The sequence below is a fragment of the Colletotrichum siamense genome (assembly GCF_013390195.1).
Source record: "Colletotrichum siamense strain Cg363 chromosome Unknown KSG_Cg363_contig06, whole genome shotgun sequence".
Lineage (NCBI taxonomy): Eukaryota > Fungi > Ascomycota > Sordariomycetes > Glomerellales > Glomerellaceae > Colletotrichum > Colletotrichum siamense.
In genome coordinates, this window is record NW_023501019.1 from 1,437,083 (window position 1) to 1,554,050 (window position 116,968).

General features: G+C 34.5%; 18 protein-coding genes across 18 annotated transcripts; 11 read left to right on the forward strand and 7 right to left on the reverse strand.

Moving 5' to 3' along the window:
• Positions 1 to 1,598: 1,598 nt before the first annotated feature.
• Positions 1,599 to 2,049, forward strand: CGCS363_v009400 (uncharacterized protein; the record flags this gene model as incomplete). Its single annotated transcript, XM_036641249.1, has 3 exons — positions 1,599 to 1,661; positions 1,729 to 1,828; positions 1,988 to 2,049. 3 exons carry the CDS (start codon positions 1,599 to 1,601, stop codon positions 2,047 to 2,049), a joined length of 225 nt encoding a protein of 74 aa, XP_036492883.1.
• A 1,474-nt stretch (positions 2,050 to 3,523) lies between these two features.
• Positions 3,524 to 6,771, forward strand: CGCS363_v009401 (Protein VAC14-like protein; the record flags this gene model as incomplete). Its single annotated transcript, XM_036641250.1, has 9 exons — positions 3,524 to 3,591; positions 3,691 to 3,853; positions 3,909 to 4,076; positions 4,175 to 4,826; positions 4,885 to 5,780; positions 5,833 to 5,957; positions 6,014 to 6,093; positions 6,145 to 6,304; positions 6,408 to 6,771. 9 exons carry the CDS (start codon positions 3,524 to 3,526, stop codon positions 6,769 to 6,771), a joined length of 2,676 nt encoding a protein of 891 aa, XP_036492882.1.
• Positions 6,772 to 6,882: 111 nt separating this feature from the next.
• On the reverse strand, positions 6,883 to 7,806 carry CGCS363_v009402 (uncharacterized protein; the record flags this gene model as incomplete). Its single annotated transcript, XM_036641251.1, has 1 exon — positions 6,883 to 7,806. The coding sequence occupies one exon, from the start codon at positions 7,804 to 7,806 to the stop codon at positions 6,883 to 6,885; it is 924 nt and encodes a 307-aa protein (XP_036492885.1).
• An 8,642-nt stretch (positions 7,807 to 16,448) lies between these two features.
• Positions 16,449 to 18,078, forward strand: CGCS363_v009403 (DnaJ-like protein subfamily C member 3; the record flags this gene model as incomplete). The annotated part of the gene is made up of 2 exons (XM_036641252.1): positions 16,449 to 17,441; positions 17,497 to 18,078. 2 exons carry the CDS (start codon positions 16,449 to 16,451, stop codon positions 18,076 to 18,078), a joined length of 1,575 nt encoding a protein of 524 aa, XP_036492884.1.
• A 5,303-nt stretch (positions 18,079 to 23,381) lies between these two features.
• On the reverse strand, positions 23,382 to 25,927 carry ATG9 (Autophagy-related protein 9; the record flags this gene model as incomplete). Its single annotated transcript, XM_036641253.1, has 4 exons — positions 23,382 to 23,474; positions 23,702 to 24,388; positions 24,440 to 25,166; positions 25,230 to 25,927. The coding sequence occupies 4 exons, from the start codon at positions 25,925 to 25,927 to the stop codon at positions 23,382 to 23,384; spliced, it is 2,205 nt and encodes a 734-aa protein (XP_036492879.1).
• Positions 25,928 to 27,050: 1,123 nt separating this feature from the next.
• COG6 (Conserved oligomeric Golgi complex subunit 6) lies at positions 27,051 to 29,244 on the forward strand (the record flags this gene model as incomplete). Its single annotated transcript, XM_036641254.1, has 2 exons — positions 27,051 to 27,371; positions 27,430 to 29,244. 2 exons carry the CDS (start codon positions 27,051 to 27,053, stop codon positions 29,242 to 29,244), a joined length of 2,136 nt encoding a protein of 711 aa, XP_036492878.1.
• Positions 29,245 to 29,823: 579 nt separating this feature from the next.
• Positions 29,824 to 32,413, forward strand: CGCS363_v009406 (putative AAA domain-containing protein; the record flags this gene model as incomplete). The annotated part of the gene is made up of 3 exons (XM_036641255.1): positions 29,824 to 29,913; positions 30,003 to 32,118; positions 32,193 to 32,413. The coding sequence occupies 3 exons, from the start codon at positions 29,824 to 29,826 to the stop codon at positions 32,411 to 32,413; spliced, it is 2,427 nt and encodes an 808-aa protein (XP_036492881.1).
• A 392-nt stretch (positions 32,414 to 32,805) lies between these two features.
• On the reverse strand, positions 32,806 to 33,296 carry CGCS363_v009407 (37S ribosomal protein S17; the record flags this gene model as incomplete). Its single annotated transcript, XM_036641256.1, has 2 exons — positions 32,806 to 33,099; positions 33,162 to 33,296. The coding sequence occupies 2 exons, from the start codon at positions 33,294 to 33,296 to the stop codon at positions 32,806 to 32,808; spliced, it is 429 nt and encodes a 142-aa protein (XP_036492880.1).
• A 1,672-nt stretch (positions 33,297 to 34,968) lies between these two features.
• On the forward strand, positions 34,969 to 36,152 carry EMG1 (Ribosomal RNA small subunit methyltransferase NEP1; the record flags this gene model as incomplete). The annotated part of the gene is made up of 3 exons (XM_036641257.1): positions 34,969 to 35,008; positions 35,316 to 35,584; positions 35,676 to 36,152. 3 exons carry the CDS (start codon positions 34,969 to 34,971, stop codon positions 36,150 to 36,152), a joined length of 786 nt encoding a protein of 261 aa, XP_036493093.1.
• Positions 36,153 to 38,371: 2,219 nt separating this feature from the next.
• Positions 38,372 to 40,234, forward strand: CGCS363_v009409 (uncharacterized protein; the record flags this gene model as incomplete). The annotated part of the gene is made up of 1 exon (XM_036641258.1): positions 38,372 to 40,234. One exon carries the CDS (start codon positions 38,372 to 38,374, stop codon positions 40,232 to 40,234), a length of 1,863 nt encoding a protein of 620 aa, XP_036493092.1.
• Positions 40,235 to 41,361: 1,127 nt separating this feature from the next.
• met-7-1 (Cystathionine gamma-synthase) lies at positions 41,362 to 43,260 on the forward strand (the record flags this gene model as incomplete). The annotated part of the gene is made up of 3 exons (XM_036641259.1): positions 41,362 to 41,409; positions 41,470 to 41,564; positions 41,616 to 43,260. The coding sequence occupies 3 exons, from the start codon at positions 41,362 to 41,364 to the stop codon at positions 43,258 to 43,260; spliced, it is 1,788 nt and encodes a 595-aa protein (XP_036492848.1).
• A 258-nt stretch (positions 43,261 to 43,518) lies between these two features.
• On the reverse strand, positions 43,519 to 45,831 carry TRY3 (Transcriptional regulator of form adherence 3; the record flags this gene model as incomplete). The annotated part of the gene is made up of 7 exons (XM_036641260.1): positions 43,519 to 43,661; positions 43,750 to 44,049; positions 44,132 to 44,881; positions 44,962 to 45,129; positions 45,194 to 45,211; positions 45,586 to 45,660; positions 45,744 to 45,831. 7 exons carry the CDS (start codon positions 45,829 to 45,831, stop codon positions 43,519 to 43,521), a joined length of 1,542 nt encoding a protein of 513 aa, XP_036492849.1.
• Positions 45,832 to 46,748: 917 nt separating this feature from the next.
• On the forward strand, positions 46,749 to 48,488 carry CGCS363_v009412 (DnaJ-like protein subfamily C member 21; the record flags this gene model as incomplete). Its single annotated transcript, XM_036641261.1, has 2 exons — positions 46,749 to 48,314; positions 48,369 to 48,488. The coding sequence occupies 2 exons, from the start codon at positions 46,749 to 46,751 to the stop codon at positions 48,486 to 48,488; spliced, it is 1,686 nt and encodes a 561-aa protein (XP_036492846.1).
• Positions 48,489 to 48,741: 253 nt separating this feature from the next.
• Positions 48,742 to 50,304, reverse strand: ATG4 (putative cysteine protease ATG4; the record flags this gene model as incomplete). The annotated part of the gene is made up of 3 exons (XM_036641262.1): positions 48,742 to 49,129; positions 49,180 to 49,387; positions 49,746 to 50,304. 3 exons carry the CDS (start codon positions 50,302 to 50,304, stop codon positions 48,742 to 48,744), a joined length of 1,155 nt encoding a protein of 384 aa, XP_036492847.1.
• A 1,040-nt stretch (positions 50,305 to 51,344) lies between these two features.
• SQS1 lies at positions 51,345 to 53,486 on the forward strand (the record flags this gene model as incomplete). The annotated part of the gene is made up of 3 exons (XM_036641263.1): positions 51,345 to 51,459; positions 51,528 to 52,962; positions 53,030 to 53,486. 3 exons carry the CDS (start codon positions 51,345 to 51,347, stop codon positions 53,484 to 53,486), a joined length of 2,007 nt encoding a protein of 668 aa, XP_036492852.1.
• A 376-nt stretch (positions 53,487 to 53,862) lies between these two features.
• On the reverse strand, positions 53,863 to 54,467 carry HTB1 (Histone H2B; the record flags this gene model as incomplete). The annotated part of the gene is made up of 4 exons (XM_036641264.1): positions 53,863 to 53,953; positions 54,003 to 54,090; positions 54,142 to 54,213; positions 54,305 to 54,467. 4 exons carry the CDS (start codon positions 54,465 to 54,467, stop codon positions 53,863 to 53,865), a joined length of 414 nt encoding a protein of 137 aa, XP_036492853.1.
• A 2,585-nt stretch (positions 54,468 to 57,052) lies between these two features.
• Positions 57,053 to 57,599, forward strand: hh2a (Histone H2A; the record flags this gene model as incomplete). The annotated part of the gene is made up of 3 exons (XM_036641265.1): positions 57,053 to 57,108; positions 57,196 to 57,488; positions 57,544 to 57,599. The coding sequence occupies 3 exons, from the start codon at positions 57,053 to 57,055 to the stop codon at positions 57,597 to 57,599; spliced, it is 405 nt and encodes a 134-aa protein (XP_036492850.1).
• A 533-nt stretch (positions 57,600 to 58,132) lies between these two features.
• On the reverse strand, positions 58,133 to 58,691 carry CIB22 (NADH dehydrogenase [ubiquinone] 1 beta subcomplex subunit 9; the record flags this gene model as incomplete). The annotated part of the gene is made up of 5 exons (XM_036641266.1): positions 58,133 to 58,155; positions 58,213 to 58,254; positions 58,315 to 58,393; positions 58,475 to 58,607; positions 58,669 to 58,691. The coding sequence occupies 5 exons, from the start codon at positions 58,689 to 58,691 to the stop codon at positions 58,133 to 58,135; spliced, it is 300 nt and encodes a 99-aa protein (XP_036493017.1).
• Between the last annotated feature and the right edge of the window lie 58,277 nt (positions 58,692 to 116,968).

Genomic DNA, 116,968 nt, shown 5'->3' on the forward strand with positions numbered 1-116,968 from the left:
TGTGAAAGCGCCGATCTTGTCTTACGTAGCCAATGGCAACTTGGCTAGATTACGCGGCGGTGAACTTTGCATCATGATGAACCCACACTTTTGTCCCTCACTTTTCCTCTCACCCTCTTGTACAGACGGCACGCATGTATTCCGATTTTCTCGCTCCAATCAAATGTGTTTCGAGTAAGACTGAGTACGATAATTCTCCCCCCAATCCCTGTTTGGCTCTAAGGCCATCCGCGATACTGGCCTCCACACACACACACACGCACACACACACACAAACGCGCGCGCGCGCGCAAGCAGGTCATCGATCCGCGGGTGCGATCCGATGCGATATATGCACGATGAACTCTTGAGAGGTCGCACAGGAACCACACCGCGTACCTTTGAATATTGAAGGAAAGGACGTAGGGAGGGTGAAATGGAGAAGGAGGAAGGCGGAATCCAAGGGTACTACTAAAAAGCAATGTGTTAGAGAGACTGCATAAGGAGGCCTCAGTCTCTGAAAACCAGCCGTTTCCTATAGCCAGGACCATCCAGCTGAGCCACCGGCATGAGACATGAAGTATGGACAGAGAGACAAGGGCTGTCGATTATGGTTCCCGCCTAGGCCCTCGGCCTGTTCTCCACCATCCTACAACGATACCACAGAGAAGCAGACGGCGGATGAATAGGAGCCGACGGTTTGTCCACCGTTCAGGGGTCCATGAGAATGACCGGAGGTTGAGCCGCGAGTGATGGGCGATGGCTACAGCTGGCCATCTTGTCATCGCCGTCAGTAGTGTACCCCGAGATCTCTTGGCTGCAGTTACGTTGATGCACCTCATCGGAGGGATGCGGAACAGCCAGCCGTAGGGAGGGCAGTTGAGAGCGGTCTCGAATCCGTCAAACGTCTGATGTCTTTCATGTTATGAGGTACTGTCAGAGCCATGTAGAAAAATCGGCGTTCTGGGCGACTGCCTTGTCCCTCACTGGCAGCCGAACACCTTCCTTCTCACAAGGGACAGCATTGGAAGGCGTCACTGTCCAGGGTACCGCCCGCCTTGAGACAACATGGGGAACAGGGTTTGGAACTGGCGGGAACTACGCCGTGTCCAAGCCCGTTGCCTCAGACCCCTACCATGCCAAAAAGACTTGCCCGACATGTATCGTGCATCTGGACCGGGATACTCAAGTCTGCTCTTGCTCCGAGAGATCAATTTGGCGCGTTGCTGTTGGCTACATATCGTACAGGATGAAGATTCCCCGGTGTGTCATGAGCAGAGCCTGGTCACGAGAATAATTCTAGTCTATGTTGCTGGAAAAGTATAAAGGACTAAGCCCGCAGGGGCAAGTTCAAGACGGAATCACAGCTCCAGAAACTACTCTTCTTATACTTCGAAACAACATTGAACCTGTCGAGACCGTGGTTTCTGAAGCAAACGTGCCACAGTTTTGCCGTGTACTTCTTTAATCGTTTCTTAATCCAAACATATACCCTCGAAGATAGAAACAAGACGGGCACCTTGATCGGTGGCTCTGAGATCAAGCTTGATTCAATTCTTCGCGTACGAGCCAGAATTTTCGAAGGACTATTGCCTTGAGCGTCTATCAAGCCCTCAACGATGGGAAAGAGCAAGATGGACGACGCTGCGGCTGCGCGTATCCGCAAAGCCCGCGGTGACAAAGTAAATTCCCCGAGGATTTTGTGCCATGAGGTGGACTTCCTCAAAGACAGACAGCTAAACATGACAGGACGACTTCGCTAAGCGTGCCACCATGGCTGCTCAGGCCAATAGAGATAGGGAGGCGTCAAGTAGAAGAGAGCAGAAGGGTGGCTACTCGGGCAGTGGAAGTAAACAGGAAGGGGTAAGAACGAAATAAAGCCCTAGGCCTCTTCAGGGCAGGCAGGGCAACGTACGCTATCAGGATACAGTAATGATAGATTGGAATGCAATTTGCACGACCCGTGCCAAGTCCAGGTCTCTCGGTAGTAAACCAATTGCTGAACCATGAACAAGCAGACGACTAACAGAAGAGAGGGGTTCGATGAAGGATACGGGAAAAGAAAGCTAGGCAGGGCAGGTTCGGTGAGTGTCTCTGGTGGGTTGCAGATTCCACGAGGGGTATGGCGGAGAAGAGAAAAGAGATTACTGAAACGCACAGTTAGTTCACCGGTCTCGGTCATGGCTTGCGGGACCCGTGGGAGAAGAGAGGACAGGGGAGAATGGATCAGAACAAAACCAGGGTTGCTCGAAAATGACTGGGACGACCCAAGTGGCTGGAATTTCGGGGAGTCCAAATCGGACGTTAGTAGCCAGGATCAGTGCTGTGAGATAAACTAAAGGGATGCCGGGGTCCGCCAGATGGTAGACGTTGCCATTGGTCTGGAGAAAGAAGATCACATACGGGGCCGTTGAAGGGCGTCGGGGCCAGATAGGTGCCTAATGTATACTAGGAATGGCGGGATGAGGAGACACCATTCAGACATCTTGTGAGGGTGTGCGGGTGCGCGGGTGCGCAGGTGTTTTGCAGCCCGAAAGAGAAGGCTCTGGTCCCCGACTGCAAGACGAAGAAGCCTCCATGGATATGACGGATGCTGCGGCGTACGGGCGTAAGGCCGCGGAATTCCTCATGCGATTGAGAGACCGTTGCCGACAGTTGGAAGCATCCTGACAGCAACTGAGGGGTGGCGTTGTGGAAGGAGGGCGTTGAGACCAAGGAGGAAACTTGGGACCCATAAAGACAAATGGAACGTTTGGATGGAGTGGAGGCTTTGTGTTTTGAGAAAAAGAAAGGTGAAAGTAAAGGAGGCGTACGGATATTGCGAACAGGAAAGGCTGCCAGCTTTGGTTCTGCATGGCCTGCGATTGGAGACGACGGGAAGCAATTGCAGATGCGCGTATGATGCTTTGGTGCATACAGAGTTCCTACCTTATTAGTGTGCCATGCAGATAATGAGGCCGACACCTACTGCGTACTAAAGTATGCAGTACGTGCTAAATAATTGAGCCGGGCCCGATCGTCTGTAGTCCCGTCCCCTCGGTGGCGTACGAATAGGAAAGGTCGGGTAAGGTACCTAAGGTACCCAAGGTAAGGTATCGCACGGGATGCATCAAACCCCCTGCACCGGCTCCTGCACCCGCCTGTTTTCTGACGTCTTGCTGCTTGCCAGCCTGCCTCACCTCACCCGTCCTATGTAGGTACAACCTACTTACTACCTCACCCCCGCCGAGCAGCATATCTTCACCTTTGAGTCTGTGTTTTCTCCGCCTTGATCCCCCGATTAATCTCCGTCGCCCAAGTTTTGTTTTTTTGGTCTTTTCACGGCCAGTCTTATCGCGACTCAGGTGTGAAGCCATCTGCAACTCCGGTCCAGAGCCGGGCCTCCTTCAGAGCCACGGCCAGAGCCTCACCGCACTGCGTTTGCCAGCCCAATCCACCGCTCTAGCCCTACCCGACCGATTTTCACATCCAACTTTGCAGTCTTAGGACATGTCACTTCTGTAGTCTCGCACCGTATCCGTATCTCTTCCCCGCACCAGTAATCATGGATGTTGGTATACAGCGAGCTCTGAACGACAAACTTTACGACAAACGGAAAGTTGGAGCACTCGAGTATGCAACCCCTCCCCTGAACGGGATCTGGCCTCTATCTTCTCCTTTTCGCCATCTTCCATGACCCCCCCCTGTTAGCTGACATCCCACTCTGTCTAGACTCGAGCGCGTCATCCGCGAGTTGGTCGTCACCAGAGACTATTCGAGAGTGCAAGCCATCCTCGAGCAGCTATGCAATGAGTTTGCTTACGCTGTTCACCAGCCCCATGCCAGAAATGGAGGTCTGATTGGCCTGGCTGCCGCTGCCATCGCACTTGGTCCTGTAGGCCTACCTCCTCCCTACCTGGACTCTTACATGTTCAACTAACCATGTCTAGGAACTGCCACGTTATTTGGAAAAGATAGTGCCTCCAGTCTTGGCATGCTTTACGGACCAAGATGCCAGGGTGAGGTACTACGCCTGCGAGGCCATGTACAACATTGCCAAGGTGGCCAAAGGGGAGATCTTGATATACTTTAACGATATATTCGACGCCCTCTGCAAGGTAATGCCCCCGCCTAGCTCATACCTTGCCGCACCATCGTTGGGCTGGTATTCTTTTGTTGTGAGCTTGCAATCTGACATGAGTTTCGCGGTTCTTAGCTTGGAGCAGACTCAGAGTTATCCGTCAAGAACGGCGCTGAACTGCTCGACAGACTCATTAAGGACATTGTCTCCGAGTCAGCTGCATCCTACGTATCCGTCTTGGAAGGAGAGTTGGGCCAGGAATTCACCGACAAAGCAGACGCTGAGGATCGCCCTCCTCCGCCGACCGCCTTCTCCCTTCGCCGCTTCATACCTCTTCTCCAAGAACGTGTCTGGGTTATCAATCCCTTCACTCGCCAATTCCTTGTTGGCTGGATTACACTGCTCGATTCTATCCCCGATCTCGAGCTGGTAACATTCCTACCTGACTTCTTAGGCGGTTTGCTCAAGTTCTTGAGTGATCCCAATCGAGACGTTCACGTTGCCACCCAGTCTTGCCTAGACAAGTTTCTCAGCGAGATCAAACGGATCTCGAGAGTTAAGAAGGGCATTGCAGAGAGTAAAAAATCTCGAGAGGGCGGGAAACGCAAACGTGAAGAGTCTGTCGATTCAGGAAGTGTTCAAATTGAGCCCGAAGACGGCGATGAAATCACTTCACACAGCGATGATGAGGGTAGTGGCGAGGAGGACTGGATACCAGGTCAAGATGTCCAAATCAACTACCGAAAGATTCTTGAGATCCTTACAGCTACGCTCGATTCACCCCTTGGTTTGTTTACCTTCTCGCCCCTGGGAACATCGCTCATTCACACTGATTCATCCAATAGAAGAAGATTCCCTGCTGGAATCTCTGCGCTGGATTGTCGAGTTTTTAGACATTTGCCCTGAAGAGGTGTTGCCGTTCACCCCCAAAGTCCTGGCTCATATGCTTCCTGCTATGGCCAGCGGCGTCGAATCAATTCGCCAGGCTGCCGCCCGTGTCAACGCCGGCCTAATGGACTATGTTGTCTCGCTGTCAGACGAGCCCGGAATCGGGGGGCTTTCCCACTCGAACACTCGCATACCTCTTTCCAGTGAGCGCCAAGATGGAGCGTCTAGTGCACGCGCTTCTCTTTCTAGCTCTCGGGATTTGGAAATGAGAAGCCCGACTCCTGCTCAGGGACATAACCGGTCCCTCTCAACACCAAACCCGCCTTCTTCGACCGCTCATCCCCAGGTTGACTTGGATTATGCCGCTGCGGTCAACGCGCTCACGTTGCTATTCCTCAATGATCATGAGGCAACCCGGGTTGCCGCGCTAACGTGGCTGATCATGCTCCACAGGAAGGCGCCTCGCAAAGTGCTCGCCTTCAATGACGGAACCTTTCCAGCGTTGCTCAAGACACTTTCAGACCCAGCTGAGGCAGTAGTAACCAAGGATCTACAATTGTTATCGCAAATCTCTCGCAACAGCGAAGATGACTACTTTTCCAACTTTATGGTCAATCTGCTTCAGCTCTTTGCTACCGACAGAAAGTTGCTTGAGACTCGCGGAAATTTGATCATACGCCAGCTCTGTGTTAGCCTCAGCGCCGAGAGAATCTACCGAACACTCGCCGACTGCATAGAAAAAGAGGAAGATGTGGAGTTTGCCAGTATTATGGTGCAGAACCTGAACAACAACCTCATCACAGCACCGGAGCTTTCGGAGCTTCGCAAGAGGCTCCGCAACTTGGAATCCAAGGTAAACAGATCTTCTCCTTGAGGCTTCACCCTCCAGAGCGCTTACACAACAGTACCAGGATGGTCAGACTTTTTTTGTGGCCCTCTTTCGTTCATGGTGTCACAATGCAGTCGCCACTTTCTCTTTGTGCCTCTTGGCCCAAGCCTACGAACAAGCGTACAATCTCCTTCAGATCTTGTAAGCTCCGTACCCTAGATGTGAGTACCCATGGGATGTCTTACTAACTACATCAGCGCCGAGTTGGAAATGACAGTGAACATTCTGATCCAGATCGATAAGCTGGTGCAGTTAATAGAGTCTCCTGTGTTCACTTGTAAGTGGCCGTTCGTCCGTATTAATATGTCTGGTGGCTGACGATGTCAAGATCTTCGATTGCAGTTGCTGGAGCCGGAAAAGTACCCCCATTTGTACAAATGCCTGTATGGACTTCTGATGCTCCTGCCACAATCCTCCGCCTTCGCCGCCTTGAAGAACCGTCTCAACAGTGTCAGCTCGATCGGCTACCTTCATATTGCACCCAAAGTGTGAGTATTTATGGCAGTTTCTCTCATCACTAACCCATGACCACTTGTCGGCTTTGTCCGGCTTGTAAAAATAAGTGGGCTGCAGCTAACCACAGGCCTACAGAAATCCCAGCCCCGCCACTAGCTCGAGTTATGACAGACCAAACAGGTTGAAAGGCCGAGAGGACGGCATCATCCGTTGGAATGAGCTGCTTGAGAAGTTCCGCAGTGTTCAGGAGCGGGCCCGACGGGCGCAGAGACACTCCGGGGACGTTGACGATAGTCGAGGCAGTCTTGGTTTGACAGACTTGCGCTTGGGAGAAGGAGCGGACATCAAGGGGGGCAAGGAGGCACGTAACCCAAGTGGACCACCGGTTCCAGTGAAGGACCCTGCACCTCCGGCCGCGCCACCTGTTAAGCGAGCTGGTCTGGGGATGCGGGGGATAAGGAACTTGGGCGGTGCAGTTAGGGGTAAACGAGCTGGTTGATGTTGTTGTCTTCGACAAGCGAGTTTTGTCTTTAGCGCGTAGTAATTCTAATACCCTAGTGATGCAAGCTGCAGCGTGTGATGTATGCTAAGCTACAGTAGAAAGTGTTCATCATCGGTCCTTGCGGGGACTCTCGCGTTCGACCAAGCCCTCGAAAATGGTGTCTCGGCGCCGGATAATGGCACGGAGATCGGTGCGAAGATTTTCAAGTTGAAGCCGAGCCCTCTGGACGTCGTCTGGAAGGCTCGAAAATTGGGTAACGTGGGCATCCAATCCTCTCCTCTGGGCCAAGAGCTCAAGATACTTGCTTTCTTCCTGTATGATTTGCTCAATGGCGGGTTGGTCAGAGATGTGCGACTGGTTCGCACTTGAAATTCGGTCCTTCAGCTCGGGCAAACGAGCGGCCATGGCCTTGATTCTCCTTTGCATGTCCAAATTCTGGCGGGCAAGGTCGTTGGTGGGTTTGTAGTCGTCGCTGCGCAGCGTTCGCAGAAGCTCGTCTGCAGTAGTAGACTCTTGCTCAATGTACTTCAGTAGTATGTGCACACGAACTCTCATTTGCTCGAGTTCGGACGCTCGGGCATGGAGATTTATCATAGACCGGCCGAGGGTTTCGGCGTCCGGGCACGCCACGGAAAGCTGGCATGAAAGTGTCGCCATAGAGTTGAGGGCAGTGCTACCCTCTCGGGTGAGGTGATCCTGAACGGCAGTCAGAAGCCTCTCGCGGACGGTGGCCGTTGGGGGCAATTCAGAGAGGCGCGCTTCGGGTTCATGGCAAGCTTCGCTGATTTGATGCAGAGCGGCAGCCTCAGCCCTAGAGACGAGTTCACGTTCCTCATCCGCAGTCTCATTCAGCGAAGCTAGGGCGAGGAGGGCCTTGAGGGTTTCTGGATTCCGCTCAAAAGGCGGGACTGCTCGGCCGTGGAATTTGGCGGTAAGCCAACAGTCAACGTAGTTCCAGTCCTTGGCAGTAGTGGCAGCAATGCGTGCTATTGAGGGAGAAAAGATGGCGGTCGACGGTGGGAGGTGAGACATGCTGACGGAGGTAGAAGGCTGATAGTTGGAGACAGCGGCGAAAGGCCGTGGTTTTTGTTATTGTTGATTTCTATCCTGCAAAGGAAGGCCAGACTGGGAAGGTACAGAGTTTCTCTGGGTCTGGCAAAGCCGGTGACAATACCAGGTGCCGTGATTTGTTCAAAAAGTGGCTTGCGTGCCGATCAGCGTTAAGGTAGCGGCTACCTGACATGGATTCTGGAGACTTCCCAGGTACGTAGCCTAATTAAAGGTAGGTACCTAGCTAGCCACCTACTTGTGTATAGGTACGTTCAGAACGCGTGAAAGTGGGGCAGATCTGTTCTGGACACTTCTTCCACCTTTTGAGCCCAGCCACATCCAATTTATGGAGGTTTACGCTACACTATAAAAATTCTATTTATACTTTAATAGATACTTACTATATATTATAATACTATTTATAATAACTAAGAAAGCTTTAATTTAAGTTTATAAGAATATTATTAATAACTTTAATAGTTTATAAATAACTTACTATATAAGATTATATAAGAAGAAGAATATAAGTTTTCTTCTATTTATTAACTATCCTTAATAAAATTAATTTATTATATCTAAACTTATATTAATTAGAATACTAATTATAAGAATAATTAATAACTAAATAGGAGTAAAGTATTACCCTATTTAGATAGTAAAAAAAAATAAAGATAAGTTTAAATAATTTATTAATAATATTTTTTTTAATATTATAATTAAAAATAATTATAAAAACTACTATTGTTAGTCTCACAGGACCAGCTAGCTAGTAGGGCACTGTGGGCAGCAAATATCGTATTATATTAACTGCGTTAGTGGTGATATGTATAAGGTTAACTGCGTTAGAGGCAGCGGCTGCGATTGCGGCGTTAATCGCAGAGGCCGGCGCTTTACGTAATCGCTAATTACGTAAGGCGCGCCTAGCTCGATTAACGCTACGATAGGCTAGCGTTACTAATACTAGTAACTTTCTCTTTTTATTAGTATTAACGTAGTTAATAGTAACTATAGTATAATTCGAAAAGAAGTTATTAAATAATATATAACGCAAAGAGTAGTAATTACTAGTAATTATAGTAATTACTTATAACCTCTATTGCGGTAGTTACTCTATAACTATTACTTAATCCTACCTTAGGCTAGCGCTAGTAATTAGCGCTGCTTAGGCCTATATAACTTATCCCTCTATCTATATTATTACTAAGTTTATATTAAGGAAGTATATAAAGCACTAGTTAGGCTTTACTTTAGTAAAAGCGTTAGCGAGGTTATTATTACTATTAATCTATTATATTTTGCATAGCTTATAGCATTTATATAACTACTATAGAGCTATAATATTAATTATTAAACGTTTCTCTTTTATAGTACTTAGCTTAATAAAGTACTTATATAGTAAGTATAAGTTAGTATAGATAATAGTAAATATTAGAAGTAAGTTAAGCTATTTAGTAATTATTTAGAGGGTTATAGAGATAGTATAAGCTATATTAACACTAATAACTATATTATAAACTTTAGAGGCTAGTATATTTTAAGTAACTTACTTACTTTTTATTAAACTAAAGTAAATAATATTATTATTAATTGTAAACTTATTCTTATTAGAAGGAGTCTTATTAGTGAGAATAATAGTGAAACTAAGCTATAATATTAGGTTAGTATTATTAATAAATAAGTTATTAATAAAGATAAAGAGTTTAGTAGTTAATAAGTTAATAGGTATAAATATTAACTCTTATATTAGTGAAGCTATCTACTACTATAGTTATACGTTAAGAGCCTTAATATTATTAAGTAAGGGGTTTTAGTATTAGGCAGCAGTTAATAGATTGTAGTATGCCTTAGGCTAGTAAATTAATATAATATATACTCTATGCGTATATTATTTAATATATTGCTTCTTAATAGCGTTAGGGGTAGCGTTAGTATTAATAAGGGTAAGCTTCTTACTTTAACCTTTTTAGTAGAGGATAATAGTTCCTAACTTATTAATACTAATAACGCTATTATTAAATATCAGTAGTTAGTTAATAGTAAGTTATTATTTAGCTTTTACTATAAATAAAGCTTTAGTTAGAGCCTTATCCTCATAAGCTGAGAAACTAATATTAGTGAGGCCTAAAGTATTATTAGTTTATATACTAATAACTATAAAGTTAGGGTTAATAGTAGAAAGGACTAGAAAGTAGGGATTATAGCTTAAAGTAACTATCTAGAGAACTTCTCTATAGTAATAGCTATATATAGCCTATTAGTAAGTACTAGCTTTAGTAATATTATAGAGCAGCTTAATAACTCTTATAATAGTGCCTTCTAGGTATTAGTTATAAATCTAAGTAAGTAAGTGCGTGAGGATCGTTTTATTAAGCTTTATTACTAACTAGATATATACTTATATTATATTATAAAGCTAGAAGATCTTACTAGAAAGTAGTAACTATAGGGTAATAGTAAGGATAAAGTGTTAGCTTATACGCTATATTATTAGAGATTATATTAAAATTACTTCCTTACTATTATTAGTATATCTTTAGATAATAAAGTAGGATTTCTTATAAAGCTTATTAGTGTTCTTACTTTTAATCTTATTAACTATTTATAATTAGAAGATATAGACGTTTATATACTTAATAGGGTTATATATAACTATCTTAAAGATACTTTAATTAATAAGTCCCTTAATTTTAGCTTTATTAGATTACTTAAAAAAGTAGCTAGATATATTAATCTTACTTACTTTATAAAGCTATATAGCTAGGTTAAGGTTAGTATATTCCTTATTAGTTATAAAGATTTTATTAGTAGTAAAGAATATAGTAGTAGTATTAATATTATTAACCTCTAGTATAAAGTTAACGCTAAGGATAGGGTTAATATTAACTATCTTCACTATAAGTATCTATTTTTATAAACTTTAGTATAGCTTGCTTAGGGGTAGTTTTAAGCGTTTTTCTCCCTTATAAGGCTAGCTATATTAGTATAGTAGTAGTAATACTAATGCTAATAATCCTCCTTAGTCTTCTTTTACTAGCGTTATTAATACTTTAGGGGCGTTTAGTAGAGAGTTAGTATTAGTAATATCTTTATCTAAGTTATTATAAAAAAGCTTAATATAAGTTAATTAAAACGTTCTTAGCTTATAAAATAAGTTAAGTATATAATCCTCCTTATTAATAGAGAGAAGCTTATATAAGCTAGCTTAGCTTTTATTCTCACGCTATATAAGAATATCTAACTATAATAAGAGGGTTAGTATTAATAATATACTTAAGCTATTATAGAGGGTGAAGGTATTAGAGACTTAGTACTTAGTATATATATAGTAAAGTTTATTAGTAGCTTTTTATATAGCTTCTTAACGTTTAGTAATACCTAGAGATAGTACTAAATCCTTAGTTACTTAAAGGTAGGCGCTAAAAATAAGTAAGGTTAGGATTAAACTATTAAGTTTAGTAGTATTATTAATAGTCTTAATAGTTATCTATAGGGCTTATTTATAAGGGATAAAAAGGTTTTTAGTATAGATAATATTATAAGTATAGCGTAAAGTAGTATAATAACGTTTAACTTTATTAATACTATAATAAGCCTTAATAAGGACTTCTTTAATAGTAATCACTAAGGTATAAGTAGTATGCTTAAATTTATAGCTATAGAAGTTAGTGCTAGCGTCTATAGTAATAAAATTTAGAAAGCCTTAATATATATTAATCTAATATATATATAAAGCCTCCTAAGTATATTAAGCTAATAGATCTTTAAAGAAATAGGCTATATTAAAGCTAGTAGTATTATTAATAATATAGAGTATTAGTTTATTACTATTAAGATATATAATATTTATAAAGATCTTATAGTTAAACTTATAGTTATTATAAAAGGTGAATCTAAACTTTTTAAGTTAACTAGTATAAAGTTAATAATATTAGTAGACTTTAGTTAGATAGGTAAGAAAGCTTTTATTAACTTTATACTTAGCTTTAATAAGGATATATTAAAGTTTAGTAACTAATAGGTAGCTAAAATAGTAATAGAGTTATTAAAGTTTAACCTCACTAAAGTAGTAATAGGTAATTAACTATTCCTATTAGAGAAGTATCTAAGGATACCTCTATTTATAGATAATTAGAACTTTAAGGTTTTTCTGCTTTATAATGTTATTAAGGTTATTAAATATAACTTCTATTTTATTTATATTATAAAAGTAGTATAGGAAGGGTGTATTTATTAGTATAATATAGAAAGTAATAAGACTAAGTAGTATAGGGACTTTAATAGATCTTAGCGAGTAAATAGGGTTACTAAGGCTAAATCTAATAGTAGCTACTCTTATAGTATTAACTTTAAGGTTTAGTATTAATCGTTAAAGTGTGAGGATTTAGGGTTAGTTTATTATTAAATATTTAGAGGTATTAGTATTAGGCAAAATACCTTAGAAGATTATTAACTTATATTTTCTCTTAAGAGAGAACTATAAAGTATGTTCTCTAAGCTTAACTATAATATATTAATCCTACTTAGTAATAGTATAGAAAGTAGTATTATTACCTAATATATTAGTAACTTTAAAGCTATTAAAAGTGATACTAATAAAGCGAGGAGTAAGAAATTATTAATTTTTATTATCTAAGCCCTCTAATTTATACTAGCTATCTTTAGCGTTAGAGTTATTAATATTAAAAGTACTAAAGTAGTTTAATATATCCTTATTATAGCTATTAATAAGAAGGTTATTAATACCTTTAATATCTTTATATTATATTAAAAAGTGATTAAAGGTAGGGGTAGAAATATCCTTATTAATATATATCTACTTAAAGTAGTTAAAAGCTTTATAGTAATTTTTAGTAGGGTATTTTATTAACTAATAGCTTATTTCGCTATAAATATAGCACTTTTTCTTAGATTTAAGAAGTATAAGTTAAAAGTAATATTAATTATGAGGTATATATAAATAATAGCTAAATTAAGAGCTATAGCTATAACTATTATATTAGTAATTAGTTTAATATTAATTATTAACTAAAGCTAGATTTATTATAAAGTACTTATAAACCTAGCTTTATATTATAATACTAATAAATAATCTAAGCTAATTAGTAATACTCTTATAATCCTTAATAGGGTTTATAAGAGCGTAGTTATATTTAAGTACACCTTAGTAAGTATTAAGGACCTAGTTATAGAAGGTATTATTAGAATAGTAAATAGTAGAGAGGGTATACTAGATAGTAATAAGTTTATTAAAAACTATCTTAAGGTACTCTATTTTAGTTTTATTAGGGTTCTTAAGGATTATATAGTTAAGAGTAGTATTATACTACTTAGAGAGATATACTTAATATAACTCTTTAGTTTTAAAATAAGCTTTAACTTTAGTAACTAATCTAGTAAAGTTAATAAGTATATTATTACTATAAAGCTTATTATAGTAGTAATTAAATACCTTACTTTTAAGTATAATAAAAAAAGTACTTAGGGTCTAAAACTAGTTAATATTAGCTTTAATATAAAAGTCCTTAAAAATTAGAAGCTTAAAGTTAAGGATATTATATATATTACCTCTAAATCGTATACTATTATTATATAACTTTATAAGATCTATAAGTTAATAAGGGGATAGCTAATTAAGTATAGTAAGGTTAAGTACATTACTTTTATTAAAGTTAACATTAAGGCCTCCTAGATAGGTAAAAGTAGTTAACTAATAGGTTCTAGTAAGGCTTAATTTATACTAAATTAGTCTAAAAGATAGGGCTATATATAAAGAGGTGTAGCTAGAAGACGCTAGTAGCTCTAGCTTAATACCCTTAATATCGTTAAAGAAGTTAATATCCTTAATAGCTTTCTTAAGAGAGGGAAATTTAGCTATCTTATTATTAATATCCTTATTAAACTAATAATAGAAGTCTTAATAAAGGGTAGTATAGATGTTAAAAGTAATAGATTTACTATCTTATATAATATAAACCCTATTAGTAATAAGGAAGTCCTTAAATTCCTTTATAGTAGCCTTATTATAGTAGTTAAAAGTGGATTCTAGTATATCTTTAAAATTAGTGAAAGCTTAACCTTAGAGGGTAAAACTAGTAAAGCTATTAAGTTAGTAATACTTTATATTAAATAAGAAGTATAAAGCTACTTAACCTTAGGTAGTAGTATCTAATTTTATATTAATATTACTAAGTTTACTCTAAACGTTATAGTTAATTATATTATGAACTTTAATAGGGATAAGGATAGAGTAGTTATTAGCTAGAGGTATTAGAGGGGCTAAGGGAACTAGAGGGTTACTTAGAGGGTTTCCTAGAGGAGCTATAGTAAATAATTTAGATATAGTTAAAGAGGCTTAATAATAGTTATTTAAGAAGTTATATAGGTTATTAAAGGTGTAGAGAGGTAGATATTAACATTTTTAATAAAGCGAGGTATTAAGTTAAATTATAAGTGAGGATTATTATACTATAGTTATAAAGAGCTTATTAAGTACTATAGTAGCTAAAGTTTATTTATTTAGTAGATAATTTACTACTCTATTATTCTTACTTAACTTAATATAGCTTAATAGTAGTTAAAGATAGAGGTATAAAAGTTAGGAAAGATCTCTATAATAAACTAAGGGTTAGTTAATTATATAGAAAAGAGTATTAAAGGTAAGTATTAATAAGAGGGTAAGTAAGTTTAATAAGTAACGTTATTAATAAAGTAGTAGAGTCTTAAGAATAAGGAAACAGCATAATAGCGTTATAGAAGAAGCAAAAGAGCTATATAATAGCGTTATAGAAAGAGCATAAGTTATTAAAGGTAAAAGATAGTAAAAAATTCTCTTATAGCTAGTAATTAGTAGTTAGTATTTAATAGTTAAATAATAAGAAAATCTTATAGTAAGGTATACTACGCGCTATGCGTATAGGTAGTTATTATTAAATAAGCTTAAAGCAGCTATTTACTATTAATATTAACTTAGCGAAGAAGAAAGTAATTAAAAACTATTAAAAACAGAGTAATCTCTTATTTATTTATTTAGCATAAAAACTCTATTTATAAGGGGTAAGAGGCTAAATAAAGTAGTTAAGAGTAAAGTAAGTAGTTAATTCTACTATTAATTATAAGTTAATAAGCTAAAGTTAATATTAAGGGTTAAGCGTATAATAGACGCTCTTTAAATAAAAAAGAAGAGTAATTACTAAGAACGTTTTAAGCAAAATAAACTATCCCTTAGGTTATATTATAACTACTTTTATTAAGTATAAGATTAGAGGCTATAGAGGCTATTATTATAATCCTACTATTATTAATATTATAGGGAGATATTACTTAATCCTATTAATATTAGTAATATTAATATTAATATACTTTTCTTAGAGACTAAAAGAGGGTAAGTTTAAAGTAGCTTAAGCGATATAAGCTATCTTTTCTCAAAGTTATAACTACTTTATTAGTATAAGTTAATTAATTAAGTGTTTCTAAGTAGAATAGATCTAAACAAATATTAATAAAACTACCTCTTCTAGAGCTTTACTAATCTGTAGTTAATTAATATATTATATAGTAGTAACTATAAAGTTAACTACTAATTAGTGTTAATCTCATAGGACTAGCTAGCTAGTAGGGTACTATAGGTAGTAAATATCGTATTATATTAACTACGTTAGTAGTGATATATATAAGGTTAACTGCGTTAGAGGTAGCAGCTGCGATTACAGCGTTAATCGCAGAGGCTGGCGCCTTATGTAATTGCTGATTACGTAAGGCGCGCCCAGCTCGATTAACGCTGCGATAGGCTGGCGTTGCTGATAACTATAAATACTTTATTTATATCCTATAAATTACTATATATCTCTTATATCTATAGAATAGTAAACTAAATATAAAGTATATCTATTTATAGTTTTAATAAATATATTAATAAATAAGAACTTTATAAGAATTTAATAATAAAGAGCTTAAAGAAAATATTAATAAATTAGAGGAAATTTTATAATATAAGGATTATATAAACGAAATAAGTACAGTAATAGCTATAATTTTTCCTAACTACTAAAAGTAGGAAAAGAGAAGTAAAAAGGGAAAGGGGGTAGCTATAAAAGTAGCCTATATATTAGTAGAGTTTCTAAAAAGTACACTTTAATACACTATGTTACTTCACAGTGAATCTGTTCTGGACACTTCAGTGGTCGCAGACGGCAAGCCGCATTGCTATTGACGGAAGAAGTAAGGTAACATTAGGTTGAATGGGCATAATCGGAATACTTGCGCCGTACCAAATTACCCACGTACGCAGCACGTGTACGTATAGTTTCCTGAAGATGCAGGGGGAGGCTGTGCGACAGCCAGGTGAGAAGCGTTAAGGACTACCTGCCCCACAGCCCATCTCCAGCATTATCAATTTGTACCGTCCATCAGATCGTGGCGGTCTTTGAGGACAACTTTTCTAATTCGACCACTTCGACCACATCACTCGTCGTCCCCCCCTCCATTCCTTTTCTAGCTTATTGTCTTCTCTCGACCATTTCCACGCGTCTCTCCTTTCCGCAACATCTCTTTTCTCTACCTATCTCCTCGAGGATTCGCGGCTGCCTTTGGGTGCTCGTCCCGGCCGCCCGGCGTCAGCGACAGCCATGCACATGCACGTTCGCCTATGCGCTCTGGCTTTCGCAGCCACGACACTACTCTCTTCGCCAGCTCTTGCAATTTCAGCCGATGAAATCCCTTCAGATACCCCAGTTTCGTCTTTGCTGTCCTCCGCCCAAGCCCATCTCTCCAAGGGAGAGACGAGCGACGCCCTCGTTTACTATGATGCCGCTATCGCTCGGGATCCCTCCAACTATCTGACCCTCTTCAAGCGCGCCACGACCTACCTCTCCCTCGGACGAACCAACCAGGCGACCGACGATTTCAACAAGGTCTTGGCAATAAAGCCCGGCTTTGAGGGCGCTCACGTTCAACTGGCCAAGATCAAGTCTAAGGTTGCCGACTGGGAAGGCGCAAGGGAACAGTACACTCTGGCAAACAAGGGCGCCACCTCACCCGAGCTCGTCGCCCTCGACGAGGCCAAGGGCGCAGCTCACCTCGCCGAGATAGCAGAGAAGAATGGCGATTGGGAGGCATGCGTCACTCATGCAGGCGAGGCCATCCTTACCGCGAACCGGGCTATCTCGCTCCGCGAGATGAGATCTCGCTGTCGTTTCCAGCGCGGTGAGGTTGAAGAGGGCATGAGTGATCTGCACCACGTCCTGCAGATGCGGCCTGGAGACATTTCACCACATATTAAGATTTCCGCCATCACCTTCTACGGACTAGGCGACCTCCAGAACGGCTTGACCCAGATCAGGAAATGTCTACACTCCGACCCAGACTCCAAGCCTTGCAAAAGGCTCCTGAAGCAGCAAAAGGCCATCGACAAGACTTTGGCCAGGGTAACGAAGGCATTCGACAAGAATCAACCTATGACCGGAGTCAAGTTGTTAATCGACTCAGCCGATGAGACAGGTCTGATCACCAACATCAAGACCCATGTTGAAGAGCTTCGTGCGGATGGCACCATTCCCGCCACTGCCCCCTCAGCTCTGTACATCCGCGTGTTGGAAATGGCATGCCAGGGCTATTACGACGTAAGTAGTCGGAAGGTGTAGGGCTTTCTCTGGACAGGATTAACAGCCATTGCAGATGAATGGCAAGAAAGCTAAACAGTACTGCGATGATGCGCTCGCGCTCGACCCTCGATCGTTTTACGGCCTCATATACAAGGCCAAAGTATTGATGGACAAGGAGGAGTTCGAGGCTGCCATTAGGTCTCTGGAGGAGGCTAGCAATGCTAGACCTGACAAGAACGACGTCACCCAGCCTCTAATGCAGAAGGCCCAGATCGCGCTCAAGCGCAGTCAGACCAAGGATTATTACAAGGTTCTAGGTGTATCCCATGATGCTGATGAGCGTCAAATCAAGCAGGCTTATCGCAAGCTGTCAAAGCTGCACCACCCGGATAAGGCTGCCAAGCAAGGTCTCACCAAAGAGGAAGCCGAGAAGAAGATGGCGGCCATCAACGAGGCGTACGAGGTTCTAAGCAACCCGGAGCTTCGCGAGCGCTTCGATCGCGGCGACGATCCCAATAATCAACAGCAAGGCAGCCCTTTCCAAGGAAACCCCTTTGGCGGAGGCCATCCATTCATGTTCCAGCAGGGTGGGGGAGGTGGAAGTCAGCAATTCCATTTCAAGTTTGGTGGCGGTGGTGGCGGGTTCCCATTCTAGAGGGAGTTCGGCGGTATGAAGGAGTTACCGGTAATAGCTTCAGCCTGGAGTTGATAGGGCCTAGTTCATCAGTGGCATATAACACACGTTACTTCTTGGTATTGCCAGCAAGACGTTGGTAAAGTAACTCGACCAGTCCTGGTCACTTACTTTCATCCCCAAGATTATTGCGCCAGCGGAATGTAGAACATGAGTCTCTTCGCAAATTCGGCTCGTGTGATACTCCAATGTCCGCAGTTAGCTCGCTGCTTGTCCATAAGTCTGTCTACGAGTGACGTATCCTCCCGGTTCCTGCGAGCGGGGCTTGGCTCGTATCAAGTCGCAATACGTAACGGGGTCATTGACAGTGCTTCGACATCCATTCCGTCCATATGTCATATAGCAGTCTTCATGCGGCTCCGCTTACCAAAGCCATGTCCAAAGCAGGCCAGATAGTTGGCGTCGAGTGATAGGTAAGGTTGATCACATCTACAACCCCTTCCCCCTGGCGGGGCGGGTCGATAGATTAACAACGGAGCACAATGAGTGAGATGTATTGCGGCCAAAGATTGCTCGAACAAGCCCAGTAATAGAGTCAACTGGATTGCGAAGGCCATTTGTGACAGTCTCGATCAGTGGGCAAAGCCAATTTGGAGGAGAGGAAGAGATGATATTCCAGATTAACGTCTGCAAATCCATCCCCGAGCATACCACCTCCCGACGGGTGTCATTTTCCGACGCCAGCATGTTGAATATCCTTTGAAAATATAGCACTTTGCCAAACCGGCTCTCCAGCAACATATACAGCCCGCTTGCGAGTTGACCGACTATCAGCGTCCATGTTACAACACAAGGAGGTGTTGATTTCCTTCTTTGGGGAAGAAGCTCTCGCTAGGAGTGGTACACTGTGCTCCTCCAGCGTTCCGTTGCTGTAATTCCCGGCACCAGGCCAATTATTGCTCGGGTGTGGGAATCGACCCTGCCTTGCTCCGCCGTCTAAGATTTTACACTACCGCTCTAAACGGTCACAAATTCGCCAACAACCCCTCTCTATGTGCAAAGCAGCAAACCGCTTCAAGGTGAAAGATCGTTCCTTGCGATGAAGTAAGCTCTATGAGAGAAGATTATTAGTTCTCGCCATCACTTCCATACGTCTGTCCAATCAAAGAGGGTGAACCTACTTGGAAGCCTCGTAAGCAGACCAGCAAATGGCCGTGCTGGGCATGGTCGTCACTACACGGGGCCGCACACCCTTGAAGAATCCCCGAAAGCCCTCTCGCTCGTACAGTAACCGGCACCCGGCCATGAAGCCGTTGACGTTTCTCAGCGCCGGGTCGGTCGCAGTTCCTCGTGTCTGCAACATAGTCTTGATCACATCCATGGGCGTGGTCAAGGCGGCGGCAAAGCCTCCAGCGACAGCGCCAGCCAGACAATGCGTTGTCGGGTCGTACTTCTTGCTCGGGTTCATCGCCGTTGAAATAGACTCATAGGCGAGGAACTGCAGAGCAGTGAAGGGAACCGTCATCGAGAGGGTGGTAGGGTAGGAAACGTAGAAAGCTGCCAGTCCCTCGGTCTTGTAGACGTACTTAGCACAGTCCGTCATGGAGCGGTACATTTTGGCAGAGTCCTGGATTTGCATTCGCTGTTTGATGACTGGAGGCGCGAGTAAGTTGTCCGCGTTCCTAAGGGCAGGTGCTTCGCAAGCTACTTACCATCGAAGGGGTTCATAAGCGCATCGCTTGCGATGGTAGCACAAGCTCCACTAGTAGCTATCACGCTGTGTTAGCCATATACTTTGCTCGGCCTGCGCAAAACAACTCACCAGCAGCGAGGGGATGGTGGACACCCGCCTGGTTGCCTCCCATAACATGCTTAACGGCCTCGTACGTAGCAAAGTAAACAGCATGGGCAGGGCCTGATGCAATTAGTACGGAAACTTCAAGATTTGAGGCCAGCTGGGGCAGGGCACTCACCAGCTCCAGCGACAACACTGGACATGCCTCTCCACAAGCTGAGAACCCCCTCTCGGCTGGCTATGCGGTATGTACCTTGGATCACGCCGTTGTAGACAGCTGAGGGGTTAGGGTTGAGGACTTGCATTCGGGTCTGGGAACTCCGTATTAGCAGACGGCGAGGATACGTACGCAAAGGAAAGCGCTGCCAACCGTACCTTAATGGCATCGATGGGATACATGACGGTATGCTCCTGCAAGTATTGAGAATCAGCTTCGAACCTTTAAGCAATCCATCCGGCCAAAGCCAAGGTCCATAAGATGGGACAATACGTACAGCTATGCCCGCGAACGCCCCGGCCGCCATATTTTGGACCAGGGAGAAGTTGGGAGGGAGCGATTCGTAGCTATGGAATATTCCCAGTCAGCAATCATGGTTGCTACCACAAAGATGCATCGGGAACGGGCCCGGCGAATGTGGGTAGATGGGCGAGAGGAGTGCGCACTCATATTCCTCGACGGGCTCTGCATTGGGCTGGGCCATTGCGGCCGCAGCGTCAGATGCTTCGCCGAAAGGCTTAGGCTGAAGAGCCGCCAGATTGACAGCTTGGGGGGGAGGCGACAGAATTGCCGTGGGCGCCAGCGGTTGCGGCGGATTGAGCTCTCGTTGACCCGTACTCAAAGATCGTGTTGTCGATTGTCTCGGTGTCCTTTTTTTGGCCTGGAGGACTGAAGGGTTTGCGCGTAGGTGCGACAAGACAGATGCCGGGTCGGCCGGAGGGGAGCGAATGGGGTTCGGCGCGGGAGAAATCGCATGTAAACTCGAAGTGATCACTGAAGATAGCTCATCGGCGAGCGGCGCAGTAGTTGCAAATTGCGATGCACGGTCAGCGAGGACGCAAGAAGACAAAGTCAAGGTTGCAGGCGAGTCAAGGTCGACGGGATTGGAGACGGGGCAAGAGGGCAGAGTGGTTTGGGGAGAAGGGCAAAAAAAAAAAAAAAAAAAAAAAAAAGAACACTAGCAGAGACCATGTACCTGTAGCTGAATACAGGCAAACATATCTCGCTTAGTACTTTGATGTGTTAAGATACCTTAGCTTCGGACTTTTGATCCCAGTAGGTGGAAACAAACTTAGGTGTAATACACCTACCTCGGGTCACCTGGTTAGGCCTGATGCTTTTTCCCTCTTACGCTTTTACCCTCCTTCACCTCTGCCTCCCTAGGGTATCACTGTACGCTGTATTGATATGTACATTTCAGGAATGGGCGCGAGCCCTGAAGTATATACTGCCGGACGAAGGATTGGCCACATGGCCCGAAGGACCGAAAATTTTGTATCCCACTTCGTCCGGTGTCGACGGTGTCGAGCGGACGTCGGGGTTGTCTGCGGCCTCGGAGACAAAGGCCGGCTTTCTTCACCTCATTTATCCTTACACAGGTACCTTAGCTCGAGAACCCCGGCTTGTTCCCTAAGGTGGACCTTCCCCTTCGAAAGCGCGGTACGCTTCGTAAACAGCATCATAATGCACCAATTGTATGGTTTGAGTGCGTCCTGGCTACTTTAAATGCAATATGTACGCACTTCGCGTCGTGTGTATTGAAACTCAATTGGGGACGGCAGTGCCTTTCAGCTCGGGTGAAAGTGGTGACCTGAGTTAGGTGAGTTTGAGGGAGTACTTTAGGGACCTCAGCTGCGGCACGTCCACCACAAGCTGGAATGGATGGGATCCATGGATGGGCTTCAATTGCATGGAAAGCTCAAATTGTGTTAGCAAGTGGGTGAGGCCCCTCCCCAGTGCCTTTCAGCGGTCCAGCTCCCCTCCCCCACTAAGCGCTCCGCAGCGAGTGGCTAGGCAAAGCACCTTAGTGGCTCCACGACAGCCTCGGAGCAACAGACGACCCGTCATCGATTGTGCGAGGAGCCCTGTTCAACTTAACGCCCGAGGTGTCTACCATCCATCTCGGTTTTTTTTTATCTAAACCATCTGATAAAGGTAGATAGGTAGAAAAGATGACCCCGGCATCTAGAAGCCGTCCGGGGGCCCCTCCATTGGTACGTGCCCTCTACACAGGTGCCGTAGTAAAACTCTCAGGAACTTTCCTAGGCCCTCACGGTTCCCATATCACACACTTTTGCCCCTTTTTAGATCTGGTGCTGCCAGTAAGTGTAGTACTGAGTAGACCGGATGGCTGGACTTTAATATGCATACTCGACGTCAGATTCAGTACCTCGTCCTTCGTTGTTGTATTCCATCCATCTGCCATCGCCTGTTGCTTCGGCATGCTACTGGCGCTGCTACTGGCGCTGCTTCTGTCAACTGACTGCATAAGCCAGCTGGTAATACCAACACTTTGGCAACTTAGCAGGGCGTTCAAGAGCTTCCCAGAAAATCCTGGCCTGCTAAATACTCATGTTTGCTGGTAACTCCAACGCGTGACCACCGCATCGTTCTGCCTGTGCGTGGCCTCTCTTGTCATTCATCTCGCCGTGTCTTAGCGATTGCCGCCCACGCCGACTTCGACGTCGGGTTCTTCGGAGTTACGACGTCCCCTCGTCAGCCCGACGTCGTCTCCAAAGAACGTCTCCGCCGTCCTTGTCCGCCGAGTTCCGACGCCATCATTTGGCAACTCAACTACATCAGCATATCTGTTGATGCCTTGATGCTTGTTAGTAAAAAAAATCTCTTTCTGGAACACTAAAAAAAACTGGGTAACAAAACCAAAGGCAACTCAACTGCGGTCACATTGATCAGATCTCCAAGCTCTGAAATCTCGCCTCTCACAGAACACTCCCCGGCCGTACTGATTCTGCCAATACTTCTAGGCTTCATACGAATATCAATTTACGTCCAGTAATTTCTACCTGAATGTCCAAAGCCAACGCCAGGTTCCTGTTGCAGCAGCATTCTTTCCCGGCACTCCTTAAGACATCGTGTGACCAAGCAATCCATGCACCTCACACAAGCTTGTACACCAGAACGCCACCAACTTGATATCCTTTCTTCGGGCAGTAGTCTATCCTTGCTGCACCTCAAAGTGCTCCACTTTGGCGATCTGTGCGGTGTGCCTGTTGAAATTGATAAATCAATCCCAAGACCCCAGCGTCTTGCCCCCCAGTCTCCGTACTCGTGCTATTCTCCCGACTCAACCCTTTCGGAGGCGATGTTTCCCAAACCGATTCCCCTAGGGGCCCAGCTCCCTCAAAACCTTCGTCCTCGAATTGTACTTGCGAATCCAATTGCTCGCCCATCGTAAGGCTATCTTCCGTCGTCTCCTCGATGATTTCTCCGCCCTGATATCCACCCCGACTCCCTCGGCTCCGATGAGTGCTTCGGGCGCCGAACCCCGCCGAAGCCGGTTGGTGGTGTGGGTCAAGAAGCATCGATGCCATCGGCGACGGGGCTGTCAATGAAGGCCCAAATCTTGGCGTCCGGTTTTGTTGCCCCATACCACCTCCGGGTGCTCTGCTTCTTGTGAGATCGTAACGTCCCACTCTGGAGCTTTGCATTTCGGCCGCTAAAGTGGGCGATTGAAGTCCAGGGAAGGCCGGCGGCGGGTGGAATGGATGTCGACTTCCAGGCGGGATGTGACCAGGAATGCCCGTCTTTGGATTGATCACATAATTATCTAGAAATCCGTAGTAGGACGCCGCCATTTTTCCATGCTTGGTTGAGTAGTAGTCGTCACGTACATCTCCGGTTGCCACCTGGAACTTGGCCCTTTCCGCGCCCTTCTTGAAGTCGAAGACGGCAAACGAGCAGACGTAGCCGACGCCGTCCACATGTATCGTGAACTCTCGGAAGAAGTCGATGATTTGGTCGCTACACTTGGGTGCCGAGAAGATGAGAACCAGAGACGCCGTGAGTATGCCAACAATCTCCTCGACCAATATCAATACCTTGAGCTTGTAAAGCTCTGAAAACTCTCTCTTAACTTCCGCGGTATGGAGTCGAGCTTCCCAGTGAGCGGGCATGTAGTGTATGAAGCTGATGACGTTGCGCAAGGCGTACTCAGGGTTGAAAACGGTGGTTTCCTCAGAGATCATGCCTCTCGCGGCCGCCCAGGCTGCAGCGAACACTCCAATGTAGAAGAGTGCCGACTTCCCGAACAGTAGTTCAAAGCCCAAAAAGTGTTCGGGCTCTAAGAATGATGCAATGGCTAGAACGGATGTGATCGCACCAGCGATAAAGGTTACCGATCTAGCAAACTGCTCCGTCAATCTCTTCGGGAACTGGTCAATATACGCATGAGCGGCCGGATACGACATGTTGAGCCGTTCCTGAAACAAGTGTGGAAGTTCATTGAATTCCCTGAACTTCCATTCGGCAAGCGGTGTGTATCTCCTGTGACTAAAAGTCCCTGGGTCTTTTTGGTATTCCTGGAGGGGTTTTGATCAGCAACTTTCTCAGATCGGGATTACGTAGCTTACGTTGTAGTACGTCAAAGCATGTACGATAATGAGATATGCAACCACGAATGGTCCTATCAGCAAATTGATGAAGCCGGCGAACATAAGTCTAGTCTTCAACATTGCGCTTAGCTGCCCTCGGCGATCTGCTTTGAGAAACTCCTGGTTGACCTGATTACTCTCGTCGAAGATAAAACCCAAAATGCTGAAATGTAGGTTCCATTCTAGACTTCTCGAGAAGAACTGATGCTTTCCCATGAACGGAATGGGAAGCGTCAAGTCAAGCACGTCCTTGTTCATCATGGCTATCAAGTAGTTTTCTCTCCGCATTAGTCGATTCGCAATGTCGTGGGCGTCAAGCCGCTCTTTGGATTGGTTCCGTATCCAGCGCCGCTGTGAAGGGGTGATATTTATTGCAGTCTTGGGATTCGCATCTCTCAATGACATAACACGCGAGACGATGTCTTGCCAAGAAACCGTCTGCATATCTTCCTCGGGTATCTCGAGCAGATAGGTGTAAAAGTTGCGCATATTGCGCAGTCTCCGGAGATCGACTGTAAATTGGACGGCTTTCCAAATGAAGTAGAAGACATAGAGCCAAAGACCAAAATTCCAAAGGAATGACATTTTCCTAGTGCATTGCGGAATCACGATTTCGCTTAGCGACTTTCTACTTCGGTCGGAGAGAAGTGAATAGTCAACACATTGTGACATGAAGGTAAGGAACACCGCGAAGAAAGCAGACTCCCTACAGGACTGTTAGTATTCGATCCCACTACGATTTGGTTTGCATGATAAATTGAATACTCACAAAAGGTGCAATGCTCGAGCACACACGATGCACCAGAAGCCGCTGCCTCGGTAGTAGGAATAAACGTCTTGTATGAAGAAGTCAAGGTTCGAAACGTTGACCCAGCGCCAGAGGGCCTTTTCCTTCTCATTGCCCGGCGAGAAACCTCGCGCGATGCGCCTGGGTTGCGATTTGAAGGGTTTGACGCTATCTGCCGGATGCAGCCTCTGTTGGGCTTGAGCCGCCTCCCACTGGCCATGAGTTCGTCGATCGGACGGACCAGGTATGGCTGGCTGCTGTGTTGAGGCTACGGGCTGTTTTCTGCGGTTCAATTCTTTTGCGCCCGCCTCCACCTCGTGCGGTTCGACGAGCAGAGAAGCGGGAACATCGTTGTCTCCATCTTCTTCATGACCTAGCCATGCCGGTCCTGTGTCGCGTCGAGCTCCGGTTCGCTGTGAGCCTCGCGTGACGGTTTGTTGGGGGCTTCTGACGAGGTTGGCGTTGCTGTCGAGAGTTGTGCGGCTGTCGTCGACGGAAAGATCCCGTGCGTGATCAAGGTCATAGTCCTGGAATTGTTCCTTCAAATTCTCCTCGTCGACATCGAGTCCGGCCTGGTCTTCGATGTCAAGATCATCGTCACCTCTGCCTCTCAACTCCTCGTAAAATGATCTGGATCCTCTTGCGGGAGGACCCAGCCGGGAGAAGATGTTGGAAGCCATGCTGACTGTGTGGTGCAACAAGAATTTCGAAGTGTTACTGACGGTATGCACTCGTTACGCATGTCGACTGATGCATGTTTTGGAGAAGGTGGCTTGAATACAGAGTTGGGATCGACTTTTGAGAATAGGAGGATCGGTCTTCCAGTGCTGTTAGAAATGAGTTAGCTACAGTTAGCTACAAAGACGTTTAAGATAAGCTGGCTGAAGGACATATGTCTGTCGTTTAATAATAGTCATGTGTTCGGGTACGACGCGCGCAGGTGACCGAGGTGCTCGCGGAAGATGGGAATGAATACCTTCTGGGATAGATCTTTAACTTATCCGAAGTCGCCTCTTTTGGGGTTGCTGGTGTTTGTGTTTGTGGCTAATGCTGAGGTGACATGTGCAGATGGTACCTCCAAGTTCGATAGAGGCATCACGAGACGAATGTAATAGCAAGCTAAGTAGTTGACTGCAAGATTCGGATGTGCGAGGCGTGACCAACTGATGCTCGAAAGGTGTCTGGGATCAGGTGCGTGCCTACCTGGTACCTAGTTACCTACCTACCTACCAACCCTTACCGTTTACCTTATCGGATAAGATAGGAGACTACAGAGCACAGTCCATGACTTTATGACGTGGGCGTTTTGGGGGTGGGTCGGCAGGGCGGTGAGTAGTGGTATTGCCGTACTTATTCCAGGCCGCCTTCCTTCCATTTCATCCAATGCCTGTTTCATCCCTAACTTACCCTAGGTAGGCGTGGGCGGGGTGAAGGAAAGTCATTGCAGTACCTTTGCCAGTCCTAATACCAAGGTACCTAGGTGCCTTAGGTCTCCACACAGTGCTTGCCTACCTAGTGTAGGTAGGTATACTCGCTCTCACAGCTGTGTGCACCCAAGCCATCTGTAACATCCGTTCGTCTCCCTACTAAATCTCCCTTGTTCGTTGCTTACCCACCTGAGCTTGATACCTTGGCAGTGGGAATAAACGACAGTGCCAGAAAACGCGCCAACCTACAGCCTCTACTCTTGACAAGTCGGCGACGTAGCACATCGTACGAACCGCAACTCGGCTTGCAGCCTTTTCCTCATCTCCTGGTCAATGGCAGATTGATGAGTCGGTCCTACAACTTCCTCCCCGGAACATGGCGTCGGCAAAAGCTCCAGTGTCCTTGAGACCGCTACCCGTGCGAGATGTGTCCAATTCGTCCAGTTCGGCCACTTCGTCTCAACCTCCTCCCCCAACGCCCACATCGCTCAGAAATCATAACCCCCTCACCTCCAAAGTCACGACGGTTCTGTCAACCTCATACGCCGACTCAGAATTTCGGGACGCTCTACAGCTTCTCGACGGCAGGGGCCTGAAGAACACTCCCGAAACACGTCGGCAGTTACGCCTGGAGCTGCAGAAAGAGGTTATTGACAGTAACGGTGAAATCGTATTTCAATTTGGTCGCGTGGCAGACGTAAGTTTTCTTGACCCGTTAGACTTGCCTAGCCCGTTCCTCTGACCAATCTTTCTAGCAACTTCGCCGCATAGGAGCTACCCTGGACAAGCTCAACAACAACTACCAGCATGTGAGAAGTCGCATCACCGCCGCGCACCAGATTACAGACCCTATCTTAACAGAAGCCTCTTCCTTGATTCATCAGCGGGCTGAGGTTGACTCAAAACAACACATACTCAAGACTCTGCGTAGCCACTTCATGCTTTCCGACCATGAGGTTGCCTCCCTAACGTCGACTGCCGAACCTGTAGATGACAGCTTCTTCACCGCTCTCACCAAGGCAAAACGCATTAGCAAGGACTGTGAGATCTTGCTCGGCTTTGAGAAGCAAACGCTTGGTCTGGAGATCATGGACCAGACATCCAAGAATCTCAATCTCGCGTTTCAAAAACTGTACAAATGGGTGCAGCGTGAATTTAAAACGCTCAATCTCGAAAACCCTCAGATGAACTCATCTATTCGCCGCGCTATTCGAGTCCTGGCAGAACGACCCTCGCTATTCCAGAATTGTCTAGACTTCTTTGCCGAAGCTAGAGAGCGCATTCTCTCTGACTCTTTCAACTTAGCACTGACGGGTACGACGGATTCGGGCGTAGAAGACCATTCTGTGAAGCCCATCGAAATGGCCGCCCACGATCCCCTGCGTTATGTTGGCGACATGCTTGCTTGGATACACTCAGCGACAGTGAGCGAGCGAGAAGCACTCGAGATCCTGTTCGTATCAGAAGGTGACGAGATTGCCAAGGGGCTGCAGTCAGGTCGGGCGAACGAGTTGTGGCAGCTTCTGGATGATGGAGAAGGGGACGCGGCTGGTGATTACGACGCTCTGAAAGCGCTAAATGATCTCGTAGACCGAGACGTGTCCGGGGCGACTCGGATTCTGCGCCAGAGGGTTGAGCAGGTCATTCAGTCAAACGAGGAGACCATCTTGGCTTACAAGCTCGCAAACATTCTCGGTTTCTACCGCTTCACCTTCACGAAGTTGCTGGGCAGCCAGTGTGGCCTGCTGGATCTCATGTCTGGTCTTGAAGCAGGGGCACTCAGACAGTTCAGGTCACTTATGCGAGACCATATTGCAACGCTGCAGGGTGACTTTCAACAAACGCCTTCTGATCTTGGGCCGCCGGACTTCTTGCTCGACGCGTTGAAACAGCTAACTGCTGTTATGAAGACATATGAGATCTCCCTAGCGACTTCTTCGGACCGTGAGAGTGACTTCCAGCCAATTCTCTCGGAGGCCTTTGAGCCGTTCTTGTCTGGGTGTGAAAACATGGCCCGGGGTGTTGGCTCTCCAGCAGACGCGATATTCTTGACTAACTGCTTGCTTGCAGCCAAGCAGACGTTGGAGCCATTTGATTTCACCCAGAGAAGGGCGCAGCAGTTGCAAGAGGGAATCGAGCGAGAGAGCGAGAAGCTCGCAGATGGGCAATACCAGTTTTTCAGGCGCGGTTCAGGGCTTGAAAAGATACTCGACGCCTTGGGTAAGTTGACAACAGAAAGCAGCGATGTTGGGAAGGCGGCATCACTCGAAGTGTTGCAGCCAGAAGCCATGAGCAGAGCCAGCCAGATTCTTGACGACTTCCTACCGTCGGCATTGATGGATGCTGTGGAGAACGTGAAGCACCTGCAAGACTCGGTTCTCGCAAGGGGACTCACGGAAAAAGCAGCTGCGAGGTTTTGCGACGACTTTGAGCATATTGAGCAGATGCTGCTTTTGGTGGACGAGATGGCCGGCAGAGATGAGGATGCTGATGAAAAGCTTGATGAACATGTTTCATTGCGCGCCCTGTTTCCCAGAACAACGGGGGAGATTAGGGTGCTGCTGTCATGAGGACTTTCGCTTCATGATAGGTAATGTTAAAAAGCATACAAAGCATACCTACCTTGGTAGTCAACTCTTAGCAGCCTATAGCGTCTAGCGTGTGTACTTGCAGCTGCTGTTTGCAGCAGAGATGTCCCGACCCCTGTGAGGAAGGTGCCTAAAGTCACCACAGTACGTGGCTCGGGTACCTAGTACCTAGGTAGGGAGGTAAGGTAAGGTAAGGTAGTTCCATCGACCTGAAGGATCTGACGCAGTCTGCTGGCTACGTGCTGTAGGGCTGGTTCAGTATCGCTTTCGCTCCCCACCCTGGCTTCCCCCGAGCTAGGCCCGGGGTAGTGTAGCGACGTCACTACCCCCTCTGTCACTCAACCGGCCTAGGTATCTAACTACCTATTTACCCACCCACAGCGCCCTCTTAGTCAGTCATCTTTGAAAAACAAAGGCCTGGGAACCGTCACTTCTTGATTCCACGACAACGGACACCACATTGCGACCCGAAACCAAGGCAAAGCACTGAAGGAGACCTTATCCGCAAATTTAGTGCCAGGCCGGGACGACTATGGTGTTGCAACCCTCGTTACTACCACTATGTCACGCTCCCGAGCTCTCGCTGTTCTACAGAAGACGTACGATGACAGCTATTTGAAGTGCTCGACTGCTGTCTACTACGAAAGCCAGGTGTGTGATGATCGGGGAAATCATAGCCCTTCTCGACCATGTCCTTCCTTCCTTTCCTTCCTGCTGATGCGAACCGTCCTTACTTTCAGGGCGACGAGAGCGAGGCGATGCGATGCTGGAAGAATGCCTTGGAACAGATTTATGATCAACACGTTACCAAGCTGCTACCCAACTATGTGGCTAGATCCGAGACGGAGGAAGCCTTGATAGATTCCTTGCGTCAACTAGAGCTCCAGTGCAAAGAGCGCATTGACCTGCTTGAAGCGTTACGGATATCCCGACAAGACGCCGCCATGACAACCCAAAACTCCAACGCTGTACCGCCGCTATCAACCTCTCCCGAGCCGTCACATGTGTCGACACCGGAACGAGGCTGGATCGGCCAAGGGACAGTCCCGGCTATCAGGTACCCTGAGCTTTCGCGGCCCGCACTGCCCAAACGCCCTTCCATGGCCACAAGAACGTCGTCAGACCATGCCGCAGTTGGACGCGGCCAGAGTCCTTCCAATACACCACCCTTTATCGGTCCCGTGTTACCCCCCGGCACGGTTTCCACAAAAGAGCAGGCAATGCGATCACCAAGTCCTGAGAAATATACCATGCGGACCACTTTGAGATCGGGCAAATCCGGGGAGAAGACGCCCAAATCGAGCCGGAAGTTATCAAAGCCTGAAGGCCCTGGCGCGAGCAAAGCAGCCACTTTGGCTTGGAGCGCTATCAGCTCCCGAGACCGGTTTTCAAGGACTCCCCAAGTGATCTCAGAGCCTTCGTCTTCTACGCTGCCGTTAGCTACGCCCCCAGAGCAACCACGCAAGCCTTCTCCCGCCGCTACCCAGTGGGATGTCCACACCCGTAGGCTTGTCACACCTCGAGAATTGCCCTCGACATCCACGGACACGCTTAGCAGCGTGCGAAACTCAGAAGATCTTTCATACGCCCGCCCTTCTGCGCTATCTGTCAGTGCCGCGTCAAGTGCTTTGAATGCCATGTCTGTCCAGGATACATCCCCTGTGGAACAAAGCACGCCAAAGCAAGAAAGGTTGTGGCGATCCAAAGACCACCCCTCTTCGGTCCCACGAAGCAGGATATCTCCACACAATCGAACCACTTCACCGGATGCAGACGATCTAGCTTTGCGGCGCAAAAGCTCTTCAGATGTCACCAAAATTCGGAGGAAACCTGTTGCTGATACGATCAACCGGTCAGCTCGACAAATCGCTAGTTTCTCCGAACAGGATAGAGTGACCCGATTCCGCCGCCAAACCCAACAGCCGCGGAGAAACTCGTCGGCCAGTTGTTCTGATGACACTGCAGCGACCCCGAAACTCCCCGAGAAAAGGCGCAAGGGCAAGCACAAGGAAGACGCGCTAGTAGCTGACGCTGGCGTAGGTTCGTCAGAAGATTCTGTTGAAGATGACAGCGAGAGGACGGCTGCGAAGGCTGTCTGGAAAGAGAAGAAGAAGCGGATGTTGAAAAATCTGCCCGCCGGGGTCGACGAGACGGCCGCGAAACAGATTCTCAATGAGATAGTTGTTCAGGGCGACGAAGTTCACTGGAACGACGTTGCTGGGCTCGAAATAGCCAAGAACGCGCTGAGAGAGACGGTGGTGTATCCATTTTTGCGTCCGGACTTGTTCATGGGGCTTCGGGAGCCCGCGAGAGGCATGCTGCTTTTCGGTCCTCCCGGGACAGGAAAGACTATGCTGGCTCGAGCTGTGGCAACAGAGTCCAAGTCGGCATTCTTCTCCATATCTGCTAGCAGTCTGACAAGCAAGTATCTTGGCGAATCGGAAAAGCTTGTACGAGCGCTGTTCAGTTTAGCAAAGGCATTGGCACCAAGCATCATCTTTGTCGATGAAATCGACTCGCTACTATCGCAACGATCTGGGTCAGGAGAACACGAAGCGACGAGGCGGATCAAAACCGAATTTCTGATTCAGTGGAGTGATCTGCAGCGTGCTGCTGCTGGAAGAGCGGTCGATGAAAAGGACGTCAATCGGGGCGATCCCAATCGTGTTCTCGTTCTAGCGGCAACCAATTTGCCCTGGGCCATTGACGAGGCTGCCCGCCGCAGGTTTGTTAGACGTCAATACATACCACTACCCGAACCGAAGACCCGCTCCACGCAACTTCGGACACTTTTGGGTCAGCAGAAGCATAGCCTTACGGATCACGACATTGAAAAACTCATTGACCTAACAGATGGTTAGTATCATCCCCCCGAAGCTACTTGGCTTGCCTTGCTTGACGGATTCCAACATTGACATTGAGCGTGACAGGCTTTTCCGGATCTGACATCACAGCTTTGGCCAAGGACGCGGCAATGGGCCCCCTTCGATCCTTGGGCGAGGCGCTGCTAACTATGACGATGGATGAAATCCGACCCATTGGGCTTGCGGACTTTGAGGCAAGTCTGACCACGATTCGGCCAAGCGTGAGCAAGGCAGGATTGAAGGAATATGAAGATTGGGCGAGAGAGTTTGGAGAAAGAGGCGGGTAAGAGCTACAACTGATGGCGAGCGCTGCATTCGCTCTATGTGATTTGCAAAGGGCCCGGACAAGACATAACGGGAAAACATGATACCCCAAGTAGCGATCGGTGGGTTACTGGCGCAGAATAAATGGTGGGAGTCATTTGACAACTGGGCCTTGTTTTCTGTCCAGCAATATGAGGCACCTGTCAGCCTACGTTAGGAATGTTACATGAGTTTTGGCACAAAGCAAGCTGCGCACACAATTTGCAAACCGGGCGCTACATCGCGACATAGATCGGGCAGATCAATCGCCGAGGTTTCGTAGGATCCGCCTTCTACACAACCTTTTTTGCAGGATGTTGTACACTGTGTTGTTTCTCTAGTATGAATTGAAAGTATGGCGTTAGACAAGCAAACTTCAATCAACTTCTGGCTGAGGTGCAGCCGCGGGCCTCTTTGTGATATCCTGCCTCCTTTCCGCTCGTCTTGCGTCCTTTGTCTCCTTCATTTGCGTACGGGCAGCGAGAAGCTCCTCTATCGTCGGGATGCTTGGGCGGTCTTCGATCGGAGTGCCGTGGGGTGCGATGATGCTCTTGACAACGTGGCGCTTTTGGGGAGATCTTCTCCAACCGGGAACGATCGAAACGATGTCGCCTTGCCTCAAGGAATTGTTGGGATCATGGACGAGGTATTTCTTCGGTTTCGTAAACATCTGGCGACAAGTGGTGATCAGCCATGACCCATGGGCTTCGGTGAGAAACATAAAGCATTTACCTTTTGGACCTTTTGATTCCATTGCTGGCCGCCCACGCGTACCTTGACCGTCTTCGACATCCGGCCGGCGGTCACCACAACGCCATGAAGCTCGCGAAAGACTTGGCCCGCGGTTGAGATGGCCGATTTCGACATAGTGAACTTTAAAATGAGCCTATACCAAGGCAGAACTTATGTATGTCGCGTCTGCTTATGTGCAGTTCTGTTGTGACTGGGGACGTTGGAGAAATTGAAGGTTGTTCTCTGCCGGGGCTGATTATGTTGCCTCGCATCCATTAGAATTGCTGAATTTGACCTACGATAAGTCCAGTATGATTGGTTGCTCGGAACAGCTATTACGCCGGCCGTGCTCTAACCTATCTGGGCATCTATCAGCCCGGGGCCCGCCCCACGTATGTGTTCCATGCCAAGCAGGACCCGACACTGCGGGAGGAGCGACGCTAAGATAACCTTAGATTGCACAGCCTTGGCTCTCACAGCGTTTTGGCCGCCAAATGCGAAAGGGTGCTTTTTGTTTAGTTTATAGAGACAGGCGTTTCTTAACGTGCCCGACTAAAGAGGTGAGGGCTCTTGAATTTTCTGGATACGGTGATAACTGTCTTATGCGCAGCCGTCATCCTGTCCCGTTCAGTGATGCGCCCATGCAACCGATCCCATCAATTTCGATAGCGCTCGTTCGCCGAGGAAAGAGCTCGCCAGGGTCAATTAAGACAACGCAAGTCCACAAGACAAATAGTGAGGACTTGCAATTTTTAGGGAGCTACTGGTTCGTCGTCCTGAGTAAAGGCTTGTGGATCTGGGTCCATGTTCTCAAACATCGAGTCAATGATCAATCATGTGAGAGACAGGGAGTATCGTGGATTGAAAAGCAGGCCGGTTTGTCAAGAACACGCGTACTTTTTACGTGAAGGTTTTTTTTCTACTGTCTCCACAGATAAGAGCTCACCAATGACAGTGTGAAGCTATCACGGTACTGGCAACAGCGGGAGAATAGCAATAACATTCATCTTGCGTGTCCCTACACAACGACTGCTGCATTCTTTACTTACTGTCCGAGGCAGACTCGAGATCGTGTTTGGAGAGACAACGAGACAACAAGAGCAGATACGGCAACGATACAGGGGATAGATATGGCATGAGAGACGGCATGAGGGACTAGCAACGCTACCGAGGCAGTTAATTGTCATAACTGGCAGCCCTGGAGAGGTTTGAGATCAATGGATCTGTTCCCTGGAGGAACCTAGTTGCCTCAGGTGCCAATCTGAGGTGCCTATGTGTGCTGGAGGTGCCTCGATGCTTTCACATACCTTCAAGGTTGCCTATTGGCTGACCCACCTGGTGTCGCTTATCCAACCATAAGGTACCTACTGCGCCCTACCTAAGGTGGGAAAACTGTGAATGGAGGTACCTTAGCTTTTCTTTCTGCCGGGCGGGCAGACGCCTGTGTTGTGCCCCGCCCTCGGGTGCCCTCGTGCCTCCTTGACCAAGATAAGGTAAGTACTGCATAGTAAGGCCTGTCGGCGCGCGCCATGGAACGACGTCGCAAACTTTCGCCCTAGGTGCCCCAACTGTCACGCATATTAAACCTGCATTCCTCGCACCCGTCCCACACGCTCCGCGACTGATTCTTCTTGTCGCCCTCTTCTTTCTGTGTTACAACGCACACTCTGCGACATTCCGTCCCTACTCACCCAAACTCACGGTAGCCTTACTGTGTGTGTCCTAGCGCAGTTCTGTTTATTTGTCGGTTTAACACCTCCTTTGCTCCTGCTCCCTGCCTCCATCCCCTCCCTTCGGGAAAAAAAAAATGTCTTCACCCGAGGCCCGTGCTGGAGTAAAGCGACCTCGTAAGTTCCGATGCCTTTTCTTCATAAACAACCGTACCTGGTGTTTGCCCGTCTCTTCTCTTCTTCGTATTGCCCGCCTGCCCTCCAGGCAATCTCGTGCAACATCTTGCGCATTTATTCGGTGGGCCTGATCAAACGTTGCTACCCTCTGAAGTGTTTGCGACCATCAGTAGAAACCAGAGGCAAAGCTTTCCGTGGAAATCGCGCACTGCTTTAGCGGCGATGGCAGACTCATCTTCCCAGGGCAAGACCGCAACTTGTTCGCTTCATTGTCATCGCATCTCGGCTAATGTATCAATTCTTACAGGCACTCAGTCGCTTCCCCCTCCGGCGCTCCCACAGCTTGTCGCCGAACAGAATGTTCCGATCCCCCCTGCAGACAAGGACTCCCAGCGTTTAATCGTTGTCCTGTCTAATGCCAGCCTCGAGACGTACAAAGCATCCCACGGCGGAACTGGTCGGAATGGCGTCCAAAGGGAGGAGAAGTACTCGCTGCTGAACAGTGACGAGCATATTGGAGTCATGCGCAAGATGAACCGCGATATCAGTGACGCGCGCCCTGACATTACTCACCAGGTTGGACACTACCAGTACACTGCTTTGCATTTTACGCGCCCCAACGCGCTCTACTGATGTCTGCATTCAACATGCTGACCATACTGACCAGTGTCTTCTCACCCTGCTCGACTCGCCTATCAACAAGGCTGGCAAACTTCAGATTTACATCCACACCGCCAAAGGTGTCTTGATTGAAGTGTCGCCCTCGGTTCGCATTCCGCGAACTTTCAAACGCTTTGCTGGTTTGATGGTCCAATTGCTGCACCGTCTATCTATCCGCTCCACCAACTCGCAGGAGAAGCTCTTGCGTGTCATCCAGAATCCCATCACCGACCACCTGCCTCCCAACTGCCGCAAGGTCACACTCAGCTTCGAGGCCCCCTTGGTGAAGTGCAGGGACTACATCGATACCTTGGGTCCGAAGGAGAGTGTTTGCGTCTTTGTGGGTGCCATGGCGAAAGGTGCTGATACTTTTGCCGATGGTCTCGTGGACGAGAAGATATCTATCAGCAACTACAGCTTGTCAGCTAGTGTTGCCTGCAGCAAGTTCTGTCACGCCGCCGAGGACTGCTGGGACATTCAGTGATTGCGAGTGCCCCACGCCAATGATTTGCGGCTGGTGAGTGTGTGTAGCGGAACGCAAGCTGCTGCTATACCTAGACTGAATGCGACGTTGGCCCATGCTGCCAAGTTCTTTGGTTCCCCGATCTGCAGGACCCAGCGCCATCAACTCGTACTTCGAAAGCCACGGGCGCAGCAGGAAGAGCACGATACAATATTGTGGTCGGCAGCCGTAGCCTCCGGATCTCGGTTCGCCTACGCTTGCGCTTCCGCTGTTTCACAACCAAAACTGGGGCATCCATCGACATTCAACATGCTCTCTTCTTCCATTCGTGTCACGTCAAGTCGACATAGCAACTCTTGCCGTCACGCTCATTGATCATGCGTGGTTGGTTGTAGGACCTCTTCAGCTGTGGCAATACTTTTTGTTTTCTTGGCCATAGTCATAAGGTGGGGGGGAGAGCAAATTTCAAAAGCCAACGGCAAGCGCCGAGGCAGGCAGAGGGTGACTCCTTGTCGCTGAATTGATAGCCAGAGGGTTTTCGGGCTTGTTAATGGGTTGTTAAGTACCAAATAAGGATCGCCTCAGTCGCTGTACGTATGGGCGTGCAGGCTCTAGTACTGCTGAGAGGCCCATCCAGTTGAACACAGAATCGCATCAATGTCTACGACTACCTCAATTAAGCATCTTGGTGATCTCGTGCGGTGGTGCACCGGAGAAATGGCACATCAGCGCGCGTGTGGCCTTATTTGGTGGCCGCGATTGGTCTGTAGATGTTTACTGTCGCCTCATGTTGAACAGTAGTAGAATGTCACAATGCTGTCAGGGGCACATTTAAGAGCGGAAGAACGGCGGAATACCCGGGAGGAGGATACCTACTTAATAGAAGTCGGCTATCTAGGGATTCGCAGTGGCATGCCATGGGCGGTAAGAAATCCCTGAGCATTTCCACAAGACTTGAAAGACGGGAGGCTAGGTTGGGCAGCGAAATAAGAGCAGGGGTTACGGCCAACCAATGAGCAAAAGAGTGAGGCGGGATGCGAGAGACCTGTCATCTGAGGCGAGAGGCGAGAGGGACTCGGAGCCGGTGGTTTGCATCAGGTTCCATTCGGCAGGCGGGCTGGGACTCAGACTCGGCGCAGTGATCCAGAGCGGTAGACGTTGCGGTGAGTTGCAGCTGGAACTGAGGGACTGTCACGCCGATGATTGGGCGTTGAAGCAGGATGAGAAAAGTGCACGTTTCCAACGCGAACGAAGTGTGGTGGATGGCAATGGGGCAGCGGGGCTTGGTAACCGAGTGGTGGCCAGACACGGCATGACACGATTTCCGTAAGGTATAGGCGGCTTCCATTGGGTTGGGCTTAAGACGCTTTCCTGCCGGTGCTTTCCGCCAGTCTCTCGTACCGTTGAAGGATAATTCTGACAATGACTGAGGCATTGCGGTTGCTCTTTTGCTGTCTGGTGGGGCGAACCTACAGCACATCCATCGATACGTATCTTAGGTACCACGTAAGGAACCTACCACACTCGGGCTAGCTTACCTTAGTGCGCCTAGATACGACTAGGTGGCCGAGGAGATGGTGCCCTCAACGGCTCCTGGTGGTCTCCGGCAGCATCCCCGGGCAAGGTGGCCGTCTTGGAGTCGGCTGGATTCGACTGGATGTAGAGACCACCAACTCAGTCAGACCGCGATGCAGCAGAAAGGACTGGCCAGACCCGAGCAGCCAGCAGGCTCCATTGGCGGGTAGCATTAGTGCATGGGCACTTGGTGGCCGCATCGACACGGAACCGCCATCACGGACTGACCCGTTTCTAGACTATTGCCAGGTAAGGCACGTACGCAGAGCAAATGACTGGTGTCTTCTATTTGTTTGTTTTCCCTTCCAAATAGTTCCAGATAGGCATCCCAATTGGAAGGCATTCTTCTCTTCGCCTCAGATACTGGAATGGAAGAGATGCCCCGAAGCAATGAATGCTCGTTCTCAAGATAGTTAAAGCCCATCTTGCCTCTAGGCACCATCTCACGTCTCGCGTCCATGTACACCCTCATAACCAAAAGTACAACAAGCAGCCAGCCATCCTCCAACCCAAACTCTACCCTACCTAGGTAGCCAGGCCAAGCCAAGCCACCAACCCCAACTTCATCCCCGTCCATATCCCTATACCCGTCTCCGTCTCCGTCTCCGTCTCCATAAGATCTCATTATTGTTGCCTGCTTCCGTGCCCATCCCCGACAGCCCCAGATGACCCCCTACTTCGATGTCTCCCACCTGCCCTCGTCAGCCTCCTTCTACTCGGCCGTCCTCCAACCCCTCGGCCTCCGCTATATATCCACCGACACGGTGACCGCTGACAACGCGGACGACAACGACAACGACTCCAAGACGACCATCACCAACCGTCCGAGGTGTGAGCTTGTCAGGCTTCCCGCCGCAGTCACCTTCGGTTTCCGTGATCAAACATCATCCCCGCCGACCCCCGTCTTCAAGATCCGCGAGACCCGCAATTCTTTCGAGCCCCTGAAGAAGTCCCGCGTTGTCTTCTCTGCTCCATCCCCCACCGTTGTCACCGACTTCCACTCCTATACCCTGCGTGCTAACCCTGCTCTCCTGCCCATCTCCCGCCCCGCTGCCATAACCCAAAGTGGCGATACCCACCGCGCCGTTGTCACCGACTTGGACGGTAACACCATGGAAGTTGTATATCAACCCCCTCCCAACTACCCTCCCTCCTATGCTGGCTCTACCGTTCGAAAAACCCAATCAACACACGACGAAGTCAGTCGCATCCTCAACTGGAACTACGACGTTGCAAAATCTTCGCCATCACGCTCTGCCGCCGCTGCGCCTGCCAGACCCTACGCCTCTGGAGCCATGACCTCCCAAGCCGGCCAATACCCTGGCAACGAGCCGTACACACTACTCCGCCGCAGTGTCACCACTTCCATTATCGAAACCTCTCCGTCAGCCAACAATGATCTGGCTTCCTCGCCCGCTAAGTCCGCCGCCCCGAGCAGCAATTTGCAGACCAGTACCGTCCTCGGAGGTCTCCTGGGCGCGGCTGTCGGAGCTGCCGCCGGCGCCGCCATGACATACACCATGTTAAAGAAGGAACGTGCACAGGCTCCGAGCCAGGAACTTGACGGCGCTGGTCCCGCTCCGCCCTTCCAGCGCCGTGCTACCTTCCCCGAGCAGTACTCGGATCAACAGCCCGCACCGCGTTACGTCGAGGTCGAGAGAACTGTCGAAAAGATCCGCTATCCCGAAGCGTACCAGACCCTCCCCGACAACCGTGTCCCGCATCAGTACGCGGCCAAATACAGCCAAGCCGGCAGCCGGGCTCGCGAAGACGTCGATGACGATGGCCGAAGTCAGGCGTCCCGTTACCAACTTGAGAGGGCCAGCACCGTTCACTCTCGTAGTCAGACCGCTGTTCCCAGGGCGACTCCGCTCATGATTACCGACTACGAGCACCAAAGCAACGCTGGACTTAGCATTGCTGGCAAGTCGGCCGTGCCTCGTACCGTGGTCGACGACGCTGCAACGTATGTCTCGGCCAGAAGTGCCAGATCCCAGTCAACCGTCCGCCCGCCGCCACCCACCGTCGAGACCATTCTGGGGGGCAGGAGTACGGCTCCCAGCCGCGCGCCGACACAGGCTCCAAGCATTGTTCCAAGCAGAGCCCCCACTCATGCTCCGAGTGTGGTTCCGAGCAGAGCCCCCACCTATGCTCCGAGTAGAGCTCCGACTGATGTCCGCAGCCGGGCACCCACCGCTGCTCCCAGTCGGGCCCCTACCATCGCCCCCAGCAGAGCTCCGACCAAAGCACCCAGTCATGCGCCGACATATGTGCCAAGTAAAGCGCCGAGCAGAACGCCTACCAAAGTTCCGGTTCGGGCTCCTCCAACCATTGTTCGAGCCGCCAACCAGCAACAGGTGTTTGGATATCCGCCAGCCACACGAGCACCTACATTCATGCCAGCAGCGCGTGCTCCTGCGCCGGAGAGCCGTGCTGGCAGCAGGTGGGAGGACGATGTCGTCAGTATCGCTCCGAGTGACAGCATCAGCTGCATTGGTAGCAGAACGAGCAGACGCCAGTATCACTAAAGAAGGCGAGACGAATTGCAAGGCCTGCAAACGTGATGTTACGTGGAAACAATTATTTCGCGTTTACGCGCTGGTTCATGCATGTGCGTTGTTCTAGCGAAGGCAAGGTTAAGAACTTCAAGTCGAGACCTATAAACAATTAACAGATGACTCGGCCAACAGCACGAGGACTGGAGGATGAGTCAGAGTGCGTCTCTACATATATATGCCAAGTTGGCGGTGGGGGCACGAGGGCCGCTTGCACGCGGCCAGGTCGTTGCATGTAGTAGCATTTGCTGATCTTTTGTGTGACCACTCATTTACTATTTTTTCTTGTGCGCAATGAAGGATGGTCAAACATGTGTCTGTTGAAGAGAGAGCGAGGTCTCAATTGTGTCGGTATGGAATGGTCTAGATTCTCCATGGGCGACGGCCCGGCTGGATTTGAAAAATGGGCCATGGTTGCTTTCTATTGTTCCAGTCAATAACTAACTCGCTTTGGTATCAGAGTTGTGCACAGAGCACCGAAAGGGCCGCGGTTGTGATGTAGTCTCGGGCATGACGTGCGCCTTGGTGAAGAGCCGCTGCATTCCTTCTCTACAGGCACTTTGCAACTACAATGAGGGGTATTCAAGCGTTCAAGCTCCGATACTCGGCGCCCCGCAGGTTGCTGGCACTGGATGCCAACAGCGTTGCCCAGCTTCCCCCCCCCTCCAATCCCTGCGGATTTATACGCCTCGAGTCAAGCGCTGGCAAAGTTCGAATTCGCATACGCACAGCAAATTACTACTTTTCTCCAGCCTTTGACTCCGTCCTACCTACCACCGAACACAAGCACGGGTGGGGACACACCGACGACAAATACAGCGTTTGGATGCCTGGTTTTTGTCAGTCTCCTCTCTGTCCTAGCGCCGGTGGGACCCTCTATCTTCATCGGCCTAATCTTGACCCTGCATTGACTCATTTTATCAACTTGGCGCGATCAACTTTTTGCGGGCATCCAGCGCGAACGTCTGTCTCAGCAAGCTCAGTGAGTCGTCGTCTCGGTCAGATCTTCATTGTCCGTTGGTTCATTGTTACATGCGTTGGGTTCTAACTTCCCGGGCACTGCGGAATAGCAGACAGTAGGGAGCAACCTGCCAGCCAAAATGCCGTCCTTCGAACTAGGCCAGTCTATACCTCCTGACACTGCCCATGTAAGGACAGCTTGATTCCGACACCTTGCAGATGGGTAAGAATGACTGACGGTTCACTAGGCAGTCAGCGTTCACCTACCAACCTGGGAGGCGAATGTAGGTTATGAAGAGGGCCAGCCATGGGTCGTGAACAAAATGACAACTGGATATCCAAGGTGGGTTTTGTTGCAAGAATACTTCGAAGCCCCGGCTCACCACCCGTGTAGATTTTTCGTTCACAAGAGCATAGTGGCACTGGCAGAGGAGCTGGTGTCACAGTATGGCCGAACTGGTCAGCAGGCTATGCTGTTCCCTACTCCCCGCATTGCTAGACGGTGCCTAGCCTTTGTCAAGAAGAATTCAGATCCATCCGCCTCTTCCGACGCCACCGTCATTGACTTTGGACTGAATGAGTCCAGAGACATTTCGCCCCTGTTGCGCTCCTTGTCGCCGACTGTTTCTGCCGTCTTTTATTCTCAGGATGCATTCCCTGTCACCAAGCAGTACTGGCAACACACCGGAGATGGCGTGTCAAGTCGCCGAGCCGAGTTTTGCCACGACCTGCTCAGGGAAGGTCTTCTAACCGCCATCGAGAGACCTTCGTCTCCGGTTGGCAAGGCGTGCCGTGGCCCCAGAAGATATCATCGCCCGTCGTCCATCGACGATACGAAACATCCTGCCCCGAAACCAACTACTTCAGGTGCGCCCGAGGCACAGGAGAGTCTACGTTTTTTGGAAGAGCGTTTCGGACGCAACCTTGACCTCTCCCTCGTCGAGCGTGCAAAGTCTGCCATCAAGCGCAGAATTGCTGGCGCCGTGGCCGCTGATATGGAAGCCAGCATCACTTCGTTGCCTCCCATGGGGAAGAACACTAGAGGCCAGGAAGACCTCCAGGAAGGCGACGTGCACTTGTTTCCCTGTGGCATGAATGCCATCTTCAACGCTCACCGGGCTATGACGCGTGCCAGGGGTAACATGAAGTCCATCAACTTCGGCTTTCCTTACGTGGACACCCTGAAAATCCTGCAAAAATTCGGCCCTGGCTGCGTATTCTACGGTCATGCCTCGGAGGAAGATCTAGATGATCTCGAGAAGCGCCTAGGAGATGGAGAACGATTTTTGGCGCTCTTCTGCGAGTTTCCCGGGAACCCTCTTCTGACCTGCCCTAATCTGTCCCGGATCCGAAGTCTTGCGGACAAATACGATTTCGGTGTTGTCGTGGACGAGACCATCGGCAGCTTTGTCAACGTGGATGTTTTACAGTACGCCGACATCGTCGTGAGCAGTCTAACCAAGATTTTTTCAGGCGATTGCAACGTCATGGGTGGTAGTGCCATCTTGAATCCTGGTGGCAGATACTACCAGGCTCTGAAGACTGCCTGGGCTGAAGACTTGGAAGATACGTATTGGCCCGAAGACGTTGTCTTTATGGAGCGGAACAGCAGAGACTTCGCGTCTCGCGTCGAGCGCATAAACACGAACTCAGAAGCCATCTGCGACATCCTCTCAGCCCACCCGCTAGTCAAACGTGTCTATTACCCCAAGGTGAACCCGACAAGACCCAATTACGACCTGTGCAAGCTACCCGGGGGGGGTTACGGGGGGCTTCTGTCCGTAACGTTCAAGCAGAAAGAGAATGCTATGACCTTCTTCGACTCGCTTGAGACGGCAAAGGGACCAAGCCTAGGAACCAACTTCACCCTGACGTCGCCCTACGTGCTTCTGGCGCACTACCAGGAGCTGGACTGGGCGGCCGGTCTGGGCGTTGACCCAGACCTGATCCGCGTGAGCGTCGGCCTGGAGGAAACAGACGAGTTGAAGCACATTTTCGCGCTTGCCCTCAAGGCAGCAGAAGAACAGAAGGTTGCCTGAATTTGACAACCATATCGCAGGGCTAGCAGCTGTTGAACAATAACAACAATAACACCAGCGACATGCTAGAGTCACCAGGTCATACACTGGCCAACCTGGATGAAAATAAGAAGAATTGGGATAAGGAGGCCAAAGTTCGACTTAGTCGCCCAGTTTCACTACTGAGAACTTGTATCGGAATTATCAAGGGTATCTCTTAGCGAAACCTATAAATCAGTGAATAGTGTAACAGGTCATCCTCCCAAATTCAGCCCGTGGTTACATGATGGAGCACTCAGAATGAACATATTCGGGCCCGTAGTCTTCGATGCCTCGCTCGATTTCATTGGCGCGTTGTTTCTCCTTGGCCTCTTTCGGAAAATACTTGCGCATGTATTTTTCCAGCTGCATGTCCAGATTGTCTACCACATTGTGCCATTAGTACGCAACATACTCAAGGCTTGCAACCTTCACTGGAAGTCAGTTTTCGTGAGGGACTATCATTCTCACCTGCGGATGCTTTCATGACTGTGTCAGCTCTGCATAGTGGGCAGTTTTTCTCGTTGCGACGCTGGATCTTAACGATACACCTGATGCAAAAAACGTGCTGACAGGCCAGCCGAACCGGCCGGTAGGCGATAGAGAAGCAAATCGGGCACAAGTAGTCGCTGATCTGCGGAACGACGGACACCAGGTCGGTCGACATCTGGGCGCATATATCCTTGGCAACGGATCCAGCCAGCAACTTGTCGGAGTGAACTTGGGTCGGAAAAGACTTGGAAACTCCAAGACAAGTCCGCTTATCAAACTCTGCGTCTGTTAGTCTTCCTTTGGCACGGAAGCTAGTGTTGACTGCATAGCAGCGATGTGAATTATCCAGAAAGCCACGTACTTTTCAAAATCTTATAGATGGCGATCTGATTGATCTCCTGAAACTGCAGGTTTTTAAGCAAGACAGCATTCAGACTCATGAAGCGCACTAGAGCCTCCCTGCTCTCGGGGATTTTGAAGGCTTTGGCCAAATTTCGTTTAGTGATCTCCGCCTGAAACCACTGTAATTGTTTTGCGGCAGTCTGACTGTCACGAGAGCCATGGTCCTGTTCATTGGTTGAGAAAAAGACTTGGGCGTCAAGGTACAACTCAAAGATAGCCCGCCACCTCGCGAGATCGCTTTTGGAGAGTCGGCTTGGCTTGGTGAGATGCGACACATCCTGACGAAGGGCAACAATCTCTGTCACCATAGCCTTCTCTTCTCTGGCCTGGAGTGCGTCGAGGTTGTTCACATCGCTCTGGAGTATGTCGAAAAATTCACTGTCAAAGACAAGGGGTACCTCGATGCGCTCATACTTCTCGAAAGGTGCCGGTTGATCCTTGATCGTAGACAACCTGGCCTCCACGACAGCAATGGTCACGTCAGACTCAGATATGAGCGACTCTGATGAGGCCTCTTCCGGCGACTGAGATCCTGAGGATGGCAGCTGATCCATGTCAAAGTCGCCCTCCGAAATAGGAGACTGGAGTGCGGCAATGCGTTGAAGAAGAGCGCGAGACGAAGGGGTCAATGAGGCATCTACTGCATTGCCATCGCACATGTGGACCTCGACGGTCAGCTTGGGTCGTAGCAATTTGGAATTTCCAGCAGCTGAGAAATCGTCAACACATGTTGGTGCGAACGTCTGTTCGAGCGGCGGTAGCAAATGTTGAAAGAGGGTGAGAGCCTACCATTGAGACGGTATTTAGCGGCCAGCGGCGAATCAACAGCAGGGTCGAGGAGTTGACGCAAGGTCTCTGGGTCGAGTCCAAGATCGTTCAACTCGCCAGAAACGCGCTTGAGAACCTTTTTCAGTTGGCTATATGGGACGGCGAGATCAACCCAGTGAGGTGGGAAACCTATGAGGTACTGTCAGCCAGTCTCATTCTTCGGGGACATGTATGTACGCGAAGGGGCACGTACCTTCCCGCCTGAGCGTCTCTTTGAAATCATGGGCAAACTTCATGGCTTATCAAATCACTAGTGCAAGTATACGAAAACGACAGTGTTGGCGCCGAATGAAGACATGGCTTTCCCGTGTAAGCGTTGCTGGCCTTGGGTCGTTGGTAGGAAGGCATCAAGAAGATAGACTACAGGTGGTGTTAAGGCGACGATTGCGCTATATAATGAGCAAATAGGCGCGTAACGAATTTTCTTTCTTTGTCCCCCCCCCCCCCCGACCTGCTGAGCTTTCGCAGCTGTCACGGGCAGGGACATGGGTGGCGTCAGTGACAGGTGCAAGTACAGGTACGGCGGGTACAGGCCGCTTGGGTACCTAGATGCACCTACGCTGCCCGGGGAGTTCCGCTACCTACCCAGGCACCTTGGGTAAGGTAGGTAAAGAGACGCGGGACAGCCCACGTCACCTCCCCGAGGTGCCACATGTAGACCTACATGCTAGTTTAGCGCCTGCAATGGTCCGAGTTTGTGGCATTCAGTAATCCATGGGTCGCCAACGGCGCCTCAAACTCACCAACTCCAGGGTCTAGACCATTAAAGACGAGGCTGGGCTTGTGCTTCAGTTGGTAACCCTGAATCGGGAAAACCCACGCTTCAAACATATCCTGCTTAGCTTCGTAGATACTAGGCAAAAGTTGCAGAAAGGTGAAGACAGCGCTGGAGCCGTATTGAGTGTAGCTAAGAAAGGGGAGCAGCACCAGACGGGTAGAGTGGCCCAGTGGAAGCGGCATAATCTTGCAACTTGTTGACGGCATGCCGTCTTTTCGAGGTCAGAACTATGTTAAGCTGCAACTAGGTGTGATTGAATAAGAAAAAAAACTGGCAAAATTGCCTTCTTTTTCTTTTCGCCCGGGGAGGGCGGGATTGTGCAAGGGGGATAAAAAAAATAAAAAAATTTAAAAAAATTTTAAAAAAAAAAAGCGCAGTGGCCAGTGATCACAGCGCGACAAGTGTGGAGCATTAAAGTGCACGGTGCGGTTAAGCCCGCTCAAACTCTTTACTAAGATATGTCTCTGTCGCATGGTTCCGTCGTATGTGTATCTGATTCGACAGCTAGATAATATGGAGGAGCTGCAATGTATGTTTGAAAACTCATAGCCATAGGTGTGTGAAGAGACGAATACTCATTCAAGACCCCCCCTAGCTGCCTGAAAACTGGTTTGTCCACTACATTGAGTTCGCAGTTAAAATCCCGTGAACTGGGCGCTGGATGACTCATCGGGCTCGATTGGCCGCGACACATCGGGTTGAACAAAACGAAGTCCTTCTCACCTCAACTCACAACCAAGCCTCCGCCCAACGTTGAGATACATGGTACCGAGATGGCGTAGGTCTGTCTAGTTCGACGATTTCTGATTGTCGTTTTGGTCCGGCTCATCACGTCGAATTTGGAGGCTGCCTTTTATCGACCATCTTCACTGGATCGTCTTTTACTCTCCCGATATATCAGGCGTTATAAAACCAAGACTGCCGCCCCATCACCTGACTGAAGGCGACAATCACATAGTCGTAACAAAACATGGGCGCTCAACAATCCTCCGGTCGCGACCAAACGGCCGGGGCGGCGTCTCAGCCCATAAAAACATGCTACTACGAGCTACTCGCGGTCGAGCGGGATGCCACCGATGACGAGTGCGCCATCCTGTTCCAGTTCCAAGCCTTCCTTATACTGATTTTCTATAGGATTAAGAAGGCCTACAGGAAGCGTGCTTTAGAGCTCCATCCAGATCGAAATTATGGCGACGTCGACAACGCCACCCGACGCTTCGCTGAGGTCCAAGCCGCCTACGAGGTTCTTTCCGACCCTCAAGAGCGAGCATGGTATGATTCGCATCGCGAAGCCATCCTGCGTGGTGCCGACCCAGAAGATGCAGATGGGCTCGGGTCCGAGTTCAATAACGTTAAGCTTACCTCCACGGATGACATCTTCTCCTTGATCCGTCGCTTCAATGCCACTGTCCCCTTCACGGACGAACCTTCCGGGTTCTTCGGCATCGCAAAGGCAACGTTTGATCACCTACTGGACGAAGAAGTCGCTGCTGGAGAGTATGCGCCCGGAAATATGCCTGACTATCCTACATTTGGCATTTCCGACGATGGATATGAGGATGTCGCCAAGCCCTTTTACGGTGCTTGGGCAAGTTTCTCGACACGAAAGACATTTGCCTGGAAGGACAAGTACAGAGTGTCAGATGCGCCTGATCGTCGTGTACGTCGTCTCATGGAAAAGGAAAACAAGAAGTTACGCGACGAAGCCATTCGCGACTTCAACGATGCCGTAAGATTTCTCGTCACATTTGTACGGAAGCGCGACCCCCGATACCTTCCCAACACCCAGACTGCTGCGGAACGCCAAGAGTCTCTGCGAAATGCTGCAGCTGCTCAGGCAGCTCGCTCGCGTGCCGCCAATCTTGAAAAGCTTTCTGACGCTGTTGTTCCCGACTGGGCCCAGGCTCGGGATGATGCGGACGCCGGTGGTCATTTCCCCGAAAGCGAGGAGGAGGAATCAGAGGTCGAAGTTCTCGAGTGTGTCGTGTGTAACAAGACTTTCAAGAGCGAAAAGTCGTTTGAAGCACATGAGCGGAGCAAAAAGCACCTGAGGGCAGTTCAGCAGCTTCGACGTCAAATGAGAGACGAAGATATGAATTTCAACCTCCGAGAAAGCTCCACGGTACAAATTAAGAAAAGTGAGGCGGAAAACAAGGCAGAGCTCGAGGATCTTCAAAATCTGGAGAGTGACAATGTGCACGAGGTTGGTGGGGAGGAGAATGTGCCGGACGTCACCTTATCGACAGCGAAAGAAGCCGTCGATTCTGATGCTGCTTCGGACTCCCCAGACGATGATGAATATGCTTCCCGCGCCGAAGTAGAGCAGCGCCTTTTCTCCAACGATACGACACTTCCGCAAAGTGGACAAGAGAGCACGTGCAAGCCTGACAGCGACCAAATTGCCAATCTCATCGGGCCCCTCTCTATTGGCGACGATGGCGACGATCGCCAACAGCCCAAGAAAATTGGAAAGGCCAAGGCTAAACGCGAGAAGAAGGCAGCTCGTGAGGCAGCGGGGGAGTCTCAGGCCGGCGTTGTAAGTTTCCGACTTGTCCTTTCCCGCTCTGCATCGTCGCTAATGGGCTCAAAGCACACTTGTGGTGTTTGTCAATCAACATTCTCCTCCAAAACAAAACTTTTTACCCACATTCGAGAATTGGATCACGCAACACCGATATCGAAGACTACGGGTAGAAGGAAGAAGCGATAGATTACCAAAATAGGAAGTAGTACCGCGCCATCTTCGCGTACTACGACTTGTACCCGTAGCATCTCGATAAATTAAAATGTCCAAATCCATGCATCCAGACCGATGCTGCTAAAAGAAGCCTTTAATGTTCCCCGGCCGGCCCTGTTGCGCCTCAATGTGCTGGTCGTGGATAGACTGATGCCCAGATCACGAATAAAGAAGTGTCATCCCGACGCCGAACGGGTTTGCTGACCGCCTGTGCGCCTTACTCGCCTCAAACATCGAGGATAGTATCTCCATCGTCATCGCTAAGGGTTTCCACCTCGTCAATCGCACTCTCTCTCTCTTTACTGCCTACTCCAGCAACAGGATCGTTGTCTGCGACATGTATCACGGCCTTGCCTTGCACATGCTTAACATTGCGTCGCCACTCGGACCAATCATCGTCATCTTTGATTAGAAACCCAATCAGCATGCTGGGATCCATTTCCCTGACATGCAGTCGCCGCAGCCTCCGGGTATGGGCGGTGTCAATGTCCGCGTCAGTATATCTTGATGGATCCGAATGATAAGGAAGAGCTGGACGCGTGTGGTGGGGATCTAGGTAGAACAGGAAGGAACCTTGTGCCCCTATGAAATAGTGTGAGGCAGATGGCCGGCCTCTGCGGGAGGATTAGTACCACACCAAGCTCCTGTATCCGGGACCACTCACCCGGCAATACCTACGGACTGTGGCATCTGTAGAGCAGCGATCAGAGCATCCCAGTAGACAGGTGTGATCTTGTCGATACCCAGCCTCGTGCCCACCAGAATGAGCGTCGGATGGAATCGAGTGCCATCAGGCTTCGCAATCTTCATAAATTTGTCCTCGTAAACGTCCGGTCCATCGCCAGTAGAATAAACCCTCAAAGACGGTTGCTCTTGGGCGTTGGTCAGAGACCTGCAGTCGGTGTTTAGATCATCTGTGACTTCAAACATAACCAGACGGACCACAGTCAGATACAACTTACTGGATGCAGCGGGCAGTCGCAGACGGGCCGAACCATTCCCCAGGATATTTTCCGCAAGCAACTGCGCCGTGTTGGACAAATTGATGGATCGAAAAAGACGCCCTTGGATCATCGGCGAACATGGAAAGCAGTTGGCGTTCCATACTTCGTGATTCACCTCGTCGCCAATCTGGACCAACCATTTTTAGTCGACTTGATCACTCATCGGCAACACCCATTATGGAAGCCAGGGGTTTTGGGGCTGAAACGCAGAGCAGACAGGACATACCACGACCAAGATTGGTGATAGCCATCGCGTTCGCCAGAAGCATCTGACCCGACCGAATCATGCAACCCCATCCGCTGTCGGATGAAAACCCACTTTGATCAACCAACTGACTCTTGATCCGCATCGACAAGGACAGAGCTGATGAAGCGCGAGGATCAGTAGACTTGGCTATAAGCTCAAAGTCGGACCGATACGTCATCCAGAACTTGGACTCGAAATCATCCAAGAATGCAGCGGGCCAGCCTCCATCTTGCACAGAGTAATCATCGTCGTATGCCAAAGAGGAGGAGAAACTGCTGGACACTGAATCAGGAGGAGTCTCGGGACCCAGAGCTGGGGGCACTGGTGATGGGTTATTAGCGTTGGTCTGGGAACTGGCAGTGTCTGTTGTAGGCGGCGTCTGGCCACGGCTGCCCTTCTCTTTACCAGCCTTGGTGCTTAGATTGTATGACCGACCCAAGCACCAGACGGGAAGGTCGACCCGGTAGTCATTTGTAGGCTCAGGATCCCAGAATATCTGCACGATTCGACGGTACCGGCCGAGATCCACAGCAGCCATTGCGGATGCCATCGAGAGTATAGGCTCGGTCCAAATGCCGAGAGGATGCTGGTGTTTGCGTCTGGGGGTCAGCAGCCGAAACAGAAGCTGAGATCGAAGACACAGAGGCGAGCGCGAGTTGACTGTTGACAGTGGTGGACACTGCTTGTATCGCGCTGTCGCCAGGAGTTCTAGAGCGACGTGATGAGTTGGGCTGAGCCTCGCCGGTGGTTGATGGTTCTGTGATCGCGCGAACACAGCTGAACAGTGCTAGGTAGGAGCAAGGTGATCGATCACCTGCTGTGTACAGAGTGTTTTGGAGAAGGCGGATTGGGGTAAGGCACAGAAATACGTACACTGAGGCTCGACGGGGAGGGATGTGCGGGGTAAGACGGTGCTCAGTTCGTAGATTCGCTACTAAGATCAAAGAACGTATAGGTACAGCGGATTCCACATACTTTGCCTTTGCCAGGCGACGTTAGGAAAGATGGGATGTGTAGGTTGAGAAGGTCCTCCCTAAGCTGCCCAGCCGATGGGTAACAGCAACAATAAAGTGGCCCTGTGACGCATCGGCCTACCTGGTATGCTGTATGCATGGCGGGGCTTAGTGATGTGAGGTACGCTAGTCACTATACCAACCTTACCTTTGATAGCCACATGGGGCCATGATTGGCATGTCAGCGGGTCTTCTACCTAATCGCCACCTGTATTTCGTTAACATGCTATGGTGACGATTGGGCGACACACGACTAATGGACGACTACGGAGCACCGAGATGGTCCTCTTTTGATCGTCTCAACATGCCCCACTTAAACCCACCTGTACCCGTGTTATCGATAAGTGGCTCAACAACCCGTGCGTGGTCACCTTCATCCAGGCTCTATTTTTTCCTTGCCCCCCACCTACGATTCCCATCGACGGCCGAAAGTTTGCATTTCCTAGCTTCGGAAAAGGTTGACTTTCGTTTCCTGAGGCCCTCTCACGGGGCTTTTCCACGGAAATTCTTTCAATCACAAACAAATCCACAACTTTCCCTACCAGCAGCGGTTCACGCGTAGGTGATGCCACGTCGTGGCAAGAGAGGCGGTGCGAGAGCACTGTCAGGCAGGTCTTTTCAATTGCGACCTAGTCTGGCTACGGATCGGTATCCTGCCTCAGTCAACGCTGCTTCGACCGGTTAGTTGAAACTGTTCCCAGCTGACGGATCCATGTGCCGTAAACCAAGATTGACGCCTTTGTTCCAGGGTTTACGTTGCAGGATGAGGCCCGTAGCACCGCCCACCGTTCCTCGCCCTGGAGTGCCGATACGAGACTACGACATCAACCTGTCAAATTTGTTAGCACCGGATCTATCGAGCCCCTTAAGCAACTGGAACAAGAGATCTTGCACAAAGCCGAGGCTGCTCAATTCGAAAACAAAGCGCACAAGTTGATCCTGCAGTCTCGAGACAACGCGACACAGCTCCACGAGACTAATGGCACATCGCCAGGAATCGACAACGAAACCTCCATGGCGACATCTACAGACGAAACGGACCCGGATGCCACTGCTCGTCCAGATCTCGAGATTGATTCCGCCCCCAAGCCGCCTGAGCAGGCGTCCGAGTCGCTACCGTATTTTCTTGATGTCACAGGTGACAGAGACTTGCAGCACAATGTCGCCTTTGGTGTTGAATTCCGATGCGCCTCGCCTGCCGCGTCCGACTCGAGCGAGGAAGTCATTCTGTTCAAAGGCCGTAATAAGGCTGCTCCTGAAGCTTCCGGCGGGATAGAAAAGCCATTCAACCTACATGGAATATGTACGGAGATCACGGCCATGGAGCAGACCGTCCTACCAAGCAATAGTGATACGGAGGGCTCGGCAGATGACAGTTTCAGCCTCGAGCGCAAACAACCCCGAGGCGCAAGAGCAGCAAAACGTCTTGCCGATGAGGACTTGATTGCAGACTACATTGCTAACATGCGCGAGCATGGTGATGGCGAAGGCCTACTACCGGCAGACGCATATTCTCGACGAGACTTGGGCGGCTCCCTCAGCGAATTTGAAAGTATCGACGGGTCTCTCGATACCCTCGCAGCCCAGCAGGCAAACTCTTTGTCAGATGATAGCAGCGAGGCGCAGATAGCAACCGATGCTGATGGTTTGAACGACGACAGGATTGCCGACCACGCACTCAAAGATCACCAGGCCGGGAAAGGCAAAGTCGCATGCGGCAACAATGCAGTACGAGATTCTCTCCACACAGACTTGCCTAACCTGGGCTCATTCGATGCATCTCACGGTGAAGAGGCAATTCTACCCAGCGAAATCAGCGATCAGGAAGACGATGAGGATGACCTATTTCGTTCAGCGGCAGACCGATTTGCTGGTGAGATCGATGACTTCGACTTCATGGATTGGGATCGACCTGCCTTAAAGCGTAAGGGCAAGGGCGCTAAAAATAGGATTCCAGTATTTGACATATCTGATTCGGAGCTTGAGGAGAAGATGCTGGCGGCTTGGAAGAATGACCGCACAAAGAAGGCCGAGAGAAAGCGAGAGCGACAGGCCCTGCGCGCCCAAGGCCTCCTTGGAAAGAATGTCAACCCTGAAGACTTGAGGGTGAAATATCCCCACGGTATGGGTCTAGACCAGATTGCCGATGAACTTCGGACATTTCTCCTAGGCACCAACACCATGTAAGTCGGCAGTTGCTACCTATCCGACTTGTCTTCAACAGACCCCAAAACTGACAGCAGCGCGCAGCCTCACGTTACCCCCTATGGACAATCATGCCCGGAAAGTTATTCATGAGCTGGCGAGCAAGTTTAACATCAAATCCAAGTCAACCGGGTCAGGCGACCAACGTCGCCCCATGCTTCATCGCACCTTTAGGACTGCCAAGTTTGCAGAGGAAGTGTTTGACGCCGCTATCGCTCGTGTCGGTCGCAAGTATTTCCCCCGTAATGATACTACCCTCCGAGCCGCTGTACAAAGACAATCAGCGCGCCGTGGGGGAGGCGGCGGGCATGCAGGCGTTATCTATCGGGATGGGGAAGTCGTGGGCGGATCGGCGCCGGAATTGGGCCAGGAGAACAAGGGGCGGGCGATGCTGGAAAAGATGGGCTGGAGCAGCGGCACCGCCCTCGGCGCGCTCAATAACAAAGGTATCTTGCAGCCAGTGGCCCATATCGTCAAGCGCAGCAAGGCGGGGTTGGGATAACATGCTTCTCCGGCTTCCGGGAGACGGTGTGCCCCGTATAGCGGTATCGAATGGCATACGGACTGGGCCAGGTGCAACAGACCAGCCAGCGGCAGGTCAGCGTCTTGTAAGAGTAAATTCAAAACGTTCAAAGGCCAAGGTCCAGGTGTTGTGTTCATGTGCACGAATTCATTCGTCCGAAAACCCTATTTCTCAAGGTGTATTGTACAGCCCGCAAACCCCGTTTGACCGTGAAGACATTGCCCCCAATAAAAGCAAACCATCCGTAACGCATTAAGAGACTCCAAGGATATTGGGAACCTTGGCAGGTCTCATCATGACACCCAAATGCCAAGTAAAATCCAATGCCCGAAAAGAAAAGCAGCGCAAGCATCCCTTATTTCGTGGAAGAAGAGTACTTGGTAACGGCCTTGGTGCCTTCCGAGACGGCGTGCTTGGCCAGCTCACCGGGCAGGATGAGACGAACACTAGAGTTGTCAGAAAATAGGTCCGTGTGAAGGTCAGCGAATAACTCACGAGGTCTGGATCTCGCGGGACGAGATAGTGGACTTCTTGTTGTAGGCGGCCAGCTTGGAGGCCTCGGAGGCGACGCGCTCGAAGATGTCTGCGCGTGTGTTAGAATGACGCGCCTGCGATGCGAAGTGTAATTTCATACCGTTGACGAAGGAGTTCAGGATAGACATGGCGCGGTTGGAAATACCGGTGTCGGGGTGGACCTGCTTGAGGACTGTTTCGAGTTAGCAAATTGAGGTGTATCTTGTGCGCGTGTTGTGCACGCGTCGCGAGAGAACGCCACATGGAACACTGGGAAGGCTTACCCTTGTAGATGTAAGAAGAGTAGGTCTCCTTGCGAGACTTGGTGCGCTTCTTCTTGTCGCCAGAAGCAGCGGTCTTCTTGCCGGCATCCTTCTTCTCGGGAGCCTTGGAGGCAGTGGAAGGGGCCTTGGAGGCGGGCTTCTTGTCGGCGGCCTTGGGGGGCATTTTTGCGTTTGGTTTGGAGGAGAGTGGAAGTTTGTGGTGGTGAGAGTGGTTGAGATATGCGATGTCTGACGACGGGTTGTGAGGCTGGTTGATGAAGTGTGAGAGATGTTGTGGGATGGACAAGATTGGGGGGGTGGACTGGGTTTTTGTAGCTGGACGCGACAGGCACTAGCGGCATTACTGATTTGATGCGAGGCCAGAGTGATTTTGGGGGGAAGAGCCTCGGAGGGGTGGGTGGTCAGTGGGCAGCAGCTGGTGGACCAGGGGTGTCGTGCTGCGCGACAGTAACCCGGGTGTCCTTCAATAGCCAGCCTTGGGTTATGAGTGGAGACCGCGACAGCGGCTGCCGGACTGGGATATACACGCGTTCGCGCTAAAAAAATACGTGCAGACAGGTAACTGTTTTTTTTTTTTTTTTTTTTCGTGATTCGCGTGTCACCCGGCGGTTTTACCGATCAGAACCAATCACAGCCCAGAAAACACGCCCAAAAATCCCCCAGAGCACGGCGGGTAGGCGAAAGCACGGGAAAATAGAAAGGAAACGCAACCTGTGCACTGCCCAATCAGGAAATTTCTGGGGGAAAGCTGTCGCCTGCTGCCGATGCGTCTTGAGGAAAAGGGACTGGATTGAGTTTGGCGTTAGTGAGCAAAGCGCATCCTCTCATTCCCGAACAACGACTTCAGGTCCAGAATGCAGATCCACCATCTGTCGCAAAGGAGACTCCTCAGCAACACATCGTGAGGCAAGAAAAACGCACGAGCCGCGACTTAGAATCGAAATAATTTGCAGTCTACTGTGTCAATGTGCACACAAGTTGAGAGATGGGTGACGATGCATCATCAGTATAAATCATGAGCAATAGGCGTTGACTGTAATCAACCGTGCTTGCCTATCTCAGGACTCGAGAGACACTGTCGCTACCCACTCCTAATGCCTGCATAGGTAGAGCGCATTCTGCCACACGACAGGGAGAGAACGGATTATTCTGTCTCTTCCAAGTTCCGCTTCCGCTCCTACATGGGATTTACCGCCGAACGCGATGTCGTGCTAAAGTTTCCACCATGAGGTAGGTACGCGTCACTGCCCTCAACGCGCGTGGATGGTACCTGAACCCAGTGACAGTCTGTTCACGCCTCATGGGCCTGATGAGTGACACTAAATCCCCCGATCCAGCATTAGGTAAGGTACCTAAGTAAAGGGAGCCTCGGCTGCCAAGGCACAATGGCAAGCGTGGAGACAAATCTAGATCGCGACGCGTCTTCTCCGTCGCAAAAACGCCAGAGTCCGAACCACCGCAGAAGCCAAATCGGTGGATTCCTCCAGTTCCGATTCCTAGCCCCTCTTTCCCCCTCTTCCGAGTCCAGCATTCTCCATTGCCACAAGGCTAAGTCATCTGACACATCACGGATGCCACGCAGGGATTCGGACCCTAAGGAAGCTGTCCCTAAGGACCAAGAGAGGGCGCTGGATCTGAATCTGTTTATCGGGACGGGCCCGAATGCGTGGGTTAGAGCAAACCAACACGTTAGGCTGCAGAGGATCCAGCCAGCCAACTGGAGCGTTGGAGCATGCCGTCTCATGCCCATTTCAGGGTCTATTTCAAGCCTTACATGGGCCAGAACACGGAGTTACGGTACAGGTGGCTCACGCTGCGAGAGAAGAGGGGGAAATTGTACCCCATGGATTTCACATGGAAGCACATAATGAATCTTATCACACCCCTCATAGGCATAGCTGGGTGAGTACGCCTGCTTTTCCAAGGGACAAAAAAGCGGAGAACAGAATGTCATACGTGCGTCTAAAGCTCAGAACGGATTCGGGAACAAAGGTTGGAGGGCGTGATTTGGCATCGACACTTGAGTCAAAAGTGGTGGGTACGGGGTGGTTTTACGACGAATCCGACCTAAATGATTGAGGCCGTCGTATTGATCCCGGCGTTGGTTTCCTCGCGTGCTCCCCAAGTACGATTGGTTTGTTTGTGAGGGCAATGGGGATACAGAGGCAGACGGAGGGGAGAAAAGGAAAAATAGAACAAAACCAAAAGAGCAGAGTGGGATGCGGAAAATAGGCAACACAGACGGAAGTGGAATCAAGAAAGAATAGTGAGTAATGGAACGAGGAGGATGGACCAGTAAAATAATTAGAAGGTATAATAAAGTAAAACCACGCCAGACAAACAAGCGATGATAACAATAATCCAAGGAGGTGTGAAAATGTCGAGAGAAGCAGGAGAAGACCCCGGGTTTTATTCCCTAGCGGAACGCAGGGCCCAGGCGGCTTTAGGGGGGCCGATACGTACCTGCCACCTTGGGTGCTTCTGCAAGCTCCAAAAAAAATGATGCACCACAACATGGAATTTCTGCTTTCGGCTTAGCGCAAAATTGCGCGCTGGTGATCCGTGATTGAGCTCCTCCAACGCGAAAACTACTTAACTTACTTCACTCCCCACCATCTTCACCTCCTTCTCTCATCATCTCACATTTCCATCCACAACCCCAGCGAACCAACACGCAAGTCGCACGCCAGCGCCAATCTTCCTAATCTCAAATTTTCCCACCCTTTCACCACACCAAACTCAATCAAAATGACTGGAGGCGGCAAGTCCGGCGGCAAGGCCAGCGGTTCCAAGAACGCGCAATCGTAAGCATTCCAATCCAGGACGCGCTCCGCGCACCGATTTCTTCGCGTTTGTACGCGCTGTTCAAGATGTCTCTAACATATCCTCAGCCGTTCCTCCAAGGCCGGTCTCGCTTTCCCCGTCGGTCGTGTCCACCGCCTTCTCCGCAAGGGCAACTACGCTCAGCGCGTTGGTGCCGGTGCCCCCGTCTACCTCGCTGCTGTCCTCGAGTACCTCGCCGCTGAGATTCTCGAGCTTGCTGGCAACGCTGCCCGCGACAACAAGAAGACCCGTATCATTCCCCGTCACCTTCAGCTCGCCATCCGCAACGATGAGGAGTTGAACAAGCTTTTGGGCCACGTCACCATCGCCCAGGGTGGTGTCTTGCCCAACATCCACCAGAGTAAGTTAGCTCCTGTAGTGCATGTTCTGCACCTTTGTTCTGACACCGTTCACAGACTTGCTGCCCAAGAAGACTGGCAAGACTGGCAAGAACCAGAGCCAAGAACTGTAAATGGGTTTCGTGGGTTTGGGTTTCTTTCGTGCTGGTCGGCTGCTTTGGGTTGTCATGACATCGGGGTCACGGTTCAGGGTTCATGGTTGATTTTCACGTTTGGGTTGTACAATAATACCACGGCAGCGGAAGCTGTGGTTACGAATGAGAATACCTTTTGAAGATCACTTTCTGCTATTGATTGGCTTGTTTTCAAATGTGCAATGATGTCGGACAGCGAATGATTGCCATACGTCCGACTGGGTTGGACACTGGACATTTGTTCGTGTTTTCGCAACCAGACCTTTCGGCGTAGTCCTCAGCCCTGTGATATTCAAACCGCCTCAGGCTCTGAAACCCTACATCTGCGAACGCCGGGGTAACACAGCATGCAATCTGGATTCGATGTCTTGCCAACCCCGAATGTGGATTACGACAGGGTTCTTCGTAAACAAATCTGATAATTTGGCACATAGTGCTGAGTTAGGATACATGCATGCCCATACCGTCGCCGAATGCGAGAATCAATGCCTTCCTTTTTCTGCTTCCGTCGCTCAAAACTTCAATTGGCGCGGGGCTAGAGGACTTGTCAGCGTGTCGTAATGAGGTGATAGTGGACACGCTCGAAACTTACGGTCCAAAATAGGAGCACGGAGGTTACGCTCATACTTCGATCCTGTTGAACCACTATCAGCATCCATTTCTACTAACAATCGTGGAGTCGGGGATGACGAACCGCCGGGTGCCGTGGGATGCACGTACGGCTCTGGGTGCTTCCATCTCGCCAGTAGCTTTTCCGTCTCGGACAGAAGCTCCTTTCACGCAGCGAATTAGCTTCTGTTCCTGGCGACCTGCCGCAACCATTGACATCTGGCAGTTCACCCTGACTAACTCACCCTTTTCTGCCGCGAATCCGTCACGCCGCGGTTTGCTTCGAAGAGAGATCTGATGTACAGGGCCTGGCCCCTCCAAAGATGACGGTGGACTGCCCAATCGAGAGCGAGCTTGAGGGAACGTCGATAAAGCGACCTATGAATGAACATGTCAGCTCAATGACCTCCCATGGAATCTAAGCATTGAGGGGACTCACAAGGCCGCTTGGCGGGTCGACATGTCGGCGGTAGAGGTCGCGTCGTTACGTCGGGAGGAGGGGAAGTTGATGCGTCAGCTGCCACCAGAGTAAACCGGAGCGAATTGGCAGCGTAAGAATTCGGAATGGCGACAAATGGCGCAGAGGTGATAGGATGTCCCAGCCGTGCGGTTAACAGGTATGCGGCGCTCAAGGCTGACTAGAAATGTGGGGTCAGTACTGAACTAAAAACCTTCAGCCTGAGGCAGTAATTAGGTAGAAGCGCAGGGTGTATTTATTGAACGCATATTATAGCAAAGTAGCTGTAATATAAAGACTAGTTAAATTAATTATATAGCTTAAGTATTTAACATTTTATTTATATAGAGTATTTTAATATTTTATTTTAATTTATTTAAGGCTTTAATTATTTAAATTTAGTTAATAATTAACTTAGTTATTTTTAAGCTTAAGAATATAAAAATAAAAATATTTTACCTAGCCTTATTGCTTTTATTAATTAATACTTAAATTATCTAAATTTAGCTCTTTAATTAAAAAACATTTACTTATTAAAGTAATTATCTTAATTACTTTAGTAACTATATATTTTTTTTTTAAGTTAGTTTTACTTATTATAAATTTAACTAATATTTTAACTTCTTTAGAATTAAATATACTTATAAGTAATATCTTTATTACTTTCTTATACTTATTATTATCAGTTTAATTATTATTAAATTTATTATAGCTTCTACTTTAAAGTATTAATAGTATTAATTAAATTATTAGTTATTAATATAAGTATAAGCATATTTAAAAGCATAGTTTATATACTTATATATAATAGTTTACTTAAATTTATTCTATATTAACTTTTAATATTAGAGTAGTGTTTTAATTTAGTTAAGTATTAAATTATATAGATAATAATAAGAGAAGAGATAAATTATAATAACTTTAGTAATTATAGTTAGTAAGTTTAATCCTTAAATATATAAAAAGAGATAAGAAGTAACTTAAATATAAACTAATAAGCGCTAAATTATATAATAAGATTATATAATTAATATAATAATTATAAGTTATAATAAATAAAGTATATTTATATAAAGTTATATACTTTAAAGTTTATTAGTTTATTTTATATAGAATATTTAAGTAAGTAAAGTATTATTATATATAACAGTTTATCTTATAATATATCCTCTACTTTACGCAGCCCCCTTAGTAAGCCTTACTAAGAGAGCAGGTTATATAACTAGTATAAGCTTTATAAGTTTATAATTTAAGGATACTTAGGAGGGTAATATCCTCCTAAGTAATATATACCTTTTTATAAACTTTTTAGTTTCCTCTAACTATTAGCTCTTAGTAATTATAAGCTTAACTTATTAGAACTTTAATTTTACTTTTTTATTACTACTAAAATATTTTATAAAATAAGTAAAACTCTCTTTTCTTTTTTTATACTTCTATTTATATATAACTACTTATTATACTTTATAAGATATCTTATTTATCTAAAAAAGCTTTTAAAATAAACTTTTATTTTAAAAATAATTAAGTTAAATTAAAAACTTATAAAGATTAATTAGTTTAGTTTAACTATTTTAAAATTATATATTATATATAGCGTTTAAGATTTAATTAATCTTAATAAGCTTAATATATTTATTTTTAGAAATATTAATAAAATAAATATCCTTTCTTTTAAGGATTATATTACTTAGCTTAATAAAGAGAAATAAAATATTTATAATAAAGATCTTAAGAAATAAGAAGTAAATAAAGTTTAAGAAGAAAAATAAATAAAAGTAGCTAATTTTTAATAATAATAAGAAGCTAATAAAGAAGAAGTTTTATAAATCCTTATTACTCTTATATCTATATAAGCTTTTATATTTCTATATTCTCTTATATTTCTATATTCTCTTATACTTATATATTCTTAACTTCTTCTTAAGCTAATTAAACTATTACTTATTATAATTAAGGATCCCCTCTTTTAAATTAGATATAAAATATTTATTAAGTAATAGTTTATTTTAGAGGTTAATACTTAAGATAATTAGAAAACTAAAAATTAGCTCTTAAGATATATTTAGAACTAACTTCGTATAAATATTAATAAAAAGCTTATAAATATTATTAAGTTTTAGATTTTAAATAAGTTTAATAAGAATTATACTTTATTTAGACCTATTTTAAGATATAAAGTATTATTTCTACTTAAGTTATATACTCTAAATATTTCTAAGTTAAGTAATAATATAAATCTTATTTTAGTATTTATATATTTATAAGGACTTATAAGCTAAACTACTTTAGATAATAAGAGTAGTAAATTATTTTCTCTTTAAATAGTAGTTAAACTATTTAAAAGTAAGTTTATAAAGAGTAACTTAGCTATTTAAACTATAATAAAAGAGAACTACTTTAGTATCTTTTATAAAGTTACTTATTTAAATATTAGTTTAAAAAACTTCTATAACTAATAAATTAATTATTATTACTAAATATTAACTTATAAAATTCTAAATATCTAAAAAGCTTTTATAATTAAATACTTCTTATAAACTATTAAGGTTTAAATTACTTCTAATTAGGTATAATAAATAATCTAAAATCTTATTACTTATAAAGAATTATCCTAACTTTTTCTTAAACTAGAGGATTATAATAAAGTCCTTATTAGAATTATCTAATTAAACTTTTATTAAAAGAAACTTAAAATTAATAAGGTATTTATAATAATTAGTAGTAAATCTAATAACTTATAAGTATTAAGCTTAATTTTAAGAGGATCTAAATTTAGAAAACTAAAGTCTAAAAATAAGAAGTTTTAAGAGTTTAAAGATACTCCTAAAAAAATTAAAAAATACTTATACTAGGAATTTATTAATAAAAAATAATCTTTATAATATACTTAATCTCTTAAAGATTATATAAGAATTAAACTTATATTAACTAGTAAGATAATTTACTAATTAGCTCTAAAAGTTATTATAGAAATCTAAAATAATATTAAAACTAAGATATTTTTAAAGAAGTAAAAATTAATCTATAATAACCTTATAAGTAAGAGATAGCTTAAATTAGAAAATATTATAAAAATAAAAAGATATATAGCTAAAAGTATATTTTATTTTAATAACTTAGTTACTATTATAGTTATACTACTATATATAGATTTAATTATTCTTAAGATATTTAAGAAAGGATTTAGATCTATTTTTAATATAAATAAGGAAAATAATAATCTTCTATAGCTCTTTATAGTTTATAATACTATAGCTTTAAACTATATTATTAATAATATAAGCTATTTATAAAATTATAAACTACTTAAGAGACTTAAAAAAGTTACTATAAGAAATTAAGTTCTAATAATTTATAGAATAAGTATAAAAGTTTTTTATAAAGCTTTTTATAAGCTTAATAGAAAATAAATAAAGGACCTCACTCTTAAGAATATTTTCTATATTAAGGGTTTTAAGATTAATATTATCTTAGAATCTTCTTTTAAAAGTATTAATATTTAGTTTAATAGATATACTAATAAGATCTATTATAAAGAAGCTAGAACTCTACTTTAGATATTTATATATATTAATAATATCTTATTTTTTAAATATAAACCTATTTCTAATTACTCTATTTTACTTTTTTTATAAACTTATCTTAATATAAGCTACTTAGGAGTTATAAATATTATATAATTAGTAGCTATAGCTTCTTAAGAGTAACTTTTTTATAACTTTAAACTTATAAGGGAAAATAATACTTATTTTTAGCACTTATAAGCTAGATACTTTAGATAGAAAGCTCTTAAGTATTTAGTTTAAAATACTTAGAGAGTAAGGATTAAGAAGCTAACTTATCTAAAATATAAAGATTATTCTATAGTTTATTTATAATAAGTTATCTTATAAGAACTATTTAAATCTAAAAGTAAATATTCTTATTAATATATTTCTTAAAATCTATTTAACTATTTAGAAGTTTACTTAGGAGCTTTATAGCTTTTTATAATTAAGGATAAATATATAGGAAAGTTATTTAGGTTCTATTTTAGAAATAAAACTTATTATAAAGTTTTCTAAATATTATAGACCTTTAAGAACTAGGTTTTTAGATAGAAAGAACTCTTTATATATAAAATAAAATAAAATATTAATAGATCTATTATTATAATCTAAAGAATAACTAAATATTAATAATAAGTTTAAGAGAATAGTATTAATATTAAGCTTCCCTCTCTTTATATAAAAGAACTAATTAGTAAGAGAAAAAAAATAAGAAAAGAAGTAATTATATAAAATATATAGATATTAAACTTAATAGGATTTCTACTTAAGCTATAAGATAAATTAATACTTATAAGTATCTTTCTATATAATATAAGTCTTTATATATTAATAAACTAAACGTTTCTTAATAAAATTAAAAAGGAATAATTTAAAAAATATCTTAATATATAAGTACTAGCTTATATTATACTATAAAGCTTTAAAACTTAACTTTACTAAAAAGAGATATATATTTATAGTTATAAAATATATATTTTTAAAAGAGAAAGAGAAAGAGAGATAAAGAAAAAAGAGTTTAAAGTAGTCTTATATAGCTATATTAGATATTTTATAAAATATATATTTAATATATATAATCTCTATAAAATCTAAATTCTAATACTTAATAGAGTAATTATCTTATAAAATATTACTTTTAATAAGAGTAAATTCTTTTTAAAAAAAGATATTAAAGAAAAGTTAGAACTAATAGTTATAAAAACTATAGTTAAAGAGATAGAAAAATTACTCTTAGTTTTTAATATATTTATAAACTTTAGTATTCTAAATAAAAATAATCTTATAATTAATAAAGGAATTATAATATAATAATTATTATAAAGTATAGAAAATAAAAAAATTATATTTAAAATAGCTTAGTATAGTTTTCTATTTTTAAGTAATTTCTAAAACTTATTAGTTAGATATTTAAAAATAACTTTTTTAAATAAACTTTAGAGCTTTTAAATAATAAAAAGTTTAAAAGTAATATTACTATTAATATTTTAAAATCTTAAGAGAATTTAGAATTAACTAGTAAAATAGAGTTTTTATTAAAAAATATAAGAAACTTTAGACTAATAAATATAAATAGCTCTTATAAGAATTTACTTCTTTTTAAAGATTAGTTTAACCTTAAAGATATATAAAAAAGAACCTTTAAACTAAAGAAAAAATACTTATATATAAAGAAAACTTATGAGGAAGAGGAAGAGGGAAGGGCATAAGGCCCTGCGCGCAGCAGCAGAGCTTTTTATGCTTCTGGCCGTGAGAACCTCTTGCGACGACCTCTTTGGTTGAGGAGTTATCTCCGTTTAGTGGCGTTCGCACCTCGCTGGAAGGTTCAGCGAAGCTGTCGCTAGGCCATGAGAGCCTCAGTGACCCCTTCGGCCCCGATGTGATCGGCCCCGCTACGTGCGGCGCCGCCGGCCCCGCGCTGCGCGGCCGGCGCCGTTGCTATTCCGCCGGTCTATTCAGCCAGGGCGCGCGTTCGACTTTGTGCGGTGATATTCAGAGGGTTTACCTACTAGCAGGAACGTATAGGGTTTCTATACTATTTTCCTTAATTAGTAGAGGGCATAGGTCAAAGTGCCTATATAGTGTTTCTAGAATTGTGCCTGCGTATAGGGTGAATTTTGCCGTAGTCTTTTTGCGGGGGGGCTGCGTCGTAACTACAAACTCAATAAAGAAAACTTATATTTAGATTTATTTTTATAAAGAAATTAGTTTTTAGAGTAAACCTAAAAGTATTTTTATTATTTATATTAATAATATTATTAGTATAAAAAATAAAAACTTAGAAATTAATAAGTAAGAATAAAATAACTTCTTTATATTTTTTATATTAAAAAAATAAAACACTATTAAAAAAAGTAAAAAACTTTATTATATATTCTATAAAATAGTAAAAATTAGATTAAATAAACTTTTAAAAAATAATATCTATAAAAAATTAATCTTAAAGCTTCTTTTTAATCTCTTATTATAATCTAATAAAATATATTATATATAGTTATTATCCTTTTTAAAGATTTAAAAAGAGATCAAAAAGCTTCTTAAGTAACTTTAGAAGTTATTTATTATTATATATTATAAGAAGCTTAAAAAGATTATTAATTTTAAGATATAGAGGATTTTAAACTACTTAAGAGTATATTTAAAACCTCTCCCTCTAAAATAAGTTTTTATTTATAAACTAAATATAAATAGATATCTTATAGATATAAAAGCTTAAATTATTATAAAAGGGAACTTTTAATCAAAAGATCTTAAAAATATTTATATTATAACTTTTATTTTTTAAACTTTTTAAATTATAATAATAATTATTATATAATTTAACTATAAAATATATAAATATAATATTATTAATATATTTTTAAATATAAAAATATTAAAGAGAGAAGATCTAATTATTTATAAAATATTATAAAATATTAAAAAATTTATAAAATATTTAGATTTCCCTATTAGATATATTATTAAGTTAGATAAAGCTTTATATAAGTTTTAAAATATATTACTCTTATAATATAAGGAATTTAGCTTTATTTTTAAGAGATATAATCTATAAAACTTAAAAGAAGATTTTTACTTTTTTTAAAACTCTAACTAAACATTTATAATTATATTCTATATTAATAATTTTTTTATTCTATTTTATAAACATAATAAAGATAAAGTTTATAAGATTATTAATAAGATTAAAAAAGAGTATAAAATTAAGGAATAAAGAGATATTAAATAATACTTAAGAGTAAAAATTATAAAAAACTAAAAAACTTAAAAGATGTTTTTAGTTTATAACTTATATATTAAGAAAGTTATTTAAAAATTTAACTTATAAGATATTATTTACTTATTAACCCCTCTCTTTTAAGTAAAACTTAAGAAAAATAAGAGATAAATAATATTATAAAAAATAAAAACTTTTTAAGAAATAGTTAAGTTAATTCTCTATATAGCTATATTTATAAAAGTAAATATTATATTTATTATAATATTCTTATCTTAATTCTTAATAAATCTATTTTAAAAATATCTAATTACTATAAAGTATATTATATAATACTTATATATAACTTAATACTTTATAATTTACTTTAATATCTTAAAAAATAAACTTATAAATATTTAAATCTTACTTATAGCTATAAATACTTTATTTATAGATAATAAAATAATATATTAATCTTTATAAAGATATTTTATAATACTATTTAGAGGATTAATTTAATAAAAAATAACTAAATAAGTAATAATTATAATATTAACTATTAAAATAAAACTTTTAAACTTAATAAAAATAGTAAAAGAGATAGTAGCCTTCTAAAAGCTATTTAAAAATATTAAACTTAAGCTTAGTAATATATAAAATATTTATTATAATAACTAATAAATAATTAAACTTATTATAAGTAATAGAAAGAGAATAAGTATTTATTTAAAGTATATTAATATCTATAATATATAGTTAAAATAAGAGTATTAGAAAGAAAGTTTCTAAGTAATTTATATACTAATAAATAAGATATTTATAGATAAACTTATAAAAAATCTCTTATAAGTAAAGTTTAAATATTTCTATTTACTTCTAAATCTTATAAATATAATATATATAATTATAATAAATTTATAAGGATTATAAAGTAAAATAAAGTTTCTCTTATTATATATAAAACTTAAAAGAAAATTACTTATAAAACTTAAAAAATCTCTTATAAGACTAAAAACGTTATAAAACCTTTAGCTAAATAAGTTATCTATTAAATATTAAAATTATTATAAGGACTAATATACTTAAAAGTTTAATATAAGTTATTAAATTTATAAATAGTATAAGAAAGATATTAGCAGTCTAGTTAACTTATATAAGTAGGTATTATAGTTTACTCTATACTTTTTTTTTTATAGTACTAAAACTTAATAGCAGCATTTTAACTTATACTTAATCTTAATAAAATAAATAAATAAATCTTAATATAACTAATTATTAATACTTAGCTTAATATATCCCTAATAGAAGAGCATAAGTAGGCAGATAGCAGAGCAGTAAAACATACTAATAAGAGCGTTATTTATAACATTATAAGTATATTATTCATAATATTATAAAGGCGTTATTCTATAATATAGAACGCTAATAATACTTATAGCTAAAGCTTAGTAATAGCTTAAACCTATACTTAAGGGTATAAACTTAATAATATAACTCTTTACTACTATAGCTAAAAAGGTTCTTATAGCTATAGTATAAGAACTTAACTACTACTTTAAATAAGGCTTTAAGTTTATTCCTTATATCCTCTTATATATATAATAACTATAATATCTTTCCCCCTTATTATAATTATATATAAGCTAAGTAAAGTTATACTAAATAACTTAATTTATAAAACTAAAGTTAATAAAATTAAAAGCTTTAAGTATAATAACTTTATTTATATTAATAAAAAGACTTTACTTAAATTTACTTAGAAATACTTACTTAAAATAGCTAATAAGTATAAGATATTAAAGTTATATAACTTTAAGGTTAATATAGAGATAGTTAAAGTTACTAATAATAATTCTAACGCTTATAACTACTTTATAGACTTCCTTAAGATAGCTAAAGTAGCCTAAAAGCTTCTTAGTAAGTTAGGAAAAGCAAATATATTAAGAGTATAGCTAATAGTAGTAAGGCTCTTTATTAAGATTATATAGTAGGGCGGAAGATATTATTTATAGTATAGATATTTAAATAGTAGAGGAGACTTAGAGATAGAAGTAGCTAGAAGAAGATAGTGTAAAAGAGTATATAATCGAAGTAATATTATTAGGGGTAGTAATATTAGATAATATTGCAAAAGGGGGAAACTTTTCGTTTTGTTAGTTATTATAATAAAATTCCTAATAATTAAGAATAACTATTTATAGCTAGTATAAATAGTTATTATTAATATAAAAGAAATAATACTAATAATAGTAATAATAAATAAAAAGTAATAATAATAAATAGTAGTAGTAGTTAAATAGATAAAACTATTAAATTACTTATTTCCTTAAAATCTATTCTAAATAGAAAAATCTATTATATATATAATATTTTTTTCTTTATAAACCTTTACTTAGGTAGGTAATTACTTAATTAAGTAATTACTATAATAAGTAATTAATTATAAAAGCTTTACTATAAAGTTAATTATTATAGCTTTATTTAATTTAATCTAGATATTTTAGATCTATAGTATTATTATAGTTATAGTTTATAGATTTATTATAGATTATTAGTTTCTATTATTTTAGTTTTAAATCTTAACTTAATATTAACTTTTATTAATAATAACTATATTATTAACTTTAGGGATTTTCTATTAATATATACTTTTTATAGTAACTAACCTAATATATAGTTTTTATTTATTTTAGCTAATTATAGGAATTACTATAATAAGTAATTTATATAATTATACTTTTTATTCTAATTAGATAAAGTTATAGTTACTTTATTCCTTTTAGTTATATTAATATATAATTAATAGTTATAAGGATAGTTATCTAATTATTAGGTATAGTTTTACTAGTTATATTAGTATTATTAATCTTAGCCTTATATCTTTTTTATAGCGCTAGTTATACTTAGTTTTACTTGAATTCTCTTTTAAGGGGTACTTAGTTAGGACTTAGTAGTTTTAGAGTTAGTTTAAATATAAATAAGTTAGTTTATTAGCTGAAATAATAGTTATTTTCTTAAAGTTTAATATAATTATTTATATAGCTACTATTTAAGCTATTCTTTTTTGCTATTATTTTAGATAGAAGCTTAATTAATACCTTTAGTATTAATTTAAATAAAAACTTAGCTTAAGTTTTAAGTATTATTCTAAACTTATTATTAACTTTTAAGTTTAAAAATTAAATACTCTTAATAGCTAGAAAGTATATTAAAAACTATAATATTATTTATATAACTAATAGTATATTTAATATTAAAAAACTTATTAATAACTTAATAAACGTTTTAATTTATTTTATAAGTATTTTATATATTTTATAAAGTCTTAATATTAATAAAGATATTACTTTAGAGAATACTTCCTCTATTTATTAAAATAATATAATACCTAAAATATAAAGCTATTATTAAACTATTAGAACTAGTTATTACTAATATAAATATAAATACTAGCCTTATATTATAGAATTTAACTAGTATTAACTATAAAAGCTAAACTAATTCCCTCGCTGTCTATTAATAACCTTTAGGTTATATAACTATAGTTTAAACTTAGATGTCTTCTTTACTTCTATACTCCTCTATTAGTTAGTCCTTTAGGACTTTAACTATTATAATAAGCCTTAACTATCTTCTTCTAGCTACTTCTATTTTTAAAGCTCCTCTAAGCTATACCTACCCTTTATACTATATTTAATCTATACCTATTTTCTATTATCTCCTCTATTATTTAGATATCTATACTACTCTCTTAAGTATAAAAGCTTTAAAGTTTCTATACTATTATAATATTTAGATAATATCTTCTATTTTATTATATAGTTTTAATAAAAAGCTTTACTATTATTAACTATACTCTTATTATATTTACTCTTTTTAATTTATTAAGTTTTTAAGTTACTTTAGCTATTTTAAAGAAATCTATAAAGTAATTATAAATATTAGAATTATTATTAGTAGCTTTAAGTATCTCTATATTAACTTTGAAGTTATATAATTTTAATATTTTATATATATTAACTATTTTAAGTAAATATTTTTAAATAAATTTAAATAGAATTTTCTTATTAATATAAATAAAGTTATTATATTTAGAGCTTTTAATTTTATTAACTTAAGTTTTATAAATTAAGTTATTTAGTATAGTTTTATTTAGCTTATATATAGGTATAATAAGGGGGAAAATTATTATAGTTATTATATATATAAGAGGATATAAAGAATAAGTTTAAAGCTTTATTTAAAGTAGTAGTTAAGTTTTTATATTATAGCTATAAGAACCCTTTTAGCTATATAAAGAGTTATATTATTAAGTTTATACTTTTAAGTATAAGTTTAAGTTATTACTAAGTTTAAGCTATATTATAGATAATATTTTTATAATATTATAAATAATGTTCTTATAAATAATAGCGTTATAAATAACGCTCTTATTAGTATATTTTATTACTTTCCTACTTATTTACTTACTTTCTTCTATATAGCTAGGGATAAGTTAAGCTAAGTATTAATAATTAGTTATAGTTTGATTTATTTATTTACTTTATTAAGATTAAGTATAAGTTAAAATGCTATTATTAGGTTTTAATACTATAAAAAAAAAAAGTATAAAGTAAACTATAATACCTACTTATATAAGTTAATTAGTCTATTAACACCTATATATAAACTAAATAAAGCTATTTTAAATAACTTAATCTAAAAAACTAAAATTAATAGAATTAAAAGTTTTAAATATAATAACCTCCTCTTTATTACTAAAAACAACTCTATTTAAATTTATTTTAAAATACTTAGTTAAAATAGCTAATAAATACTATATATTAGAGTTATATAGTTTTAAAATTAATATAGAGATAGTTAAAGGTATTAATAATAATCTTAATACTTATAAATACTTTATAAACTTCTTTAAAATAGCTAAAGTAGCTTAAGTAGTTAGTAAGTTAAAAAAGGAAAATATAATAAAAGTATAACTAATAATAATAAAGCTTTTTATTAAGATTATATAGTAAAGTAGAAGATATTATTTATAATATAGATATCTAAATAATAGAGGAGATAATAGAAGATAAGTATAGATTAAATATAGTATAAAAGGTAGGTATAGCTTAAAGGAGCTGTAAAAGATAGAAGAGACTAATAAGAGATAGAAGAGATTAATAGAGATAGAAGTAGCTAGAAGAAGATAGTTAACTTAGCTTATTATAATAGTTAAAGTCTAATAGAGGGGTGTAAAAGTAAAGAAGATATCTAAATAGTTATATAACCTAAAGGTTATTAGTAGAAAGTAAAAGGACTAATCTAGCTTTTATAGTTAATATTAGTTAAATCTTATAATATAAAGCTAGCAGCCTATAACTAATAATTATAAAATACTTATAATAAGGTTTATAAATAAAAAGCTAATAGAAAAAACAATCTTATATTTATTACTAAAATAAATTTCTTATTATATATATAACTTATAAATAACTTCTAATTAAAGTAATATAAAATATATATCTATTATTATAAGCTTATTAAGAGTATAAAAGTAAATCACTATTTAGCTTTTTAAAACTATTAAGTCTTAACTAAGTACCTCCTAAAGGAGAATTTAAATAAAACTAAATATAACTAATATTATAAAAAAGATATAAAGCTAAGATTACTAATATTAATATAACTAGCTAAGCTATACTTAATAATTAAATAACTATCTTTATAACTATTAATTATATATTAAGTTTATAGTTATAATATAGTCCTTTTATAAAAAGACTATAGTAAAATTCACCCTATATATGAATTTAATTCTAGAAATACTATATAAGTATTTTAACTTATACCTTCTACTAATTAAGGAAAATAGTATAGAAACTCTATATACTCTTATTAGTAAGTAAACCTTCTAAATATTACTATATAAAGTTAAATATATACCCTAACTAAATAGATTAATAGAATAGTAATAGTATTAACTATATAGTATAAAACTAATAGCGCTATATATAATAAAGCTAATTATATTAAAGCTAAAGAGGTTATTAAAGCTTTTATAGCTTAGCTAATAACAGCTTTACTAAACTGTTTAGTAAGATATTATAAATATTACTAAATAGCTTCTAGTTATTTATTATTATTTTTACTTATAACTTATACTATTAAGTTTATAGTTATAACGCAGCCCCTTTATAAAAAGACTATAGCAAAATTCACTCTATATATAGGCATAATTCTAGAAACACTATATAAGCACTTTAACTTATGCCCTCTACTAATTAAGGAAAACAGTATAGAAACCCTATATATTCCTACTAGTAAGTAAACCCTCTGAATATCACTGCATAAAGTTAAACGCGCACCCTAGCTGAATAAACTAGCAGAATAGTAATAGTACTAGCTGCGTAGCGTAGGGCTAGCAGTAGCAGCACTACATATAGTAGGGCTAATTATATTACGGCTAAAGGGGTTACTGAGGCTTTTATAGCTTAGTGATAGCTTTACTAAACCTTCTAGTGAGGTACTATAAATACTACTAAATAGAGATAACTTCTTAACTAAAGAGGTTATTATAAGAGGTTCTTATAGCTAGAAGTATAAAAAGCTCTGCTGCGTATAGAGCTTTATACCCTTCCCTCTTCCTCTTCCTCACCTTATAACCTATAAGAAACCTTTATATTATTAGTACCTAACTTTACATATAAATACTTTAAGCTTAGCGCGCTTATTAATATAAGGAATGCGTGAATGCTTACTATAGAGTTTAATATTAATCTGATTAATAAAAACCTCTCTTTCTTTGCGCAGCCTAATATATATAAAGAGCTTAAATAGAAATTACTTAGTGTATATACTATTATATATCTTATATCTACTTATATATAATTAGGATAACGCTTAAGAGAGCTCTTATTAATACCCCTATAGGGGACCTTAAGATATATAACTTAATTAATAGTAAGTATATAAACTTAGCTATAGAGGTAGATAAAATACTTATATACTTTATAAAGTAGCCCTTCTTTAAATAAGCCCTCTATAATACTAAAGTAGAGGTAGCCCTCTAAGGATTAGTAAGTATAGCTTATACTAAATAGAGAGAGCATTACTAATAACAGCATAGCTACTATAAAGGCGTTAGCTAGCCTAATTAAATAAGAAGATAATAATAGTAATAACTTACTTCTAAAGAAGCTACTATAGTAAATAGTAAAGTAGTAATAAAGATAGTATTTAATAGTAATATAAGTAATATATAAAAGAGAGGATAAGTTAATAGTTTAATAGTTTATAGTAATTAAGTAATTAAGTAATTATAAATTATATTATTACTAAAGTGAAGTTAGAGATAGTGAAGTTATATATATATATAAGTGTAGCTAAGGTTAGGAGAGTTATAATTATATAACTAAAGGCTGTGTGTATTATTAGGAAGCGTGGAGTTAGGAGGTCTGTTGCTCTAAGCAGGTAAAAATTATAGTGAACAGCTAGAGGCTATAACTTATACTATAATAACTTCTAATTTACTTTTTTAGTTAATAGCTTATTAGTTATATAATTATTACTATCTCTAGTTTTAATCTTATTTCCCCTTATATATATAGTTATATATACTATTATTAATATTCTTATTACTTTTAATATTATTTTAATAATAACTTTATAATCTTAACTTAATTTAATTACTATAGACTTTTTTTAACTTTTTAACTTTTTTTCTAACTCTTATATATACTTTTTATTATTAGACTTAGCTATCTTCTTTATAGCTTAGACTTAATTTAAACCTTTTATTAAGTAAGCTAATATCCTTATAGTTTTATAATTATTAGTAATATCCTTAATATTATTAAGTTTAATTAACTTACTAGCTATATAGCCCTATTAAAGATATTATTAAAGTAAGTATAATAGTTAGAATTAGTAGTAAATATAGCTACTTCCTCTAATAAGATTTATTATAATAGATAGGTATAAGCTATAGCTATAATATTAGCTTTTAAGATTATAAAATAAGATATAGCTATAGTTATCCTATTTATTAAGCTTTATATATTAAAAAGTTACTAAAAGCTAGTAGTTAGAGGAGACTAAAAAGTTTATAAAAAGGTATATATTACTTAGGAGGAAGTTACCCTCCTAAGTATCCTTAAATTATAAGCTTATAAAGCTTATATTAGTTATATAACCTACTCCCTTAGTAAAGTTTACTAAAGAAGCTATTATAACAACAGGCTTACGAAGTATAGCTAATGCGCATTAATAGATAACCTAGATTAATTAATATTAAGTTATAGAAAGGAAAAGTTAGAAGTAGGGGGTGTGGGCGCGTAAGAGCTCTATAGGTGCGCCTAGCGCACTCACTACTAGTTATATACCTAGGTATATAATACGCTCTGAGGTAGGTATAGTACTAATACTATAATAGTACCCCCCCCTTCTCTATAAGTTTCTATCTATAGAAACTATCTATTATATATATAAAAGATAAAATCCTCTACTCTATAAACCTCTTTTTCTCTTTTCTTTACACGTAATAAAAGGCGTAAATCTACTAATTAGTAGCTTAAGTAAGTAAGTATATATATATATATATATATAGTAGTGTGTAGGATTTATATAGTTAAAGTCTATAAGTGTTATATCCTACTACTGTTATTATTATCTTATGCATATAAAGTTATATATACCTATAGTTTTAAGCCTTAGAATAAATATAAAGGGGGTGCTTAGCATCCTCCCTACTATTTTTTCTTTTTTTTTTCTTTATATATAATAAAAAAAGTATATCTACTAATATAATAGCTAGAGGCTATAGGTATAATATACACTAGAGTAGTTATAAATAAGATTTATATATTTACAGCTTAGGGATATAATATCTTACTGCTATTATTACTATCCTATATATATAGCTAGTTAATTATTATAATTATAAGCCTTATAATAGGTATAAAATAGCGCCTATTAGTTTATACTAATCCTTTTTTTCTCTAAATAAGTAAATTTAGTCTCTCTTCTAAATAATAATATATAATCCTATCTTTATATATATATAAGTATAAGTGTAATAATAAGATCCCTAAGTTCTAAGCTTATATATATTATATACTATTATTATTATTATCCTCTGATATATATTAAGCCTCTATAGCTATATTATTATTATCTTATATAAAAAGCTCCTTATCTACTATAATAATATTTAGCTATAACTATAAGTTCTTTAATAAGCTTTTAGTAGTTAAGTATATATTATAAAAAACTTATAATACTACTAAAGTATACTTAAAAGCCTCTATATTATACTATTTAAAGTCTTTATTATAGCTTAACTAGTTAATATAGTATTATAACTTTTATTAGTAAATCTATAATTATATAACTTTATTAACTTTAAACTTAAAGCTATTAGTATATTTAATAAATAGTAATAATATAGTATACTGCCTTAGTAGTAAGTTATTATTAGCTTTCTATAGCTAGCTTAAGTTAAAAATATTATATACTTAATAGCTAAGTAGTAGATTTATAACCTAAATACCCTTAAAACCTACTACTTTAATCTTATATAGTTTATCCTAAAGTATTAATAGTTTTAACTAAGTTAGAAAGTATTAGCTTTTTATTAATACTTAAACTAAGTTATTTATAGTAAGGTTATCTAAATAGCAGCTTTAATTAGCTATATATATATATTAGTATTAAGCTATAGCTATTTACTTTAAAATAATATACTAAGCGTTATATATTTAGCTAATTATAGCTTAAATATCTTTATAGTTTAGTTTATTATAGGTATTATTAAACTTTATTATATATTTACTTTAGTTATAGCTTATTCTTAGTTTATAGCCTTATTTAATTTTAAATAGTAATAAGCTTATAGCTTTACTAAGGAGATAAGCTTATATAAAGTTAGCTATAAGTAGTAAGTTACTTTAGTTATCTATATATTTATTAACTAAGACCTATAAGTATTACTAAAAGTATTAGTTTATAACTTCTATTTATCTATCTATTTATAAGTCATTTACTATAGAGAGGCTAATTTATATACTAGTAATCTTATAAAGTTTATTCTAAAAACCTAAAGTAAATTAGGTTCTATAATTTAATATAATCTTATTAAAAAAACTAAAGTATAAGAAAATATAGTAGAAAAATATCTAAGCTATATCCTTTATAGTAACTATTTTATAATAAGAAATTAAAACTAAATATTTAGAAAAATAGTAAATTATAACTTAGATAGTATTAAAACTATAGTAATTTTTTAGTAAAGCTATAAAATCTATTATAATAAACTACTAAAGCTATATAAAGATTAATAGTAGTTTTAGTTCTCTTAAAGTTATATCTTATAGCTTTTAAGCTTTATAGTAAGTATAATAGTTATAAATATATTACTTAATATTATTAGTTAAACCTTACTAATAATATTAGCTTTTAATAATCTTAATAGTTTTATTCTATTTTAGATATATTAAAAGCTACTATTTATAAACTTCTTATAATATATATATATAGAGGTTTTTTTCTATTAGTATTACTATATAGTTATCTATTAATAATAGCTTTTCCCCCTCTTTAATTATTTAATACTTTAAGTTTTTACTAACTAAAGTATAATAAATTTTAAGGGATAATATCTTTAGGTTCCTATTTAGCTAAAAGATATATTTAACTAATAGCTAGCTTTATAATTTATTTATAAGCTTAAAAGAACTAATTATAAATTTTAGAGTAGTAGATATAATAATTAGTATTTATTATAGTTCTTTTAGAACTTCTAGGGATAATATAGAAGGTTTTAATATAACTTAAGTCTTACTAACGTTTTTAATATCTTTTTAAGTATATAAGTTCTCTACTTTATATAATAGTATATCTATTAATATATTTTCTCAGCTTAGTTAGTATTAAATTATAAAATTATAATTAAATAGTAAGCCTATTTATTTAGCTTATTTTATATTTAAAAGCTATTTAGTTATAAAAAATAGAAAAGTTTAATAGTTTATAATTATATTAAAATATTATAATATAGATATTAGTTTTATATATTATTCTTTTAGTATTAAAATAATTATAAGTATTTTATAGTTATAAATTAGGTAGTTTATTTTTATAAAGCTTATAGTTTTAGAGAAAAAAGCTATAAAGTACTAAAAGTTATTATTAAGCTATTATTATAATAAAGTATCTATATAAATAGAAATAGAGGCGTCTATTTCTATATATATAAATAGGTTTAAGTTTTAATATTATAAAATAAGGGCTAAAAATAGGGTAGGTTTTAAGCTCTTAAAGCCCTCTTTATAGTTATTAGTCTATTTATATTTAATACTTTTAATTATAAATTAGTTTAGTAATTAAGCTATTTTACTATAATTCCTAATAAAATATCTATAGAAGTTATAAAATTTAAGGAATAACTATATATTTTTAATATTTTTAAGTAGTTACTATATTTTAATAACTTCTACTTTTTTTAGGTTAAGCTATAAACCTTCTATAAATATAATAAATCTTAAGTATTTTATCTAAGTAATATTAAACTTATACTTCTTAATATTAGCTTATAATCTTACTTTATATAGTTAGTTTAATACCTTAATAATATACTTATAATGCTCTACTAAGTTATCTAAGTAGATTAAGATATTATTTATATATATTATATAAAAGTTATTAAAGTATTTTATTAAGACCTTATTTATATATTATTAGTATATTAAAAGGCTATTATAAAGCCTAAAAGGTAATATTAAGTATTTTTATATATTAAGTTAGGTTTTAAATATTATAAAATCTTTATAGCTTTTAGTAATATAGATCTTATAAAAAGCTTATCTAATATTAAGCTTAATATAGATTTTAGTTTTATATAAGTATATAAGTATATTTTCTATTAGTAGTAATAAATATTAATCTTTTTTAGTTTTAGTATTTAGTTAGTAATAGTTAATATAGAACTATAAGCTACTATTATATTTATAAATAAATAAAGTAAGTAAGGTTTAAAGGGTATTATTTATAGTAATAAATCCTTTATTTAGATTATCTTTTAAGTATTCTTAGGTTACTTTTAGTTCTTTTAGTAATTATTTATAGAGTAATAAGTATTATAACCTATTTTAGCTACTTTCTATAAGCTTAATCTTATAGTTATATAGTTAGTATAGTATTAGTTTATTATTAGTAGCTTTATTAAAGATATCTACTTATAGTTAAAGTTTTAGTAGTAGTTTTTCTCTAATTAGGTGCTAAGTTTCCTCTATATTATTATATAATAGGTCTTTTATAGTATATTTCTTAGCTTTTTTATTATTAATTAGCTTATTAAGTTTATATAGTAATATAATACTAACTTTTATAGCTTTATGCTCTATTTAATATTTAAAGGATAATATATTAATAATTAGATTTAGTGTTAATTTAATAGGTATAGCTTTAAATAGTATTAAGTTTTATAGCTATAATAGGCGTCTTTTTTTATATTAAATAGTTTTATTTTATAAGGTATATTCTATTTTATCTATAGATTTAATAGTGTTTTTATACTATATATAGGATAGTAGTTTAAGCTATTTAAATATTCTAATTAGCTAAGATATTATCTTCTTATTATAAGCTATAGTGTTTATTTTAAAGGCTTTCTAATAGTATTCTATATCTAGCTAGTATTTTAGATCTATTTTATTAAGTATAAATAGATCTTCTACTTACTAAATAATAGTTAATAGAAAATCTCTAAATAGGGGTGTATTTTTTAGTTAACTAAGGTGTTAGTAGTATATATTTAGGGATATATTATAGTACTTAAACTATTTATAGCTAAATATTAAGTTATATTATTTAATATTAAGCTATAGAAGAGGTGTTTTTAAAAATACTTTATAGTTAATATATAAATTAATAGTTTATATTATATCTATAGTATCTAATTATTCTTTATTAAATCTAAATATAAGGATAAGCTATTTTAGTATATACTAAGGGGCTTAATAAAAATCCCTTAGTAATATTTATAGGTATAGGTATATAAATCTATAACTATTTGCTTTAATATTAAGTAATATATATATAAGAATATTATATCTATTATATATTATAATAAGTTTTATCTTAAGAAGCTATCTACTTATTAGGTATTATAAGTTAATAGATAAAAGTATAAGATATATATTTTATATATTATTATTCTCTCTTAGCTAGAAGTCTACTTTAATTAAGAGCTTTAGTTTTTTAAGCTATTATAGTAGCTCTTAGTAAGTTCTTTAAACTTAGTAATATTTATAGTAGCCTTTTTTATAAAGTACTCTTTAGAGTAGTATCCTAGCTTATTATAGCTATAATAAGCACTAGAAGCTTTTAAAGTTTTATATAGCTTAATATCTATATAGTTTTTAGTTTTATTAGTATTAATATATATTCTACTAATATTAAAGCTAAAACTAAAGCTAGTAGTAATAATAAGATATAATTTAGTATTAAAGGTAGTATAAATAGTACTAAAGTAACTTTTACTCTTCTTATAATTAGTGTTTATAATATTAATAACTTTAATAATATAATTTAAATATTAATAGAAGTTATATTACTCTTTAACTAAGTATTAGTTAATAATAGCGTTTTAGATTTATAATAATAACTTATTATAGAATATATAGTATTAATAGTCTTTATAAACCTTAGTTTTATAAGCTTTTTAAATAAAAAGGTTATATTATACTTAGATATTACTATATAAGATAGTAATCTTATTAAGGTTATAATAAGTATTTTTAATATATATAGTACTAATATAGTTATTCTTTAGCTACTTAATTAAAGCTTTAGTATTTTAAATTATATTAAGTAAAATAAATAATAATAATACTAAGTTAGTAGTATTATTACTAATATAGGAAGTAATATAGTTTAATCTTTTACTATTAAAGTAGTTATTTATAACTTTAAAGTAAGTTCTAATATAATATAACTAGAAGTTAAATATAAAGTTCTTATTATTATATCTATTTTAAATATTAATAAAAATAAGAACTTTAGTAAACTTAAGTAAAACTAAAGAGGAAGTTTTACTAAATATAGTTAAAATAGGTGTTCTTTTATAAAAGTAATAATTATTATCTTTAACTAACTAAAAATAGTAAATTAAAATAATAATTATAATATTAGTTATATCTCTAAAAAGTATTAATATATTAGAATAATTAGATAAATATCTAAATAAATAAAATTAACTATATTTAAAAGAGATATTAAAATATATAGTAAGTTTTATAGATAGCTATGTATTAAACTCTCTAAGTTTTATAACTTAAGTTTAAAAAGTAGTTTTCTCTATAGTAAGAGTATTAACTTAATACTAAAAATAGCTATTTTAAGCTTTAAAAGTAGTAATTTTATATTAGTTTCTAATATTAGATAGGTTTATAAATATCTAAATAGTATATTTAGCTTTTAATATAGTTATTTTACTATTTAGAGCTTTAATTATAAACTAAAGGGTTTTAATTTTAAATTATAAAGAGGTTTTTTTAGTAGTACTTTTATAAGAGGTATTTATTATAAACTTATTAAAAATATTTCTATAGGATTTAAGCTATATTATATATTTATAAATAGCTTTAATATTATTAGCTATATAGATAAAGTTAGTATAAAGTGTTTAAGCTTCTTAGTTTTAAATAGTATACTATTTAACTTAGCTAGTAACTTAAGTAAAGAGATTCTTAAGGTTATCTTTATATACTTTCTTAAAAGTTTATTAGTCCTATAAATACTTATTATTATTACTAAAAAGGTTAAAATCTTTAATAATAAAGTTACTACTATTAAATTACTTATATATAACTTTTATATAGTAAATATAGTTAATAATAGTAATTTTAAATAGAAAGTTCTTAATAAGCTATATATAGATAGGATATTTAAGGTTTATAGTAATAATCTCTAATATAAAGCTTTAAGCGTTTTTAAGTATTTTATATATATAGTATTAATACTTTTTTAATTACTTTAGAGGTTTAAATACCTCTTATATATTTAGGATAAAGTATAATCTATTTATAGTGTTATAGCTATAATAGTATTTAGTAAAGTTATTCTTACTTTTCTTATTCTTATATACTATTTCTAATTAATATAGGAGGTATATAATTAATTAAATTAATAAGTATATAATAAAATAGAGTATATTATTAACTATACTTATAGTATTTTTTAGTTAGGTTACTCTTAACTATATATATAAGGTTTATATAATAGGGTTTTTTGCTATAGATTAGTAGTTAGTACTTCTAAAGAAAGTTAATATTATGCTTTTATTACTAGAGATAAATTAATTAAAAAACTTAATATACTATAATAATAGGTTTATAAAGTATAGCTAATATATATTGATAAATAACCTAGATTAATTAATATTAAGTTATAAAAAGGAAAAGTTAGAAGTGGGGGGCATAGGCGTATAAAGGCTCTATAGGTGCGCCTAGCGTGCTTACTACTAGTTATATGCCTAGGTATATAATGCGCTCTGAGGCAGGCATAGCGCCAGCGTTATAACACTATATAAAGTAGAAAATATATTATAAAATAAATTATTATATACCTCTTTAGCTATAAAAATAGCTAAAAATACCTTATATATATAAAAAAAACGCTTATAAACTAAAAATATTATATAAAAACTAATTATATATATAAAATTAAAAGCCCCCTCTTAAGAAAGAATAGCTTAAAAGTTTACTTTTTATAGTATAGTTAAAAAAACCTTAATAAACTTTTTTAACTTATAATATATTTAATTAGCTTTATAAATATATAAAATATACTAATTTATATACTTTATATTTATAAGTAAGGATAGTTAACTAAGTAAATATAAATAAAGAGGAAAATTTCTCTAGAAGTATATATAAAATTCTTCTTTTCTTTATATATCTCTTTTTTATTTTTTATAAATATTTATTTTATTTATTTTACTCTTTTCTCTTTATAATAATATCTAAAAAGTATTTTATAAAACTTTATATTACTTTTTATAAATATCTTATATATATTTCTCCTTTTTTAGATATTTTTTATTATTATTCTTTATAAAAGTATCTAAGATACTTCTTAAAACCTTTAGTAATAATTTATTTATATTAATTAAAAATTATACTTTTTAAGAGTAATATAAAACCTTTTTATATATCTAAAAAGTTATTTAATAAAGTATTATTAAGCTTAAGAGAGATTATGAAAAATATAAATATTTAGGTTATTATTTTATAAAAACTTTACTTATTATTTTTAGCTTTTTAGAAACTAGAGATAATTAATAACTATTATATAAATAGCTTCTAGCTGTTTACTATGATTTTTACTTACTTAGAGTAATAAACCTCTTAACTTTATACCTCCTAATAATATATATAGCTTTTAGTTATATAATCCCTAATAACCTCTTAAGTCTCTAATTATATCCCTCTCTTAACTTTAGCTATACTTATATATATATATATATAACTTTACTATTTTTAACTTTATATTAGTAATAATATAGTTTATAATTACTTAATTACTTAATTACTATAGACTACTAAACTATTAACCTATCCTTTCTCTTATATATTACTTATACTACTAATACTATCTTTATTACTACTTTGCTATCTATTATTAGTTTTTATATTTAATTAAGCTAGCTAATACCTTTATAGTAACTATACTATTATTAGTAATACTCTCTCTATTTAGTATAAAGTATACTTATTAATCCCTATTAAGCTTATATTAAGGCTTAAGCTATATTTACTTATAATAATTTATCTTATAATATATCTTCTGCTTTATATAGCCCCCTTAGTAAGCCTCACTAAAGGAGCAGGTTATATAACTAGCATAGGCCTTATAAGCTTATAATTTAAGGACACTTAGGAGGATAATTTCTTCTTAAGTAATATATACTTTTTTATAAACTCTTTAGTTTCCTCTAACTACTAGCTCTTAGTAGTTATAAGCTTAACTTATTAGAACTTTAATTTTATTTCTTTATTACTATTAGAATATCTTATAAAGTAAATAAAACTCTCTTTTCTCTTTCTATACTTCTACTTATATATAACTACTTACTATACCTTATAAGATATCTTACTTATCTAGAAAAGCTTCTAAGATAAACTTTTATCTTAAAAGTAACTAAGTTAAGTTAAGGATTTATAAAGATTAGCTAGTTTAGTTTAACTATTTTAAAGTTATATATATTATATATAGCGTTTAGGATTTAGTTAATCCTAATAAGCTTAATATACCTATTTTTAGAAATACTAATAAAGTAAATATTTCTTCTTTTAAGGATTATATTACTTAGTTTAATAAGGAGAAATAAGATACTTATAATAAAGATCTTAAGAAATAAAAAGTAGATAAAGCTTAAGAGGAAAAATAAGTAAAAGTAGTTAATTCTTAATAATAATAAGAAGTTAGTGAGGAAGAAGTTTTATAAATCTCTACTATTTCTATACCTATATAAGCTTTTATACTTCTATATTTTTTTATACCTCTATATTCTCTTATACTTATATATTCTTAACTTCCTCTTAAGCTAACTAAGCTATTACTTATTATAATTAAAAATCCCCTCTTTTAAGTTAGATATAGAATATTTATTAAGTAATAATCTATTTTAGAGGCTAACGCTTAAAATAACTAGAAAACTAAGGATTAGCTCCTAAGATATATTTAGAACTAGCTTCTTATAAGTATTAATAAAAAGCTTATAAGCGTTATTAAGCTTTAGATCTTAAATAAGCTTAATAGGAATTATATTTTACTTAAACTTATTTTAAGATATAAAGTATTACTTCTACTTAAGTTATATATTTTAGATACTTTTAAGTTAAGTAATAATATAAATTTTATTTTAATATTTATATATTTATAAAAACTTATAAGCTAAACTATTTTAAATAATAAGAGTAGTAGATTATTTTCTCTTTAAATAATAGTTAGACTATTTAAAAGTAGGCTTATAAGGAGTAACTTAGCTACTTAGACTATAGTAAGGGAGAACTACCTTAATATCCTTTATAAAGCTACTTACTTAAATATTAGCCTAAGAGATTTTTATAACTAATAAATTAATTATTATTACTAAGTATTAACTTATAAGATTTTAGACGTCTAAGAAGCTTTTATAGTTAAGTATTTCTTATAAATTATTAAGGTCTAAATTACTCTTAATTAAGTATAATAAATAATCTAAAATCTTATTATTTATAAAGAATTATCCTAACTTTTTCTTAAACTAGAGGATTATAATAAAGTCCTTATTAGAATTATCTAATTAAACTCTTATTAGAAGAAACTTAAGATTAATAAGGTATTTATAATAATTAGTAGTAGATTTAATAACTTATAAATATTAAGCTTAACTTTAAGAAGATCTAAATTTAAAATACTAAAGTTTAAAGATAAGAAGTTTTAGAAGTTTAAAAATACTCCTAAAGAGGTTAAAAAATACTTATACTAGGAATTTATTAGTAAAAAATAATTCTTATAATATACTTAGTCTCCTAAGGATTATATAAGAATTAAACTTATATTAACTAGTAAGATAACTTATTAACTAGCCTTAAGAGTTACTATAGAAATCTAGAATAATATTAAAACTAAGGTGCTCTTAAAGAAATAGAAATTAATCTATAATAACCTTATAAGTAAGAGATAGCTTAAACTAGAAGATATTATAGGAGTAAAAAGATATATAGCTAAAAGTATATCTTACTTTAATAACTTAGTTACTATTATAGTTATACTACTATATATAAACTTAATTACTTTTAAGATACCTAAAGAGGGATTTAGATCTATTTTTAATATAAGTAGAGAAAATAATAATCCTCTATAGCTCTTTATAGTTTATAATACTATAGCTTTAAACTATATTATTAATAATATAAGCTACTTATAAGATTATAAGCTACTTAAGAGACCTAAAAAAGTTACTATAGGAAATTAAGTTCTAATAATTTATAGAGTAAGTATAAAAGTTTTTTATAAAGCTTTTTATAAGCTTAATAGAGAATAAATAGAAGATCTTATTCTTAAGAACGTTTTTTATATTAAGGGTTTTAAAACTAATATTATTTTAAAATCTTCTCTTAAAAGTATTAATATTTAGTTTAATAGATATACTAATAAGATCTATTATAGAGAAGCTAAAACTTTACTTTAGATACTTATATATATTAATAATATCTTATTCTTTAAATATAAACCTATTTCTAATTACTCTATTTTACCTTTTTTATAAATCTATTTTAATATAAATTACTTAGAAGTTATAAATATTACTTAACTAATAGCTATAGCTTCTTAAGAGTAACCTTTTTATAACTTTAAGCTTATAAAGGAAGATAATACTTATCTTTAGTATTTATAAGCTAGATACCTTAGATAGAAAGCTTTTAAGTATTTAGTTTAAAACATTTAAAAGGTGAAGATTAAGAGGCTAACTTATTTAGAATATAAAGATTATTCTATAGCTTATTTATAATAAGTTATCTTATAAAAACTATCTAAATCTAAAAGTAAATATTTTTACTAATATATCTCTTAAGATCTATTTAACTACTTAGAAACTTACTTAAGAGCTTTATAGCTTCTTATAATTAAGGATAAATATATAAGAAAGCTATTTAGGTTCTACTTTAGAAATAAAACTTACTATAAAATCTTCTAAGTACTATAAACCTTTAAAAACTAGGTTTTTAGATAGAAAGGACTCTTTATATATAAAATAAAATAAGATATTAATAGATCTATTATTATAATCTAAGGAATAACTAAATACTAATAATAAGCTTAAGAGAATAATATTAATATTAAGCTTCCCCTTCTTTATATAAAAGAACTAATTAATAGGGGAGAAAAAGTAAGAAAAGAAGTAATTATATAAAGTATATAGATACTAAACTTAATAGGACTCCTACTTAAGCTATAAGATAAATTAGTACTTATAGGTATCTTCCTATATAATATAAGTCTTTATATATTAATAAACTAAAAGTCCCCTAATAAGATTAAAGAGGAATAGTTTAAGGGATATCTTAATATATAAACGCTAGTTTATAGTATACTATAAAACCTTAAAACTTAACTTTACTAAGGAAAGATATATACTTATAGTTATAAAGTATATATCTTTAAAAGAGAAAGAGAAAGAGAAATAGAGAGAAGAGAGTTTAAAGTAATCTTATATAGCTATATTAGATATTTTATAAGGTATATACTTAATATATATAATCTCTATAAAATCTAGATTCTAATACTTAAAAGAGTAATTATCTTATAAAATATTACTTTTAATAAAAATAAGTTCTTCTTAAAGAAGGATATTAAGGAAAGATTAGAACTAATAGTTATAAAAACTATAGTTAAAGAGATAGAGGAATTACTTTTAGCTTTTAATATATTTATAAGCTTTAATATTTTAGATAAGAATAATCTTATAATTAATAAAAGAATTATAGTATAATAGTTACTATAAAGTATAGAAAATAGAAAGACTATACTTAAAATAGCTTAATATAGCTTTCTTACTCTTAAGTAATCTTTAGAACTTATTAATTAGATATTTAAGGGTAACCCTCCTAAATAAACTCTAAAGCTCTTAAGTAATAGAGGTCTTAGAAGTAATATTACTACTAATACTTTAGAATCTTAAGAGAATCTAGAATTAACTAGTAGAATAGAGTCTCTATTAAAAAATATAGGAAACTTTAGACTAATAGATATAAATAGCTTTTATAAGAATTTACTTCTTCTTAAGGATTAGCTTAACCTTAGAGATATATAAGAAGGAACCTCTAAGCTAAAGAAAAAGCGCTTATATATAAAGAAGACTTATACTTAGACTTACTCTTATAAAAGGGGTAGTTTTTAAAGTAAACCTAAAAATATTTTCACTATTTATATTAATAATACTATTAATATAGAAAATAAGGACTTAATATCTAATAAGTAAGAATAGAATAACTTTTTTATATCCTTTATACTAAAAAAATAGAAGGCTATTAAAGAAAGTAAAAGACTTCACTATATATTTTATAAGATAGTAAAAGTTAGATTAACTAAACTTCTAAGAGATAATATCTATAAGAGATTAATCCTAAAGCTTCTTCTTAATCCCCTACTATAATATAATAAGATATACTATACTTAGTTATTACTACTCTTAAGGATTTAAAAGGAGATTAAGAAACTTCCTAAGTAGTTCTAGAAGTTATTTATTATTATATACTATAAAGAGCTTAAGAAGATTATTAATTTTAAGATATAGAAGATTTTAAACTACTTAAGAGCGCGCTTAAAACCCCTCCCCTTAAAATAGGTCTTTACTTATAAACTAGATATAAATAGATATCTTATAGATATAAAAACTTAAATTATTATAAAAGGGGACCTCTAACTAAGAGATCTTAAAAGTATTTATATTATAACTCTTACTTCTTAAACTTTTTAAGTTATAATAGTAATTATTATGTAATTTAACTATAAAGTATACTAATATAATATTATTAATATGTTTTTAAATATAAAAATACTAAAAAGAGGAGATCTAGTTATTTATAAGATACTTTAAAGTATTAAGGAACTTATAAGATATTTAGATTCCCTTACTAAATATATTATTAAGCTAAATAGAGCTCTATATAAGCTTTAAGATATATTACTCTTATAGTATAAGGAATTTAGCTTTATTTTTAAGAAACTTAGTCTATAGAGCTTAAAAGAAGATTTCTACTTCTTCTAAAACCCTAATTAAAAAGTTATAATTATATTCTATATTAATAATTTTCTTATCCTATTTTATAAAGATAATAAGGATAAAGTTTATAAAGTTATTAATAGGATTAAGAAAGAGTATAAAATTAAGAAATAAAGAGATATTAAATAGTACTTAAGAGTAAGAGTTATAAAAGATTAAAAAGTTTAAAAGATCTTTTTAGTTTATAACTTATATATTAAGAAGGTTACTTAGAAGTTTAATTTATAAGATACTATTTACTTATTAACCCCTCTACTTTAAGTAGAACTTAAGAAAAATAAAGAATAAGTAATACTATAAGAGGTTAAAACTTTTTAAGAAATAGTTAGATTAATACTTTATATAGCTATATTTATTAAAGTAGATATTATATTTATAGTAGTACTCTTATTTTAATTCCTTATAAATCTATTTTAAGAGTATCTAGTTACTATAAGATATACTATATAATACCTATATAAGACTTAATATTTTATAATTTACTTTAATATCTTAAGAAGTAAGTTTATAAATATCTAAATATTACTTATAGCTATAGATACTTTATTTATAAATAATGAAGTAATATATTAATCTTTATAAAGATATCTTATAATATTATTTAAGAGATTAATCTAATAGAAAATAACTAAATAAATAATAGTTATAATATTAACTATTAAAGTAGAACTCCTAAGCTTAATAGAGATAGTAAAAAAGATAGTAGCTTTCTAGAAGCTATTTAAAAATATTAAACTTAAGCTTAGTGATATATAGAATATTTATTATAATAACTAGTAAATAATTAGACTTATTATAAATAAAAGAGAGAGAATAAATACTTACTTAAAGTATATTAATATCTATAATATATAGTTAAAATAGGAATATTAAAAGGGAAGCTTTTAAGTTACTTATATACTAATAAATAAGATACTTATAAATAGACTTATAAAAAACCTCTTATAAGTAAAATTTAAATACTTTTATTTACTCTTAAATCTTATAGATATAATATATATAATTATAATATACTTATAAAGATTATAAAGCAAAATAGGGTTTCTCTTATTATATATAAAACCTAAAAGAAAACTATTTATAAAACCTAAAAAGTCTCTTATAAAACTAAAAACCTTATAAAACCTTAAGCTAAATAGGTTATCTACTAAACGCTAAAACTATTATAAGGATTAATATACTTAAGAGCTTAATATAGGTTACTAAGCTTATAAATAGTATAAGAAAGATCTATATTAGAGAACTATCTAATATTAAAGAAATTCTCTAAATCCTTAACTATAATAGCTTACTTATAAATAGAAATCTTATTATCTCTTAATAATACTTTAATTTTATTATAAATATCTAAAAGGTCCCTCTTAGAATAATTATAATAATTAAAAATAGATTATAATATATAAATAAACTAATAATAAACTACCTCTCTTAAGTAAATATAAGCTAAAATAATACTTTAAATAGAAATAATAGAATCTCTATTTTAAAAAATAGATAGGATAGTTTTAGTTTATAAAGTAGCTAAAATTAAAAAGTATAACTTAAGAGGAGGACTATTAGTAATAATAGAGATTAAAGTATAAGTAAGCTTATAAGAAGTATAGATCTCCTAAAAAGTAGTAGAGAAAATTATATTAAATAAACTAATATAAAGCTTCTTAATAATAAGTTTATAAGAAATAAGCTACTTTTAAGGATACTTAGTAGAAATAACCTATTAAGTTAAAGTAATAGCTAGAGAAATACTTATAAGATAATTATTACTTTTTAGAATATACTTATTTTTATAAGTCTACTAGTAAACTTAAGATAGTAACTTAAGAGTAATATTATTATTCTTAAAAGAATTAATTTAGTAGATTTAATTTAGCTAAGAACTATAATACTTATAAGACTAAATAGTATAAAGGATAGCTATAAGAGGAGGAGTAGTATAATAAGGAGCTAAGAAAGTAAATAACTTAGATAATATTTTATTTAGAAACTTTTATTTAATTTTAAATAGAGTAAAACCTTAAAGTTTCTAAGAATAAATACTCTTATAAGAAGTAAGCTTCTCTTAAGTCTTCTTTACTTAAAAAGTTTTTTTTTTCTCCTCTTTAGTAGCTTTATAGTGCTTCTAAATAGTAGCTATCTCCTAAATAGTAAGCTAATTATAAACTTTAAAAGTCTTATAATATTAAGAAATAAGATAGCTATCTTTATACTTATTCTATATAAATCTCTAAATATTATAAGCTTTAAAAAGATACTATATATTTATAAATAAAATAAAAAAATTTATAAAATAAAAACTTATACTTTAAGCTTTTTTAACTTTAGTAATAATATAAATAACCTTTATTTTATAAATAGTAATATTTAGCTTATTAACCTCTATAGTAATCTTAAGAAGAATAATTATATACTTATTATAGTAGCTCTTAAAATATAAATTATAATAACTAAAATTTAAAGAATAATAATAGTATATATAATTATTATTATAACTATTACTTATAGTATACTTAAGGTATTTCACTTTATTTAGCTTATTAATTTTATAATTATAGCTATTTTTTCCCTCTTAAGTAAGTATAACACTTAAGAATAGTTAGCTTATAAATATATAAAAAAGGAAAATTAAACCTATTTTTTTACTTTTAAGATAAAAGAGGTATATTATTACTATTATCTTAGTAATTCTAAAGCTTAGAAAGAGTATATAAAGCTAGCTTTAGAGATAAATTAGTAAATAATTTTATAAGAAGAAAGAGAGAAGTATACTTTTTATAAACTTAAGCTCCTCTTTAATAATATTATCCTTATAAAGAATAACTACTTTATTCTTATTAAAAAAGAGGCACTTTAGAATATATTTATACTTATAAGAGGGAGAGAAGTTAATATTTAAACCTTTATAATACTAAAGATCTAAGATAGTTTATAAATCTTTATAAGAGATTTAGTTAAAGTTAAGCTTATTATTAATAATAAGAATAGCTTTAAGAATAGGATCTTTAATTAAAAGCTCCTTAAGAGTAGGACTCTTAAGAATAAGCTTCTTAAGAGCTAGCTCCTTAAGAATAAGATTCTTAAGAGTAAGATTTTTATAAGTAGGCTTATTAGTAATATAAATATAACTATTAATAAGATTATTAAAAATAGTTCTAAAAGGATATTTATAAAGATAGTTATAAATATAAACCTCTTAAGGTAAATCCTTATAAGCTTTATTATAAGTATTAAAAGCTATAAAGAAATTTATTAGTAATAATAATAAAAAGGAAAAATAAAGTACTTATTAAGCTTATTAAGTAACTTATAAGTATTACTAATAACTTAAGTAGCTTACTCTCTTACTATTATAACTTACTTAGCTTATATCTAGAGATAGTATATATATATAGTATTATAAGATAATATAATAATAACAGCTTATAAAATAGGAAATAACTCTTAAGTAGATTTAGGGAAAATATATAATCCTTAAAAAAAGTTATTATAGTATTATAAGTAGAAAGTAAGATCTTATAAGAATATAAAAAGTTATATAAGGGAAGGAAAAGTTTTATATATACTTTAAGAAAAATCTTTTACTTTATTTACTTTTTAGTTAGTTAACTACCCTTACTTATAAGTATAAAGTATATAAGTTAGTATATTTTATATATTTATAAAGCTAACTAAATATATTATAAATTAAAGATACTTATTAAGGTCCTTTTAATAGTACTATAAAGAATAAGCTCCTAAGCTATTCTTTCTTAAGAGGGGGCTTCTAATTTTATATATATAATTAGTTTTTATATAATATTTTTTAGTTTATAAGCGTTTTTATATATATATAAAGCACTTTTAGCTATTCTTATAGCTAAGGGAGTATATAATAATTTATCTTATAATATATTTTCTACCTTATATAGCCCCCTTAGTAAGCCTCACTAAGGGAGTAGGTTATATAACTAGTATAAGCTTTATAAGCTTATAATTTAAGGACACTTAGGAGGATAACTTCCTCCTAAGTAATACACACCTTTTTATAAACTCTTCAGTCTCCTCTAACTGCTAGCTCTCAGCATTACTTTAGTATTATAGAAGGTTTATATAAAGAAAAGCTACTCTTTAGAATAGCTAGAGATATATATAGCTTCTATATTAAGGTTATTAAGTCTTATTATCTCTATAATTACTTAGTAGATAAAGTTCTTTAAAAAAGTATTATTAAAAGCTCTATTTAATATAACTTTAATAAAGCGTTTCTAATTAAAAATAAAGTATATATTAAACTTAAGGGTTTTATTTAGTATATAGATATTATTCTATATAATAATATCTCTAGCTATATTCTTTAAAAAAAGTATACTTTATATAAAGTTAGTATTTTTATATTCTTTATATAGTATAGATATTATAAAAGATTTATTATAAATTATAAAATAAAGAAAAATAAGAGGGAAAAGTATAAAGCTTTATATATAATAGAGCTTTTTATATTTCTAGTTATAAAAACCTCTTATAATAACCTCTTTAGTTAAGAAGTTATCTCTATTTAGTAGTATTACTAAGCTATAAAAGCTTTAGTAACCTCTTTAGCTTTAATATAATTAGCCTTATTATATATAGCGCTACTAGCTTTATATTATATAGCTAGTACTATTAGTTTAAAGTTTCTTATATCTTTTAATAAAGACTTTATTCTACTAATTAATTCTAGATTTTTTTAAAATTCTAAAATATTAATAGTAATATTACTTTTAAAACCTCTATTACTTAAAAGCTTTAAAGTTTATCTAAGAGGATTATTTCTAAATATTTAACTAATAAGTTTTAAAAACTACTTAAGAGTAAAAAAGCTATATTAAGCTATTTTAAATATAATCTTCTTATTTTCTATACTTTATAGTAATTATTATATTATAATTCTTTTATTAATTATAAAATTATTCTTATTTAAAATACTAAAACTTATAAATATATTAGAAACTAAAAATAATTCCTCTATTTCTTTAACTATAACTTTTATAACTATTAATTTTAATCTTTTTTTAATATCTCTTTTTAAAAAGAACTTAATTTTATTAAGAATATTTTATAAAATAATTACTTTTTTAAATATTAAAATCTAAATTTTATAAAGATTATATATATTAAGTATATACTTTATAAGATATCTAATATAGTTATATAAAACTACTTTAAACTCTTTTCTCTCTATTTCTTTTTTTCTTTTTCTCTTAAAAATATATAATTTATAACTATAAATATATATCTCTTTTTAATAAAATTAAGTTTTAAAATTCTAAAATATATTATAAAGGGCTACTAGCTTTATATAATAAGATTTAACTAGTATTAACTGTAAAAGCTAGACTAATCCCCTCACCCTCTGCTAATAACCTTTAGGTTATATAACTATAGACTTAGATGTCTTTTTTGCCTCTATGCTCCTCTAACTTTAACTATTATAATAAGCTAAGTTAACTGTCTTCCTTTAGCTGCCTCTATCTCTAAGGCTTCTCTAAGCTGTATTTACCCTTCAGACGCTATATTTAATTTACACCTATCTTCTGTTATCTCCTCTACTATTTAGACGTCTGCGCTATAAATAATATCTTCTGCCCTACTATATAGTCTTAATATAAGAAGAGCTTTACTGCTATTAGCTATACTCTTAATATTAGATTTACCCTTCCTAACTTACTAAGAAGCCTTTAAGCTACCTTAGCTATCTTAAGGAAATCTATAAAGTAGTTATAAGCGTTAGAATTATTATTAATAGCTTTAACTATCTTTATATTAACTTTAAAACTATATAACTTTAATATCTTATATTTATTAGCTATCTTAAGTAAATATTTCTAAGTAAATTTAAGTAGAGTTTTTTTATTAATATAGATAAAGTTATTATACTTAGAGCTTTTAATTTTATTAACTTTAGTTTTATAGATTAAGTTATTTAATATAGCTTTACTTAGCTTATATATAGTTATAATAAGGGGGAAAGATATTATAGTTATTATATATATAAGAGGATATAAAGAATAAGCTTAAAGGCTTATTTAAATAGTTAAGTTTTTATACTATAGCTATAAGAACTTTTTTAGCTATATAAAGAGTTATATTATTAAGTTTACGCTCTTAAGTATAGGTTTAAGCTATTACTAAGCTCTAGCTATAAGTATTATTAGCGTTCTATATTATAGAATAATACTTTTATAACGTTATAAATAATATATTTATAAATAATAGTATTATAAATAACGCTTTTATTAATATATTTTATTACTTTACTACTTACTTACTTATACTCTTCTATATAGCTAGGAATATATTAAGCTAAATATTAATAACTAGTTATATTAAGATTTATTTTATTTGCTTTATTAAGATTAAGTATAAGTTAAAATACTACTATTAGGTTTTAGTACTATAAAAAAAAGTATAGAGTAAACTATAATACCTACTTATATAAGTTAACTAGACTGCTAATAAAATATACTATAAACTAATTCTTATATATTAAGATATCTTTTAAATTATTTCTCTTTAACTTTACTAAAAGATTTCTAATTTATTAATACATAAAAATTTATATTATATAAGAAGATATCTATAAGTATTAATTTATTTTATAGTTTAAATAGAAATCTTATTAAGTTTAATATCTATATATTTTATATAGTTATTTTTTCTATTATTCTTTCTCTCTTACTAATTAGTTCTTTTATATAAAGAAGGAGAAACTTAATATTAATATTATTCTCTTAAACTTATTATAAATATTTAGTTATTCTTTAAATTATAATAATAAATCTATTAATATCTTATTTAATTTTATATTAGCAGTCTAGTTAACTTATATAAGTAGGTATTATATTAAGGAAGTTTTATAGCCTACTCTATAAGAGGGTTTATAATAAATAAATCTAGTAAGAGCACTTTAGCTAGTACTTTATTTAGTAAGAAGATCACAATATATACCTAAAAGCTTAAAATAACTACTTACGCTAAACCTAACTATAGCTGCTTATTATAGCTCTTAGTATTATATTAATAATAGCTTTATTATTAGTAAGGTTAATAGCCTTACCTATATAACTTATAAAGATAGCCTTATAAAGTTAGCTATATAAAAGCTTATCTTAGCTATATACTTAAGACGCTACTTATACTAAGCTATAAGCTTATTCCTTATCTTTAATCTTAAGTTAATACTACTAATATAAACTACCTAAATTCCTATAAATAAACTACTTAGATCTCTTTATAATATATTCTATCTTACTTAATCTATAAGGCTTTATACTATAAAGCTTTACTTAAGGTATACCTGAAGATACTAGAATTAATACTAACTATAAGGCTAGCTTTATTATAATTAGTAAGATAATACCTTTTAATATATAAAGCTTAGTAAATAGGATAACTATAGCTATATCCTACCTTATAGTCTTAAAAGCTAACGTTATAGCTATAGCTTATACCTATCTACTATAGTAAATCTTACTAGAAGAGGTAGCTATATTTACTATTAATCCTAGCTATTATATATACTTTAATAATATCCTTAATAAAGCTATATAGCTAGTAAGTTAACTAAGCCTAACTATAATATTAAGGATATTACTAATAACTATAGAATAAGGATGTTAGTTTATTTAATAGAAGGCTTAAACTATAGCGACAGCATAATAGCCTCTAAAAACGTTATAATAGACGTTAGCCTTAGAGGGTATAGTATAAGCTATAAAGAAGATAGCTAAGTCTAATAATAGAAAGTATATATAAGAGTTAGAAGAAAGGTTAAAAGGTTAAAGAAAGTTTGTTTCTATAGTAATTAAACTAAGTTAAAGTTATAAAGTTATTATTAAAGTGACGTTAAAAGTAATAAGATTATGATAGCGTATGTTGCTATGCGTATAGGGGGAAATAAGACTGAAGAATTATATAACTAGTAAGCTGTTAGCTAAAAAGGTAAGTTAGAGGTTATTATAATATAAGTTCTAAGTAAAAATCACAGTAAGTAGCTAGAGGCCATAAGTAGGTATTATAGTTTACTCTATATTTTTTTTCATAATATTAAAACTTAATAGCAGCACTTTAATTTATACTTAATCTTAATAAAGTAAATAAATAAATCTTAGTATAATTAGTTATTAATACTTAGTTTAACTTATCCTTAGCTATATAGAAGAGAGTAAGTAAGTAAGTAATAAAGTAGTAAAATATAATAATAAGAGCGTTATTTATAATACTATTATTTATAAGTATATTATTTATAATATTATAAAAGCGTTATTCTATAATATAAAATACTAATAGTACTTATAGCTAAAGCTTAGTAATAGCTTAAACCTATACTTAAGGGTATAAACTTAATAGTATAACTTTTTATATAGCTAAAAGGGTTCTTATAGCTATAATATAAGAACTTAACTGCTACTTTAAATAAAGTTTTAAGTTTATTCCTTATATCTTTTTATATATATAATAACTTTATATAATATCTTTCCCCCTTATTATATTTATATATAGGCTAAATAAAGCTACTTTAGATAATTTAATCTATAAAACTAAAATAAATAAAATTAAAAGCTTTAAGTATAGTAACTTTTTATATATTAATAAGAAAACTCTACTTAAATTCACTTAGAAGTATTTATTTAAGATAGCTAATAAGTGTAATATATTAGAGTTATATAGCTTTAAGATTAATATAGATATAGTTAAAGCTATTAATAATAATCTTAATACTTATAAATACTTTATAAGCTTCCTTAAGATAGCTAAAGTAGCCTAAGTAGTTAGTAAGTTAAGAAGGGTAAATATATTAAGAGTATAGCTAATAGTAGTAAGGCTATTAAGACTGCGTAGTAAGGCAGAAGATATTATCTATTATAGTATAGACGTCTAAATAGTAGAGGAGAGAGAGATAGAGGAGACTAATAGAGATAGAAGTAGCTAAAAGAAGATAGTTAAAGCTTATTATAATAGTTAAAGTCCTAAAGGACTAATAGAGGAGCATAGAGGTAAAAATAATATCTAAGTCTGAAAGTTATATAACCTAAAGGTTATTAGTAGAAAGTAAGAGGATTAGTTTAGCTTTTATAGTTAATACTAATTAAATTTCATAATATAAGTGTAAAAGAGTATATAATCGAAGTAATATTATTAGGGGTAGTAATATTAGATAATATTGCAAAAGGGGGAAACTTTTCGTTTTGTTGGTTATTATAATAAAATTCCTGATGATTAAGAATAACCATTTATAGCCAGTATAAATAGTTATTATTAATATAAAAGAAATAATACTAATAATAGTAATAATAGGTAATAGGTAGTAATAATAGGTAGTAGTAGTAGTTAAATAGATAAAACTGTTGAATTGCTTACTTCCTTAAAATCTGTTCTAAGTGGAAAAATCTATCGTATATATAATACATTTTTTCCTCGCAAACCTTTACTTAGTTAAGTAATTACTTAATTAAGTAATTACTATAATAGGTAATTAACTATAAAAACTTTATTATAAAGTTAATTATTACGGCTTTATTTAATCCGATTTGGATATTCTAGATCCGTAGTATTATTATAGTTATAGTTTATAGATTTGTTACGGATTATTAGTTTCCGTTGTTTTAGTTTCAAATCTTAACTTAATATTAACTTTTATTAATAATAACTGTATTATTAACTTTAGGAATTTATTAATTCCGTTAATATATACTTTTTATAGTAACTAACCTAATATATAGTTTTTATTTGTTTTAGCTAATTGTAGGAATTACTATAATAGGTAATTTATACGATTATACTTTTTATTCTAATTAGACAAAGTTATAGTTACTTTATTCCTTTTAGTTATATTAATATGTAATTAATAGTTATAAGGATAGTTATTTAATTATTAGGTATAGTTTTACTAGTTATACTAGTATTAGTGAATTTAGCCCTATATCTTTTTTATAGCGCTAGTTATATTTAGTTTTACTTAAATTCTTCTTAATATTATTAAAAATTAGTAGGGTTATATAGGCCTAAATATGTAATAAATTGCCTATATTAGGTAGTATTTAGACCCTTAGTTAGGCCATCAGCAATATTTTTATTAGATTTAGTATAGGTTAATAGTACTTTTTTATTAATAATATTCCAACGAACAAAGTGATAAGTTATATCTATATGCTTTATTCTTTTGTGAAATTCTAGGTTCTCAGCTAAATATTAAGCTGATTGAGAATCTATAATTATACTAGGAATAGTTAGGTTATAATTAAACCTTAATAAATTATTAATACTAATAAGAATATTATTTAAATATATAGCTTCTTTAGTAGTTTCTTTTAAAGCTATATATTTAGCTTCATAAGTACTAGTAGTAGGGGTTTTTTGTAAGCTAGTATTCTAGCTTATTATATTTTTACTTAAAAAGAATATATAACTAGAAGTAGATTTTCTTTCTGGTATATAATTACCTTAATTTGAATCAGAAAAACCTTGTATTCTTATAATAGGAATATTATAGTGGAAGATTAATATATAATTAGTGTTATAATTTAAATAACCCTAAATCCTATCTAAAGCCTTAAAATGGATATTAGAAGGATTTGATATAAATCTAGCTATTTGATTTACTGCAAAGGCTATATTAGGCTTAGTTTTTATTGCTAGCTAGATTAAAGAGCTTACTTCTTGTTGATATATCTGTATATCTTGTTTTGTAGTTTGATTTTTATTTTTAGTTAATTTAAGGGTTAGATCTACTGGCGTAGTATATTTATATATATTTTCTTTATTAAATTTTTTAATTATAGTTTTAGTATAATTATATAAGGATATAGTAAAGTATTTTTTTTCCTTATTAATATTAATTTGTTGACCTAAAAAGGTGCTTACCTCACCTATAGGTTTTAACTTCATTAAATTCGCTATTTTTATAGCTAATTCGTTAACTTTATTTTCAGGCCCTAATATTAGGATATTGTCAACGTGGTATAATAATATAACTTTAGTTATAGTATTAATAAAAACGCCGTTATTATAAGGAAATATAATAAATCCTATTTTAGCTAGTTGTATAGCTAGAAATTTATACTATAATCTAGGGCTTTGTTTAAGCCTATATAGAGCTTTTAATAGTTTTAATACCTTTTTAGGGTAATTTTTATTAATATAGCCTTCTGGTTGATATAGATAAATTTCTTTATCTATAGGGGCGTGTATAAAAGCATTTTTAACGTTAAATTGACGTATTATATAGCCTTTATTTAGTGCTATAATTATTAATAGCTTATACGTCTCAGGCCTATAAGTAGTACTAAAGGTATCTATATAATTAATACCTATAATTTGATTAAAGCCTTTAGCTACTAATCTAGCTTTATACTTAATTATATTGCTATCTTTATCTTTTTTCTTTTTATATACCTACTTAGTATTAAGTGGGATTTTATTGTTAGGTAAATCGGTTAAAATCCACGTTTTTTGTGCTATTAGTTTGTTTATTTTGTTATCTATAGCTTTTTCCCAGTCTAATTTATTAACTGAGCTAATAGCTTGTTTATAGCTATTAGGATTATCTATATTAGTATTTAATACTAATATATTATTTAATTTATCTTCTTTATTATTATAGTAATTAATAGTAGATGTTTTATTATTATTATTATTAATATTAATATTCTGTTCCTCTATAGCTAATTTATCTATAGAAGTAGAAGAGTTATTATTATTATTATTATTATTATTATTATTAATACTGTTACTATTTAGATTATTAGATATAGTATCTATATCTATATTTTTAGTACTAATAGTATTAGTTTTAGTATTATTAATATATTTATAAGGGAAGTTATTTTCTATAATAACTAGATCTCTAGTCTATAAAGGTTTATTAGTTTCTAAGCTAAAAACCTTATATTGAGATGAATTTATACTAAAACCTATTAAGATACCTTTAATACTTCTAGGTGATAATTTAGTTAATTTATTAGTTTTATTTTTATAATAAACTAAAGATCTAAAAACCTTTAAATGTGAGATATTAGGTTTTTTATTATATTTTAATTGATATGGAGTTTTATAATTAATAGAACTATTAGGGGTTCTATTATATAAGTAAACTGCAGTATAAATAGTATCTCCCTAGAATTCTAGGGGTAAATAACTATTATATAATAAAGCCCTAACTTTATTAAGTAAAGTCCTATTTATTCTTTTAGCAGTACTATTTTGTTCTGGTATATAGGGACTAGATTTTTGATGTATTATAGTAGAATTAGCTAATTTAGCTGTAAATCTACTATTAACGTATTTAGTACTATTATTAGTACTTAAAATAGTTATTTTTTCTTTATTAGGGCTATTTGCCTCAGCTATTAATTTAAATAGTTTAAAGGCTTTAAAGGCTTTATCTTTAGTAACTAATAATTTAATTTCTAGATATTTAGTATAATTATCTAGAAAAGTTATAAAATATCTTTGATTATTATAGGTTTTAGGTTTTATAGGGCTATATAAATCACTATGGATTTTTTCTAAGTATTTAGTAGCCTTATTATTATTAGATATTTTATTTATTTTATTAGTTAAGTTAGATTTAATATAGATTTCATATTTAGTGAAATTATTAAGTTTAAAAAGTAGATTTAAACCTATAGTGTTATTATTTAGTTTATTTAAGTAGTTAATACTTATATACCTTAGCCTATTATGTATAAGTATTTTATTAGTTAGAGTATTTAGTATATTTATATTATTGTTGTTATTAGTATTTTTTAATACTTTAATAGGTAAATAATATAAATTTCTCTTTTTACTAGCTTTAGTTAAAAGTTGGTTATTTCTTTTAATAAAAGCGTAGTTTTTAGTAAAGGTAGTAGTTATATTATTATAGTTACTTAGAACTCCTTAGCTTATTAAATTAATACTAATTTGAGGTATATATAAGTAGTTCTTAAGGAGTAATTTAATATTAGTATCTATAAATTTAATATAACAGTCCCTATATAATTTAATATTAGTTGTTTTTGCTTTTCCCTAGCTTACTTGTTTATTATAAGGTTTTAAGGATATAAAATAGTTTTTATTAGTTATAATATGTGCTTCTGTAGCTGTATCTAGTATAAAGTTATTTATATATATATCTTTATTTTCCTTAATATTATTATTATTATTTTTATTAGTTATAGTAGTATTAAGTATATTAATAGGGGAATTTACCTTGATAGCTGTATTAAAGTCTTCTGAATAATTAGATAAATTATTATTATAATTATTAGTTTTATTAGATTTTGAATTAGAATCTGATATAGAGGCTTTAGTATTAAAGTCTCTAATAATAAGAGCTTTATTTAGTAGGCTATTATTAATTTTATTATTAGGATCTTTAGAAATATCCTAATTTTTAGGGGCTAAAGCTGGATTTAAATAAAAGCACTTATTAGTATTATAGCTAGTAACTTTGCAGTTATTATACTATAATCCTTTAGTCTTTTTCTAGCTATTTTTGCTCTTAGTTACTTTATAAGACTTATTATTAAGGTTATTATTTTTATAATATTGACCTTTTTTATAAGTTTTATAATTAGTAACTAATATTTTTGTTTCTTCTTCTTTAGAATTAATTCTTTTAGATTTATCTATAATACTACTAATTAAAGTAGTTATAGTATAGGAATCTGACTTATTTTTAAGGTGTTAGGTAATATTAGATATAAAACCCTTAAATATATTATTATTAAGCCTATTTAAAATTTAGGCTAATAATAGGTCTTTAGGAATATCTAATTTTTAAGCTTTTAGCTTATTAGATATTTCCTTAACCTTATTAATATATTCCTTAATATTATTATAATTAGATAACTTATTATTTAGGAAATCCTGAAATAATAGATTATTTGAAGTAAATCTTTTAGGATTATAGGTTTCTTTTAATATATCCTACGCAGATTTAGCAGTTTCTATGTGTTATATTTATATAAGAGGACTATCTTTAATATATAATAATATTAGGCTAAAAGCCTTTTTAGATTCCTTTATAATAAGATTTTTATCCTCTATATTAGAATTATCACTATTATTTTTACTATTATTATTAATAGGATTTTTTATAATAGTGTAGCTTAAATCTTTAGTAATTAGATAAGCCTGCATCCTAACTGCCTAAGTAGTATAGTTTATACTACCTTTAAGCTTAAGAATAGAAAGGGACTTATTATTAAAAGAGTTTATTTTTAGTATTAATAATAATAAATTATTATTTTTATATTAATATATAATAAAACTATCTAATTTTATATAGATAGGTTGAAATATAACTAATAGATATATATTTCTTAAGGAATTATAAGACTAATAGATGCTTATAATTCTATATAATACTTTTTTATAAAAGGTGTTTTTATAATAAGTATTATATAAAACTAGAATAGTTTTATTTTTAATCTATCTATTTCTAGATAAATAGTCTTTTTAAGACTTAAAAGATAGGAATAAAAGTTCTTAAAAGATATACTTTTTATTCTTTATATAAAAATTCTAATATATTATTTTAATTTTTATAATAAAAATCAAAATCTTTATATTTTGTATATTTATTATTGAATATTATAGCGAAATAAAAGGCGTTTTTAGGTATATTAGATTCCTAGGAATTATAACCCTTAGGCTTATAACTTATAAAAGAGTATATAATTAAAGTAATATTATTAGGGGTAGTAATATTAGATAATATTGTAAAAAGGGGAAACTTTTCGTTTTATTAGTTATTATAATAAAATTCCTAATAATTAAGAATAACTATTTATAGCTAGTATAAATAGTTATTATTAATATAAAAGAAATAATACTAATAATAGTAATAATAGGTAATAGGTAGTAATAATAGGTAGTAGTAGTAGTTAAATAGATAAAACTGTTGAATTGCTTGTTTCCTTAAAATCTGTTCTAAGTAGAAAAATCTATTGTATATATAATACATTTTTTCCTTGCAAACCTTTACTTAGTTAAGTAATTACTTAATTAAGTAATTACTATAATAGGTAATTAACTATAAAAACCTTATTATAAAGTTAATTATTACGGCTTTATTTAATCTGATTTGGATATTCTAGATCTATAGTATTATTATAGTTATAGTTTATAGATTTGTTACGGATTATTAGTTTCCGTTGTTTTAGTTTCAAATCTTAACTTAATATTAACTTTTATTAATAATAACTGTATTATTAACTTTAGGAATTTATTAATTCCGTTAATATATACTTTTTATAGTAACTAACCTAATATATAGTTTTTATTCGTTTTAGCTAATCGTAGGAATTACTATAATAGGTAATTTATATGATTATACTTTTTGTTCTAATTAGATAAAGTTATGGTTACTTTATTCCTTTTAGTTATATTAATATGTAATTAATAGTTATAAGGATAGTTATTTAATTATTAGGTATAGTTTTACTAGTTGTACTAGTATTAGTGAATTTAGCCCTATATCCTTTTTATAGCGCTAGTTATATTTAGTTTTACTTAAATTCTCCTTTAGGGGGTACTTAGTTAGGACTTAGTAGTTTTTAGAATAAGGCTAATAGCCTCTTATTTAATCTTATATATAAAAAGACCTTTCTATTTAAAAACTTAATTCTTAAAAGTTTATAATACTTAAAAAACTTTATAATAAGTTTTATTTCTAAAATAAAACTTAAATAGCTTTTCTATATATTTATCTCTAATTATAAAAAGCTATAAAGCTCTTAAATAAGCTTCTAAATAGTTAAATAAATCTTAAGAAATATATTAATAAAGATATTTACTTTTAAATTTAAATAATCTTTATAAATTAACTTATTATAAATAAATTATAAAATAATCTTTATATTCTAAATAAATTAGTTTCTTAATCCTTATTTCTTAAGTATTTTAAACTAAATATTTAAAAGCTTTTTAGCTAAAATATCTAACTTATAAATATTAAAAATAAATATTATTTTCTTTTATAAATTTAAAATTATAAAAAAGTTACTTTTAAGAAGTTATTAAGTTTATAGTTATAACGTAGCCCTCCTATAAAAAGATTATAGTAAAATTCACCCTATATATAGGTATAATTCTAGAAACACTATATAGGTATTTTAACTTATACCCTCTACTAATTAAGGAAAATAGTATAGAAACCTTATATGTTCTTACTAGTAGGTAAACCTCTAAATATTACTATATAAAGTTAAATATACGCCTTAGCTAAATAGACTAGTAGAATAGTAATAGCGCTAGCTGTATAGCGTGGAGCTAGTAGCGCTATATATAGTAAGGCTGATTATATTAAGGCTAAAGAGGTTACTAAGGCTCTTATAGCCTAGCTAATAATAGCTTTACTGAACCTTCTAGTAAGGTAAACGCTACTAAATAGAGATAACTCCTTAACTAAAGAGGTTATTATAAGAGGTTCTTATAGCTAGAAATATAAAAAGCTCTACTATATATAGGGCTTTATATCCTTCCCTCTTCCTCTTCCTTACCTTTAAACTTATATTAATAATAACTTATAATAGATCCTTTATAATATTTATACTATATAAAGAATATAAGAATACTAACTTTATATAAAGTATACCTTTTTTTAAAAATATAGCTAAGGATATTACTATATAGAATAATATCTATATATTAAATAAAATCCTTAGGTTTAGCGTATACTTTATCCCTAATTAGAAATACTTTATTAGGGTTATATTAAATAGAGCTCTTAGTAATACCCCTCTAGAGGACTTTATTTACTAAGTAATTATAGTAATAAGAAGACTTAATAGCTTTAATATAGAGGCTATATATATTTCTAGCTATTTTAAGGAGTAGCCTTTCTTTATATAAACCCTCTATAATACTAAGGTAGATATAGCTTAAGCTTTAGTATAAGCTTAGTAGGGATTAGTAAGTATACCTTATACTAACTATTATATAGAGAGAGCGTTACTAATAATAGTATAGCTATTATGAAGGTATTAGCTAGCTTAATTAAATAAGAAGACTAATAGTAGATAGTAAAGTAGTAATAGAGATAGTGTTAGTAGTATAGGTAATATATAAGAGAGAAGATAGGTTAACAGTTTAATAGTTAGTAATTAAGTAATTATAAACTATATTATTACTAAAGTGAAGTTAAAGATAGTGAAGTTATATATATATATAAGTGCGGCTGAGGTTAGGAGAGGTAGTTAGAGATTATAATTATATAACTAAAGGCTATGTGTATTATTAAGAGGCGTAGAGTTAAGAGGTCTGTCGCTTTAAGTAGGTAAAAAATCATAGTAAACAGCTAGAGGCCTTTAAGAAGTTATAACTACTAATTAAATAATATTTATAACTTCTAAATAGTTTATATTAAAATAAGTTTATAATAAAAGTAAAATAAAATAATTAGAAATAAGTTTATATTTAAAAAAAAAAGATATTATTAATATATATAAATATCTAAAATAGAATTCTAACTTCTCTATAATAGATCTTATTAGTATATTTATTAAACTAAATATTAATATTTTTAAGAGAAGATTTTAAAATAATATTAATTTTAAAACTTTTAATATAAAAAGTATTCTTAAAAATAAGATCTTCTATTTATTCTCTATTAAACTTATAAAAAGTTTTATAAAAAGCTTTTATACTTATTTTATAAACTATTAAAACTTAATTTCTTATAATAATTTTTTTAGATTTTTTAAATAATTTATAATCTTATAAATAGCTTATATTATTAATAATATAGTTTAAAGCTATAATATTATAAACTATAGAGAGCTATAAAAAGCTATTATTTTCTTTATTTATATTAGAAATAGATCTAAATCCCTCTCTAAATATCTTAAGAATAATTAAGTTTATATATAGTAATATAACTATAATAATAACTAAGTTATTAAAATATAAAATACTTTTAGTAATATATTTTTTTACTTTTATAATATTTTTTAGTTTAAGCTATTTTTTATTTATAAAATTATTATAAATTAGTTTTTATTTCTTTAAAAATATTTTAATCTTAATATTATTTTAGATTTTTATAATAACTCTTAAAACTAATTAATAAAATATCTTATTAATTAATATAAATTTAATTTTTATATAATTTTTAAAAAACTAAATATATTATAAAAATTATTTCTTATTAATAAATTCTTAATATAAGTATTCTTTAACTTTTTTAAGAGTATTTTTAAATTCTTAAGATTTTTTATTTTTAAACTTTAGTTTTTTAATTTTAAATCTTTTTAAAATTAAACTTAATATTTATAAATTATTAAATCTATTATTAATTATTATAAAAGTTTTATTAATCTTAAATTTTCTTTAATAAGAGTTTAATTAGATAATTCTAATAAAAACTTTTCTATAATCTTTTAGTTTAAAAAATAATTAAAATAATTCTTTATAAGTAATAAAATCTTAAATTATTTATTATATTTAATTAGAAGTAATTTAAACTTTTATAGTTTATAAAAAATACTTAATTATAAAAACTTCTTAAATATCTAAAATCTTATAAATTAATACTTAATAATAATAATTAATTTACTAATTATAAAAATCTCTTAAGTTAATATTTAAATAAGTAATTCTATAAAAAATATTAAAGTAGTTATCTTTTATAATAATTTAAATAATTAAATTACTCTTTATAAACTTATTTTTAGGTAGTTTAATTACTATTTAAAAAGAAAATAATTTAATATTTTTATTATTTAAAATAGTTTAGCTTATAAATCTTTATAAATATATAAATATTAAAAAAAAATCTATATTATTACTTAACTTAGTCTTCTTATTTAATTAAGCCAGCTAACATAGCCTCTAGCTGTTTACTATGATTTTTACCTACTTAGAGCGATAGACCTCCTAACTCTATGCCTCCTAATAATATATATAGCTTTTAGTTATATAATTATAACCTAATAACCTCTTAAGTCTTTAACTACCTCTCTTAATCTCAGCTGCACTTATATATATATATAACTTCACTATTTTTAACTTCACTTTAGTAATAATATAGTTTATAATTACTTAATTACTTAATTACTATAGACTACTAAATTATTAACTTATCCTCTCTCTTATATATTACTTATACTACTATTAAATACTATTTTTATTACTACTTTACTATCTACTATAATAGCTTCTTTAGAAGTAAGTTATTACTATTATTATAGTTTTCTTATTTAATTAGGCTAGTTAATACTTTTATAGCTATATTATTATTAGTAATACTCTCTCTATTAGTTAGTATAAAGTGTACTTACTAATATTCCTCTATTAAGCTTATACTTAGGTTTAAGCTATATTTATTTTAATATTATAGAGGGTTTATATAAAGAAGGCTTACTCTTTAGGATAGCTAGAAATATATATAGCTTCTACTCTAAAGCTATTAGGGGTGTTTATTACTTTAATTATAGCGTAAAGAGGGTCCCTTTTAGAAGTATTCTTAAAAACTCTATTTAATACTATTATAATAAACTACTTCTAATTAGAGTTAGAGTACTTACTAAACTTAAAGGTTTTATTTAATATATAGATATTATGCTATATAGTAATAGTCTTAGCTATTTTTTTAAAGAAGGGTATACTTAATATAAAGTTAGTATTCTTATATTCTTTATATAGTATAGATATTATAAAGGATCTATTATAGGTTATAAAGATAAGTTATTAATATAGGTTTAAAAGTAAGGAAGAGGAAGAGGGAAAAGTATAAGCTTTATATATAGTAGAGCTTTTTATACTTCTAGTTATAAGAACCTCTTATAATAACCTCTTTAGTTAAGGAGTTATCTCTATTTAGTAGTATTTATAGATAACCTCTTTAGTTAAGGAGTTATCTCTCTTATAGTAGTATTCACCTTACTAGAAGGTTTAGTGAAGCTGTTACTAAGCTATAAGAGCCTTAATGACCTTTTTAGCCTTAATATGATTAGTCCTACTATGTGTGGCGCTGCTAGCCTTATGCTGCGCAGCTAGCGCTATTACTATTCTACTAGTCTATTTAGCTAAGGTGTGCGTTTAACTTTATATAAGGGTTTGCCTACTAATAGGAACGTATAGGGTTTTTATACTATTTTCCTTAATTAGTAGAGGGTATAGGTTAAGGTGCCTATATAGTGTTTCTAGAATTATGCCTATATATAGAGTGAATTTTGCTGTAGTCTTTTTATAGGGGGGCTATATTATAACTATAAACTTAAGCTGGCTAATACCTTTATAGCAGCTATGCTATTATTAGTAATGCTCTCTCTATTTAGTATAAAGAGTACTTATTAATATTCCCCTAAAGGGCTACCTCTACTTTAGTATTATAAAAGGCTTATTTAAAGAAAGGCTACTCTATAAAGTATATAAATACTTTATTTACCTCTATAGCTAAGTTTATATATTTACTATTAATTAAGTTATATATCTTAAGGTCCTCTATAGAGGTATTAATAAGAGCTCTTTTAAGTATTATCCTAATTATATACTCTTTATATATATTAAGCTATATAAAGAAAGAGAGGTTTTTATTAATTAGATTAATATTAAACTCTATAGTAAGCTTTTATATATTATTTATATTAGGGCTGCTAGCCTTATATTATGAAATTTAACTAATATTAACTATAAAAGCTAGATTAATCCCCTTACTCTCTACTAATAACCTTTAGGTTATATAACTACTTAGATATCTTCTTCACCTCTATACCCCTCTAACTTTAACTATTATAATAAGCCTTAACTATCTTCCTCTAGCTACCTCTATCTCTATTAGTCTCCTCTATCTCTTAAGGCTCTTCTAAGCTACACCTACCCTTTACGCTATATTTAATCTACACCTATCTTTCTCTCCCCTACTATTTAGATATCTACGCCTAGATAACATCTTCTGCCTTACTATACAGTCTTAATATAAGAAGAGCTTTACTACTATTAACTATACTCTTGCTATATATATTTACTCTTCCTAACTTACTAACTACTTAGGCTGCCTTAGCTATCTTAAGGAAGCTTATAAAGTATTTATAGGTATTAGGATTATTATTAGTAGCTTTAACTATATCTATATTAATCTTAAGGCTATATAACTCTAATATATTATACTTATTAGCTATTTTAAGTAGGTATTTTTAGGTGAATTTAAATAAAGTCTTCTTATTAGTATATAGAAAGTTATTATATTTAAAACCCTTAATTTTATTTATTTTAGTTTTATAGATTAAGTTATTTAGGATAGCTTTATTTAGCTTATATATAAGTATAATAAGGGGGAAAGATATTATAGTTATTATATATATAGGAGGATATAAGGAATAAGCTCAAAGCTTTATTTAAATAGTTAAGTTCTTATACTATAGCTATAAGAACCCTTTTAGCTATAGTAGTAAAGAGTTATACTATTAAGTTTACGCCCTTAAGTATAGATTTAAGCTATTGCTAAGCTCTAGCTATATTATAGAATAACGCCTTTATAATATTATAAATAACGCTCTCGCTAGTATGTTTTGCTGTTCTACTGCCTGCTTACCTACCCTCTTCTATTAGGGATAAGTTAAGCTAAGCGTTAATAACTAGTTATACTGAGATTTATTTATTTACTTTATTAAGATTAAGTATAAGTTAAAGTACTACTATTAGGTTTTAGTATTATGAAAAAAAGTATAGAGTGAACTATAATACTTATTTATATAGGTTAACTAGACTGCTAATATATTATTTATATTAATAGACGTACTAAGCTTAAGGTATCTATATATAAGGTTAAGTACTAATATTATAAAGGTTTCTCATAAGTTATAAGCAGGGTTAGGAAACTAGTCACCTAGTATTTAGTCAGACTAGTTAGTTAACTAGTTTAGTCAGACTTAAGTCACCTAATTTAGTTGACTTGACTTAACTAGCCTAGTCTTAGTCACTATATTAACTTAATTAGACTAGGACTAGTTAACTAGCTAGTCGACTAGTTTAACTAGTTAAATTAAATAAAAATTAAATAAAAATATTATATTTATTATAATAATTATAAATTAATATTAATTATAACTAATAATAATAATAATAATAATAAGTAATTAATAATAACTATATATATTATTAATTATTTATATTAAGTTTTATTTATAGAGAAAATTTATATTATATTCACTAAGTATAATTAATATTAAGATATTATAGAAAATTAATATTATATTAATTAACTATAAAAAGGGTTTAAATATACTAACTATATATATAGTAAGTATATAATAAGAAAGCGTTATATATTTATTAAGTATAAATATACTTAATATTATATAGGCTTAAATAATAGAGATTAATAGATGCTCTATTTTAATTAACTATAAAGGACTTATAGTTACCTTTATAGTGTATAAGTTATTTATATATACTAAGTATATATAGTTAAATAGAGACTTATAGATGCTCTATTTTAATTAACTATAAAGGACTTATAGTTACCTTTATAGTGTTATAATTATATATTATAATCTATATAAAAAGAGAAACTATATATCTAGAGTATTAATATTAGTATAAGTTAATATTATTATAGTTATAAAGAGACTTACTTAAATAAAAGAAGTTTTTTCTTCTTTTTTTTCCTCATTATTAATAATAATAAAAGGATCTTTTTAAGTTTTTAACTATTAACTATTAGAAATATATAAATATAAAGATATAAAAACTTACTTAGAGAAGGAGTTTTCTCTTCTTCTTTTTTTCTGATTAATAATAATAAGAAGATCTTATTAACTATTAAGTATTAGAAATATTTAAATATAAAGATATATAAACTTGCTTTATAAATAAGCTTTATATAAAAGAATACTTATATAGATATATATAAATAAAAGATATTCTTATAAGTAATATAATAGTATTACTTAAATAAAGAGGTTATAGTGATTTAGGAAGTAATTAAGGAAGTGATTTAGGAAGTAAAAAGTGAGAGAAAGTAGAAGGTATATATCTTAAGATCTTAGTTTCTAGAATATTCTATAGATTAATAATTAGTAGTTTAGATTAATAATATAGATTAGAAATCTAAGTATATTATTAATCTAACATACTTAGTATTATTAATAAAAAGTATAGGTTATTAATTCTAATTAATAACTAGAAAGATCTAGAAATTCTAATTAGTAAGAAATAGAAGTTTCTAGAAACTATTATTACTAATAAGTATTAATAATACTTTAGATTAATAATATAGATTAGAAATCTAACTATATTATTAATTAGAGTTATTACTTAATAGTATAAAATAATAATATTAATTAGTAAGTAGAAGTTTCTAGAAATTCTAATTAGTAAGAAATAGAAGTTTCTAGAATTAAGGATTATTAATAGGTATTACTTTAACTAAGTTACTAATCTTTTGATTTCAAAGCTTCTTATTAAGTCTTATTATTAATTCTAGCTTAATAATTTATAATTAATAATTAAAAATCCTATATTATTAATTAATAATTAGTAATTAGTAGTAGCTTAATAGTTATATTATTAATTCTTAGAAACTTCTAGAAAAGTTGTAAAAGAATAAAAAGACTGTTAATTCCCTTTTCTTATTACTTTTCCTTTCTTCTTTCTATATAGTAAAATACTATAACTACTATTATACTATAAGTTATAACTACTACTTAAATCTTTAAAAAACCTATTTATTTATTCTTTTATAAGAATATTAAAATGGATTCTTTTATTATTTCTTTGTAACTTTCTAGCCTTATTTCTACTACTACTGCTAGTAATATTCCTATTAGTAGTGTGGCTAGTAGTAGTATTATAGACTCTTTATATAATAAAGAGGACTATAAACTAGAGCTTAATAATAAGTCTTTAGCTTATATATTTAAAAATAACCTTTTTACGTAGACTCTTTTACCTGTTAATAAAGAAAAAGAGAGAGAAATGCAAATTAAATGTACTACGTAAGTGTTTTATTCTTTTTATAATTATATATAATTAGTTATATATAATTAGTTATTTTAACTATTTATATATAATTAGTTACTTTAACTACTTATATATAATTAGTTACTTTAACTACTTATATAACTATTTATATTAATTAGTTTTATTATTATATTTATACTAATTATTTAACTATTAGATGTAATAAAGATTAGGTTGTTAAAGTTAAAGGCTTTTTAACCTCAAACTTTATAAGGTATTATAAGTAATCTTATCTAACTATAGCTTATAACGAAAAGTCTGAATTAACTAGATCTAAAAGTAAGTATTATTTTATATATAATAATACCTCTTAACTTAATAATATATATACTAACCCTAATACTTATATAAAAAGAAACAGATATATTACCTACTAGAGAGTCTTTTTTTACTAATAGTAATAAAAAACCTCATAGTAATACTGTTTCTGATTTTAAAGAAGAAGACGCTTATATAAAGATATTAGATTTTATAATAGAAAATAACTTATCGTTTAATACTATAAAATCTAATTCTTTTAAAGAGCTATTAAATTATTATAATATATAAGTATATTTATAATTAATATTTATATTTAATATTTATATTTAATATTTATAATACTAACTTATAATAGCTCTACTCCTATAATTAATCAAAAGAAAATAAGGGCTTTATTAGATTCTACTTATAGTAGATTTCTATCCCTTATTAATTTTGAAATTACGAAAAATATTGAAACTTTAGGAAGATTTTCCTTAGTTTTAGATATTTAGACTTCTAAAGCCTAAGATACCTTTCTAGGTATTATTATAAGCTATATTAATAGCGATTTTAAGCTTATATATAAGCTTATAGGTTAGTTTTAACTATAAATATTATTATATTATTAATAATATTATACTAACTATATATTTAGTTTTTAAAGACCTTACTAAAGCCCATACTAGTCTTTATCTTTATAAAGAAGTAATAGATAGTTTAAGTATTTATCCTAACTTAACTATAAATAATTTCTTTAAGTAAGTTAATTATATTATTAATTATATATATATATATACTAATTATATATAGTTTTACTAGAGATAATGCGTATAATAATACTACTTTTATTAAGTCTTTTAAAGCTAATTATAAGGAAACTTATAATAAGCTTTTTGAGAATGATATTAGATATATTACGTATATAATTAACCTAGTAGTATAAGATATACTATAGAGTTTTATATCTAATTCTACTATAGAAGAGGAATTATTAGATTATACTAATAGTAATATTAGTATAATTAATAATAACTTAGCTATAGAAGAAAACGAAGAATTAGAAGAAAATTTATTAAGTAGTAAGTATTTTATTATATTATATATAATATTAATATATATAACTTACTAACTAAATTAAATAGACCTTATAAAACGAATTCGACGTATAACTATATTAGTTAAATATACAGGCGAAATAAAACACCTTTTATTAGAAGGTATTAATAGAGCTAAAAATAAAAATACTCTACCTTCTAATTTTAATAAGAAAGTTATCCTTATAGATAAGTTATTATTATAATATATATTTAAATAATAAAAATATATACTAATTAATATTATTATAGATTATAAAATTAGGTAGAACTCTATATATAGAATGATTTCTACTACTATAGAGTTTAAACCTGTTTTAGATTATATCTATAGAAATATTAGTAATCTAGAGTTTAAAAGACTTTATATTACTAATAGTAAGTATAAGGCTTTAAAAGACTTAGAATTTATATTTTTAGTCTTTTTAAAGCTTAGTACTCACTTACAATCTAAGCTTTATATTAACCTTAATATAGGGTTATTATATATATATATTATATATAAAAAGCTAGATAATTTGATCTCTAAGTTTACTACTTTAAAAGAGAGATCAGCAGAAATAGTAAGTAATTATTATTATTATTATTATTATTATTATTATTATATAAACTAACTAAATTAATTAATAGGCTGCTTATTATACTATTTTAATTAATAGTATAAAAAGGGGAATAGTTAAACTAGCTAAATATTTCCCTTAAAAACTGGATTTCTTTGATCTAAATACTTATAAACCTCATATTATAAGTATAATACTAGATCCTAGATTTAAAGTCCACTACTTCGAAAATAATAAGCTTTTACACTATTATCCTACTATTAAAAAGGATGTTATTAATTTATTAAAAAGAGAATATGAGTCGTAAGTATATTTATTATTTTTATTATATATTAATTTACTAGTAATATACTAATATATTAATTTAGGGTTAAAATAGAAAAAGACGGTTCTTTAGACTCTAAAGACGTATTAGATTCTAATACGTCTTATAATTCAGACTCTGATAACGACTTTTATATTAGTAGTAATATTACTATAGAAGCTGAATATATTAGTTATTTAGCTAAAGGGCTATTAGGATAAGACGTAAGTTATTTTATTAATATTAATATATAATTTATTAATATTTACTAATATATATTATAGATTAATCCTTTACTTTACTGGAAAAGTAATAGTTATAAATATCCTATATTAGCTATTTTAGCTAGAAGGTATCTAGCTATTCCAGCTACTTCTGCCCCTATAGAAAGGGTTTTTCTGTTACTAGTAATATAGTTACTAAAAACAGAAATAAACTAAGCCCCTAAACTATAGCAGAATTAATCCTTTTAAAATACTGGAAAATTAAGGATTTAAAAGAATTAGAAGAGATATTTTCAGATAATTTAGAAGAAGAAGAAGAAGAAGCAGAAGAAGAAGATTAATTAGTTAGATTTTTATATATATAGTTTATTTAGTGATAAGTTATTTTATTTAATTTATATTATTTTACTTTATACTAATAAACTATTTAAGTTACTATTATTATATTAATAGTTTTACTTTTAAGCTTTATTTACTATAATAATAACTATATAGTATTTATTTATATTAATTATTATATAATATTAATTATTATTAATTATTATATAATATTAATTAATATTAATTAATATTAATTAATTTATAATATTTATACTAATTTAAACTAGTCAACTAGTCTGACTAGCTAGTCGACTTGACTTAACTAGCCTAGTATTAGTTAATAGGGTGACTTAACTAGCTTAGTCTTAGTCAATAGGGTGACTTAACTAGCTTAGTCCTAGTCAGCCTATTAACTTAACTTAACTTAACTTAATCCCAACCCTAGTTATATAGCTAGAAATTCATACTATAATCTAAGGCTTTATTTAAGCCTATATAGAGCTTTTAATAGTTTTAATACTTTTTTAAGGTAATCTTTATTAATATAGCCTTCTAGTTAATATAAATAAATTTCTTTATCTATAGGGGTATATATAAAAGTATTTTTAACGTTAAACTGACATATTATATAGCCTTTATTTAGTGCTATAATTATTAATAGCCTATACGTCTTAGGCCTATAAGTAGTACTAAAGGTATCTATATAATTAATACCTATAATTTAATTAAAGCCTTTAGCTACTAATCTAGCTTTATACTTAATTATATTACTATCTTTATCTTTTTTCTTTTTATATACCTACTTAGTATTAAGTGGGATTTTATTATTAAGTAAATCAGTTAAAATCCATATTTTTTATGCTATTAGTTCGTTTATTTCGTTATCTATAGCTTTTTCCTAGTCTAATTTATTAACTAAGCTAATAGCTTATTTATAGCTATTAGGATCATCTATATTAGTATTTAATACTAATATATTATTTAATTTATCTTCTTTATTATTATAGTAATTAATAGTAGTTATTTTACTATTATTATTATTAATATTAATATCTTATTCCTCTATAGCTAATTTATCTATAGAAGTATTAGAGTTATTATTATTATTATTATTATTATTATTAATACTATTACTATTTAAATTATTAGATATAATATCTATATCTATATTTTTAATACTAATAGTATTAGTTTCAGTATTATTAATATATTTATAAGGAAAGTTATTTTCTATAATAACTAAATCTCTAGTCTATAAAGGTTTATTAGTTTCTAAGCTAAAAACCCTATATTAGGATGAATTTATACTAAAACCTATTAAGATACCTTTAATACCTCTAGGTGATAATTTAGTTAATTTATTAGTTTTATTTTTATAATAAACTAAAGATCCAAAAACCCTTAAATATAAGATATTAGGTTTTTTATTATATTTTAATTAATATAGAGTTTTATAATTAATAGAACTATTAGAGGTTCTATTATATAAGTAAACTACAGTATAAATAGCATCTCCCTAGAATTCTAAGGGTAAATAACTATTATATAATAAAGCCCTAACTTTATTAAGTAAAGTCCTATTTATTCTTTCAGCAGTACTATTTTATTCTAGTATATAAGGACTAGATTTTTAATATATTATAGTAGAATTAGCTAATTTAGCTATAAATCTACTATTAACGTATTCAGTACTATTATTAGTACTTAAAATAGTTATTTTTTCATTATTAAGGCTATTTACCTTAACTATTAATTTAAATAGTTTAGAGGCTTTAAAGGCTTCATCTTTAGTAACTAATAATTTAATTTTTAGATATTTAGTATAATTATCTAGAAAAGTTATAAAATATCTTTAATTATTATAGGTTTTAGGTTTTATAGGGCTATATAGATCACTATAGATTTTTTCTAAGTATTTAGTAGCCTTATTATTATTAGATATTTTATTTATTTTATTAGTTAAGTTAGATTTAATATAAATTTCACATTTAGTGAAATTATTAAGTTTAAAAGGTAGATTTAAACCTATAGTATTATTATTTAGTTTATTTAAGTAGTTAATACTTATATACCCTAGCCTATTATATATAAGCATTTTATTAGTTAGAGTATTTAGTATATTTATATTATTATTATTATTAGTATTTTTTAATACTTTAATAAGTAAATAATATAAATTTCTCTTTTTACTAGCTTTAGTTAAAAGTTAGTTATTTCTTTTAATAAAAGCGTAGTTTTTAGTAAAGGTAGTAGTTATATTATTATAGTTACTTAGAACTCCTTAGCTTATTAAATTAATACTAATTTGAGGTATATATAAGTAGTTCTTAAGGAGTAATTTAATATTAGTATCTATAAATTTAATATAACAGTCCCTATATAATTTAATATTAGTTATTTTTGCTTTTCCCTAGTTTACTTATTTATCACAAGGTTTTAAGGATATAAAATAGCTTTTATTAGTTATAATATATGCTTCTATAGCTATATTTAGTATAAAATTATTTATATATATATCCTTATTTTCCTTAATATTACTACTATTATTTTTATTAGTTATAGTAATATTAAGTATATTAATAGGGGAATTTACCTTAATAGCTATATTAAAATCTTCTAAATAATTAAATAAATTATTATTATAATTATTAGTTTTATTAGATTCTAAATTAGAATCTAATATAGAGGCTTTAGTATTAAAATCTCTAATAATAAGAGCCCTATTTAGTAGGCTATTATTAATATTATTATTAAGATCTTTTGAAATATCCTAATTTTTAAGGGCTAAGGTTAGATTTAAATAAAAGCACTTATTAGTATTATAGCTAATAACTTTATAGTTATTACACTATAATCCTTTAGTCTTTTTCTAGCTATTTTTACCCTTAGTTATTTTATAAGACTTATTATTAAGGTTATTATAATATTAACCTTTTTTATAAGTTTTATAATTAGTAACTAATATTTTTATTTCTTCTTCCTTAGAATTAATTCTTTTAGATTTATCTATA